General features: G+C 37.2%; 5 protein-coding genes and 1 long non-coding RNA gene across 18 annotated transcripts; all 6 read left to right on the top strand.

The window, feature by feature from the left end:
* Positions 1-1,274: 1,274 nt before the first annotated feature.
* LOC149924915 (uncharacterized) lies at positions 1,275-2,262 on the top strand. Of its 2 annotated transcripts, none has more exons than XR_016477067.1 (4): positions 1,275-1,432; positions 1,632-1,856; positions 1,943-2,057; positions 2,112-2,262. It is a non-coding gene; the product is annotated as an uncharacterized LOC149924915 (long non-coding RNA). The 2 variants fall into 2 exon arrangements; XR_016477068.1 differs by having other exon boundaries at positions 1,752-1,856; positions 2,112-2,256.
* Positions 2,263-6,580: 4,318 nt separating this feature from the next.
* LOC149924914 (uncharacterized) lies at positions 6,581-13,208 on the top strand. 3 transcript variants are annotated; one of them, XM_090160669.1, is made up of 14 exons: positions 6,581-6,693; positions 6,799-7,512; positions 7,575-7,668; positions 7,728-7,856; positions 7,922-8,161; positions 8,226-8,328; positions 8,405-8,467; positions 8,533-8,625; positions 9,135-9,277; positions 9,338-9,696; positions 9,762-9,863; positions 9,933-10,012; positions 10,484-12,145; positions 12,236-13,208. In XM_090160669.1, exons 1-14 carry the CDS (start codon positions 6,674-6,676, stop codon positions 13,141-13,143), a joined length of 4,710 nt encoding a protein of 1,569 aa, XP_090016795.1. In that variant the 5' UTR covers positions 6,581-6,673; the 3' UTR covers positions 13,144-13,208. The 3 variants fall into 3 exon arrangements, with proteins under 3 accessions (XP_090016795.1, XP_090016794.1, XP_090016793.1); XM_090160668.1 differs by having other exon boundaries at positions 10,487-13,208; XM_090160667.1 differs by having other exon boundaries at positions 6,582-6,693; positions 10,484-13,208.
* Positions 13,209-31,958: 18,750 nt separating this feature from the next.
* drosha (ribonuclease 3 drosha) lies at positions 31,959-37,444 on the top strand. Its single transcript, XM_090160670.1, has 20 exons — positions 31,959-32,192; positions 32,252-32,557; positions 32,629-32,751; positions 32,815-33,292; positions 33,379-33,532; positions 33,598-33,917; positions 34,190-34,496; positions 34,557-34,851; positions 34,917-35,045; positions 35,107-35,185; positions 35,243-35,710; positions 35,767-35,869; positions 35,941-36,110; positions 36,169-36,272; positions 36,349-36,454; positions 36,516-36,648; positions 36,715-36,904; positions 36,965-37,057; positions 37,135-37,187; positions 37,262-37,444. Exons 2-20 carry the CDS (start codon positions 32,253-32,255, stop codon positions 37,351-37,353), a joined length of 3,702 nt encoding a protein of 1,233 aa, XP_090016796.1. The 5' UTR covers positions 31,959-32,192; position 32,252; the 3' UTR covers positions 37,354-37,444.
* A 321-nt stretch (positions 37,445-37,765) lies between these two features.
* On the top strand, positions 37,766-90,287 carry Hr4 (nuclear hormone receptor 4). Of its 9 annotated transcripts, XM_090160678.1 has the most exons (12): positions 37,769-37,886; positions 38,711-38,986; positions 83,198-83,511; positions 83,584-84,753; positions 84,820-85,100; positions 85,165-85,313; positions 85,388-85,449; positions 85,588-86,166; positions 86,227-86,527; positions 87,136-87,385; positions 88,377-88,420; positions 88,690-90,287. In XM_090160678.1, the coding sequence occupies exons 3-12, from the start codon at positions 83,203-83,205 to the stop codon at positions 88,731-88,733; spliced, it is 3,189 nt and encodes a 1,062-aa protein (XP_090016804.1). In that variant the 5' UTR covers positions 37,769-37,886; positions 38,711-38,986; positions 83,198-83,202; the 3' UTR covers positions 88,734-90,287. The 9 variants fall into 9 exon arrangements, with proteins under 9 accessions (XP_090016802.1, XP_090016799.1, XP_090016797.1 ...); XM_090160676.1 differs by having other exon boundaries at positions 37,766-37,886; positions 83,584-85,100; positions 87,139-87,385; XM_090160671.1 differs by having other exon boundaries at positions 37,768-37,886; positions 83,584-85,100.
* Positions 90,288-104,622: 14,335 nt separating this feature from the next.
* LOC149924911 (serine/threonine-protein phosphatase 1 regulatory subunit 10-like) lies at positions 104,623-133,218 on the top strand. The gene is made up of 16 exons (XM_090161674.1): positions 104,623-104,867; positions 104,993-105,163; positions 113,737-114,050; positions 121,052-121,138; positions 121,199-121,383; positions 121,445-121,534; positions 121,606-121,872; positions 121,959-122,177; positions 122,254-123,034; positions 123,187-123,382; positions 123,446-123,836; positions 130,343-130,455; positions 132,244-132,541; positions 132,605-132,804; positions 132,887-132,930; positions 132,997-133,218. The coding sequence occupies exons 3-16, from the start codon at positions 113,947-113,949 to the stop codon at positions 133,052-133,054; spliced, it is 3,033 nt and encodes a 1,010-aa protein (XP_090017800.1). The 5' UTR covers positions 104,623-104,867; positions 104,993-105,163; positions 113,737-113,946; the 3' UTR covers positions 133,055-133,218.
* Positions 133,219-133,445: 227 nt separating this feature from the next.
* Positions 133,446-140,227, top strand: LOC149924910 (calcium-activated chloride channel regulator 1-like). 2 transcript variants are annotated; one of them, XR_016477038.1, is made up of 12 exons: positions 133,446-133,547; positions 133,623-133,890; positions 133,949-134,099; positions 134,594-134,705; positions 134,764-135,207; positions 135,269-135,565; positions 136,472-136,678; positions 136,742-136,870; positions 137,998-138,130; positions 138,568-138,678; positions 138,744-139,744; positions 139,801-140,227. XR_016477038.1 is itself a non-coding variant. In XM_090161132.1 (11 exons), the coding sequence occupies exons 1-11, from the start codon at positions 133,518-133,520 to the stop codon at positions 139,682-139,684; spliced, it is 2,823 nt and encodes a 940-aa protein (XP_090017258.1). In that variant the 5' UTR covers positions 133,446-133,517; the 3' UTR covers positions 139,685-139,779. The 2 variants fall into 2 exon arrangements, 1 of the variants encoding a protein (XP_090017258.1); XM_090161132.1 differs by lacking the exon at positions 139,801-140,227 and having other exon boundaries at positions 138,744-139,779.
* Positions 140,228-144,179: the final 3,952 nt, after the last annotated feature.

The raw sequence follows: 144,179 nt of genomic DNA, 5'->3' as shown, positions 1-144,179 counted from the left end.
TATACCATGTCGAGATCGACTTCGACAATTTGCATTGATTTATGGTTATTCGAAATCTTTACCGAATACCATTCGTCGAGATCTCGAAGTTCGAAATGTAGTTTTCGATCGAAAATTGGATTTCGAATATTTACAGAATAGGCCCCCAATTTATAAAAAGAACTATTCGAAATTTTTTGATAAAATAAACACAAACCTAACCACAAATTTCATATGCCACAATCACTATCTTTGGTATAATCTGTGATACAATCCCGTTTATGAGACAATATGGGATTGCGTTGTTTATAAACTTGTTGAGGTTAACGGTAATAGTTAGTGTAGGGAGCTGTTGGCTCGCGTGGCATGCAGGGCTTGCCATCACCCTCCTACGCATTGTAACCCGGCCACCTGAATTAATGGCTTCAAAAGTCACATGATGACTTAGGCCTAAGGTGGTGCCAAGGGTATTAGCCTAGCTGATTATTATTATAACCACGCTATGTTTTACAAAGATGATAAATTACGCGAAAAAGTAGATAAGTCCATAATTAAAAGGGATAATATAGCTAAATCCTAAACAAATTTGAAGAAATTAAAAAACTTACTAATAGCTCGTACCGATAGGTCTTCGAGCGAACAAAAAGACGCGAAACTCGGATCTTCGAGTAATAAACTAAATTAAAAATAAATAAAATAGCCAGAAATTCCAACGGTAGACCGGTTTCGTTCTATTTGGAACTCATCAGTACCGTGCAGGAAATCTGGCTGGCGACTGTCAAAATTAATCTAAAAGAGAAACTAAGCCTAAACATTAAAAATTTCAAAACGCGTTGCATATAGCAACGGAAAGCCGAAAGGGGGGGAGTGTGGTGGATAATAGTATATACGATAAGTTAAGTTAGTTAGTACGAGTTATTAGTAAGTTTTTTAATTTCTTCAAATTTGTTTAGGATTTAGCTATATTATCCCTTTTAATTATGGACTTATCTACTTTTTCGCGTATTTTATCATCCTTCTCACAGTCCATAGTTGGTTTCTCCTAACTTAACTTATGTTTTACAAAGATTGGGAAGTTTCTCAAAATGTATTTATGGTTTAACCACGGCCAACTTTGATTTCGCGCTATAGCGGCCATAACAATCGCCGTGTTTTTGCAAAATAAGATTTTTCCCGCCAGGGAGAAGTAGCGCTAGAACTCCTCACATAATTTATCTTTTTATTGCCGCCTTCCAGTGCAATCAGCTGTTATTCTTCAAAGAAAAAGTCGTTTTTTCCCAGGTTTTATATTTTTATTTTATTAACGAAAGAGTAAATTAATATTTTAGTTATATTTAAATTATAATTTAGCTTTGAAATATTTTTAATACTCTATTTATATTCTACGACAATAAAAATAAAAAATGCGTATCTCCGGCTCTGCTCCGGCAGATGTGGTCAACCCCTTATCACGGTAATGCATAATTATGAATAGTATTTTTTATAAAACCAATAATTCAAATATTTTAAATTAAGTAATTATTTACCTACATCTTTAAAATAATGTTGTTGATAATTATTCTTGATATTAAATAGATATATTTTTAGTATAGTTGTAAAGTGAATCTTTGAATAACAAAGTAAATGTTACTGAAGTTTGTATTCTTTTCTAGATATTGGCTTATATACAAGCTCTTTTACTTTTTCATGCTTAGCAGAAATTGTGCGCGTTATGTTATCCATAACCGGAGGGACTATTTTCTGACAGACTATTCCTGCAATTAATTTGGCAGGTTCTGGATCACAACTATAAAATAGTGGACAGAGTTCGTGCTTTGGCAAAATGCATTTCTCAAGTTCATCGTAAACACCTTGAGACCCGCAAATGTTGCACAAAGGTGACTATTCTTGATACAATTAATATGAATGGACGACTTGGATATTTAAGATTTCCTCTATCTTGGTTTTTAATCAAATCCAATAGTGGAGAGCTGTGACATGGCTGGGAAATGTTTACAACGCAGCAGCCACAAAATTCCTTCTTTTGTAATTCCCTCAAAACATACCCAGCTAAGTATGCTTCACAGGCTAATTTTAAGGTAGAACATTGAGTTTCAGGAGTGATCAAAAGGGCTTCTAAAATATTTTTATAGTCTTCAGGAATTTGATTGTCGGACAATTTAGAAGGTCTTGTATCACACCAAGGAGATGGCTTTTGTAACTCCTGTTTCACCATTAATTTTTCCAACGTATCTCTTCAGTGTCATCTTTGATGGGAGCTTTAGGAAACCATTTTTCCTTGAAAATTGGTAACCTTTAATTAACCTGTAATTTTAGGTTTTGACGCCAAATTTTTGATTGCAAGTTATTTATGGTGACTTTTATTGAGTTTTTATATTTCTACAATTTCTTTTTCGATTTCATCTTCAGCCACCTCAGAAATATTTTTTCCTGAAGAACTTGCACTAGCACTTTCAACATGACTGATAAATATTTTTTTAAATAAAGATACAAACCTGAAATATAATCGTCGTCCTTGAAATGTAGACTACATCTTTACCATTTTCACTCATTTGAAAATCTTTTCATTTAATGATTTTTAACCATAATAACCGAAGATTTTCATTGCTTGGGAACTCGTGAAAAGACAAATCTGTCATATTTTTTGTATTTGAGGTACAAGATGGAATGGTTTCATATTTATATACGTTTTATTATTAATAACAATAAATCAAAAATTACCGAGACGTTTCTAAGCCCGATTTTCAAAAATGGCGCCTTGTATCAATTACGCGTCTCTTTATATGAAATTCTCCCCTCTTTGACTAAAAAACACATTTCCTTTAATTAGTTAAGTTTATCTGGCAATTTTACCCGAACATAATTCTAAAACATGTTATTTTCATTTCATTTATGCCAACGTGTTTTTTCCGAAAAAATTATGTTATTACGAGAGAAAACGTTTTTTCCGGATTTAATTCGAGTCCCCCGCCTTTTCCTGTAATAAAATTTACATATTTTGTGAGGAGACGTAGCGCCCTAGCGGGACAATTTTCTTTCGCTTATTTACATGGGATTTGAATATTTTGTTATGGCCGCTATAGCGCGGCAGCGCGAAATCAAAGTTGGCCGTGGTTTAACAATACCCATCTCCTTGCCAGAGACACAGCCATAAATTTAATTACAATCAAATTCCAAAGAAATTTATGAAATCTATTCCAGTTGGGTTCACTGAGTCAAGACTGAGTCTTCTCTCCAACGCAAAAAATCACAACGATTATAAGGATAATTTTCTTTTAGCAATACCAGCATTTTGCATATATTTTGTAATTAAATTTAAAAAAATTAAATCATTTTGCGTCACTTAAATTGAACTCCGTATAAATAGCCCGCTGCTTTGATAACCCTCGAAATAAAGTTATAAACCGACATTTCAAATCACCCGCCGTTTCCAACCCGAGGGTTATACCAAGTTGGTTATACCACTATATTACCAGTACAAGGAAACATTCGCGTCCGATGATTTTTTTTGCACGTCGGAATTAGACACCCAGGAGCCATAACAATAAAAGTTAAAATTATTACTAAATATATCTATTGTACAATAAAAAAACCTTTTTATTACAACAGTGGTTTTTATGTTTTATTAAGTTAAAATTATTATATAGGGTGAGTGAGGGTAAGAATGGACACTTTTGGTAAAATTCCATTTAAAAACACAAATTTAGAGTAGACCATTTTAAAACGATTTGAAATACAAATAATGAATGTTCATTTTTAATTTACTCTGGTTTTTGGCATTTAAATTTGTGAATTTTTAAAACAATAATTATTTTAAGATATTAAGTGAGTAAGTCAAACATTGGACAAAATAGTTTTGAATTGGACTGGGGGGTGCTAACTAAAGACAATAAGGTTTAAAATTAGACACCAATTCGCTAACTTTGGACACTATTAGGAAAACTATGAACAACAAGGTATATTTTTGGACAATTTTTTTAAGATGAAGCCTAATTATACGGTAAATTTGTTTTAAGAAGTAATTTAAGGCAAATAAATAATATGGAAACAAATATTTTAATAGGGTAGATATTGTAATATTACAATATAAATATATTAATATATTACATATTATACTTCTGGTGTGCAGTTATCACAGAAATAGTTTACAGTATCTTTGGAAATTTCTCCTTCGGAATTTTTTGTAAATTTTGAAGATTTCTTAAAGGGAATATAACCTGCAAAGAAATCTTTATGGAAGACCCCTTCAATTTTTCAAATTTCCCTGTACAGTGGCGCCAAACATTTTTAAAGCCAAGGCAAGAGCGGCCAGAGCTGCAAACGTTGGTGTTCCACACCAAATGCCTGAGGTTATATTCCCTTTAAATTTCCCGTAGAAATTTATTAATTTTCTCAAGATTTGCTAAAATTTCAATTCAAATTTACAAATTTTTGCAAGATTTCATAAAAATTTGCGGAAAACCATCAAATTTCATAAGATTTATTAAATTTGAGAAATTTGTCGGAATCGATAATAATTTTAAAATTTGCCAAAACATTTGAGAAATTTGAAAATATTTTCTAAAATTTAATAAGTAATTTGAAATTTGGAAATTTTCAAATTACTGGCGTGTACGAAATTTGAAAGAGTGTCGGACCCCTCGACTCTCCTTCACTAACAATGTAAGCGAGGCAGCCTCATAGAGGGAACTAGCCACGTGTTTCGTTGAGCTCCAACCTCACAGCCGTACGCAGTCAGCCGTCTGCTTTCCCGGGAAATTTGAATATGAAAACTTGTTTTTAAAGTTTCCTTTCAAGCAAAGACCTTAAACTAAATCCTACCTCGTTTAAAATTGAATACAATCGACATGTGATTGATCACAAGGTAGTATATAGCTGCGCAGCTATATACTATCTCTGGTCTTTAGACACCATTTGTTGGTGACTTTTAGTATAATTTTTATGCTCGGAAAAGAATGCACTTTCTCTGATAGCAATCCGGGCTGCGTTCAACAACTTTAAAAAAGCTCAGCGCTGAGCTCAACGGTCATCGGTTTTTTGCTGAACGGGTTTTTTGACTTCCGGTTTTGACGTCACGTTGATCATCGGAGACTCAGCGGAAACATCGGCTGAGCGAGATGGTTTTTCCGTTGCTCATCGGTGTCGTGACGTCATTCGACAAAGTTAAAGGAGGGGTAGCAGACGATATTTTGTTCGTTAACTCACAAGTTCACAACAACTTTTAGATTTTTGTGACGTAGCGTTGATTAAAAGAACTCAACGATAACTCGAGGGTTTTTCTCCGTTGATAGTTGTTGAACGCAGCCCCGATTGGAAGTGTGACGTCAAAACCGGAAATTGGAAAACCCCGTACAACAATTTTTTTTTAAATCCGATGCTCAGCGCTGAGGTTTTTTTTGGGTTGTTGATTTGTTGAACCAAAGATAATTTAAACTCGTACCCTAGATTCGAATACTGAGAGCTTTCCCATTGACGGTTTTGTTACGAAGCGTTTACCCTTTTCCGGCACGTGACCTCAGAAAAATCGGGCTCCATTGGTTGCGGCACGGCCAACTTCGATCACGCGCTGCCTACATAGCAAGGCAGCGCGTGATCGAAGTTGGCTGTGGTTGCGGTAAGGCGCAAACCACGGAGCGATTTTTTTCTGAGTTCCGGCGGGAAGTGGGTAAACGCTATCGGCAACGCGCGAAAGAGTGATTTCGAATCATGGAGAAAGAAGGGAGAGCAGGGGGATAAAAAAAAGAGGGAAGCCTGGTAAAAATAAATCACGTGAGCATATTGAAAACATTTGTTCGCGCCCTCTCTTCACCTACCGAAGAATTATTTAACGAATTTTTTTTTTAATTTCGTGTTAACGCTTTTTCCACGCGGTCCTCGGACTCCTCGGTTTCTAAACAAAGCGCGTTTTAAAATAATAACAACGATGGAGCCAAATGATCAAAATTATTTCAAAATTGGTATTCGTAAGAAAAATACTAAAGCAATGCAACGAAAGATAGAACATCGTAATGAGTGTTTATATCCACTCTGTTAATCGCTTTAACCCATAACATACATTTTTCAAAGTTTTTCTTTGGTTTAGGTACAGGATAATATTTTATTTCCTGACTTTGAGATTGATGAGCGGTTTTGTAATTCCTACATCTTCTATACACACAATATTTTCCCATTATAAAGATATTTTAATTAAATTATACCTAATAAAATCCTACTACGCGATCCTCCATGTTTGTTTACACTCGATTTTTTGTTTTACAATTCCAGCTAGATGCACTAGATGGCGCGAGCTGACGAAATCGGCCGCCTGTTGAGATTTTACCAGGATGCGCTCCCCACGTTTTCAACCCTCCCCATTCTCCCGTTTGTGGGAGGCTCACATCACGAGCCTGGGAGAGTTTCCCTTTTCAAAACACCTCCTTCCCTTCTTTCTCCATGTTCGAATCTAGGGTACGAGTTTAAATTATCTTTGGTTGAACGCACCCACTGAACCAGGGAGGATGAAGCCTGGAGGAAGTACCACCTCCTTAACTGAACGTCCAAGTATTAATTAGTCCTTGGCTGGAACGAATCGGATTATCAGAAGTTTAGGTTCGTAGCCAAAGTTTAAAATTTTTCAGTAGAAACTATTCATAAAGATTTTAATTAAAACAATATATCAAACGCAAATAAGATATAAAAAAATTCAAATACTGAAATGGGTGAAAAGGAAGAGAGGTAAATTTTCTTTTCGAACTATTATGCAATGTGTTTTATTATTAAGCCTTGGTAAATTGTAATTCAATGAATTTTGATTTATTTCATTATGGGGATTGCTTTTAGTAATTCTGATGGAGAAGTTAGTGATTCTTCAACTTCATCAGATAATGATAAGTCGGATAAAGAAAAAGAACTTGGGTCCAAAAGAAAAATTCAATCTAATTCTCCAGAAACATCAGTAAAACGTATCCGTAAAGATTTTACACCACCTATAGAAAAGAATGATTCAGTGACCTCCACAACTTCACCAAAGACATCAAAAGACGTGTCACATGATGGAGATAAAACCAAACCGGAGCGACGAAGATCTAGGTCCCATTCAAGGGACAGGCAAAGAAAAAGGTCTTCATCACCTAGACGAAACAGAGATTCTTTTAGACCAACTAGGCCAAACTCTAGGGAAAGGAGAAATCAAAGAGATAGAGGTAGTCGCAGGTACAACTCTGACCGAGAAAGATCTGAAAATAACTACGAAGATTCGAGAAAAAGAAGAATTGATCAAGAAAAAGGAAATGATAAAAGTGAAGAACCTTCAACATTAGCTGTTAGAAAGAAAAATTTTGACCTGCTAACATCACGAACGGGTGGTGCTTATATCCCTCCCGCGAAACTTAGACAAATGCAAGCTCAAATTACGGATAAGTCTAGCATCGAGTACCAACGAATTGCTTGGGAAGCCTTAAAAAAGAGTATGCATGGACTTATTAACAAAGTAAGCTCTTCCAACATAAAGATCATTGTAGGAGAATTAATAAGAGAAAATTTAATTCGTGGACGGTAAGATAGTAATTAAAGACTTGTTGGTTTCAGCTTATGGCATGATTTCATTTATTTTTCAGGGGTGTATTGGCTAGAGATTTGATGCAAGCGCAATCATTCTCTCCAACTTTCTCTCATGTTTATGCTAGTGTAGTTTCAGTCATAAATTCTAGGGTGAGTTATTTTGAAATTTCCAATTTGTGTGGCTAAATTATAATACTTCTGTTTTTCAGTTTCCTTTAACAGGAGAACTTATTCTAAAAAGACTAATTATCCAATTTCGTAAAGGATACAAAAGAAATGATAAGCAAATTTGTATGACTTCTACCCGTTTCATAGCTCATTTGGTCAACCAGCAAGTGGTATATAACAATGAAACGACTCTTAATGAAATCCTGTATGTTAATTTACGTTAATTTCTGAACAGGCACATGAGGTTGTGGCCCTGGAAGTATTAACACTTTTGCTAGAAAACCCGAGTGATGATGCGGTTGAGGTTGCCATTGGATTTCTAAAGGAATGTGGCATGAAGCTGACTGAAGTATCCCCTAAAGGAATACACGCAATTTTTGAAAGACTCAGAAGCATTCTTCATGAAGGTCAATTAGATAAAAGAGTGCAATACATGATAGAAGTTATGTTTGCTGTTAGAAAAGATGGATTTAAGGTTTGTCTTTTTTCAGTGTTCTATAATTTTCATAATTTTTTACTTAATTTCACTGAACTTTCAGGACTTTCCATCACTGGTTGCTGAGCTAGATATTGTAGATGAAACCGAGCAATTTACTCACTTGATTACTTTAGAAGAAGCGACAATTTCAGAAGATCAATTAAGTATGAATTAGTCAAACTAAATTTAATTTTTTTTCTTTATTACGAAGTTATGATCTTCAACAAAGTATTCCTACAGATGTTTTCAAGTTTGATCCAGAGTATGAAGCTAATGAGGAAAAATACAAATCTCTCGCTAAAGGTTCGTCTTTTTAACAGTCGGTTCAAAGGCATTAACAAACAAAAACTCAAATAATTTATTTACAGAAATTCTCGATGACAGTGGATCAGATGAATCCGGAGCAGAGGAATCTGGCAGTGGAGAAGAGGAAGATGAGGATGAAGATGCTGAGAATGCTGGTTAGTTTACTCTTAGCTCCAAAATTAATTTAATGTGGCAGAAGTCTTATTATAATCCGTTTTTGAGGGTAGAATGAAAGCTTAGTCAAATTCAGTAACAGCAGAACTATTTATTGCACTATAATCTTGCTGTCTATTCATCATTTTCAATTTTTAAAAGTGCTTTAAAACTTTTACCTTGTGATAAAAACAATTATAATTATGTACATTAAAAGTTTTAATATTATGTTTTTCTAACTGTAATAAAAATGTTCAATTTGGCATTGGTAATTGAGCGTGTCCCTTCTGCTACGGAAGATGTTGCCACTGCACCAAAAGAAAAGCACTGCTTTTATTTTGATGAGTCCTTTTCTTCTGGTGCTGATCCTATCGTTAGAGCTTTGGATTTATAGTGTATAGTAAAACTCAGTTATTATTAATATAACTGGTATTGGATCTTTCATAATACACCCAAAGATGTTTATTATAAACTTCTGACGCAGTTTTTAACATGTGACTGGTTTTTCTAGAAAATGAGCAAGAGATTATAGATAACACGGAGACAAACCTGATCTCTCTTCGTAGAACGATTTACTTGACAATCCAGTCCAGTTTGGACTTTGAAGAATGCGCTCATAAACTTTTGAAACTAGAACTTAAACCTGGGCAAATTGTATGATCACCATTATATCTTGCTCTTTACGAATGTGAATTAAACTTTAAATCTTTTTAGGTTGAACTGTGCCACATGATATTGGACTGTTGCGCTCAGCAACGAACCTACGAAAAATTCTTCGGTCTTTTAGCACAAAGATTTTGTCAAATGAATAAAGTTTATGTGGAACCGTTCCAGCAAATTTTCGCGAATGCTTACGATACTACTCATAGATTTGAAACTAACAAACTTCGAAATGTGGCCAAGTTTTTCTCACACCTACTGTACACTGATGCCATATCATGGCTAGTTCTATCTTGCATAAGATTGAATGAAGATGATACAACCTCTTCCAGCAGAATATTCATCAAAATTCTTTTTCAAGAGCTTTGTGAATATATGGGTTTACCCAAATTGAATGAAAGAGTGAAAGATGTGTACGTATAAGTTGGAGTATTATTTAAATAAATCAAGTTTATATTTAATAACATTCTTTATATAGAACACTTCAAGAGGCTTTTGATGGTCTATTCCCTCGTGATAACCCCAGAAATACAAGATTTGCTATCAACTTCTTCACATCGATAGGCTTAGGTGGACTGACGTAAGTTTCCCTTATATATTCCGTATAAAATTAAATATAATTTAACTGATTTGATTTCTATTATTTCAGTGATGACTTAAGAGAACACTTAAAAATAATGCCCAAAACAAGTATTCTACCTGGAATAGCTGCAGTAGCTGCAAATCAAGGTTAAAACTAATACAGGGTTGCCACACGTCAAGGAATTTAAAAATGGTCCTTAAAGGTTCGGGAATTTTAAGAATTTGTTAAAAGTCAGGGAAATCAGATTTATCTTGACACTTTTTTAAGGTAATTTCAAATTCTGTTATTATTGTTTAGATCCTTGAAAGGTTTTTTAACGTTGAAATAACATTTGTACTGAAATCTAAGTTTATTAAATTTATTAACTTCTAATAAATGTAAAAGTTAAAAGCTGCCTAATTTTGGCATTAAAAGGTCAGGGGAAACGGAATAGTCAGGGAATTTGAATCTGAGAATAATGTGGCAACCCTGTAATACATTTTCAGTAATTTTGGTCATAATCTCATAAAAATAAATTAATCTTAACTTTTTTCTTATACTTACTAAATCTAACCCTTAACATGTAATAACATATCCCAATTTAATTCTTTAATTCATTACCACTACCACCCAAATAGCAGCTCAAGCTGAAGCAGCAGCAGCAGATTCCAGTTCAGAATCAAGCTCTGGCGATTCTTCCAGCTCCGGTTCAAAGTCGGAAGATTCTGAAAAAGACAAGAAACACAAGAAAAAGAAGTCCCGCAAGTCAAAAAAACGCAAAAAGTCCAAGAAGAGCAAAAAATCCAAAAATGATGATAAGGAAAATAGATTATCAAAACGCAATGCTAGGAGTAACTCAACTTCTAAAGCCAGTGAAAAATTAAAGAAAAAGGGGAAAAGTAAAGAGAGCATAACAGTAGACAGTGAATCATCTGACGATGAAGTGGAAAATAGAGGAATGAGATCTCATATTTCCCGGGCTGAAATACGTCAAAATCCCCAAAATAGAAAACATTCTTCTTCACTGGAGACAGTTCCATCGCAAGTATCACCCATTATTAATAGAAGTCAACTAAACAGTTTTGATGATGGTCATCATAGAAAGAACAACTTTCAGAATGATCCAAACCAATCTAGATTACGAATGAGATCAAGTAAATCACCGCTGGGGAGGAAGGCTAACACCTCTCCAGTTGGACAAAGATTTAATAATCATGCACCTTTAGGAAGAAACTTCAAATCGCCACATGGACAACAATCCAGTCAATCACCAGCAAGAAGGCAACGAAGGGCTTCCCCGTCACCAGTGAGAAGGAGGCCCAGTCTCTCCCCTCGTAGAAAGAGGTCTAGTTCCTCACCGAAAAGGCACACTGCTGTGAATCTTCCTAGAAGGAAAGCTAGCCCCCCACCACTTAGAGGGAGACAAAGCAATTCTCCTGTTAGGAGGTCAAGTGGCTCTCCATTTAGAAAAAGACCAAGTTCATCACCAACTCAAAGGAGGAAGGCTAGTAAATCTCCAGCACATGTTATTGGTAGTATATCACCAATGAGAAAAAGGCAGAGTCCTTCACCAGTACAAAGGAAAAGGTCAAGTCCACCTGGTCGAGGAAGACACCATGATTCACCAAATAGTAGGCAGATTGGCAAACCATCTCCAGGTAATAAGAGGCCTAGTATATCACCTAGCTCAAGAAAACGGTTTAATGTACCACCAGCTCACAGGAGAAAGTCAAGTACGTCTCCAATTCGAAAGAGACTTAGTAGATCACCAGAAGGAAAACTAAGGAATGATAGGTCACCGTTGGCACCAAGAAGGAGACCTAGCATATCGCCACCAGTCAGAAAGAGACCAGGCGTGTCACCATCGCAAAGAAGAAGACGTAGCCCTTCTCCTCAGTCAAGGAAGAGACCTAGCCCGTCGCCTCCGACCAGAAAGAGACCTAGCCCGTCGCCTCCGACCAGAAAGAGACCTAGCCCGTCGCCTCCGGCCAGGAAAAGACCTAGCCCGTCGCCTCCGGCCAGGAAAAGACCTAGCCCGTCGCCCCCGGCCAGGAAAAGACCTAGCCCGTCGCCCCCGGCCAGGAAAAGACCTAGCCCGTCGCCCCCGGCCAGGAAAAGACCTAGCCCGTCGCCCCCGGCCAGGAAAAGACCTAGCCCGTCGCCCCCGGCCAGGAAAAGACCTAGCCCGTCGCCCCCGGCCAGGAAAAGACCTAGCCCGTCGCCCCCGGCCAGGAAAAGACCTAGCCCGTCGCCCCCGGCCAGGAAAAGACCTAGCCCGTCGCCCCCGGCCAGGAAAAGACCTAGCCCGTCGCCCCCGGCCAGGAAGAGACCTAGTCCGTCGCCTCCAGGCAGAAAGAGACCTAGTCCGTCGCCTCCAGGCAGAAAGAGACCTAGTCCGTCGCCTCCAGGCAGAAAGAGACGAATCCCGTCGCCGCTGAGTAGAAGAAGACGAAGTCCATCACCACAATCGAGAAGAAAGCCAAGCCTGTCTCCCGCGTCAAAAAGACCTAGCACGTCACCCCAGTCGAGACTTAGATCTAGCGTAAGAAAGAAGCCTAGCAGATCGCCGCCGACTAATGCATCACCGTCTCGACTGAGAAAAGCAAGTCCTTCTCTAAGTAGCAGATCACCCAACAGAAGAAGGCAGAGTCCATCACTAAATAGTAGAAGAAATGAAACCCAATCGCCTGAGGTCAGGAAAAAAACGAGTCCATCATCGTTTCATAAAAGAAAATCAAGCCCATCTCCGAATCGAAAACGAAAATCCTCGTCATCACCAATTATTAGGAAAGACAGTACATCACCACCAAGGATGAGATCAAATAGACTTCAAGCTCCTGAAAGAAATAGTAGGTCCCCAACAAGAAGACCCGTCAATTATTCGCCTGTACTCAGAGCTAGACAATCTCCTATAAGAAGACAGATGGACAACTCATCTAGTAGGAAAGTTAATTCGCCAGTGAGGCGACGTTCAAGCAGTTCTTCGAGCAGTGATGGCAGTGGCAGTGGCAGTAGTAGCAGTAGTAGCTCCAGCAGTCCATCACCACAAAGAGAAAAATCGCAATCTAGCATTTCACCTGTGAAGGCACTAAGAAGGGCTAGCCCTAAACTTCCCAGGAGTTATCGTACATCACCACGACGTAGCCCTTCACCCAACTTTAAGACGCGAAGGGCAAGCCGATCACCACGCAGAAATTATTCTAGAAGGAATGATTCCCCAACGAAAGCAAGAAAACGATCAAGTTCTATGGACAGAAACCGTATACGAACGTCTTCCGATGACAGACGACGTAGATAATTTATCGATTTTTTTAATTTCAATATTTGTGTAAACATGTAACTATAAAATGAGAAGTAAAGTTTTTTACATATGTTGTTGTAATTAATTCTATACCCTTCATGCTAAGGTGGGTAGTTCATACCTCATTGGGTTCTAAGGTGGGCAGTTCGTACCTCAAGCAGCAGATTTCTACACCGAGTTCTCGTTGTTTCGAAGGGCTGAACACTTCGTAATCTGTGTACAACTTTACAAGCCTGGATTACGGATTTAGCATAACAAAAGGCTGTATACCGTTTGATATGCCTGTAATCTGTGTACATATATTTTTAAGAAGTGATTAACCCCTAACGTTGATTATTGGTTTTCTCCTTCAACCCCCATCGCAATGATGAACTTAGCATAAGTTGATTTCAAGCGTTATTTCTGTAGTCATGTGGTTATAGTTTGGTTGGGTCCTGGCTATTGTGCTAGGTGGTGTTTTTTGCCATAGTGGTACACCTTTTAGCGAAGCCAGATAATGCCTTTCTTGAGACCAGGGTTTAAAATGCTATTCCCATAAGAAATGTTTGACTAAAATGCTAAACTTTGCCATGCCATTATAAAAAGGGAAGACATAAAATGTTAAACTTTGCCATGCCCTTATAAAAAGGGAAGACATAAAATGTTAAACTGTGCTATGCTCCTAAAAATAGAAAACCAAAATGCTAAACTATACTATTATCTCAAAAAAATACAACCCAAGTGCTAAACTATACTCTGTTATTAAAAAACCACTGCTAAACTACTTGGCTATTGGAAAAGAGAATCCCCGGAATGCTAAATTGTACTAACGAGGAGTGTACCCGAGGTGTAAATCACCGATTTTGATGAAACTCGGGGGTATGTAGACCTTGGGGTAACATGAATTTTCACCAAGGGAAAAGTTACGCTGGGCTTCCGTTTTGCTATGGCAACCGAAAATGTTTTTGACAACTTAAAATGAAAAAATCTACATTTAAAAAAGCATGGGATTTTCTCTGTAATTTTATAATTTTACCCAATTGTAGCCGATATTAGTTGTTTTAACACAATTTTACTCAATTTTTTCCTTTTGGACGAATTTTGATTATTTTACTCAAATTTTAGCATTTTACCCCATTTTAGACGATATTAGTTGGTTAAACCCGATTTTATCCAATTTTAAACATTTTAGGTAATTTTACCCAATTTTGGTCTTTTAACGCAATTTTGCCTATTTTGGTCAATTTAGCTAATTTTTGTCGATTTACAAAAAAAATTATTTTACAATACCCTATTTAGGTAAAATTTGCAAATATTCCTTTATTTATCAAATTCAATGAACTTTTCTCAATTTTTAGTTCCCATGCTTTTTTAAATGTAGAGTTTTTCATTTTAAGTTGTCAAAAACATTTTCGGTTGCCATAGCAAAACGGAAGCCCAGCGTAACTTTTCCCTTGGTGAAAATTCATGTTACCCCCATAGATATAGGACACGTATATAATTATATACATTTCTTATATCTATGGTTACCCCCGACCACGGCCCCCAGCACGTGCTCGCTCCGCGTGCGTTTTGCTCGCTCCGATAGCGGCCCGGACAATCGCTCTAAAACCGCAACAGTGAAAGGGCGGAGTCGCCAGCGCTAAAACAGCGTCGCGGGAAAAATGTGGACTAAAATTTACACTAAAATGTTAGGGGAAAGATTACGAATTTTTGGTATTTCGTTACTTATTTAGAAAATATAAAATTTAGAGATAAATTACTTATACCATATTTAAGTTAATTATTAATGAACAGTTTAAACGCGTTTCGAGATTTTTTGAAGCTAAATATTTCGCGGAATAATTTATTCTCGGGAGCAGCCCTCTCATGTTCGTCACCTTCCTCAATCGGGTCCTCGAAAGGAGTCCCATGTACAGGTTAAGGAAGCCAAGCCGGTGACAGGGCCCCCAAGCGCCGCCGTAAAATTACTAAACCCCGTGGCAGTGTCGTCACTGGTCAGGCAACAGGAGAGCTGGCAGGCGGCCTCCTTGCCGCTGAAGCCACTAAGAAGATATACATCTCTCGCCTTCACCCAGCTGTTACCAATTCTGTCCTGGACTCCTACGTTCAGAGTCTGGGCGTCACTCCATCCGGCGTCCGAATACTTACCCTACGGAAGCACGATTTCCAAACCGCGTTTCTCGAGGTCAACCCGAAGGACGAGGGCACTATCCTAGAAAAGATCCACTAGCCTACTGGAATCGTTGTCTCGCCCAGTGTCAAAGACAAGGCCAACCGTCCAGTAGATAGTTGGGGCACAAACGATGACCCAGCTTGGTCCCATCTCACCGCCAAACTCACAAAATCACTTATCGTCTCGAAGGCTCACGTAGCTGCCAAGGCCTCCCAGGTCGAGGATCACTTGCACAAACTTGGCCTACATCCGCTCTCTGTCTCTGCGGTGGTTAATGGTCCGCAACAGTCGTCCAGCTCCTTCACAATTGAACTTCCGGCGCAAGAAGTCCGCCTGGCGCTTCTTCCTGAAAACTGGGCCAAAGGCATCAATGTCGCCCTGTCTAGGCCTCCGGCTGTCGAGCAGTCCAAGCAGTCCATCCAACAGCAAGGCTCGCAGGTGTGACTCGGCACTGCGGGGATCTCCCTGCTGTACACGAATCTGTGCTCCATCACAAACAAGCACCTCGCCCTCGTACGTATTATGTAATTGTAATAATTTTCTTTTAAGTAGATAGCGTGTACCATTTAGCATAGGCCAAAAATTAATTGCATTTCAAATTATGTTAATACAAGTCGAATGGAATCGAAAGTTGATAAGACTTATGACGAAGCGTAAAATAAAGATTGTATGGAAATAAATTATTGAGCAATTTTGGTTTAATTTTCATTTTATTACAATTAGTTTCATAACACCTCCGACGTATCTTTTGAGAGTATTCTTGGATGGCAAAGATAGGATGCTGTAACGTCTAGGGTAGTTGTAACCTTTTGGAGAAGAAATGTCCCATGTAACGCATTGCCTAACGGAAACTTCATTTAATGTAGGGCGTTTTTGTTGTAGTTGCAAACTAGATTTAACAAGAAAATAGCATCATCGTTTCCTTCGTCAGCATCAGTCATTAGTCGTTGAACCTTCCAATAAATAATTCAATGGAGTTTGTGAGAAAATATAAACTTTAGTACTTTACAGTTTTATTTATAAATTATTAAGTAAAAAATTTATATTTATAATTAATACTTGAACTAGATTTAGATAAAATAACCAAAAAATATGGTTATTTAACAAAACTAAAGTTTAAACTACAATTAAAAATAGTTTTAATACCTTGAAAACTCATTATAATGCAAAACCATTGGGAACAATAGTTAGGCTTAGTGATTAACTGATATCATTCAAAATATTTATTACGACCTTCGCTCCCGCGCCTATATCGATTATTATTTACGATACGTAGCAGTGCGTTGATGGCAATAAGTAAAAGAAAGAAGATGATAGCGGACAGTGGTTAGGATACTCAATGAAATTCTCGATTGAAATGCTTTTATTGACAGATAAAAAATAATAATACACAATATAAGCGAAAAAGTTAAATTAAAAAGGGGATTTCTTACACAAATCTGGTGTATCCTCGGGATACTTGGTTGCCATGGTAATGGTTATATACTTAAACTGGGGGGCGATTAATAATAAAAAAAGAAATAACTGGCGTTAGGCGCTTAAATTTAAGATTAATACTTTTTATCTGGGAGAGCTCAAAATTATACTAACGTGGCGAGGAAAACAAATCTGTTAAGATACTTTTGGGGTTGGGGGTTTGGCTTTTATACTGGTTGGAATAAAGGGGTATTGTTCGGGACTCTCGACACGGGGCTTTTCTCGTTCTCGGGACAGGATATTGGCAGAACACTAACTTAGTATTGAACGAATTATTAGGGAGTATTGATTTCACAGGGTTTTAGGGGCTCTAGACTCATTCTTTTAACCTGTCGGGGATTAGCGTATATTCTTAAACGTAGTTTTTTCGTTTCAGGGGATAATAAGGGGGGGTTTTCAAGGAAATTTTCAACGTTACGATTTTCGCTGTCAGGGGATGTTGTTTTCTATTCGCTGGCTCTGTTTCTTGATGTCTCGAATATCGGGTTACTGCAAAGCGACGTGGACAACTTTATTTCTTTGTGGCTGCTCTTCGATTTACGGGATTCCGGATGACGGGAGCTTCCGGATTACGCAAGACACACGCACACTTGCTTCTAAAGAAGGGGAATGGAACCCAGGAATGTCCTTTGCCAGTGGGATGATACTTCGACGACTTTTGGATTGGAGGGGTGCCTTTGGTTGACTCGATCTGCTGATAGTTTTTTCCACACCGGGGAAAACGTTCTTGGATTTAGGGATTCATTTCAAATTAAACGCGATGGGCCTTTCGCCTCTTTTAGATTGTGCATTATGCATCTTTTATTGGGACATCGGGGACTACGTTCTTGGGATATCGCGGCCTAAGTCCGGCCTGGTTTTGGGATCTCTTCTAGTTCCGGAACTCTTCCTGTTAGAATCTTACTTTTTCCTGGGTGATCTAATATTTATTGTTATTCGCCTCGGTCATTCACGACTTTAAAGTCTGAACGATACTTACATTTTGATAACGAAAAAATTATTTACATAAGAATATACAACTATGAACAAATATTTACAACTATTTATAAGAAGAATAGGCATTCCTCTAAGGAAGAACCTGGCGAAAAAGTGTTCAGCACCGAAGCTGCATTCCCTCGTTGGACCGCGATCGCGATGTGTTGCAGCAGATATTCTGGCGAACGCGGTTCTCCCGTTACTTCCCGAATCCTTCGGCCTATGGCATGGACCAAGGACAAACCTTCGCGCCCGAACGACCCGAGAGTCTCAATAGCCACAGCCTTAAACACGAAACGATTCTCTAGGCCCGAGTACTTTTCGCGCTTCTTCCTTTCAGCCTGGGTAGCGGCCCAGAGAGGGGCTGATGAAGATGAGGACAAATACGAAGGCGCTAGAGGTTCTGTGCAGGTGAAATCCCACACCAACGATTTTCCGCCGGACCATTGAACAAGGGACATTCCGTCTGGGCGTTTTCCGTCATCGCGGGACAACCCAGGTGGCTCGAGAACAGACGGTACACCTGCAGATACTAAGGCGCGTCGCAGGATGTCGTTGACGGCACCGTGTCGGGAGAGCCGGCCGGAGCTTTTCTTGCAACTCAGTCCGTGGGTGCCCCAGGAATCAACCATGATTCCGCAGTTGCAAGAGTGCGGAACACAGATGCGGGCGCCTAACCGAAGGCCGATGGCAATACGAAAAGAGTCATCGTCTAAATGGGTGCCCAAGGACGGCGATGGAAGGGCGTTTAGCCATGCACCAGACTCTTTGGTAATTACCGATATAAGCCGGGCTTTTTCACGATCGGTGGAAGCGCCTTCTGACAAAAGCGATAGAGATTTGTCAATGATCGGGGCGTCCCACGTGTGCTGATGTTTCCAATGGTCCGGGGACGGTAGGGGCGCCTCCGTGCGAAGTTCCCATTGATGTGAGGCTTCTCGAAATACCGGATCTTCGGAGACGGGTATGTAGGAAGTTCCTTGTAAACGTATTCAAGGAGACGGTCGCGCCGGATCATGTTAAAGGCATTAAGGAAATCTATTTTGAGCATGACCTTGAGATTTTGATGGGGATGGGCGACATAAAGGCGAGCAGCGTGAGCTGCGGCTTCTGCCCCACCGCGTGTGCCGAAACCCAACTGCGTTGGACGAAAAAGGGGTCCAAGGGTTGGCATAATGTGTGAGCAAGCGAGTTTCGCAACAAGACGACGAATGGTACTTCCCACGGCTATTGGCCGAAGGCCACCGTCTTTCTTCCTGAGGGCGCACAGGGAAGCGCCATATAAAACAGCGCAGATAGCGGAAGGAACATGACCCGCGAGCATATGGTTGCAAAGGTTGGTGAGAGATTTGACTAGACAATCCCCAGCAGCACCTGCGCCTGATCCAATCAAGTCCTTGAGGTGCTGGGGCCTCAAACAGTCCAAACCGCCGGCCGAGCCAGAAGGGAACGATAACACGGCGGTGCGGACATTGGATTCCAAAACGTTAAGACGAGGGAGAGTAGACCGGTCCTCAGGCTCGTAAGAATAAATGCGGTGATTGTCACCAGAGGGATGTTTGCTTTTGAGTAATTCTAAAGTAGCAGCGTCGTTGGGCGCGAAAGAGTCCTCGGAGCAAACGACGCGCACGGCCCCGGTGATGTCGCCGTCGGCGATCTTAGCTTCAATAATTTTTCCGATGATCTGATGCTTGGCACTGTCTTTTGGTGGTTTGGTGGATCTACGAGCTTCGGACGGGAGGGGCATACCCTCCTGGAATTTCCTGATGTTGTCTTTGACGGAGGTAGTGAGAGAAACCGGCTTTCCCTCAGAAACGAAGGGGACTTGGAGGCAAGCCGTCGCGAAACGGAATAAGTCCTGCCAGGACTCCAAAGAATTATGACGGACTACCTTGTTTATGACACTGGACAGAGCCAAAGAAGCCATGTTCCGGGCCCCTTTGGGGATACGACGAATGACGCGCCTGGTAGATTTTAAATAGGAGAGGAGGCCGACGGGGTCAGCATACTCGTCCGCAGGTATGGATAAAGAAAACGAAGAAGTTTCGTCATTGGCGGCGTGAATTTTACCACAGCTCGATTTCCCTAAATGCACGTTTAAGCTCTTGAATGACTTTCCACAATTGGAGCAGGCAGTTAATATAGTTTGCGAAGGCATTTCAAAATTGTTTAGTTTCGTCGAAAAAGAACTACACGTGCCCGGTTGCACCACGGGGAAGAAGAAACCGAAGATTTAGTTACATCTAAAACGCCGATAAGGTGGAAAGTTTAACTCGCGTGACCATATGCACCATAAAATTTAATAAAACACGAAAAGTGGCCAAGGCCTAACCATACGACGAAAAACAAATACATTCCTTGGCGTTCTCTGGTTTTGTTCTTCTTCCGTTTAGGGGGGGTGGAAAAATCGGGTGTTGGAAGTGTAGGCTTGATAGTGTATTTTTCTGGTGGTCACGTCTTCTTGGGGTTTGGAAGGCGTGGTTATTATACTGGAGGGGTCTCTGTTTCTACCATAGAAATCTCATAGGTAACTAGAATGCTGCCGCCTACGGCCGAGCTTGACGCCAGTTCGCCTTGATCCTTCAGCCAATGAGAGGCCGTAGAGTGGTTCCGCCAAGGAGGATAATAATCCTCCTTGGTTCCGCGTATCTATAGCGGGAGCTAGGTGAGGTTATTCTCTCTGGTGACATTAAATTCTTGGCAGAACCACTCTTTGAGCTCTGATTGGCTTAGATCTGGCTATCGTCTGCCATGGCGTTTGGTCCATTTGCCAGTTACACGGCAGCATTCTAGTTACCTATGAGATTTCTATGGTTTCTACCCCTTTTGGATGACTGTTTATTTTTCGCCTTTGGCAACTAAATTTCGGGGATTTCACACTGTAAGGCAGGGGTGAGGTCGGCCGCTATATAGTTTTCATGAGAAGGGGGGGGGGGGAATTCGGACGCTCTTTTCTGTTTGGAACTGTCGCTTCATGGTGCAATCTGGCCTTCTGGGTTTCTTATCTAATTTTCTGGGCGCCGGATTGTCTATCTTGGGGAAAGTAACATGAAGGTGGGACAATGAATAGAATAGATTCGCTAAACTATGGTTTTTAAATAGACTTTTCAGTTTTATGGGTTTTTAAATTTAATTTTAATATTTAGTATTTTAAATTACTATTAATTTCTAGGATTTTTCTGGGGTTTTCTAACCATACCACGCATGACATACCAAGTATCGTAGGAGTTAATTAAATTAAAGATATTTGAAAGGCTTAAATTTGGTTTTTATACAACCTTTTCTAAAAAAAAGGAAAATATAGTCTTTTAGTTAATATACAGCTACCCAGCGCCATGTTTAACTAAATAAGACCCTTTCAACTGAACTTATAATTTTACTTAAATTCTTAATTTATATTTTTAGTGAGTGTTTTATTGCTTTCATTCGTAAGATACAAAACTGGACAATAAATTAAGGTAGACGATATAAAACGTCCTCAAACGAGGAACCTGTCGGAAAAGTGTTTAGTTAAAATTAAAAGAAAAGTCCAGGTTGGTTAAAACTTGGGTCTATTTGAAAGATCATGTTTAAATAAAATCAAAAATATCAGTCGTAAAATTGTATATTTTTTTAATGACGAGATATTAATTTTTAAACGAGCGAAATTTACCCGCCAAGCGATCTGTCATTTTGTTTCGTTTTAGTACTTTAATCACGCCAAAGATAATCTATACTACGCGCTAGAACCATAGCGATAGAAAAGAAATAGAGGGAAGATTACCGCGTTAAAGCACCCCTGTTTTTGACCGGGAAAATTCATCCCCCCGCACGCATGTATAAAAGCAGAGATGGGCAGAATTTGCAACGCCATCTATCCTTCTTTTGTTTACATCAAATAACAGTTGATTTTCCAAAAGGCATAATGTATTTCATTTCACCGCGCGTCGATGGCGCCACGTAATCTGCCCATCTCATGGCTTCCTACATTGGCGAAAAGGGGTCGGCACTCGTGGTCAACTTCGCCAGATACAATAGTGCCTCTATTTCTTTTCTATCTCTATGGCTATAACAGCGCTCTGTTCCCTGCGCGCACTTGCTCCGCGTGCGGTCTGCGGAGGAAAGCGAAAGGAAATGGCAGCTCGCTTGGCGGGTAAATTTTGCTCGTTTAAAAATTAATTTATCGACATTAAAAAAATATACAATTTTACGATTACGACTGATATTTTTGAGTATATTTAAACATGATCTTTCAAATAGACCCAAGTTTTACCCAACCTGGACTTTTCCTTTAAGTAAAACTGGTTTGAAAATTGTTCATTGAACGGTATCAATTTTGGTCTGGAAGCAGTGGTGCCACCCTTATGTCATCATATGGACAAAATCACCTTTTGCTGTTTTATAATTTTGAATGTTTGGGAGGATTTTCTTTACATCTGTAGCCCCGCCAGCGGTAGGCACAAGTAGGCACCTGCCTACGTTAAAAAATTTCTGGCCTTCTTTGGGGGCCTCCAATTTTTTTTAATATATTCCGGTTTTTACACACAATCCCTACCCGGTGTTCGCACGATTTCTTGCGGTACGTTAGAGGTACAAAGACACATGATACGTCGATCGTTAACATTTGTGAGATCGGGGCCCCGGAAGTGGAGCATTTGCCCATTTGAGTGATTTTGGGCGATTTTCAAATTGTAACGCAAAATAAGCCTAAATAAGCCTAAGTCCTAATTAAACCGTTTGTTGTAGATCAAAATAGATGTTTTGTTTATGTAGATAAAAAACACTTTATCTCGTTAGATAAGATTAGAAGTTGTAAATAAAGGGAAATCGTGATATGGAGAGGCACTTCTCTCCGAATGTTAAATAACCATGTATGATTGTAAATAAACCTTTTACCAAACAAATCCACCTTCTTGTCACTGCTGATTACCTACCTGGAGACACAACACCGTTTAATTTAAAAATATAAATATTATATTTCTATAAATTCTGCGGTTTCTCAATTCTGTTAAATATTGTACCATAAAATTTCTTTTAGTCATTTCTAATTCGTGGAAACCCATTAACCTACCTGGACACTGGTGTCCGAGTGACAGTTGATGGGTCTCCCCCCTTGTTTAATCCCTATCGCTGTAGAGGGTCGTTCTGGGAACACTGGCCATGGTCCCCCTTCGAATCCTTTATTTATGCCGACTCGCGGCACCGTAGTTGTTGGGCTTAGCGTGGTATCTTCCTCTCCCTTCCATTGATGTTTTAAGAGTAAAAACCCTTATTCTAAATTTATCCCCAAAAAGATGAGGTTTGCCATTTTCTTTAAGCCATTAACTTGTGGGAATGGCTCTGTATTTTTCCCAGGGCAATTGCCAAATTGGTATTTCCCTGTCAAAGCATTTTTGTGTATTGTTAATATGTGGTGATTTATAGTGCTAGCCACGCCGGCGACCTTCGTCAAAAATAATTTGACAGTTTAATTTCCGCGAGAAGTGCGGCAAACGTTTTAATTATTCGGACCATGGTTTTGGTTCCCACGATCTTCCCTTGGAGAGTGACCTTCCAGAGTTTCCCGGGGCACGGGTCACGATTGGTCAAAAAGCTATGACGCTTGGACGGCCACGTGATCTGTGCCAGTTTAAAAACGGGACTCTGCTAATTTCTTAGGAGAGTTGGACGAGAGTTGGAGACCTGAAAGCAGGGCCGTAACCAGGGGGGGGGGGCGGTCGGCCCGTGCCCACCCTGGACCGTATGGTTGTATGTACAATTTTTTTTTTATTTGTTTCCATTGCGTGCCCACCCTGAAATCAAATCCTGGTTACGGTGCTGCCTGAAAGACATCAAAACAAAACGTGTTACAGAATTCACGATCGGGTAGAGTTCCGCGATTAACCGGGACATAGTCCCTGCTTGGTGACCGGGTTCCCCGTCAAAAATAAGTCATGTGCGGCAACGCGAACCCCGCGCTATTACGTGCTTCACCAGGGTCTTGTGAACTCATGTGCGGAACCGCCATCAACGAGTAACGGGCATCGCCGTATCCGAACTTCAGGAGGACTCTAAACAATGTTGTAAATGTATTTATTTATTTTTCTTGTCTGTATATTATTACCTTTTCAATTTATTTTTTTTGTCTGTATATAATTACCCTTTCAATTTAATATTTAAGTTTGCCCTTATTATACAAGCGTACGTACGTCCCCACTAAATTCATGATTCAATTGTGTTTATTAAATCATTAATGGCAAACCTCATTACCTCTTATATTTTTCTTGATTTAAGTATACCCCTAGACAGACTAGCTTTAATTAAAAATACCCCTAAACTATTTTAATAACCTCGCTCACCCCAATAGTGAAAGTGACGCGAGTCCCCGGGCCAGTCGTTTTTAGTTCGATTAATGTAGCGAAGGTAAAAATACGTTTAACCAACTTCCCCTTTTTACCCCTTTTTGAGATCGTAGTTAATTATTAATTAGGTTAATGGGTAAAGGTAAATATTTCGTTACAAAATTTAAATGTATGTAATTTCTTTATATTAAGACGGACTGGGTTGAAAATTATTTTTTTAGTTAGTACTGATCATTTCCGAACTAAGGCTTACCATTCTAAAATGCATTTAATCTTATAAAAATGTAACGACTCGCGCCTTTGAACGAGAAAGCTTAATTATTCCTCATATGGTTTCCTTTATTTGGCCTATATTGTTTCCGTTATCTCCCTTCAAATTTCCAAGGCAATTTCTTGGTACCTCTTATGTTAGTCAATAATATTTAATTTCATTCATCACTTTCAGAAGGGGTGACCACCGAATCCATTTCGTGATTGCTAATTTTGGAATTTTGTTTGGCTTAGGACTTGAAAGCAACGTTACAAATCCTCCCAGTCGTAGCAGGTTCATCAACGAAAAGAGACATCGCTCAGAACTTTAAGATTAAAACTGGCAAAATGAGCAGCCGAGAAGAGAAGAAACGCAAGTTCATTGATTGTGTCTATGCCACGAACCATAAGGGACATTTTAATGTTCACAAAACAAAACATGCCGTAGAGAAACCGTTTCAGTGTGACCAGTGTAATTACGCATCTGCACGAAAAAACGATTTGATTATCCACAAAAGAACTCACACCATAGAAATCTCATGGGTAACTAGAATGCTTCCACCTACGGCCGAGCTTGACGCCAGTTCGCCTTGAACCTTCAGCCAATGAGACCGTAGAGTGGTTCCGCCAAGGAGGATAATAATCCTCCTTGGATCCGCTACTATAGCGGGAGATAGGTGACGTCATTCTCTCTGGTGACATTAAATTCTTGGCAGAACCACTCTTTGAGCTCTGATTGGCTTAGATCTGGCTATCGTCTGCCACGGCGTTTGGCCCATTTGCCAGTTACACGGCAGCATTCTAGTTACCTATGAGATTTCTATGAGTGACGTGGTATCTCCAAAACAATGTGGACCCTGCTTTATTTTCATTTTTCCCCGCTTGAGGAATTTGGCTCTGACGGAGATGTTTTGAAAATAGTGAGGAGCGACCCGAGAGAGATTAGTGACAGGTATTCATACGCGAACTATTAGCGATTTCCACTGGGAAGCTCCGAGAGCGCCCCGAAATCGATTTCGACGTCACAGCTCGTGTCGAGATTTCCAAGGATCGCGGTCGAGCGAGTTTCCCAGTGAAATACAACCTCGTTTTAAGAGCAACTCTCGGGGGGAGGATTTACCAGTGAAATAAGCGGAAAGTCATGGCGGACAATAATATTGTATTCGATACACTTTATTAATCATCCATGGTTAAGCCTAGGCGTAAAGGATAACTTACTTCATTTAGAATCATTTTCGGAGTAGGAATATACCACATCCTCTTTATATCTTATTATTTTAGGCCTTTATTCTATTTCCGGCGTTTGCCTTAAAAGAATTGCCTCTATTTCTTCGTCGGAACTATCCGAAGACGATTCTATAAACAAATAAGCAGCCCGAATATTTATTGTCCTATCTAGCTCCGCCATTTTTAAAAATCACGAAAACCGCTCGAAATCTGTCGATCCGTCGAATTTCTCGGATCAAAATTTTCGCTCTCAGAGCGCTCGCTGTGAGAGCGAGATTGCCAGTGGAAGGCATGGATCTCGTCACGAGCTGCTCTCGATTTCCCAGTGGAGGACGAAATCTCATCACGAGCGCTCCCGGAGCACCCGAAATGCCCCAGTGGAAATCGCTATAAGATATTCGGGCCTTTGTGGACGTGGTTTTGGTTCTAGTATTTTAATATTTATTTAATTATAATGAAATTAATGAACGAGTTTAATTCAAATAAAAAACGGAAACGTGATATGATACGAAAATATCTCTTGTTGGTGAATTAAATAAGTGGGAAAAGGCAAAAGAACTGATCAAAAGCTCCAGTGAAACCAAGGCCCTAAGAAATTGGCTTCGATTCATCTAGTGTTTTTTACAAAATTCGATGAAACTCGTAAAGGGATTTTTTAACAATAGGTGCTTTTGTTTTTATTGTGCTTTTTTTTTGTTTTTTTTTGTCAAGGATTACAGTAATGCAAAAAGTTTTAACCGCAAGTTATTATTTAAAAAGATATGATCAATGTAAAATTGCTACTTGCTAGCAATTTTTACAACGAAAAATACGACATATTTCGAGATTTCTGTATTTGTTGGATGAGGTAGGACTGATGACGAGGACGATTCTTTAAATTACTAGATTTTAATACTTTTTGGATAAAGTAGGACTGATGACGAAAAAGAAAAAGTCTGAAATGCAAAACAGTACTAACTTTTAAGGGTTGGGAATTTTTTTCAACGAATTTTAGCCGTTTTTTAACCATACTATGCCATATGTCGTCTGTGTGATGTTGACTTATACAACGTCGAATGTATTCTAAGTGCACTCACTTCGCTCGAGCGCTGGGGGCGCGCGGCGCCTCCCCAGCCCCATACTAAAAAAAGCTATGGGCCATCTATAACGCAACCTAGAGGACAGCACCAAGCCTGACGCATCAAGTATCGTCAACCCGATATTAATCCAACCTAATAATATAAATAACCTAACCTATTATCCCCGCCAAAACCCCTAAAATGCATTGAAATACGGCGAAAATACATGAAATAAAAAAGTAAGTTAGTATGTTTTGCATTTCCACATTTTCTTTTTCGTCATCAGCGCCACGTTATCCACAACGCATTAAAATCTAGGAATTTAAAGAATCGTCCTAGGGAAAATTCACTGCAAAAGGCCAATGTTTAAAAATGCATATCTTTGTTAATATTCATTTTCGCCAAAAAAAAAAATGAAAATTAAAGTAATCCCCATCTTGCCCTCTATCCAAAAAAATATATAAAAAAATCGGGTGGGGGCAGCTATTCTGGTAAGATTTTACTATGAGTGTTAACACCAGTAGAGGGCGCAATTTGGTCATATTAATACATTTTGATATTCCGTAGGGTACACGAAGATACAATTATTATATGTAGACAGAACTAATGAGTTTTTTTATTATATTATAGAGTGTTTAAAATTTTAACGGATTTTTCATGTGTTTTTTATAGCATTTTTTAGATTTTAGACCAAAGTAGACGAATATTGGGATATATCGTAGGTTTCATAGGTTTTTGACCTACAAAATCGATTTCGACTATGGTGCCTTATCGTTCTGCGGCTTGTTCTCTTTTATATATAAGACATTATCCCACTAAAGCATGCACCGTCTCTGGGCCTGTAGACCAAGAGGACATGTAGGATCTGTTTCGCTCTCGAGCGCTTCGACGGCTGTTCTGCTCAGCGGTAAATGTAGTATCTGTCACGTTGCAAAACGCCTCCACAGCCGTTATGTTAAAGATTACTTCTCTAAGTTAAGCTTATATCAGTTTACTATTGGATAGTTTTAGCTGGTTAGGTTAGGTTAAGATGGGTTGGGTTGGGTTGCGGTATCGCCGCGCGCTTCCAGCCAATAAGGGGAACAATTGAAAATATTAAATTAAGTTATTATACTTATAACATATTTGAGAAACAAATTTATCTACAAATATATTATGATATTGGCGACAATATCTCCAACTGGAAGCCATTTGCAATCTTGGTTATTGCCAAACATGGACAAGCAACAATACTCTGATAAATATTGTGCCATAAATTTACTATCCTTGGATGAGTTAATATTGGATTTTGCCCAGCGATTGTTAATTTCCGCAGAACAAGCCGCAGAACGATAAGGCACCATAGTTGAAATCGATTTTGTAGGTCAAAAACCTATGAAACCTACGATATATCCCAATATTCGTCTACTTTGGCCTAAAATCTAGCAAATGATCAAACAATTGCACGTGCATCACGTGCTCAAAACGCCAAAAACCAAATTATTGAGGTACTAATAATATAAATATTTTCAAAATCAAGTCTAAAATATTGGTACTCTCGTCAAGTACCCGTTTGTACCCTGAATTTTCATTTTACAGGAAATTGAGAAACAAAAACGCCATCTAGGGGGGGCGACACTCATAGTAAAATGTAAAATCATACCGCTATTCTACACTTAACCCAAAATTGCTGGCAAATAACAATTTTATATTTATCATATCTTTCTAAATAATAAATTGCGGTTAAAACTTTTCCCATTACTGTAATCCTCGACAAATAATAAACAAAAAACAATAACAAAACCAAAAAAGCCGTAAACACATTTTCGGTTTGCACAAGTTTTAAAAATTTAGTAATATCTTGTCGTTAAATCAAATTCGTCATCAGTCCTACCGCATCCAACACGTACAAAAATCTCGAAATATGTCGTATTTTCCCAAGGTTCGTAGAGAAAAATACACTATTAGGTTGGAGCATTCCCGCTTGTCTAAAAACGCCAGAAGCCGGGTTTTCGAAGTGGGCGGTAGAAAGTATTTTTTTCTCGAATTCTGACGTCATACGTGGGCGCTCTACATGAGTCGCGTTGAAGCACCGTGGTTGCCAACTTGCCGCGGCCGCCTGCTGTAGCTTCAAAAGCCGTTCTTTGTATTTTATTTGTTACAATTTAGGGATTAAGTAATATATTAATATAATAATATTATTCTAAACTGTCATTATTAATTTAAGAATTAAGGTGTGTTGATCAATGATATAAAACCTTTGTTAGTTTAGCCTTTGCTGTGAAATCACTTTGAGAAATTTTACTTTCCTTCAACGGTTTAGAAATAAATGAAATAGTGAAATTACATTATTTATCTATTATGCACGATCCTAATTCCATATAACTATCACCTCTAATTTAGTTTTAAAGAACCCTGTTTAGTTTAATATGTATGAACATAAATTTATGCTTGAATTTCGTTTTGTTCATATTTGTAATGTTCAATATAGTATTGTGTTTTTCATAGCTACTGTGATAACCCGCCTGAAATATGCTGCTCTGTAAAAATGGAATTGGGAAAACGAAAAATAAAGGGACATCATATCATGGTTTCCGAAAAGATGAAAATTTACAAGCTCTTCGGCCCTAAGGATCTTAATGTTCGTTACAAAAATGTACGAGTCATTTTTAATCAAGACTGATACTAATGACATGACCAATAAGTGTCTAACTAATGAAAGATGAATTGTAAAATATTTTGTTAAAAGTATTCTTTGAGATGTTGAATAATTATAATAATTAGCTAGGCTAATACCCTAGGACGAAGTCAGCTTGCGACATTTAATACCTTATTTACCAGTGGCCAGGTTACAATGCGTATGATGGTGGTGACAAGCCTTTCGTTCCACACAAGTAAGTCAACATCTTGCTACTCTTAACTATTATCATTAACCTCAGCGAGGAATCAATCAGATATCTTTTTTTTGTAAGGGTGAGGACAATAATACAAATGAACTATTTGAATCAGCTGTACCACGAGAAGCGAAGGGAATAAGAAAGCCAGAAGTAATCAAAATTAAGAAAGTAACCACATCATGTAACGTAACTCATGCTTTTTCATATAGAAAAAATTTGTGCCCGAAATGAAGACCATTGCCAAAGATACGGAATATTATTACTCTATTCTTGAAAAGATCGCAAAGCCTTCATTTTAGTTTGTTAAAATAGATTACCTTAAATTATAATTTATATTACGTACGTAATTATAATTTATATTACGTACGTAATTATAATTTATATTACGTACGTAATTATAATTTATATTACGTACGTAATTATAATTTATATTACGTACGTAATTATAATTTATATTACGTACGTAATTAACTAATTATATAATTATATTACATATGTAATTATAATTTTTATTATTTACGTAATTAACTAATTATATAATTTATATTACTTAAGTAATTAACTAATTATATAATTTATATTACATACATAATTAACTAATTATATAATTTATATTACATACGAAATTATAATTTATATTACGTACGTAATTAACTAATATAATTTATATTAATTAATGAACTAGTTATAAATTATATTACAAACGTAATTGTATATATATAATTATATAATTCAAAACCATTATTAGGAAAAATGGTTTTAATACCTGATTATTTGGTTTCTGACAGACACCCATATATAAAAGTTAGCTACCCAAGAATATGGGTCGACCACGTATGACGTCACACTCTCTCTCTCTCTCTCTCTCCGAGCCGTTTCGGAAAATCTCCAAAACTCGTTCGTTGAATGCGCTCCCCTTGGTATTTTCCTAGGTAAAAATTGCTGGCAAGTAACAATTTTAAATTTATAATAACTTTCTAAATAATAAAATGCGGTTAAAACTTTTTGCATTATTGTAATCCTTGACAAATAATACATCTAAAAAAATAAACAAAACCCAAAAAAAAACAAAAGTACCTATTGTTAAAAATAGCCCTCGTGGGAAATAATTTAAAAAATTACGAACACACTACTACCAGAAATACATGTATTTCTGCTACTACCTTGGATTAATAATATGTAACATATTATCAATCCAAGATACCACATCCTCTATATATCTTATTATTTTAGGCCTTTATACTATTTCCGGCGTTTGCCTTAAAAGAATTGCCTCTATTTCTTCGTCGGAACTATCCAAAGACGATTCTATAAACAAATAAGCATCCCGAATATTTATTGTCCTATCTAGTTCCGCCATTTTTAAAAATCACGAAAACCGCTCGAAATCTGTCGATCCGTCGAATTTCTCGGATCAAAATTTTCGCTCTCAGAGCGCTCGCTGTGAGAGCGAGATTGCCAGTGGAAGACACGGATCTCGTCTCGAGCTGCTCTCGATTTCCCAGTGGAGGACGAAATCTCATCACGAGCGCTCCCGGAGCGCCCGAAATCCCCAGTGGAAATCGCTATAAATCTCAATAAAGATTAATGAAATTTTAAAACTTCCTACGAGCTCAGCTAACACTGCTGACCAAGACCACGCTGGATTTCGTCAAACAAAAATCCCAACACAGCGGTGCCTGTTTACGTCTTCGCGAACTTGAGAAAAAGTAGTTCTACGCGCCAAATTTCGTTAATGACGTCACGGATGACGTTTTTCAAAACCCCACTTTCCAGCCCCTTTAAAAACCATTGAGTTGGGAATATTAATCTAGAGATCCAATCAAATCTGCTCCCCGCGAAACAAGTTTTTGAAAAATACGAATGTGCCGTCTGCTCTAAAATGACGAGCAAACGTTATCATATGACCCGTGGCGCCATCCATTATTTTGAAGAAAAAAAATCTTTTTGCTTGAAAACGCGTCTTATTTGAACGAATCATTGAGAGATAGACGGCGCCACGGGTAGAATGATAACGTTTTATCCAAGGTTCATGCGTTTTTTCGTCATTTGGGACGCCGATGGGAGCAGACGACAGCATTCTTATTTTTAAAAACTTGTTTCGCGAAATTCTGAAATCCGACGTTTCGATTGGACCTCTAGATTAATATTCCCAACTCAATGTTAAAAACGGCGGGGCACAAACAGTCTAGTTCTGGTAGAAAGCGACAGCCGGGAGTAGTGGCTCACTCCTGTAATCCCAGGCGTCCGGGAGGCAGAGTTTGTGGAAGGCCTTGTGAGGACGACTACCAATCCCCCAACGGGTGGTCGGGATACTTCCGCCACGGGTGTCCCCACCCCTGTCCCCACGTATCCCCCCGTTGGCCTGGCCGTTACACATATCTCACCCTGATTAATCAGTTATTGTGTGTGCTGGTGTCTAAGGCCTCGGGTCGCCCCGATGTTTGTATATCTCAAAAAAAAAAAAAGGTAGAAAGCGACATCTAGCTGGAAATGTTCAGGCACCCAGAATTTTCATCTGGGAATCAGAATTCAGAAAAGCTGAAAGCAGGACGAGAACAAGGAGAATAGACTGAGGAACCACCGTTTGTTTCTTTAATAAAGATCAGATTATCTCAAAAAGTTGGTCATTTTCATATTGATTAGAAGAGGTTACTGACACGAAAATTTTGATTCTAAATAAACTATAGCTTACATCACAAAGCCTGAAGTAAAGTGAAAATCATTATCGCTTAAGTGTGAAATTAAGCGTGTTCCCTTTGGTTGTAGCATGAATCAACAGGAAAATGATCACAATGGGGCTTTGCCAAAAGAATCAAATGTTTCTAGGCCCTTAAATCAAGAAGCAGTGTCAGCTGGGCAAACACCAAAGGCACCTGAAATACCACAACAAATTCAACCCATCAGCAGCTATCAATGGGGAGCCAAGGAGACCAATAATTATAACAACAATAATGTTCCAAATTACAACTATAGCCCTCAGCAACCCGGTCAAATCCCAGTAGTATCCTCGAATTACAGCTCAACTGTTTACCAGTACCAATGGCCCAACAATTATTACTCTCAATATTATAGGTGAAAATTTACTTACATTTCACGATCATTTTTAGAGCTTCAGTTTAATTTGCCTTCTTTTTATATTCAAGTCAGACTCAATATTGGAATGATCCATCTCAAAGTGGATACACTAATTATCAATATGCTGGAAATTCAACCCCTAACTACGTTCCTTATCCTAATCAGCAATCTCAGCCTCACCCACCACTTCTGTAAAATTTTTAATAAAAATTTAAATACAATTATTGTTATTTTAACTTAATATATTCTTGTAGGCCACCAAGAAACGAGTATAATGAAAGTCACCCTTCAGATTCAAAAAGGTTCCATCGTAGGGACTATGAAGAAATTTCTCAAAGACAGGATCGACATAGGTTAAGGAATTATAGAAGTCGCAGTAGAAGTCCATCTCGTAGAAGTAGACACAGAAATGAGAGCCGAAGTCACAGAAGTGGTAGTAAAAACCTGGGGCCTAGGAGTCATCGAAGTAGATCCAGGAGTAGAGAAAGACGACCATATAAGTCTCATAGCTCCAGTCTAGAACGCACTAGACGAGACAAGTCTCCTCATCGTAAAAGAGTTGAACCAGCAGGTGATATTAAACCATCCCTTTCTCTCTCAAAAGATGGAAAGGAGAAAGCTGAGGAGGACTGGTCATTGTCAAAGGATGCTGAAAAAGACTGTGATGACAATGACTTGACAACTTGGGTACGGTGTTCTCCAGCTGAGCTCTATTACGAACCAAATCCCTTGGTAAGTCTTCATTTTAGATATTGCTTATTACGCGTTCTTTTTATTGATTGTTAGCTGTTTAAAAAAGAGCTTTGATCGTTGCTTAGGTCCTTAATGAACTTATTGGTACTAAAAGACTTCAAACTTTGCACGAAAAGTTTACAAATGAACTAGTTGAGAGGGGACCTTGTATAAGGGCTACAAAACCAAAGTTTGAATTTCCACCAAGGAAAACAAAATTAAGAAAAATGAAAACACCTGGTAAAGTTTACATATGGAAAATTAATACAATAATGTCAGTACTGAAAAAAAATTAATCATCTTAGGCGCCAAAAGCAGCAAGAGTTCTGATGACAGTTCACTTTCAAATGCATCATCAGAAAGTGAAGAAGACGAAACCTCTCTTGAAGAATTAGAGAGGAAGAAAACTCATCCTTGTCGTTTACACCCTGAACTTTGGTACAATGATCCTGGTGAAATGAATGACGGCCCTCTTTGTCGGTGCAGTGCCAAGTCTCAAAGATCAGGAATTAGACATGGCATTTACCTAGGGGAAGATTTCCTACAACCTTGTAATCCTAAAACCAACAATGCCAATAGACTGTACCATTATAGAATCACAATGTCACCTCATACTAATTTTTTGGTAAACATTTGTTGTATTAGTTCTTTTTATAAATTCAGCTACGCTTGCCTAACTTGTTTTTATGTTGCTCTTATGTCGCAATGTCATAGCTTTATTAGAATAGTTTTGACACGAGCGGTTTCTCGCACCCTAAGCGCGCTTTTTTAATATTAGCAAAGTTAAAGTTGTGACGTAGTCTACATTCAAACAAGAAGGCCACGTTAATTTATAAAAACACCTATTGTAGCTGTTTTTAATTTTCAATCTAATTTCTCTTTTTTCCCCAATTGTAGACCAAATTTCCAACCACCATAACTCACGACAGTCATGAATTTATTTTTGAAGGTTTCTCTATGTTTTCACACGCCCCATTACACAGCCTTCCTACTTGTCGAGTTATTCGTTTTAACATTGAATACACAATTATTTACGTTGAGGAAAAATTTCCAGAAAATTTCACCATCGAAGGCTTAGACCTATTTGCCCAATTTCTATTCCACGAGCTGTTAGAATTAGTTGATTTAAATTGGAAAGCTCACGGCGATCAGACTGGTTGTTCTAGATTTCATTTTATGCCTAGATTTGCCCGTTCCATTGAAGGTATAAAAGTAAATATTAACTTTTAAAAAGACTCGCTTTAAAATTTTGTATTTTTCATAGATAATGGAAAGGAGCTTTTATCCATGAATGTAATCTTACAATATCTACTGAATTCTAACATACAATTGGTTGATAAAGAAAGGAGGAACTTGGCAAGTAGCTTGTCTCTTAGTCAGTGGCAAGATATTGCGGATGAAGTTAAAGGAATGATCGTAACTTGTCCTGGTATGAAGCCTTGCTCTATTAGAGTGGATCAACTTGATCGCGAACCTTGCAAACCAGACAATGATATTTACCCAGAGATAGTTCATTTCGGAATTCGACCTCCTCAGCTAAGCTATGCTGGAAATCCTAGGTATGGAAACTAGTTTTAATACTCTAGTGGATTTAGAACGATGTTAAGCATTTCATTTTTTCTAGTTATCAAAAGGCATGGAGAAATTATGTAAAATTTAGGCACTTGCTAGCTAATAAACCTAAAGTTGAGTATGCTGACCGGCACAAATTGCTTCAAAAAGAAATGAAACTTCAGGAAATGAGGATGAAGAAGTGAGATTTCTAATTAGAATGGGCTATACTAAAATTACTCTTATGGAAATACTTTGTTTAGTAATTTAAAAAGGGACGTTACCGTTGTCGTTAGTAGTGAAAATTTTCACAGGACAGGAATAATGTGCGATATTGTTCAAGTATGTATTTAAAATGTGTGTAGAATGCGTAAATAATTGATTCATGTTTAATTACAGCATGCGTTATTGCTACCAGTATTAGTATGCCATCTGCGTTTCCATCAAAGTCTTGATATCTTGGAGAAAGAAATTCACCATCAGTTCAAAGATCGTTGGTTACTCCAACTAGCTTTGACACATCCTTCATACAGAGAGAATTTCGGTACCAATCCAGACCATGCCCGCAATTCTTTGACAAATTGCGGTATCAGGCAACCGGAGTACGGGGATAGGAGGATACATTATATGAATACTCGTAAACGAGGCATAAACACACTCATCAACATCATGTCACGATTTGGACGTCAAGAAGAAACCTCTTCGAATATCAATCACAACGAAAGATTGGAATTTCTCGGAGATGCTGTGGTGGAATTTCTATCAAGTATTCATCTATTTTACATGTTCCCTGATTTGGAAGAAGGAGGGCTTGCCACTTACAGAGCCGCTATTGTGCAAAATCAACATTTGGCAGTTTTAGCAAAGGTAAATATATTTTTTAAATGTTAATTCAAGTATAAATTTTACAAAATATATTTCAGAAATTACATCTAGAGAAATTTATGCTTTACGCTCATGGTTCTGATCTCTGTCATGACTTGGAGTTAAGACATGCAATGGCTAATTGTTTTGAGGCCCTGATGGGTTAGATTTACTTGTACCCTTTTTTAGTTTTTACTAGTTTGTGGATGTTACTAAATTCCACTTTAAAACAGGGGCCTTATTCTTGGATGATGGTATCAAAGTGGCTGATAAAGTGTTTTCTCGAACACTATTTTCCGAGTCAGAATTACTGGATGTATGGCTGAATTATCCTCCGCATCCGCTACAAGAGCAAGAACCTGAGGGGGATCGTAAATGGATTGAATCAGTTCCTTTATTAAAAGTATGATTTGATATTTGAAGGAAATGAGTCAATAAAATTTTTCTATTTTTCAATCCAGAAATTGCACAGTTTTGAAGAAACTACTGGTATAGAATTCACTCACATACGACTATTGGCCAGAGCTTTCACCCATCGAAGTGTTGGCTATAACAACCTCACTCTGTACGTTCAACGCCTCCAAATGCACACTTTACTTTAAGTGAAGTAATTCTTAATTTATACAAAATTTTTTCATCAGAGGATCTAATCAACGTTTGGAGTTTTTGGGTGATACTGTTCTTCAACTAGTTGCCTCCGAATACCTTTATAAATTCTTTCCTGAACATCATGAAGGACATTTATCCGTAAGCTTTTTTTACTATAAGGGTCTTCAAAGTACTTTTTAACTGTAATTTCAATATTTAGCTTTTGAGAAGCTCTTTAGTCAACAATCGTACCCAAGCTGTTGTCTGTGATGACTTGGGAATGGTTGAATTCGCTATATATCCCTATCCTAAAGGAGAGCTGAAAACAAAAGATAGAGCTGATCTTTTAGAAGGTTCGGAACTTTCATGAAGTTTTGTCAACATTCGTAAATTTTTACCAATCTTTTTAAAAAAAATAGCCTTTTTGGGAGCACTTTACGTTGACAAAGATTTGGGATATTGCCGTACGTTTTGCCAAGTTTGTTTCTTTCCGAGACTTCAAGATTTTATAATGAATCAAGATTGGAATGATCCCAAATCAAAATTGCAACAATGTTGCCTTACTTTGAGATCTATGGATGGTGGAGAACCTGATATTCCAGTTTATAAGTAATTTTTGGAAATATTACATCTCATTACCTGAAGTATTGTTTCAATGTTTTTTTTAAGGGTTATCGAATGTAAAGGACCTACAAACACTAGAGTTTACACTGTGGCAGTTTATTTTAGAGGGGACAGGCTAGCTACCGGATCAGGACACAGGTAAATATATTGCTAAACGTATTATTAGTTTATTACCATATCTACTCTATAATTTATAAATTTGCGTACAATTTCAGTATCCAACAAGCGGAAATGTCTGCTGCTGGAAACGCGTTGGATTCCTCAAAACGTAAATTTATTCTTTAGATTTTCGACATTTTATCGCTGTGATCATTTTTTCAATGTTAAAATTGCTCTTTTCAGATTTATTCCCTCAATTGAATCATCAGAAACGTGTTATAGAACGCAGCGTAAAGCAACAAGACCCGCTTAAAAGATGGGGGTATTATAATTGATTATGTCATTAAAGTATATCATTTTTTTTAAATCGTGGCTTTATTGTATAAATTTTAATACCATTGAAAAATAAATTAAGTAAAAATTTTTTGGAAGAAACATTGTCTATTTTTTCCTCCTAGTAATTTGATACCTAGTTTTCTTCTTTGAAATCATGGAAATAGAAAACCACAGCTTCCTGTTCTCAGAGGGGGTTTCGCCTGATTCCTTGATATAAAAATACTATTACATAATTCGTCTAACCCTTTCTTTTTACGTCAATTCGCTCCAAAAATAAACGCCCACGCTTGTAGGCTTCGTAAGGCGCTACTCTATCCGCATCCTTTTCCAGATGAGACATTTCCATTTCGTCGCGCTAGATGGTGCCACATCTTCGAGGCGCGAACCCTAAAGCCGGTAAACTAGCGGCTTTTCGCGGTTCCGTTATTTTTTTCGTGATTTTTGCGTCGATACCATCCGTATTTTTACGCGATGTTCAACACCGGAAACTAATTTGGAACTCTCGTCAATAACATTATCAACGTCTACAAAGGTAGTTTTCATTCGTAATAAATACGGGTTATCTGACAGTTCATTGAATGAAAAAATGTTTAAGGGACCAAACACTCCCTTAATTACTTCGAGTAAGCTGTTAGGTTTTGGGTGGGATCTTTTAGTAAGATTGAAAATAGCTTATTATCGTTATTGCGTCTAAGAGATTCTTATCGCTCTAATGAGTAGTAAATAAAGCGGTCATTGAGCGAGCGCAAACGTTGACGTAAATGTAACTGAAATAGAAGCCCAAAAGTAACTTTACAGAAAGTAGGCTAATTTTCCTAGCAGACCAGTCTAGAAAAATGTCATTTCTAGGGATCGCTTTCGCTCTCTCCGCGACGTAAACTTTTCTTCTATTCCCACCTGTAGACCCTAAAGAAAAAGACTGCTTCCTCGCACCAAAAGTACAGATAGATTTCTAAGAGGGGGGTATGCAAAAAATGGCAAAAAATGAAAGAAAGAGGCAGTGGGAAATTATAACGGGATGAGAGAGTAGTAGGGGGGTAAGGCATGGTTTTCCCTCCTTTGTGTATATCAATTTTAGCCGGCGCGTTTGGCGAAATGAGGCCAACGGTGTCAACGGCCCCTCGACTGACTCTCTCTCTCTCTGCCGATAGTTTTTGAAGTTCTCTGCAGTAATACTATGGTATATTTTTCCACGTTGTTTCGTTGGCGCGAGTACACGCACTAGGGCACGGTGGTAAAATAGAAGGAATATAATCCTAACGGTACTTTCTCGAGTTCGCGGGACTCGGAGGGGGTTTTTATCGGCGGCTGGCCACGCTACGCCGTGTGGTGTCCTCATTTTTTTTCTTGGCGAAGGTAAATCGTCGCTCCGTTTTCGGCTGACATTCGCTTCATGAGCGCCCTTCAAAGTGGAACCTTCTCTGGAACCCCGCAGAGCTCCAACGGCCCCGGGCACCGGACCCCAGGCCCGGGTTGCTAAGGTTAGGAGGGCCGTTGCCCAAGACAGCGAGACGGACAACGTCATTGACCCAACATGGAATACGGCACGCGCTTGCTACCCAAACAATCAGACAAGTGTCGTTGCTTTAGACCATCGAAAAAACAACGCTTCGCAAGGGCCCACACGCTGCGGTAAGTCCATCTTCGACCCTTCCAAGGTCTTACCAACAATTACTTTTCACCGCCAATTTTTATTACGTATATAATTGCGTTTAAACAAGGGTATTGCACCTTATTACGTAAATAATCGCGTTTAAACCAGGGGATTGCACCCACATTTGAATCCGCACCTGTTGAACTCGCTGGTTACGTTAAAAATCAGAATTGAATCGCTTATCCCACATTCCATCTGTCACGCTAAAACTAAATTTAACCAATGTCACCTAATATTTTAATTTTACAATTTTTAGAAATAATTAAAATTAAATAATTAATTTGATTCTAGGGGGCGCGATTGTGCGCGTTTTTTTTTAAATTGGAACTACTTTTTTTAACGTTTCGTGAAATTGTATGAAATAAGAAGGTTTTTCTCGGTCTGCTCTCTCAATCTCTCCCTCGTTTTAATTTTAGTGTTGGCTATAGAGGCTATAAATAAATTCCCTCTTTTTGCCAAACGAGAAAAGGGGTTATTCACCTTTTCCTCAAACCGTTTAATCGATATTTTAGGCTTAGACTACGGCAGCCGGGGAAGAATTTCATTTCTATCTTTTCTGACTGCGAAAATAAAACAATAGGGGGACTCCTTTGACGAATTTGTCTACCATCTCCGATATAAAATTAAAAATAAACGATAATGCGTTGTTTACCAAAGAACTCTTTTTTTTTATATTCTTTTGAAAACTACGCGATAGAGTAGTATCAACTCGTAGCTTTGGCTCTGGCCGCCATTTTAGGCGCGTTTTTTTCTCTATAGGAAAAAGCATGGGTGACGTTGCGTGATGTAGCACTGACACTACTCTATAGAGCTGCGTTGTAGGGAGACAAAAAATAAAAATAAATAGTAAATTTTCCGCCTTCCTGAAGGAAAAGGATTTTCATTGGTTGGTTAGGCGAGTAAATTGGCCAATCGCGTTCATTCCCTCTTGAACTGCGCGTGGTATCGGCTCACTGCCCTACTTTCCAAACACTTTCTACAAGTTTCGTCAGTTTCTCGTTTTTAACGTTTGATTTTAGGCTTTTGGCGCTTGTATATTTATATTTACAATACTTTTATTAAATAATAACCGTTTATCTTTAAATTTATCAGTTAAATTTAAACATATAATTTAAATTTTATTGTAAGTTTATATCTGTTAAAAGTTACGTTTTATTATAAATTCAGTGATTTGGTTAGATATTTAATGGTACGCGGTAATAATAATACCGAATTTTATTTTACAATTTAAATTTCTTGTAGCGTATATTCTTAGCTTTAATATTACAAATATTTAGGAATATTTAGACTGGACTTAAAAGAAAATTTGAAAGTAAATGAAACGGATATTTAAATAATTTTGCTAGTAATAAAGTAAATATTTATAACGTTTATAGTTAGAGTAGGATCGTTATTTTCTAATTCCATCAAAATTAATCGTATTTAAACGCGTTTTACATTGTTTTGTCGCCTTTTTTGGTGTTTGAAATAGTGATTTTTTCCTGATTAAAAAACTTTTTTGGCCATAATTTTCAATACTGGCAAATCTGACTATTATTAATATATTAAATATAATATTGAATAATGTTTTTTTTTACAAACAGGCCAACTGCTTTAAAAAAATCCGGAATGTTCTAAAAAAATCATTGTCACTTACTAAATAGGGTAAAAATTGTGAACCAGGGTTGTAGGTCAAACTTCTCCCAAAAAAACCCAGAACGCTATCCTAAATCCATCATTGTAGTACCTCTTCCTAGCCCTGAATATATTTCAATGCCATAATATCTGCATAATATGGAAAACGGCGTTTTAGCTGATAGCGTCGACAAAAGAAGGGAAGCGGGTAAAGTACGCGCCCTTTAAAACTGTTCGTAATTGACAGGTGGGCCCTTTATTCCACTTATATCAGTCCCCGTCCGGGATGGAGAATCTACAGCCCCGCGTTGATGGAACAGAGAAAAATCTCTCTCACTACCTATAGAAAAACTAGGTTCAGCTCGAGCCTACGAAAGCTGCCTCTAAAAAATTCCCACACCCAACACGTTACATAACATAGAAAAAATAGTCGACCTAGATAATTTTTTTCTAATGCAAGTTGGAGATGAGTAGCAGCCCTTCCCCCCCTTGGTTTTTTTTTTACCCAAAGTCCCCCCATCTGGTAAAGGTACGGTGGTGGGGGTAATAATATATAGCTCCGTACAATGGGTCTAAAAATCGGGGTCCATGACCTTGGTGGAAGAACCTATGGCTCCTGACCTACTGAGAGATTTAAAATTGGCCCTTTCAAATTTGGCTATTTCGGCGTTATCAGTACGAGTCTAAATATAGACAATGAGAATATAATCGTATATTTTCCCCGTTTTAAATTTAAAAATAAAGTTTTTAATAGATCAAGTTTATCAAAATTTGACGTTTATATCGCATGTATCCTGGTATATATATATTTTACATTTCATTTGAAAAAGTTGTAATCTTTTTTGATTGACTGATATTATATATATATTTTTTCTTACTTTGAAACTTTTAGGGGTCGCCCGTTGTACTTGCGCGGCTAAGGTATAAAAAAGGTTTTTTAGGATTAATCCTAATGGATTTTCTGGTTTTCGGGTTCCGTTTGGACGGAATCCAACGTGAACTGTATACTTATTGGCTAGGGGTTTAAATGTATACGATGGTTTAAAATTATCTAGTTGAGAGTTAAGCTGGTCCTATCTTAATTATATGGCTACTCTTGTTTTGGCTTACGCGCTGTGCTATGGTGCCAGTTGCTTTTGTAGGTTGTTCATGTCTGTGATTTATTTGATGGTCAAGTGGGTTCAATATGATTTTCATTGTTACGCGTGTACAGTTTAATTAATTTAACTATATATTTAGTTATTTGGAGCTCCGTATGTCTAAATTTGGTTTATATATTTAGATTAAGTTGCGATTTCGTTGGTTTCGATGATTGTAACTTATTTTTTTGGATATAACTGTTGCTATGGTAGGTTTTATCCCTTTTCAAGGTGAAATATGGCATACGTGTTATGGGATATTGAAACAGTATTGTTAATTATTTAATTTTGGAAATTTTTGGACCTTACAAACTATTATGAAGTTCACAATGTAAGGTCCAAATGGGTTTCATTTTGGGTGATGTAATTTCCGTTATTATGTGGATTATGGTTATCAATATTACGTTGACTCTACATTTTCGAAATAACTCTGTTTTAAGGTTATAAGTGTGATTAATAAGTTTATTGGTGACCAAATATAGTGTTTTGCTAATGTTACAACATTATGGACTCGCGTTTACAGTGTGGTTTCGACGCGTAAATAAGTGGTTTCTGCGATATATAAACCAATTGTTTACTGTAATGGCACGTTTAAAATACACGTAATGACTGTATTCCAATGTACACATTGTAGAACATATCATTTTGGTAATACCACAATTGGTTTTTACACCAGAATTTGTGCTTTTTGGTCACATTTAGTAACAGCAGCTATTGTCATTTTGGGTTTTTGTTCTGGCTTTTTAGACCACAATTTCTTTATAATCATTCATTCGTGTGTGAAAACTAAGGTTCAATATTCCCCACAGTAGGCCAAAACTATAGACTTATCACTGAAGATCCACCTTTTTTTCGCGTTACCCCGTGTTATTCGTCAGGCTGGGAACACGATTACCAAGTCGAAAGTATCCAAATCAGGTCAAAATCGAGGGGTTTTCGCGATAAAATGCGACCTAAGCTTCGACGTACCATTCGCGTAACTTATGGTACGATTCGGACGCTTTTTTGGCCGCCAAAGGCACTTTGACCTTGAAAAACATTTTTAGAGGTCAAACGTAGATTTCTCGTAGCCCTAGATTCGAAGATGGGATATTCTTTCTAGAAACCTTAAACGCAATCTTAATCATCGTTGGTTCGTTGGAATTAATCGTTTTTCGGGCCCAAATCGGTCGCCGTTAATGATTTCGCCGTGTTCTGGCACCTCGTTGTTTTCCTTAAGACTTGTCCGTACGCGAACCACACACTGTACAATGGCGCGGGCTCCTTTTTTTGGGGTACCAGCCGGGTGCTCCTTTCCAGTTTCAAAGTACTAAAAATAGTTCGACCCACAAACTGAAAAAGAGACAGTGTTTCGAGTACGCTCTCTATATAGGCCTGGTTTCGAATTTATGGAGACGGTAATAAGGTTTTTTGGCGCTTTTGTTTCGGTGTCGTATGTTACTCTTCGAAATACGCCAATTTGATATTGCTCCGTCGCTATAAATTTTGATTCAGGGTTTTTGGCGCTACTTCCGGGGTGTTTATGGGTATATATATAAAATAAAAAACACGCGGCGCTGCGACTTAAGCCTTTTCCGTTTTCGGTGCGCATGCGCGGTAGCTCGAAAGAGGGAATTGGAAGTAGAGGGGGGGGGGGCTGGGGTTTGGTTTAGTTGTATCATGAGATTTCATGACGATGTCTTTCTTAGGTAGAAAGCAATATTAAAAAGGGGGTGGCCACCAATGAGAGGAAGAAATTTTCTAGTGTCTCCGCTGTGCGCGCCTTTAGGGCTGAATAGCGGTGTACGTCACGGCGTTATTTTTTGGTCAGGGCCAAGCGGAATTCGTTTCGAACTCGCAAAAATGTTTTGATACTCGCTTTCGGAAAACGTCGCGGTTTTTTTGTCCTTCGGATATTTTTTAGGGCCTTCCCACTCTAGTTGTTTACCGCCGCCACTGACGGAATTTAGATGGCGCTCCGTTTTGTTTACGCGCACTTTTTCTCCGATCCCGAGTCTCACGCGCTAGTCCGCTCTGTATTTTGGTTTTGATACGCCAAATATTTAGTCCCCATCGTATTATACCAGACATCTATCTACTTCTCTTAAAATTTTAAGAAGATATTGATGGTGAGTTTTTGACAAAACAAGACTTATTTAGTTAAACAAAATGACTTAAAGGCCTAGGTTTTCATCCGCCTGTCACCCTTTAAATTTACTTTCCTTCCAAACAAATACCGCGGTGGTAGGCCAACGTGTTCCGCTGTTGGCCTACCACCAGGGTATTTGTTTGGAAGGGAAGTAAAATTAAAGAGTTACAGGCGGAAGAAAATTTAGGCCTTTTAACCATTTCCTGGGCAACCTAATTTTGTTAGTTAGAAATCTATTCATTGGCGAGATCTTAGCGATCTTGATTGTTAATTAAGGGGGGGGGGGTCGGATTAGACGACTAGGCTTCGAGCCCGCTGCCAAGTCTGGAACGTACATTGTACGCTAGTCTGGCGCCAATTGCATCCGCTTAACGTACGGAGTCTTCATTTCCGCGCCTATTCGGGGACCCGGTCCGTTAAGCGGTTTGTGGCCATAACGGGCGATTACGCGTTGGGTTAATCCCTTTTCATCGATTACGGTTAGTCGCCACTATACTAAATCTCTTGTTCGACTCGAATTTGAAATTGAAATAGGCTTTCGAGATTAGGATGTCGTCCTTGGATGTTCGGCGGGATTTGAGAAGAAAATATTGATATGTTTTTAAGGCCACGTGTATCGGCAATCCCGCGCGCGAAATAGAATAACAAAGCCCTCTTTTCGAAGGCTGGAATTTTCCGGATCGTCAAGATCCTGCTATCATTTATTCAATGTCTTACAAGGAGAGTACCCGAGGTGTTTACTGCCGATTTGGTTCACAGTCGGGCGTAATGTAGACTTATATAAGATATGAAATTTCCGTTGCACTACCCATTCGATTTGCCATGGCAACCGAAAATGTTTTTTACCACTTCAAAACAAAAAATCTCCATTTAAAAAAGCATGGGTTTACCATGGAATTTTCCAACCAGTTTCGCGCTAGGAGAAATTCCTACTTTGAACGATCGCGCTGATTTGATTAATTTCGTACTATCATAAGTAACATAATAACAATAATTATGACACTTCCTATTGCTTTAATGCTAATTTTCTAACCGAACCTTTTTTCGGCACTGACTTGGACTCGCGACTTACCGTTTTGGATGACTACGTTTTGATAAAAATTTAAGCCTAATATCGGAGAGCACGTTCTGGAGTCGCGAGGGGCTTTGGCTTTGTTTCGAGGCCCGCGTGCGAATCACGCGTGATAAAAATACATGAGCTCGTGGCGCCGAGAAAAACTTTTTTAATTTATATCATTTTAGCCTAATATTCCGCCTATCTATCGGAAACCAGATATTTCGGCTTAGCGGATGTCTCGCGTATATTAGACACTAGAGGGCTCTGTGCTAAGAAAACATCTTGATTACGCAATAACTATGAAAATCAGTTTGGTTGTAAATCTCGTTAATTGTCATACTTATTGTTATTATGTTACTTATGGTACTATTATAATACATTATACGATTCACGGTGTTCAAAAACTACTCGAAATTGTTATCGAGATGTACCTGTAGTCTGTTATTTGTTGATTGGTTGGATGCTAAAGGCGTCCCCCGGATTATGTTGTAGGTTGATCAGAAGAAAAGCAAGTTTCCGGCTCTTGTCGAGATGTTGTTTTTCGCGCTAGTTTTTGGCGTACAACTCCGCCTAAAGAACGTATAGCTACGCCGAGTTATAAAGGGGTTCTCTAGTTTGTTGTAAGTCCAAAATAGATATCGCCATGACGTCATTTTCACAGGATGCTTTCCCGTTTTATACTATACCTAATTAGTTTACATCCCATGTAATTTTTTTTAAATCTTAAATTGAAGATGAATGTATTGTTTTTTAAATCTTAATTAATTTGAGGATGAATGTAATTTTTTTTAAATCGTAATTTGAAGATGAATGTATTTTTTAAATCTTAATTTGAAGATGAATGTATTTTTTTAAATCTTAATTTGAAAATGAATGTAACATTTAAAAAATTTAATTTTTCTTTTTATTCAAAATTAAATTTATTAGGGATTTCTCAATTAATTTTTTATTCAAAAATTAAATTTATTAAATATTTGAAAAGTTATTTCTCTATTATATTTTATTTAAAAATTAAATTTATTAACTATTTGAAAAGTTATTTCTCAATTAACTTTTTATTTCAAAATTAAATTTATCAACTATTTGAAAAGTTATTTCTCAATTAACTTTTTATTTCAAAATTAAATTTATCAACTATTTGAAAAGTTATTTATCTATTATATTTCATATCAAAATTAAATTTATCAACTATTTGAAAAGTTATTTTTCAATTAACTTTTTATTTCAAAATTAAATTTATCAACTATTTGAAAAGTTATTTATCTATTATTTTTTATTTAAATTTAAAAAATAAATTTATTAGATATTTGAAAAGTTATTTCTCTATTATTTTTTATTTAAAAAATAAATTTATTAGATATTTGAAAAGTTATTTCTCTATTATTTTTTATTTAAAAAATAAATTTATTAGATATTTGAAAAGTTATTTCTCTATTATTTTTTATTTAAAAAATAAATTTATTAGATATTTGAAAAGTTATTTCTCTATTATTTTTATTTAAAAAATAAATTTATTAGATATTTGAAAAGTTATTTCTCTATTTTTTTTATTTAAAAAATAAATTTATTAGATATTTGAAAAGTGTACCTTTTACGAAATGATTTGATTTCTGTGGGTCTAAAAAAAAGTTCGATTTCATTTCCGCGATAAAATCAACGTAACATTCTGTTTACCAAGCACTCTTTAATATTAGTAATATTGTAATATTTACAATGTTTTCGAACGTCGAGACATTCGAAAACGACCAAGTGGCGATGGAAAGAGATTGTATATAAATCGAGCAACGATTCAAAACAACAAGCTATATGATCTGACCCAAATACGCGCTCCGAAAGAGCGTCACTTTCTCCGGCAGCCCTTTCCCCCGAGAGAGAGAGTAAATAACCAATCTTTCTCCTTTTTTCGGCTCCGTCTCGCGCGCGTATTCCGAAGCTAGTTTTTCCCTCCGCCATTAGAGCGTCTGCGCGTGCGCGGCGGCGAACGCGCCGAAGGAGGAGCACGTGTTTTCCAGTCTGGCTTCCCTCCCCCAAATGTGGAGACCCGGAAGTCGTCGCCTCCGTCGCTTTTCCGCTATTTAGCCCCTGCTCTTCCGTTCGAACCCTCCGGCGGCACCCCCAACCCCGGCTATTTGGCCGCACTGACTCGCCATCCCGACCTAAAGGGTAGACGTTTGGGGGTAATGACAGTGTCTGTTGTCTAACCTCGTCTCCGCTGAAAGATTTGATCATTATTCAAATTGTGAATAGGAAGAATTGGTGTATTTTGGTCGGGGGTATTGCCTCGTATAATTTGTAAATGAAAGGTTTTAATTTAGTGTTTTTATTGGAATTGTTCGTAATAGGATTAATTTAATCTGGAGTTCTATAGATTAGTTTCACTCTGTTAGCTATGGCTATGGACGCCATTTTGCTCGGAGTTTTTCCTCAATGGATTTAAAATCTTGGGTAACTTTAAAGGCCGCTTACGTAGTTGTTCGGTTTACACTGTCTTTTCACTGGAAGCTATGCGGGCAGCAAACTTCCAGTGAATAGACATAGTAAACAACTATGTAGTTGTCCCGAAGGATCCCATATTTTAAAATTATGCGTATGGGATTTTGAACCTCAAAGTTATTTCAGATATGAGAAACTGATTTTGAGATTTCAGAGCACGATTTTCGCGTTGATTTCTGGTTTTTTTTTTTTTTTTTTGGCTGATTTCGAGATTTTTGAACTGATTTTCGCCAAGATTTCGTGATTTTCAAGTATATTTCAAGATTTCTAAAATCATACTTCTCTATAAAGTGACCTTACAAATTTCATTTGGTACAAATATCGTCTTTATTTAAATTCGAAAAGCATCAACTCGTTTTATTACTATAATTGAGATAACGACCAAAACTTATTGAATATCTATTTTAGAGTTTTAGCTACTTTCCAACGCGTTTAGAAAAACGTGTATAATATCAAACCTGACGTGTGTGAAAACCTTTTTCTGGCCATTAATTTCAATAGCCCGTAACTTTGTAGCATGGTTCCGAGTTTAAGCATCGTCCGCTATTCTTTAACCCCTACGCTGTTTTGGAAGCTCTAGAAGTTAGGAGTCGGGTCGATCTTCTCCATTGACGTTTTGCTCCGCGAATTTCGGAGCCACGCGGACTGTGTAGGAGAGAGAGAGAGAGCTCGTTCATTGACCCGGCTAAAAAGGGCCGAAGATTTGCGGGTTCAAAGTTCAACATCCAGCGCTGTCCGTTCGCTTCCGCGTTTTCTCCTCTGCACAGTACGCGAGCTGAGTCTGTCGCCGGCTCACTACGATTTATTGAGAGGAGGAACACAGTTTCGACTTTCGCTTTATGACCCTAGCTCTTCTAATTCTCTCTTTTCATTTGTTTGTTGGCTATTTCGAGAACTGATTCCGGAAGTCCAATACGTCTTATTTTAGCTTTTTACTCTAGTAATCTACTGTTAGAGATTGGCTAAGGGTTTGATTAAAAGCTTGTATAAAATAATTTCGTTTTGAATAGAAATCTTGTCAAAAATAATTTCGTTTTGAATAGAAATCTTGTCAAATGTTATTTCGTTTTGACTAATAATCTTGTCAAATGTTATTTAGTTTTGACTAATATTCTTGACAAATGTTATTTCGTTTTGACTAATAACCTTGTCAAATGTTATTTCGTTTTGACTAATAATCTTGACAAATGTTATTTCGTTTTGACTAATAATCTTGACAAATGTTATTTCGTTTTGACTAATAACCTTGTCAAATGTTATTTCGTTTTGACTAATAATCTTGTCAAAAGTGTTCATTTTGACTAATAATCTTGTCAAATGTTATTTCGTTTTGACTAATAATCTTGTCAAATGTTATTTCGTTTTGACTAATAATCTTGTCAAATGTTATTTTGTTTTGACTAATAATCTTGTCAAATGTTATTTCGTTTTGACTAATAATCTTGTCAAATGTTATTTCGTTTTGACTAATAATCTTGTCAAAAGTGTTCGTTTTGACTAATTATCTTGTCAAGTGTTCGTTTTGACTAATAATCTTGTCAAAAGTGTTCGTTTTGACTAATAATCTTGTCAAATGTTATTTCGTTTTGACTAATAATCTTGTCAAATGTTATTTCGTTTTGACTAATAATCTTGTCAAAAGTGTTCGTTTTGACTAATTATCTTGTCAAGTGTTCGTTTTGACTAATAACCTTGTCAAAAGTGTTCGTTTTGACTAATAATCTTGTTAAATGTTATTTCGTTTGGACTATTAATCTTGTCAAATGTTATTTCGTTTTGACTAATAATCTTGTCAAATGTGTTCATTGTGACTAATAATCTTGTCAAATGTTATTTCGTTTGGACTATTAATCTTGTCAAATGTTATTTCGTTTTGACTAATAATCTTGTCAAAAGTGTTCATTTTGACTTATAATCTGGTCGAAAATAATGTTGTTTTGACTAATTATCTGGTCAAAAATAATTTCGTTTTGACTAAAATCTCTTCAAATATAATTCAGGTTGTTACAGTTGTCAAATATTCGATTCGAGATACTTTTCGCTAGTAATTGTTTATAATCTTCGGTAAAAGATTATTATTATTATTGAAATTTTCGCAGTTGTCAAATCTCCGACTCGTTTTAAAAATAAAATGATGGGTTTAATAATTGGAAAAAACTTCATGGCATACAAAGGTTAGAGTTGTTGGCGACGTTTCAAACTCTTTCGGGCCATTGGCTTGTTATTAATATTTTTCTTATCTTTGGATAATATTTATCTCCCTCCTCTCCTTCTTATCTCACTTGTTTACCGAATTTCACTTTCCCCTTTATTCCGAAATCGCGTCGTGATGATTTTTTTTAGCCTAATAACTTAAGATATTGGTTATTGTTAAACGCGTCAATAAAACCGATTCATAAATTCGCTAGAAAGTATTAATACGCAGAGCCTGGACACGCGAGGTAGACTTTATATGGTTCTTGCCTTTTAGGCTTAAGCCGGTGCCAGAAATAAGGGCTGATTTTCAAGAGGGCGAGAGTCGACGCAAAAACATTGCGTTAGGCTTAATGGAGATCAGGGCCCCCACTCAAATCTTCAATTTCTTTATAGGAAAAATAGGATCATATTTCTAAAAATATAGGACTTTATAGGTCTATTTTTCAAAATTATAGGATTTTATAGGACTATATATGTTATTTAATTTACTAACTTTCTGCATTTAAAAACAAAATATATACTTAGTGAAATAAATCTTTGATTTTCATTTAAGAAATAGAAACTATTTAACCATTTTATCACATAAATATAATAGTACCTTACCATGTTAACAATAACAAAAGTATAGACTAAAATGACTTTGTATAGGAATTTATCCTACAGTTAAATCTAGCAATTTCACTGAGTGGCTGGATTTGAAATGGGCAAAATATAAAAATTATAGGATTTTATAGGACTTTTTGGGGATTTGGCTAAAAATATAGGATGTTATAGGACATTTTTTAAAATATAGGATTTTATAGGAATTATAGGACCTCTGGGGGCCCTGGGAGAATTTTGCGTCGGCGCTCGTAGTTAAATGAGGGTTTAATTGAATCGTCTATTGAGAATTGAAACAAAATTGTTAGTTCTTCATAATTATTTAGAACAGGTGCCTAAATAAATTTAAATGATAATTTTTTGTTTGTTTCTCTCAGGGTAAGTCGCGGGCCCTGAGTCGGTTGGGTCGCGACAATTAAGTCCGATAATCTGCTTTTCTTTTTCCAGGAAAATTATTTCACGTGATCAAATTATACAAAGCCTTCTTTATGTATATACCATCTGTTATAATTTAGCGTGAAATCTGCCTCCAGGTGCGTGGCGCTAGCTTCGGCGCTCGCTCGTAAAAATGTTAACCTTTCGGTTAGTTTTGGGCCTCGCGTGTGCGTCAACTTAATATGGGGCGATTATACATACTATATACCTCTATCCCAGTCAGAGATTATTACATAAAGTACAGGCCGGAAACTGAACGTACGATGAGCAGATATACCGTATTTATTCGCAGCCTGGCTTGTGGATGAATGAAAACTGTTTGTAACATTGAGTGTGTTCACTACGCGTTTGTACAAAAAGCGGCAATAACTCTACCGTACTCGACAATTGACAGTTTTCGATTTTTACGTGTGGGCTGCTTTTCCATTGAAGCCAATAACGTAGCCCACTCGTTGCCCACATGCGGTTTCGATATTTCACTGAAGGATTGGCCCTGTTTAGGCTGTCTAGCTACTTCCAGGCCATTTACAAAAGTAAAAAAAAATAAACGAAGAACGGATTGAAGAAAATTAAGAACAAACAAACGTAACACTGTGATGTACTACTTATTTATATGGCCCCGCCTACTAAATATTTCATGGCGCCGTCTGTTATATTGAATTTACAACAATAAATACGAATATAGTTATATTAAAGGCCTAGGATTTCTTCTGCCAGTTTTCCTGTAAGTTTTCTTCCCGTCGCGCAAATATCCTGGTGGTAGGCCAACGTGTTCCGCGGTTGGCCTACCACCAGGATATTTGCGCGACGGGAAGAAAACTTACAGGAAAACTGGCAGAAGAAATCCTAAGCCTTTTTTTTTTGAGATACACAAACATCGGTGTCGACCCGAGGCCTTAGACACGAGCACACACACAATAACTGATTAATCAGGGTGAGATATGTGTAACGGCCACGCCAACGGGGGGATACGTGGGGACAGGGGTGGGGACACCCGTGGCGGAAGTATCCCGACTACCCGTTGGGGGATTGGTAGTCGTCCTCACACGACCATCCACAAACTCTGCCTCCCGGACGACTGGGATTACAGGAGTGAGCCACTACTCCCGGCAATCCTAAGCCTTTAAATACATTTATTGTTTAATATAAATAACAATTATTGGTAATAATACATTAAACATTAATAATATTAATATTAAATTACCTACCAAATAAATTATATTTTATTATAATAATTATCAGATAATATAAAATTCATTGATTTATAATATTTATTAAACATTTATATTGAAAATTATTACCAATTTTTTGTAGTTTAGATATCGTTTTATCTTATAGTTCAAGGTTAAAGAGTGGGCGCAATAAGTTTCAATAAAACTTAAAAATATAGATATTGGTTTCCCATTTCTTCGAATGCTCTCCATAAGGAATACGTAGAAAATTCTTAATTGACTATAATATCGCAAATATGATATTGGGTTAAATGTCATAGGTTTAAAGAATAATACCAATGGCGCCTCTTTGAAATTAAACTTTCGTAACGTTGTTATATTTAAGAGCATCTGTCTGGGATTCTTAGGTAACGCGACGCTTAGGCATAGCAGAAGTAAAACAACTATTTGGAAGACCTTCGTGTTTCTCCTTTTTCACCAGAAGAACGGTTGTCTTAAGCAGGAAGTTAAAGGTGGAGACCGACATCCCATAATTTTAATCCATTTGTCTGGAGTAAAATGCTCCACATATGCTGTTATCAGGCTAACCACCAACATATTATTTATCTCAGACAGATTTTGTAATGTGATGTGATGTATGAATCCGTGGTTACAAGCATGGTTGCACATAAGGATATATTTTTTTAGTAGTCAGCCTGACTACTGAGCCTCCTATCTTAAGTTATTTTAGTAGTCACTGACTAGTGGGGGTAAAAAGGGGATATTAAACCAAGAAGGACAGCCAACCTTTTGCTTTCACCCGTCAGAATGAAAATAGGAGTTTATTATCACTTTTGAGTTACGTGACTTTGGCCGATCACAATTTTTTGACTAGTTTAAAATATTTTCATTGATAATATCATCGAATGACGCGTTAATTTGAGATCGAGATTCTGAATCAGAACTTGTATGAGGTGCAGTGGACTCTCTGGACTCTTGATTTTCCACCAGCATGTTGTGATTTTTTTAAAATAAAATGGGATTGATGAATGATGAATTTATGATAACGCCATATCCGCCATTATTTATGAATATTTAGGTTAATTTTTCACAAGTCAAATTGACTAGTGAGCCCCCAGATTTCGATTAATATTAATAGTCAGAGCATTTATTTTAGTAGTCAAATGCCGTGACTAGTGCCTTACGTCGAACCCTGTTTACAAGCAGGGCCGCCGAGAGCAGGCGCGGGCCCCAGAACTATTTAATTTCGGGCGCCGATTGGAAATTTTAGTGGATAAGTCTACCTCTTTTGTTCCAAATCGGGCCCCGGTAATTTGTACCGGCTTCAACCTCTCTTCTCGAGCCTGATTACGAGGGTATTTTTGTCCCCAGTGAAAAGTACGGGCCCCTCGTGTTTCATTTCTGCGTCATAGATTAACTTATGGTCGATTAATTATATTAATATTAAGAATATATATTTATTTGTAATGGGCCTTTTTATATAAAGTAACATTGTTTTGATGTTGCTTCTACGTCACGGGTGACGTATCGATGACGTTTTTCTACGAAAAGCCCTGGACATAAGGGGTACGTTCAGCAGCGCTCATCGGACTCACCGATTAGTAATCGCTGACATCGGTTTCCTAGACCTACTGTACGCTTTTTCACGTTTCCGGTTTTGACGTCACGATGGTCATCGGTTACTCACCGAAGTCATCGGCTGGAAGAGTCGGTTTTTCCGATGACTGACATCATTACTGACGTAAAACTACTATAAATTCAACGCCATTTTAAAAAAAACACCGATGACTGAATAAAAGCGTTCAGCAAATTACGTGGTCATTATGACGAAAAAGCTCATCGGTGGATAATATAAATCCATCGGGTTTTTTCCCGTTGACTGTTACTGAACGTACACAAGGGTGAATTCGAGGAGGCACCCTGTTTTTAAGCATAAACTGAACTGAACTTCTACGTATTCCGTGACGAATGAACTACATAAAAATAGTTCAGCAATCGTAGCTTATTTTATGGCCAAGGCCTATTAGGGAGAATCGCTGCGTTGAGACAATTTTTAGCTTTGCTCCCAATCCACTCGAAAGGTGAACTTCCTCCCCGAAATCCAATCAGCCCGGTACCCCTTTGTTCCTCTAAGCCTTACGCTATTGAAGTACACGACGGTGACGTATTTCCTCCCCCATTTTTAGTGGCGGGGAAACCAAGTCATTTTCCCGAAGCAGAAATAAACACACTTTCGATTATGTTTCTACATAGACTCAATCAAAGCCGAAGCCTCTGTCGGTTGCGAACGACGCTCATCGTTTACGGAGCGTAGACTTTACCCTATCCCCGTGTCAATTCTGTTTTCCGTCCTCGTAAGTTGAACATTATGTTCTTTGGATTGAGGAAATGATAAAAGTAATGAGGGAAAAAGCGCGTGTTTTTTTCCCTGACAGTGAAGCGTTTTATCGCGCTACGTTGTTTTTTGCGCCGAGGTTGAAAATGAAAGTGAAGTAATTTTTTTCTGTCCCCACTTCCTAGTATTTTCGGCGTCCCCGAAAGCGGAAATGTGGCAAGGTCTAAACTATTAAAAGATGTGGGCCCCCACTACTTCTTCCCCGCGATCAAGCACACCTGTCTCGCGTCGCGTTTTCGTGAAAACAATTTCGCCAAAAAATAACGAAATTTAGCATTCCTTCTGATGAATTTTTTTGTAGGTCACCGTTACAAGATGGTCCTGTTCGTATCGCGTTTTTTAAAGCCATACTAATTGCGTCAAATTTTGTAAGCTCATACTGATTTTATCAATTTTGTACCAACACTTCCTAATAATATATGGATTTTTTTAATTCATACAGAATACATCGATTTTTTTAATTCATACAGAATACATCGATTTTTTTAATTCATACAGAATACATCGATTTTTTTAATTCATACAGAATACATCGATTTTTTTAATTCATACAGAATACATCGATTTTTTTAATTCATAAAGAATATACCGATTTTTTAATTCATAAAGATTACATCGATTTTTTAATTCATAAAGATTACATCGATTTTTTAATTCATAAAGATTACATCGATTTTTTAATTCATAAAGATTACATCGATTTCGTTAAACCCATATCAATATACGAGATTTCGTTAAACCCATATCAATATATGAGATTTCGTTAAATATACCGATTTTTTAATTCATAAAGATTACATCGATTTTTTAATTCATAAAGATTACATCGATTTTTTAATTCATAAAGATTACATCGATTTTTTAATTCATAAAGATTACATCGATTTCGTTAAACCCATATCAATATACGAGATTTCGTTAAACCCATATCAATATATGAGATTTCGTTAAACCAATATCAATATATGAGATTTCGTTAAACCCATATCAATATATGAGATTTCGTTAAACCCATATCAATATATGAGATTTTGTTAAACCCATATCAATATATGAGATTTCGTTAAACCCATATCAATATATGAGATTTCGTTAAACCCATATCAATATATGAGATTTCGTTAAACCCATATCAATATATGAGATTTCGTTAAACCCATATCAATATATGAGATTTCGTTAAACCAATATCAATATACGATATTTCGTTAAACCAATATCAATATACGAGATTTCGTTAAACCCATATCAATATACGAGATTTCGTTAAACCAATATCAATATATGAGATTTCGTTAAACCCATATCAATATACGAGATTTCGTTAAACCCATATCAATATACGAGATTTCGTTAAACCCATATCAATATACGAGATTTCGTTAAACCCATATCAATATATGAGATTTCGTTAATTTTTAAGGGTAACGGTTATTATGGCATACCGGTGGTATTGAATACTTTTTCTCCAAGTGACATCGGATATATTTTAACCGTTAAAAATATGGACTCTATTATAGAAGTATAAAGAGTTCTGTTTGTTTGACAATATTCTCAGAGTGCCGTTCGAGGGGTCCTACGGGGGGGGGGGGTTTCATTAAAAAATCCTAGTGTGTCGCGAACAATGGCTGAATTGTATTCCCAAGTATAAAGGGTATTGTATAGGGATTACATCAACCATTACTATTTTATCTACTGAAGGTTAAGGACCTCTGTACAAGTAACGACTGTACTAGTTAAGTATTTCGCCGTGAAAAAATATCCCCGTTAAATTAGGTTTTTCGATTTTTTTTAATCGCTATCTAGCTAATGCGAACGGGCTTCTGTTAAGAGCCTTGAGGTATAATACAATTTCTTATCTTTAGAGGCTTTCTGAATAAGCGCCCTTTAGTCATGGCGATGCCATGTCGTCGATCTTGATTTTCTTCTACAACCGCCGGATTCCAAGGAAAAGGGCAGGATTTGTTCTCAATTTCCTGGTTGCCCGTATCGCCACAAACCCGCCGATTCGGGCTGTTTTAATCCAATTGTGGGCGGATCGTATGACAATTCTTAACGTTACGATACTCAAAATTAAATTTCGATACTAAATCGATCTCGATATAATCAAAAATTAAATTTAATATTGATTACAAATATTTTATTAATTATAAAATACTGAACGCGTGCCGATATTTTTGAATATTTGGGCGTTTTATCGACCTAATTTGGCTATCTTTTAACTGGCGGCAACCACGTTTAATTCAGAAACCAGTCGTCTTTCACTTTCGTAAAATTGATAATAAGTTCCTGTTATTTTAGACAAAAAAGGTCGACGAAGGGGAGGGGGGTGTATCACATATATTTAAAAAAATATTTTTTTAAAAGTACCGGGTGGAACTAGTTTTTGCGACGCTCATTTTCTCGATTGTTATTGAGAAGGTGACGTAGTAGTCTTCTTCTAAGAAATATAAAGATGGCGGAGAGATAAATCATTCGTTTCTCCACCTATAGGTGGCGCGTTGGCAGCTAACTTATTTACAAAATGGGCGGAAACGTTTCGAGATTGAAAAACAAGGGTCTCTTAAATCATTAAATGTATATCGTCGAGCGCAGATTGGATGTAAAGTTAACGAATATTTTCTGGTTAAATTTAAATGGGTGGGATCTTGGTGGTATTATTGCTAGTGGATTTGACGGTCGAATTTTAAGGGAGGGTCTTAAAGGATATAGATAATAATATCGTGTAGGCCGGGCCATCGTTGGGCAGTCGCCCAAGTGTCAGATGAGTTATAATTGATTTTTGCATTAAATGTTTTTGGTATTACTACTCTATTCAAATTAAAGGTAAAACTCTAAATGTGTTTCGCTTAGCGATTGAATTTTGGCCGATTTTTGTCGACAAAAACACATTTTGTTCGCAACCCATTCCCCGCGCTTATCAGTAGTTATGCAAATTTGGGGCGAGCTCCTCTCGTTATCGGCGCGGGTTAGAGAGTGCTATTTTATGGCAATGTGTTTCAAGATAATTGCAGTTCTGGAGAGACCTCGTAATCTCGCGTTTCGTTTGTGTGCCAGCTAGTTAGAGAAATTTAATTTTTACGAATTTGGATCGCGATAAGTTGACTATATGGCAGTTGGATCGTCTGAGTGCGTCGTTACTCCGAATATACGAATATCGGTTGCGCGAAGAGACCGATTACAACCACCCTCCCACTTTATTTTTCCACGGAACCGCGACTTTTTTCATTATGGAAAAGATAACGTTTCTCAATAGCGTTTATTAATAAATAGGATTAACAATGTAGCGTAATTTTTTTATTTAATCCTTGTACAGGGGGTTTACGACGCTTCTGCCACCAATTCGGGACCTTTAAAATGAGGTCTAAAACCTCTTACAAGACCAAGAAGCTTATTTTAGGGTCCCATAAGGGACTCGAGCAATTTAAATAAATAATCGAATTTTTTGAAAGTGAACTAATGAATCATTTAATATTATAATTTTTAATTTGTTTAAATGTTGACGTAAAGTTTCGAATTTTTAATTTGTTTAAATGTTGACGTAAAGTTTCGGATTTTTAATTTGTTTAAATGTTGACGTAAAGTTTCGGATTTTTAATTTGTTTAAATGTTGACGTAAAGTTTCGGATTTTTAATTTGTTTAAATGTTGACGTAATATTTCGAATTTTTAATTTGTTTAAATGTTGACGTAAAGTTTCGAATTTTTAATTTGTTTAAATGTTGACGTAAAGTTTCGGATTTTTAATTTGTTTAAATGTTGACGTAATGTTTCGAATTTTTAATTTCGGGATCAAACTTGAAATGAATCAAATTTTCACCAAAATATGATTTTTGGTGAAAATCTGATTCGTTTTTCCCGGTGCAAAAATATCGCTTTTATTGGGTAATCTCATCTTTACCGATGATTCCGTTTGTCGGTCGTGTTTTCGACGCGATGTTCCCGATTTGAGGTTTCAAGGGTTGTCCGTCTAATCAACGCGCCTAGCTACAGGCTAATATAGTTTCGACACTTAATCTGGCTGCAAATCGAAAATTGGAACGCGGGTTATCGCGATTTTTAATTGTCATCGACTCCCCCTTATTTTGTTTATTGATAAACACGTTAAGTTATAAGTGGATCATGGGTGGATTTATCATATCGGGATATTAGGGCTCAGGGTTACCCTATTTCTGAACCCGGCCGAAAGGGTTCAAATCAATTGAGGTCCCATCTTAAGATCTCGTTTGCATCACGTTGGACGACAAGTGATCAACTCTACAATATTTTTTGATTTAGATTATTATTGAGAAATCTTTTATACAAACTTTGACGACCGATATTGTGAAAAGTTCCAAATAATAATCTTAAAGGGAGTAGAAACTAAATCGAAAAAAAGTCTGCTTACACGACACGCAAATCAAGCCATCTAGTGGCGAAAATTAAAAATTCGTTGATCCATCATAAATATGGTATAAAATCATTAATTAAATTAAAATTAATATAATCAAAAACCTAAGTAAAAATATCTAGAACTTCAATCATTAATTACTATAATTTTAACAACCTTTAATTAAAATAAAATTTAACATCAATAATTTTGAAAGACACACTCACACGTCGGTAGTACTCGGTACCAGTTTTCATAGTGTTTCGTTGACGTTAAATTTCTAGATTAGTATAAAAATTGCCGTTGTACGTGGAAAAATGTTATCTGCGTGGAGATTTTTCCCTCATTTAATAATGTCGTTCTAATTTTAACGGTAAGTGTGGCGAAAGTAAGTTTGTATCAAGAATGATGGGGAACTAATAGAAATTCTTATTTCGTGAAATAACCTACGAAATTCCCGCAGAAAGTAAAAATAAATAAATTGTTAATCCAGTTTTGCCTCTTGCGAATAAATTTCAACTTTTATGTTTACGGGTATATTTTGTTGGGTTTTTTCTTACTTGTATTTCAAAGTCAATATTATCCCACTGATCTTCTTGTGTATGGAATTTAAATAAAAAATTGTTGTTATTTATCTTAAAATTGCCCTATAATGTATTTTTTAAATTGAAACCGACTCAAATTAAGGTGGTAGTGACAGGAAAACCAAATTACCCGAACGATCGAAACCAAAAATTAATTGAAAAATTCCTTAAAATCAGCAGCCCGTAAGCCACCAATCTTTCGTACCTTTACCCAGGGAAAAAATTAATTAAACAAACCAAAAATTACCATTAAAACCTGTTTCACAAATTAAAGAAAAAGAAATATAGCTTCTATAAATAAAATCGTTACGAAAGTAAAAACTTGAATTCGAGCGAAAATGAAGTTGCCGACTGCCAAGGCTTACGACGTTTAAATTATAAGGTCACTTGACATTGTAATCGAAGCCGGCGACTAAGTCTTTCCCCCCTTTGTTCGAATTGTTAGGTAACAACCTCGGAGTTCCTCTCTCTAAGTCAAAATACAGATACCCGTGGTTTTTTTTTCATGGGAAAGGACGTCATATGTAGGTCAGTAGTTACGACACTCTCCTACGAGGGAGGGGGGGAATATTTGTGACCCACCCCCCTCATCGTGGGGGGGACACACACGAAGAGGGGGCAGCCGTGGATGCAAAAATTGTGAAGGTTTTTTTGTACGCGCGCGGAAGTGTGTCAGGAGGTGAGTGAACTTCCAGTAGATAGAAATTCAAAGCCAAAGAAAGCGTCCCGTTTAGAGAGTGAGCCCCCTTACCTCTAGGGAGGGGGAGGGGATTTTAAACAAGGCGTCGCTACCAGGGTTGCACATAAGGCACTAGTCACGGCATTTGACTACTAAAATTAATCGAACGAGTGAAAAATGTACCTAAATATTCATAAATAATGGCGGATATGGCGTTTTCATAAATTCATCGTTCATCAATCCCGTTTTATTTAAAAAAAATCACAACACGCTTCAAAATAGTGTTTTTAATTGTCCGGAAAAATAAAATGCGGGAAAAATTCCTGAAAATTTTCCGGAAAAATAAAATTGGTAAAAAGTTTCCGAAAATCGGAAAAATAAAAATTGAAACATAAATTACTTTTTAAGGGTTTTTAATGTTTTTAACTTTTTATCGATATAAAATGTCTAATATCAGTAAACATTCTAAAAAACATTAATAATGTTACATTGTTAATCAGTTTAAACTAGTCTAGAGGTTTAATTTTACTTTTAGATTCGAAGAAATTAGGCAAAAATGCCGCTTTATTTAAATTTTCAAACAATATTAGACTAATCATGGAATTAAAACTTTTTAAATTTTTTTCGGAAAAATACGGAAAATTTTCCAGAAAAAGGGCCTCGGTCATTTTCCGGAATATTTTCAGAGCGGAAAATTTTCCGCGGAACAACACTACTTCAAATGCTTGTAGAGCTTCTGAACTTGTAGAAAATCAAGACTCCAGAGAGTCCACTGCACCTCTTACAAGTTCTGATTCAAAATCTCGATCTCAAATTAACGCGTCATTCGATGATATTATCAATGAAAATATTTTAAACTAGTCAAAGACTCAAGTTGTGAAAAAATTGTGATCGGCCAAAGTCACGTAACTCAAAAGTGATAATAAACTCCTATTTTCATTCTGACGGGTAAAAGCAAAAGGTTGGCTGTTCTTCTTGGTTTAATACCCCCCCCCCTTTTTTTACCCCCACTAGTCAGTGACTACTAAAATAATTTAAGATAGGAGGCTCACTAGTCAGGCTGACTACTTAAATAAATATCCTTGGTCCAGCCCTGGGACTCGCTGTAGCTGTATCGGAGCCTTTGTGGCCGATTCCTCCCCTTCCCCATTGTACATCCTCCCGTTCGTGATGGTATTTTTCGGGTGTTGAAGCCCCCTACTTCCTTATCCGCATGGGAAACCTTGGGAGACATTTTAATGACCCTCAAATATTGCCTCTTTTTTCCCTTTATTGCGTTAGGGGTTTTTTTATTTTTGTTGGCCTTTTTACAAACGAAGTATGCCATTTTTTAACGTCCAAGTTGTAGTAAAAATTCAGAGTTTTATCGTCTAAATTGTTATAAGTTATCGTGTCTGTCGCGTTGAAAATTATTTGTTTTATTGTGTGGTAAAACGTTTAATTAAAAATGTTTGAAGTAATGGATTTTTTAGTCTATTTTTGACCTACTGGCCTCCTGTTTTAGGGATAAGTTAATTTAGAGGACTTAACCTACTAACGCCATCTGTACTTAGCGCTTGTAAAAGTGTTCTTCGATCGGTACACCGAATGATTTATAATCGCGTTTAAATTTATTTCAAAATCTTAAATTCGGGAATAGGAAATATAATTAAAAGGCCATTTCAATAGCTATTGAAGTTATATGGTTCTGGTTTTTAGGACTACCTTCCCATAAGACCTCCGGAAACTGCCGCTACAGGGATGTACTAGAAAAAAGATTCACCGGCGTGTTCAACAGACAGCCCGCTATAACCTAACGGTATTTTAGGGGGTTTGAGATTCGCGATTTCAACGGCCGTGAACGTGAGCGGGGATTTCGGTTGCCCCCCCCCCCCCCTCCTTTCTCTCTCTTCCCGGGCCGAGGTTCGAGCCCGAACCCCGTTTCATTCAATGGCCAACCCACGTCTCGCTCCTTCTAATCCTAGCTCCCATGGCGGGGTGCTAAAGATAGTCCCGTTTCGGAATCCCCTCGACCCATTCACGAGACCTTTTTTTTTCTATGTAAAAAAAATGATGGTTCATAGATTAAGGTCGGAGGTTAAAGCGACGTTCCTCTACGCTCTTTTTTTATCTCTCGTTGCCAGTCGTTGGATGAGAAGATATTTTTAGAGGTCTAGGACTCGCTCTATATTTAAATCGCTCATTTTTTTACAACCATCAAACCAGTTCCTTTAGGATTAGTGGCAAAACCACGATACCAAAATATCATCTCTAAAATAGCCCCACAATCATTGTTAAGCCATGGCTAAGCGAAGTCTTTGACCGTTGACTATCGGTTCGTCTGGCGAGGCAGATACCGTATCAAACGGTAATTTATTTTTTCTTCCGAGGAATAATAAGAAAACACGTGCAATTATAGATTCAATCATTCAACACTAATGATACGGTTAGTTTTAGGCGACGTAACGTGAAAGAATAGCTTCAAGAGACGAAAGGCGCCAAATAGCGCGTGACCAGCAACCGCGAAGATACGCGATACGGCCCTGAAAAAAAACCAAAAGTGTTCTCCTATTCCCCAAAAAATGCGAATTTCTCTGTCGCGAAAAGGTTCGTTGAACCTGGCCAATAGTGAAAACGCGATGTAAATCACACTAGTGACCGAGTCCCAGACTGGAACGCGTGTCCCCCCACGTTGGGTTTTTTAACGTTACTTCTTCGTTCATTATCTATCCCCTTTGGAAATACGGGTTGGTCTTTATGGGGTATAGGGGTTCCAATTAAGTTCCGCTTCCTGTTACACGTTTCGCGTCATAAATGAGAGGAGATTTTTTTTGAGCCATACAGGTACGTAGAATAATATTATCACTTGAAGGGGCCTTCACTGGGGAAAGTTTATATCGAGCGTCGACTTTTATTTAGGCATTAATTACGTGGTATTTATTTTTACGATACCGTTAAATTATAGTTTTCGAGTTGTATTGTTTTAGGATTCTTCTACATATTTTGTTAATAATTTTTTCAATTTTTAGATACGTAGATTTTCCAAAATTCTGTCGTTGATTTTATTTTTCATATTTTTGATAATTTTTTTCATTTATTTCTAAAATTCTGTTGTTGGGTTTATTTTAAATTTTCCAGACGTTGAATTTTAATTTTAAAAGTTTTGTCGTTGGATTTATTTTAAATTTTCCAAGCGTAGAATTTTAACCACTAAAATTCTGTCGTGGGATTTATTTTAAATTTTCCAGACGTTGAATTTTAATTTCAAAAGTTCTGTCGTTGGATTTATTTTAAATTTTCTATACGTAAAATTTTAACCACTAAAAATTCTGTCGTTAGTTTTATTTTCAATGAACACATTAAAACCGTGTATTTTTCTTGTGGACAAATGTTTTTCGATTTGGTTACGTGGATTTAATTTTCTCCAATGGGGATTGTTTAGAATTAAAATAAAATAACGCTTAACGAAACTGCTAGCGTATATTTGATGCGCTAATCGATATATGATGACTGATAAAAAATTCAATATTCTAATTATCCATCATCGTGTTGGAATTAAAATATCGGCGAACAATCGTATCATTTTCTATTCCGTATCCTGATGAAAATAAACCGTTTGTGAGGAAAATGACGAAACAATTATTACTCGACAGTTAGGCGAAAATTACGTCTAATTGACGCTCGTTTAACCTCATTTTATCCCCTCACCGTGGCGCGCGCTATCAACTTCAAAGGCGTAAGTCTAGGCTTTCGAAATATATATATATTGTAGAAATGTTTCTCGAGAGGTCTCTATTTTAATAGTCTGCCGCGTATTCGAACCTCTCTTGGCAGTTTAGCGCGAAATAGGCGCGGACAAAGGGTACCTTTGGCGGCGCTGTCGAGTGTCGCGGGGCGGAGGTGTAGGGTCTTAAGTACGTCTTGACCCAAATTGTTCGAAGTGAGCTTTCGTTCAAAAATTCGGCATGCCTGTTGAAAATACATTAAGGCGAATTAATTTCGCAGACTCGACTCGCGCTCAAATAAACGCTCCAGCCCAAATGGAAATACACTCGGTGTCACGTTTCGAGCGTCTTTCATTTGAAACTTTTCTTAATTCCACTCTATCAGAAGTTTATAAAATGCCTCTTACGGGAAAAGTATCCATTTAAAAGACATTAAAATGTAAGACGTACTTTCGCAGGCTCTCGAGACAGTTTCCAATTAATATAAGGAATATCAAATTTTCTAATAATACCAGAATTATATCTAGGCGAATTTTCCGACCAAAAATATAATATTAATAATAATAATAATCAGCTAGGCTAATACCCGAGGGGTCGGGAATTCAAAGAAATCCCGTATCCTTTCCAAGAAACTCAATCCAGCCTGGATTTCTCCAAAATAAATAAATAAATAAATCTTGAAAGCCAACGAGAAATCCCGAAATCCGTTTCAAAAGTTAAGAAATCCGAAATCCAACAAGAAATCTTGAAATTCCGCTTAAAATCCCGGATTTCAAAATCCCGTACACATTTTTATTGAATGTTCGACCCCTCGCTAATAGTCTTAGTCGATAGTTCAAAATAACGGTCAAAAACGCCGCCGATCAGTTTAGTAAAATATTTTCGGCGGCGTTTTCGGTATGGAGATACAGGCCGGAAGGCGGGTAAAGCTGCCAGATTTCGATAGACCGAAAACGGCCAACTCTCTCAAATGTTTTCGTTTTCAAAACGAAAATTTTGCGGCGTAGCTATCGACTAAGACTATACCCAAGGCACCACCTTAGGTCCAAGTCATCTAGGGACTTTAAATCAGTTGGCCGGCTACAACGCGCATTGGAAGGTGGTGGCAAGCCCTTCAAGCCACGCGAGACACTACGTATTACCATCCAGTTGACTTCAACAAGTGTTTATGGAAAGGGGAAACTGAAAAACCATAGTGCGGCGAGCATTTTTACGAACCTTGCTGAAGAACTATCTATTAGGGATCGATGTCATAATTTTAGAAAAATCAGCGGTACATGTTTCGGAGTATGCCTATTCAACCGAATCCCATTTGAAATAATTTTTCTAGCAACAATTTCAATTTATAGCCATGGTATGATTTTTCTTAAATATCTGAACTTATGAGTTTCAAGGATATAACACAGTACGTGACGAATATAATTGTTTTTTCAGACTATAGTACACTTTACTTTAGGAAATAGGAACTTGTAGGTCATCCATCACACGGGACCGTTTTAAAAGTTATTAATAGGCCTTTCTATAAATTAACGTGGCCTTATTGTTTACTATTTTTTTCTCACTTCTACAATGCTTCCCCAGCTCTCCCACTAAAGAGAGCTAATGAATTCGTCGATAGGTTTGATTGTACAATTTCAAGAACAAGTTGGGCATCGTAGCTAATTTATGGAAAGGGCTATTGGGAATGTTTTGGCGGTATTTTCAAAAATTTAATATTGTTTGTATGCAAGTACAGAATGTACTTCGTGCTACGGGTTACATGCTGTCACATGGAGGTAGTATAAGATAGGTTAGGTTAGGTTAGGTGACAGGGGGTTCCCGGAAATAGACTGCTTTTGTTCCCCACCCAAAGCCCCTGTTTTTATCCCTCCGACGAAATTTGTTGATATTAGTACACACTGAACTAATGAAACCGCTCTTAGTCAGGTTTACTTCGCCCAATTTTATTGTTTTCGTAAAACATAAAAGTATAAATTGAAATCCGGCCAATTTGGCGAGTTTTTCGATCGAACGGGAATCGATTGAATGGGATTCGGTTGAACGGGATTCGGTCGAATGGGCCAGGAGCCATGTTTCAATCGAATAACATTACCGATACTTTTCTCATAAGTTTACCTAATCATATAAATAGCGAATAAGTAGATTAGTCCATTATGAAAAGGGATAATAAAGCTAAACCCTAAACAAATTTTAAGAAATTTAAAAACTTACTAATAGCTCGTACCGATAGGTCTTTGAGCGAACAAAAAGACGCGAAAAGTTTCGGATCTTCGAGTGAAAAACTAAATTAAATTAAATAAAATAGCCAGAAATTCCAACGGTAGATCGGTTTCGTCCTTTTTGGGACTCGTCAGTACCGTGCGGGAAATCTGGCTCGCGACTATAACACCAAATAGAGAAACTAAGCCTAAATATTAAAAATTTCAAAACGAGTTGCGTAGCAACGGAAAGCCGAATAGGGGGAGAGTGGTGGAGATTAGTATATACGCAATGTTGGTCCGAGTTTCGCGTCTTTTTGTTCGCTCGAAGACCTATCGGTACGAGCTATTAGTAAGTTTTTTAATTTCTTCAAATTTGTTTAGGGTTTAGATTTATTATCCCTTTTCATAATGGACTAATCTACTTATTCGCTAATTTTATCATCCTTTACAATGCAGTCCATATAGGTGGTTCCTTTCAACTTAACTTACCTAATCATAGGAACCCTCGGGGCCCCGTCTTCGAAATAAATATTACTATTGGTCTTTCATGCTTATAACCACATTGGTGTTAATAGAGTCCAAAAGTAATTATACTTTGCCCTGATAAACACACCAACAAACACAATTCAATATCGATGTAACATAATCACTCGTAGGTATGCCAAAAAGGTATTTTCTTAAATTAAACCTTGTTCCCGGGATATGTCACTTCCAACTCCGCGACGAAAAATGCGTCATCGACTTTATAGAAGGGAAACGGAAGTTAGTGAAGTGGATTTTGAACACGTGCGAAATTCCTCGCGCATTTCTAACTTTTATCTCGTGCCTCGCGATCACGTGATTTCGTTTCCGTGGTGACCTTCTCAATAGCGCAAGGAGTATAAGAATTTTCCGTTTTTGGGTCCGCTTGTTGTAAGTTACGTGTTAAAATAGTACCATCGAAATTCTGTCTAAGAAAATGTTATACAGAGGCATTCTTATGAGTGATTATGTTACATATGATAATACCAATGAGTATGCCACTTAACCGAAGTGATTTTCAGAGCTGTGGCGCAATCAAGGTTTAACGCATCACAGAGCACCCTAGTGAGTTTAAATATACTACTACTATCAGAAGTAAATGAACCGAAGTTATCGAAATAGCGCTGAGAATCGGAGGGCGTTTTCCTTATGAAAATGATGAGAAAATCGAGTAAATTAAAAGCTAATTTCCCTCCCCGTCTTTTAACGTGATAAATTGCACTTGGGAATTGTGGGTATAGCTATTTCTATGTAAAATGGTTTCATATAAACAAAAACTTTTTTTCGGCATGGGAGCGCGCAAAATTTCAAATTCGAGGTCCAAATGTAACTTCATAAGGAAAACGCCTCCAACATGGGGAGTATAGCAGTCTGTTAACTTCGGTTCATTTACTTCTGCTACTATTAAATTCGTGTTCGAGAAATGTCAGTGTCGAAAAAAGATTGGATGGGAAAATCAGCATCATACTTATTTTAAATTACGTTACTTATGCTATAAATCAATCTAAATTGGGTAGATTTAAATATTCGCGCAACCAATTATGACGCGAAATAACTGTTACTTTCTAGCCCGGAAAATCTCTCGAAATCTTTGAAAGGAAATTTCCGTATTACGATTGTTATGGCGAGACTTATCTTGTTATTTTGTTTACGGCACTTTGCTCGGCACGCAGCGACCAACGTCAATAGGAAGTTGAGAAGCCTTTCCCTTTCTTCGTTTTACTTTTTTGAACGTTTCTTGTTTTGATCTGACACCCCCATTTCTCAGCCCCCTCTGGCGGATATATCCAGAATCGCTTTGGATTTTCGCCGTCTTCCTGTTTTAATTTGATACGACCGATACAGCGTCCAGGGGTCGCTACCATCGTCGTTCTGGCTTCCCCCTTGAAAGGGATTTTTATTTATAAGCTTAGAACGCCCACCGGACTACGAGAAGATAGAGTTTAAACGTGAGAAAATACCAGGCCTGACAAGAGAGGGGGAAGCAGGTACAAATTGCCGGGGCCCGTATACGTTATGGGGCCCCGCGTTTGAGCCCATCTACTATACTTCTCACGCGAAACATTGTTAATTAGAAAATAGGGTAGCTCTTGGGGCCCGAAAGTATTGTTTTTCCAGGGCCCGGGCCCGCTCTCGGCAGCCCTGGAAAATACCGGCAGCTCCAGACAATTATGTTTATGTAAGTTAGACGCCGCGCGAACTTGAAGCTCAGTAACGAATTAACTATTTCGGAATTTATAAATATCGAGGCTCTTAATGCGTATGATTTAAATCTATATAGTGGTTAAAACAAAATTCAAAAATAGAAGAATTTATGGTTTCTTTATGGTTTTTTGGTGGCTGCTAATTGGTTCTGGGTTGTTTCACACAAAATTCGTAATGTTTGTTCGTGATTTCCGCCGTAAATTTAGGTTCTTACAACAAAAAATTATTTCAAAAAAAAACTTTTTTTTGGATAAATAATTCTCTTAGTTTAATCAAGAATGTATTTATTTATATTTAGGAAGAATGATTATGTTGCGACAATCGCCGGGCACGTTGAACGCCTTTCCCCCGTCTCGCGCGGGGGGAAAGACAAAACGTCACCGGCGTTTGATTTCCATCGCGTTAGGTGACGTAAATTTTAAGCAGCCAATGAAATACCGGGACTATTCGTTTTATTTTAAGCGGAGGAGCGTACTGGGGGGACCAACGGGTGGATTGAGAGAAAGGCTAAAAACCGTCTCGACATAGACATTCTCCCTAGGTATAAATAAATACATTCTTGGTTTAATAAATTCTGTTTATGACTGATAAATGACGATTTTCCATTTAAATAACAAGTTTGGGGGGTTCGGTCCTTGTAAAAGTATTATTCGAAATTCTAAAGTATAGTACAATCAAAGTTACTAGACTCTACGTATGGAATCCCTCTTTGAATACGCCACTGAATCAAAATAATGATTGCCTGTAATACGAATTAGAAGAGATCAGAGAGTTAACTTTAAGAATAAAATATGTGATAATAAAAATATCAAGATAATTTGTGGCACTGAATCAAAATAATAATAATTGGAAGAGATCAGAGAGTTTAAGAATAAAATATAAAAGGATTAATAATAATAATAATAATAAAAAAATAATAATAATCAGCTAGACTAATACCCAAGGCACCACCTTAGGCCTAAGTCATCAAGTGACTCTTAAAGCCATTTATTTATTTATTTAATGCGTAGGAGAGTGTTAGCAAGCCCTTCAAGCCACGCGAGTTAAACAGCTCCCTACACTCACTATTACCGTTAACCTCAACAAGTTTTTATGGAAGGAGGGAAATCCCTTAATTTAGTAATGTGATAATAAAAATATCAAGATTATTTATGGGATTTTCGATTTTAACGGTACTTTTAAATATTTCGTTGAAATGGGGAAAAACATTAAGTTTGTAATTGTACGTTTTACGATGTTTATTTTAAAATCCGTGTAGCGATAATCACGGAAATAAACACAATCGGATAGAAGAATAAAACCTCGTCTGAAGAGCTTGGCTTCCACTTAACAATACGCTCATTTTTTGTCGGCGCGAGCCCACTCTTATTTGTTTATTTCGTCGCAATTGGCAAACATCAAAGTTGGCATAGAGCGGGCGTTTGAAGCGATGGCCGTAAAGATACACTTCCAGGGGCACGACTAGCCGGGAGGGAAGTGAAAACGCTACAGTCGGATTTGAATTGGTCGAGAGGACCACGTGCTCTTTTCCGGAAGAGAGAGAGACTCCTTTTCTGGCTCGGATCCAAGTAGGGCAGTGCGATGCTCCCACGTCGGAGCAGCCTGCCTCCTACCATTATAATTTCGGGCGAACGACCTCCGACGCTTTATTTCGACCGCCACCTCCTAGATGGCGTCGTCGGCGCTGGATATATCATCCCCCCTTTCCGCCCCCTACCGCCTTCGGGACGCGTCACGCGACCGACGATTTTTGTAATGTTCCGGCTTTCTTCAGCCTCGCTTCGGCGTAATCACTCTCGATCCGCGCGCCAGCGCCGCGTTGCGGACGGATAAAGAGTTACGATTTGAAAAATATAATGCGCCGCGAAAGGGCTGCGGAAGATCGTCTTCATATTGTTGTAGTTTGCAAGCTTTCACTCCCCCCTCCCACTTTCTTTTGGCTTTTTCGTCATATTTTATAAAGTTTTTCTTGTTTATTATTTTTATTTTTTAACGGGGAGGGGGGGGGGTATAAAGTAACCAATTTCCCCCCTCCCGTTTTTTCTTCTAGTAAAGGGTGGTGATGAATTGTTTCCTGCATAATTTCAATATGTAAAATTAGTTTTTTGTATTTGGTTTGAGGGGTCTCTTTTGAAGAAATTGATACTTTGAATATCTTAATTAAGATACAATATTTTACGGAAATTATCAAACGACACTATCTATATATTTTTTGGTGTAAATGTGTGCCTTTTTTTGGTGTAAATGTATATATTTTTTGGTGTAAATGTATATATTTTTTGGTATAAATGTTTGAATTTTTTGGTATAAATGTGTATATTTTTGGTATAAATGTGTATATTTTTGGTATAAATGTGTATATTTTTGGTATAAATGTGTATATTTTTGGTATAAATGTGTATATTTTTGGTAAAAATGTGTATATTTTTGGTAAAAATGTGTATATTTTTGGTAAAAATGTGTATATTTTTGGTAAAAATGTGTGTATTTTTTGGTATAAATGTGTATATTTTTGGTATAAATGTGTGTATTTTTTGGTATAAATGTGTATATCATTTATGTATATTTAAATGAATATGAATATATATTTCACATATTTAAATAATTTAAAATATTTTACACGACTTAATACTAAAAAATATGCAGATTGAATAACACCATATTTTTATTTAATTTATTTAAAGCGCTTCATAATTGCAAATTTTAATTAATTGCGTATTATTTTTAATACTAAGACGGATCTCAGTAAATATAACTCAATTTTAACTCGTAATCGATATTGAAAACATTTGATCTATTTTTGTCCTAAAATAACGGTACCGCCTGTAGAAGTCTCCCAACCGCGTCACTTCCGCGTATGGCGGGGGTCACAAACTAGCAGGGGCGCAGTCCTGGCAGGAAGATCCTCGTCGGCGGTGTAAACGTACTTCGGAGGCAGAAACTAAGGGCGCGATGTTGACGAACCTCTCTTTAGCACCTCTCTTGTCCAATTTTAGATTTCTAGTTTTGTAACTACGAAACACAAGCGCGCAATTTTCTCCTTTTTTAAAGCGATAAATCTATTTTTAACGACAAAAGGAACAAGTTCGCAAATCCATCACTAGATGGCACGTCGCTTTTTCTTCCCCCTTTCCCAAATGGCGTTAGAAAATTTAATAAATCGTCTAATTTCAACGTTAATAGATCTTTTTATAAAGTAACGTGGCCTTCTTGTTTAAATGTTGCTCTTACGTCACAGTCTCTTACTTTGACAAGCCTACGAGCGCGCGCTACAGTCGCCAGAGGAATATAGCTTTTTCTAGCAAATAGCTCGTGCGAAAAATAATACTAATTACGTAAGAGCAACATTTTAACAAGTTGGGCAAGAACACCTTTTTATTTTATAAATTATATTATAATATATGTTATTATATTATATTATATGTTATTATATTATATTATATGTTATTATATTATATTATATGTTATTGTATTATACATTTTATTATGTTACTTTATTATATTATATTATATGTTATTATATTATATTATATTATATATTGTATTATACATTTTATTATGTTATTATATTATATTATATTATATGTTATTGTATTATACATTTTATTATGTTACTTTATTATATTATATAATATTTTATATGTTATTATATTATGTTATTATATTATATTATATTATATTTATTAATACCGTATTCTATATTATATTATATTTATTAATACCGTATTCAAATAAGGCGGCCATTTACGTAATCCTACGGGCAATAGAATTTTTACATTAGAAAGAGTCGCTTTTTAAATAGCTTCCTTCTACCGCAGCGGGGACGGGGGGGGGGTGGAAGTAGCCCGGGGGCATTACCCCTTTCCTTTACCGGTGTATTCCGGCTAAAATTCCTCTGGTTACGGAAAACGTCTAGCTTGAATACGGGAGGTAGTTTTTTATATATTTACCCCCGAACGAGAGGAGAAAAAAAGCTAGACGTAGTGAGTAGCTTCTTACCGCGAACGATCTATCTAGGAGGCGAAACGGAGAGAGGTGAAGTAACGCGAGGGAACGGCTAGCTTTATAAAATGTCCCCGCGCTCGTAGCGAGTCGTCCGACCTTCCCCGATCACTCTCTCTCTCTCCGGGCGAACGAGGGAGAGGGACTCAGGGCTGCCAAACCGACGACGCTCGGGAAAAATCTGGCGATGGCGGCGCTTCCTGGCGGCGGAGTATCGAAACTCGAGGTCAACGACCGGCAGTGTGTGTTTCGGCGTTTTCTCCAAGTCAGGATGAACGTTGCGTGCAACGAACGAAGGCTGTACCCAAAAGCATCCACACAGTCAAGTTTTGCGATTATTCGTTTTGGCCGTAAGCTGAAAGAAAAAAAATCCGGTTCTAGCGAGACTCGCGGTGAAAGAAAAAAATTAAATAAACCGTCCCGTTACGAGCGAACCGGTTTTGGAAGACAACTTCTGGACGAACGCCGCGGAAATCGGTCTAGCGAGAAAAAAAACGGTTTTATTACAGTGCCCCCCTGAACCGAAATTTCGGCGTCTATTGAACGTAAAATAGGGGCCAATCTGGTTTCCCTTTTACCTGTCCCGAAATAACGGGCCTTTACTGACCCGCTTTTCTTCGAGACACCCCCGTTTTCCCGCCGCCTTGTACCGAAAGATGACGAGCGTTGCCGCGTCTTGACCCCTTCCCCGAAAATATGCGCCAGAAATTTACCGTTTCATACGTTTGCAAGTACCGTTTTCTAAATATTTATCGAAACTGAAGAAGAAATTACCATTTTCACCCTTAAAAAACCGAGAGAAAGAAGACGGTATGTTTGGTTTTGAAGAGGAGATCGCCGCGGTCAAGGGGTAAACGAATGGGCAACGTCGTGGTCAAGAGTGACGTCATCGGCTGGATAGAGCAAGATAGCCACAGAGTAAATATAAAATAACCAATATATTTCAAACTAAAACACTAGGGGGGGGGGGGAGACTGGGAACGTAATGTTACAGTCTTCAAGGTTATTGACCTTGGTTAAGCCTGTGCCTTACGTTCTTCACACGCGACGCTATAATTCCGGCCTAAGAAATTTAATTTTAAAATTATTATTAATATTATAATTACGAAAGAGGAATTTTAAATTAATGAATATTGGAAGGTTATTAATAGTAAATTTGAGTGTCGAAAGTGTGACTAATGGCTGCGTTTGTAACTCTGTAAACCGCGAAACTCGTACGCCATACATGTGTACGGTTCCGTCGCGCTTAACTTTGTATACAAAGAGACGCCAGCGCCGTCTCTCCGCAATGACCTGAACTAGAGGCGGCGACGCGGGCATTTTTTTTCTTTCGTTTTCGCCCAAGCGCGGTTCGATAAGTATTTTGGCGGGTTCTTAGCCAGGGCTACGTCCCTAGGAAGGGTTAAAGTCACGTGGTCCATATTTCTTTCCCAGAATGCTCCTTACAATAGTCCGTTTGCCTAAAAAAAACGAAAAAAAATTATTAAAGTTGATGACTTTTTTCGTTGATAAAATTTGGTTTTCTAGATAAGGAAGGCGACCGTTGTTAGCCTAGACCTTTTAGCAATTTGGTAATCTACGAAATTATCAGTTTTTACGACAACAAATATAGGAAATCTTTTAGAGATTGGCCAATGGCAATGTACGTAATGAAAATGCTAACGTTTAAGCTTGTTAGGTTAAGGTAAAGGTTAGTGCAGCCAATGAACTCGACGCCCGTACTCTCTTTAGCGATGCCAGCGACACCGTAGAGTAGCGTCGAAAGACAATATTGTGATTGGGTTACGAACGTTAAGCTTCGAATCGACTCTATCGTTAACCCTTATGCAACAAATAAAAAGAAATTACCGGTGTGGGGGTCTTCTTAGCCAGGGGGGGGGGATTTAATTGTTATCCCCACACCTCGCTCCAAAATCCACTACGATCATGTTTTTATTCATAAGGTCGTTTTTGCGTTTTTGTAAGTTCTTCGAACTCGCTTTCATATATATATATATTGATGGTGCTGTATTTCCGGTACATGTAGGTGCTCTAAATAAAATAATACGTGGATTTGCACCTCGCGTTTGCTTAAATTTAGAGATTTCCTTTTCAATTAAATAATTAATTAAATAAACTATTTTATAACCCGCGTCTACAAGTTTTCATATTTCTGCGTTCTTTGGGATGGTAAGTGAAATGTGAATCATTGTCAATCCAACTTCAGCTGGATGGGATATTAAAATAACGATGCAGAAAATCCCCTGTAAAGTTGGCCAATTACACTTAAACTCGGGGGGGGGGGCGAACTAATGTAATGACCCCCCAACTTCTCAAACGTTCCTACGTCACAGATATAATTTCTTTCCAATGAAGTCTATTTTAAGGATATCCTAAATTTAATTTTTTATAAACTAAGTATTTATATTACAATATTACGGCGTATATTATAAATAATCCAGGAAGATCGAGATCGAAATAACGTATATTAATCCTTTTTCTGAAAACGAAACAATAGTGACGTCAAAGAATTGACTTTTCTTGGCGTTTAACCCAAATTTAGTTGATGCATCGCGTATCAATTTTCGTTATTATTAATTATTGGTAAAAAAGAGTTCGTCGTATTTTATACGATATTGTATTATGATCCGTTCGAATGGGGACATAAATGTCATCGTTAATAGGAACTAGGAATTTATAGTGACGTTTCGTCTATCTCTCTCTGTGTTGTGTGTGTCAATTCTGACTTCTTTATTCGTAACGAAGGTCGTGTACGTCCTCAACCCTTTGAAGCCGCGTGTGCTGAAATCTCTTTTGCCACTGAACTTGATTGAGGTCATTGGTAAAAAAAAATTAGACTCTCGAATACCCAGGAAAAAAGTCTCCCCTCAACTTAACCCACACCTTCCTCGAGGCAAAAACTGGTTTGATATATCCCTATGATAATTTTCTACCCCTGAAGTTTTTCGGTATTATTATTATTTCGGGGCGTCCTCGCCGCCACTGTAGCGTAACCGTTACCCCCCACTCGCATTGTCACTACTCTATTATTCCACTTTTTTTTAATATACTTCCTAATATGGGCTAGTAGAAACTGAGTTCTCTCAGTCGGAACGTTCCGTAACGCGCGATTTGAATAACCCTGCCCGTGATATTGCTCGACCATCGAAATTACATCATTTGTTTTTAAATTAGCATTGAGTTCGATTTTGAGCAAATTATTAAAAATTTACGTTAATTTATAAATAAGCGTTACTTTTTTTTACTACACGTTACACGAAAATATAAATAATAACTCGATGGGGAAGTCACTTAGGTAATCAGGTGTACAAATCGTCGGTAATCACGGGAAATCGCTTAAGAAAATCACTGGAAATCACAGATGAATTGAGAAAAATCAGTGGAAATCAGTAATCAGGTGTACAAAGATTTTACGAGTGACTACCCCTCGTATTAAGTTTATACTAATCTGGTAATTTTTCCCGTGTAAATTACACTATTTTATTTTACCTAAAATATTAATTTTAAAAATAAATAATTTTTTCTGTAATATTTTCTTTAAGTATCAAATTTCTCAAAATTTTAATTTTTAGGATGCGATATTTCTATTTTTATTTATAATTTGTTATTTATGATTAAATAAACTAAATATTGAAACGAAAATGGCTGTTTTTAGTACTTTTAATATCTTCTAAATTAAATTTCATTTTAATTCTTAAACCTAAGCCGTATCAAAACTCCAAATGATGGTCAAATACAAAGCCACGAAATAGTCGATAAAATATTTTATATACGCGGAAGTAAAATTTTTATAACGAGTGACGATTGTCGCGTCACGTAGTCATTGAATAGGAGCTTGACATTTGAAAACGGCATTTACGGATTTGGTATTTTACCTCCGCGTTGACCCCCCCCCACATACTCCGATTCATTCTGATTTTTACCATATTTCCTTTGTGTATTTTATTTGCTAAGAGCGGGACAAGAGGGCTGATATTATTTGGATTTTGGGCGTGGGAGATATTTCGGCTGCCACCTCCACCACAGAGAGAGAGAGAGAGAAAGACGTCTGAAGTATTTGACCTTTGCCCCCCCCCCCCCCGGCCATATTATCGCTTTCCGCGTTCGATAAGCCACGGATTTTTACAGAATACCAAAACGTGACTGAAAAACTTGCCAACGACAAATAAGCTCTACGTATAATCGTATCTTCGCGAGGGTGCATTTGAAATTTTGTTCTTATCATTTTACCAACAGTAGCGTAGTCAGGGGGGGGGGAGGGCAAAGCAACCTTTATGGAAGAGCCCTTCAATTTTTGAAATTATCTTGTACAGTGGCGCCAAAGGCCAGAGCGGCCAGAGCTGCAAACGTTGAATATATTTCCTTTAATAAGATATAATATTATATGAAACCCAACTTGAATACTTGGAAATACAGAGTTTTGTGATTTGACCTTTAGATAACCTTTTCTGGGTGGAGAATATCCGTAATACGCGAAAGGTCACCATACTGGCGCCGAAGTTTCACAGATTTCCCTTTAAAGGCGTTAATTAAACCTTGACATTGAAGAAAATATAAACCACCTTCGATTGGAAATTCTCCATAAAAGGGAAGGTAACTTCCCTGCTTTTAGAAAATAACGCGCTTCAAGTATTATTTCAATTTACCCAGCTAATTGTTTTAAGGCGGGGTTTGTGTTAAGCCTAACGGGGATTTTTAGCCCTAGTGAAAATCAGCCCTTGGGATAATTTTATAAAATTTAGTAGTAGGAAATGATTATTAATATAAAATAATTTGACGTAAGCCCCGTAATCACATCCTAAATCAAATAATTTAATCTAAATAATAATTTAAAACAAAACCAAGATGAACCTTGAACCTTTACGGAAAATAGTGCGTGATATTTAATCATACAATCTGTACATTCGATTCAAATAAAATTTATTTCGATATAAATTTAATAAAAATATAACAAAATGATATTTCTATATTTGAGCGTCCGAATAAGTATTGAAAGTGTACCGTAAAAAAATTAATCCAAGAAAAAGATTTCACTTGTAAATATTAGAACTTTCTTCGTAGGGGGGTGGTCTACCTTAAGATTCTAGGCCTCAATTCATTCATTCCGCCAGTAGACAGAAAAATTCCCAACATTAAAAAAAACCCAACAATAACCGGTTCCAGGTGATAGGGGAAGTAGGTTTCTAAATCTCGGGGTTAGCGGTTCGGTTTCCCATTCTATGACCTACCTCTCTCTCTTTCTCTCTTTTTGAAAGGGGGGGGGGGATACAAAAATTACAGTAACCCGGTCGCCGGAAAAATCAGGGGGAATCCCGTTTATGCAAAAATAGATATAACATTAGCCCAGAAATGTCGGCGGCGCGGCACAAACTGCGGTGGAAATAAAAAGAGTTGCAATAAATTCTATTTATTTTTATAATTTAATTTAATTAAATTAAAATTAATATTGTATTATTAGGACAATGTCCAGCGCGTTTGAAGTAAGAATTTAGGGTTAGATACGAAATATTAGAATTTATTTTAAACGTTTTAAAAATTGACTCCATGGGAGGAGAACGCGGATGTGTTTCAGGTAAAAATATTTTTTCCAACTCGTTTTCGCCGTTCTAGTCTACCTTGTTTCTTATGACACTAATTTGCATAAACGCATTTTTTAAAGGGCGTGGTTGGCTTTGCTCGCTATAATTGTACTTTTTCACGTATTTTTTGGAATATAATTAATTTCCTAGCACATATTATGTTCCCAATACAATGGCTATTTCTCTATTTGTATTTAATATTTTATATTTATTCTAAATTAACCGTTTAAATTATTCAAAAAAATATAATTTAAATCCTGAAGAAATTTAGTCTATTTTAACCTACTGGCGCCTGTAGAAGTGTTCCAACCGCAGGGCAGCGGTGTTTAGACAAAAGTTAACTTAAAGAGTACATACTCATTAGAAGTTAAAAAAAAATGTGCCATGATATTAAAATTTAACGAATAAACAATTTTTATCACTTTCACTGATTAACTCTTGGAATAATTTCCTAAAATTATAACTCAATTAAGTGGTTTCATTTTTATTCCAGTTTTTTCTCTCTGGGTGCGGGGAAATGGCCCTTGGTTTTCGTTAATCTTTCCGCTCAATTTCGATACCTTGAGAAAGTTTCCCTGTTTCCGTTACCGAACTTTTTATAGAAATTTCGATGTTCTGTAAAAATGTGGGTCATTCGGAATGTTATACCCTTGAGCGAGGAGTCCCTTACGGTGGCCATTGTCCGGATGTTGGTGAAAAAAATTGGCCTAATCTATCGCGCTTTAGTCCAATTTTTGAATTTTCCATTCAACCTTTGGAGTTTATTTTTTATTATCCGCGCATACCGTTTGAAAAGGGACATTTTCCCACCCAGTAGGAGCGAAGTTTAAGGTAAAATTTCACTGTCAACGTCCCTACTCGCCGTTTTATCCCATATTTAGCGGGGCGAGGTTTTTCTACCGCCAAGGCTTAGGAAGTTTTGGATCTCTAGGCCTAGGCTTTTTGTCGGAACATTTGCTCTGACGGACGTATCCACAGCCGGCCTTTAAAAACGTTTGACGCGCAGATGCTGACCTACATAGACTTCCTAAGGTCGTCGCACTCGTAGTAGTTCAGGTTGTGGCGGATACGCGGCGCTCGCGTCGTCGGAATTTTTTCCCTCTGCTGTTTTGGTATTAATATTTCGCGTAATCTTTAGTAACTCTTTATATATAGTTTCAACCGCGGACCTGTGGGAGGAAGAAAAAATAATATTTAATCGCGTTTCCTGGTGGTCAGCTTCTCCTCTCTCTCATTCTTTTGATTTATAAACTGGACTATTTTAATTAACATAAATGGGTATTATTTATCTTTCTTTTTAAACACTTTTTGCACCTTTTTTCCACTTTTATAATCTTCATTTCCGAAGTAATAACTTAACGGTAGGCCATTTTGGCTTATTTTCGTTCTTTTTAAATTAAAAATAAAATTATACTAATTTATTAAATATAATTTTTCATACGCAATTTAATTTAAGTCATATAAATTTTACGCGATAGATTTTAGTCAAAAATTTACGGTATAAACGAGTTGAAGTAATTTAACAAATAGATCGATTTAGCCTATTTTCGAGCGTCGAATCGCGTGCCGTCTCATTCTAAATTAATAATTCATATTTAAAACATTTATTTTTCGTATCTAATATGTATAATAAATACATTTTACGCGATAATTTTAGTCAACAATGAACGGTATAAACAAGTAAAATTTCCTCCAATCTTTTAAAAATACGTTTTTACCAAATCCTGAAAATATTTTTTAACGTAAAGGAAGTAAATACTCGTTTAAAATACCTTCACTGTTTTGTTCAATATTCGCGTCTGGGTAAAAAATAATTTATTTAGCAATGAAAAAAAATAGGGTAATGTAGAGGTGGGGAAAAGCGGTTCCTGATTTTTGTGTATTGCCCAAGACGGTAATTAGCATTTAAAGCTCTTGAAAAGAAAAAAAAAAGAAAAAACGTAACGAAAATGTAAGCACTTAAAACCGGAAATAAAGCGGGATTATTTTTAACTCTGTCTCGTATCAAAAAGGAACGCCACGAACGAAAGGGAAAACTAGAGAGAAAATTTCGTATTTTCATTTCGTCGTGAAAAATAAAATGAAACCAGACCTAGTTTACACCTGTTTATATTCAACTTCCTAGTTTTATAACGAATTTCGCCCCCCCCCCCCATCACCAGTACTACCACCTTCCGCGGGATATTCTATTCAAATTAAACTGAATATATTTAAATATTTTATTCCTAAAAAAAACAATATAGGATTAATATTCAATCGCAATCCATTTTTTTATATATTTAAGTATATTTGTATTTATATATACACGTATAAAGATGTAATTGATATATTCAAATTTGTTTTCTGGTATTCGGTAACTTTTAAAATTTTACTGAATCTTATTTGTTCGTTTCCTGACCTAGATATTACCATCATTATTTTTAGTTATATTTTTTTTGTGTTTGTAAAATACTCCACTGTTGTACAAGTATACGGGAAGCCATTTCCCCCCGTGAAAACCGTTTGTAAAGGCATTGAAGCTTTTAGATCAGTCTGCGACTCTGCGTGGAGCGTAAAAGTGAAAGTGTACGTTTGAGGTCAACGAACTCCGTTTCTATACCCCCTCTTCCCCCCCCCACTCCGCGATCCCAGTGGCAGACGACGTAAAAATGGCTGGCTTCTCGGGCCTTTCTAGTATTCCAAAGAAGAGAGAGGGGGAATTACTCGACCCCCCCCCCCCCCCAACGGACCCCCAAAAAAATGGATGGCTGGTTTGCCAAGTCATCTTCGAGATCAAAGTTATACGGATTTTTTTGGTTGGTCGTCTAATATAGATCAAAGAGCTTTCACTTGTACCTACGCCTTTGATGTATTATTGGTTGCTTGCTTAGCTGGTATCGTCTAGAGATTTCACCCGTGGGTTTCATAAAATTTTTTGGGTGCAACGTAATTTTATTCGCGGTTGAAATGGAAATGTAACTTTATTTTGTACCGTATCTAGTAGGAACGCGTTAATCAATCATCGAGTTCTTTAAATTAAGCCATTTTTAATGGTAGTATTTTTAGTACTTAATATTGATTGACTACACGACGTGGTTCAATTGATTATCAGATTATCGATTGAGAAATTTAAATTTCGTAATAAGAATGAATCGGTTCTTTAATATAAAAAAATGTTATCCAAATTTATCGAACATTTCGTATTCCCCCCTTCCACAAAAATGCGTGAAATGCTGTAGATAAAGTACCGTTATAGTCTTTCACCCCCCTTTTTTCCCGTTACCGAAAAAACCCGCCCATGCAAAAATTTCTCTTCACTCTCGAAGCCTTTGTAAGAGCGAGGTGGTGGTTACTCTCCCTCGTGCTGCAGCGGGTCGTTCACCTCGCCGGAGCAAAACATTCGACCAGACTTCCTTCTTCCCTCTTGGCGACGTCACTGCAAGGTTGCCAACCCCTTTTTATTGCCACCCCCCCTCTCTCCATCAGCGCTGCCGAGTTCCGTCCCCCATTACCCCCCTCTAGTGTTGCGCGCTCTCTCCGGCTCTCTCTTGTCAAGTTCTACGTTACGTCACACGGGGGAGCGCGCGCACTGGATAACCAAGGGCGCGTCGTTAAACGTCTAAAAGCGTCAGCTGGACGTTTTACGGGGAAGAAAGTGAAAGGAAAAGTGATACTTTATTCTTAAGCGCCGAGTGGCGTGTCGTCACCGCTTTCGATTTGGAAATTCGCTAGACGCTTGATTTAAATATCATCTAGCCTTGTTTATTGACCATTGATTGTAATTCATTATTGTCTACTTTTCTACGAACCAACTTACAGGGTTGAAATTCAACTACTAAAAATCGGTTTAAATATAATGAAATGTAAATATCAATATTTATAAAATATAAGTTCAATTTAATATAAAATTAAATTTAATATAAATTGAATTTTAAATATAATTAAATATTAATTTAAATTAAATATAATTAAATATAATATAATATAATATTAATTTAAATTAAATATAATATAATATAATAAAATATTAATTTAAATTAAATATAATATAATATAATAAAATATTAATTTAAATTAAATATAATATAATATAATAAAATATTAATTTAAATTAAATATAATATAATATAATAAAATATTAATTTAAATTAAATATAATATAATATAATAAAATATTAATTTAAATTAAATATAATATAATATAATAAAATATTAATTTAAATTAAATATAATATAATATAATAAAATATTAATTTAAATTAAATATAATATAATATAATATAATATAATCAAATATTAATTTAAATTAAATATAATATAATATAATCAAATATTAATTTAAATTAAATATAATATAATCAAATATTAATTTAAATTAAATATAATATAATCAAATATTAATTTAAATTAAATATAATATAATCAAATATTAATTTAAATTAAATATAATATAATCAAATATTAATTTAAATTAAATATAATATAATCAAATATTAATTTAAATTAAATATAATATAATCAAATATTAATTTAAATTAAATATAATATAATCAAATATTAATTTAAATTAAAAATAATATAATCAAATATTAATTTAAATTAAATATAATATAATTAAAATATATGGTATTTCTTAGAATAATTTTATTTTAAATATAAATTGCGATTACTTATAAATTTTGAATATTTTGCACGATTAAATATAAAAAATTTGGTTCAAAATTAAAAATAACTAATAATATTTTCTTTAAATATTTGCAAGAGGAAATTTTCTGTAATCTATTTTTCTCAGTCGTGTAACTTATCCAGAAGAAAGTTTTTTTTCATCTGTAAAACGTAAAATATTCGACCTACGTTTCTTCAAAACTCAAACACGCGCTCTATATTTAAAGATTTCTTTATCCACACTGAGGAAAATGTAGAGAGAGGCTTTTGTTTTGACAGGGGCTACTGGCGCGCTTTATAAATAGATTGACCACATAGTAAAAGAATCAGACGAATGGCGTAGTCCACGTTTTGAAATTTCAACGTCGGGGGGGGGGGGGTCAAACTTGAGGGGGGGGCTGGGGGAAAAAGAGTGAGTAACTAGAAATGTGTGTCAAGTATTATAGGCAAAGAAATAAGGAAGTAAGTGGGAAACAGGAAAAAAGTAGTTCTTCCAGCGTGTATTTTCATCGGAGAAAGTTTTTTTTCTTTGCCACTCTGACTTTTCGAACGGCCATTCTAGCACGCGATCTTCCTGAAACCGCCGATTTTAATTTAAAATAGAAATTTTGTCGACTCCCTAACAAAGACCTTGAGACGAATCTTTTTCCCAAAATGCCTTTTTTTGGTACTTTAGGAAATTAAAATTATCCTTAATTTTTTACAGTCCAACCCAGAAAAAAAGCGACCATTAGTCGATGGGACGTTTAAGTTAAAGGGTTGAATCTTAGTTTCGCGTCTCGATGGACGCTGTTTTATTTTCCCGCAAATTGACCGGTTGATTCCGTTTGGTCGTAATTATCATTCGCACTTCGGAAGATGATGGTGACGAGAGGTACGCGTCGTTGTACGAAGGTTTTCGTCCAACGGGACAATCGCCGTCACTGTTTATCAAAGTCGAAACGCTGACGAATCGTTCGTTCTCTTTTTGCAGAAAGTATGATTCTTCTGATTCCCCGGTGTACGCCCAATAAGATGAGCCTGTTCCACGACATCAAGCTGAAACGTCGGAAGGTGGATTCGAGAGGAAGCAGTGACGGCGAGACGAGCGCGGACATCAACAGCTCGTCGCCGGAGAGCGGGAGCACCTTGGGTCCTCCGGGAGCCGAGGGAGCGTCGCCCGTCGGGAGCAACGTGTCCGACGACGGCGGAGGGACGTCCCGACCTCCTTCCGCCGACCATTCCAAGACCGTTGTGGCTCCGGCGGACGCTTCCACTTCCGCTTCCGGCGCCACCGGCCAATTGGAAGTGCGTACTCCTTTCGCCTCTAGCGAAAAGGCTCTCGTGACGGACTCGAGAATGAAACTTATTTCGTTTCAGAAAATCTACGAGCCGGACCCGGGGGACGAGGCGCCGTCGGTCAAGAACGAACCTCCCGATCCGGAAACGATGACGGCCGGCGAAGAGCACTCCTGCCGCGCCGACCAGAATCAAAGGATCGACAGTAGCCAGACGAGATTAAAAGGCAGCGACGAGGAGAAGGAAGAGAACAACAACGACGAAAGGAGGGCGTCGCCGTCCGGTCCAGAGGCCGTGTGCGAATCGAGGCCCCGCTCGGCCGAAAGAAGAACCCCCGACAGCCCCCAGTTGAAGCAGCGCCGGGTGTCGCCCAACAGCGTGTTCGACGGCGGTGGCGCGAGTGCCGCGGACGACGGAATGGTCAGCGCGAGCGCGATGGAAGAGGCGAGTGGCCGAGGCGCCAACGACAAATCGAGGCTAGAGCACCGGGCCGGCTTGGATTTGAGCAGTCCCGTGCGCTTACGGATGGGCTCGGAAGGCGAGTCCATCCCCAACTTTAGCCCTCAGCTGTGGGCGCACTCGACGGCGGCCTCTCAGAAGAGACAATACAACGGACCGGACGACGAAGGGGTGCCCGACGACGAGAGCGGCGGCTCTTCGACGCGAACGTCCTCGCAGTACTCGCAGCAGCAGCAGCAGCAGCAGCAGACCGAGGAGCAGAGTTTGGCCCTCTTGAGGATGGTTCAGTACCAGCAGCAGTTGCGCGGCTCTCCCCCGCGGTTGCCCATCATAGCGACGGCGGGCCCCAAAGGCGGCGGGGTCACGTCCGCTTTGTGGAGCCAGAAAGAAGCGCGAGTGACTTCGATAGAGAGCAAAAGGTTGTCTCCCTCTATCACTTCCACGGCGCCCGAAGCCAAGAGCGGCAGCCGGTCCCCCCCTCCTAGGCCTTTCGCCATTTTCCCCGGCGGCGCGGTGCACCCGGGCTCGCCGGTCGCCACCGGACACGGATCCTCACCCACGGCATTCCAAGCGTTAGGTGGTTTTTTCGGTCTCGCCGTTTCGACGACGGCTCGGACTCCTATGGTGGAATCTTCTTTCGCGTACCACGGTCCTTCCTCTAGTAGAGTGTACGGTTCTTCGCAGTCGAGCGTGGGAGCCGGGGAACCCGTTAGTCAGTCCTACACAGTCAGCAGGACGGCCTGGTCCAACAGACCCACCACGACGCCGGACAAGAGCTCCCAGTGTCAACAGGTTAGGAATCTCGGAGTCGCGGCCCGCCATCCCGAACCATCGTCTAAACACGCTTCCTTCGTCCAGGTCGCTTCGTCTTCGAGTTCCACGCCTCAACCGGATTCGCAGGCCCTCAACCTGACGGTGGCGTGCGTCAACTCATCCGGCGGCGGCGTCGGCGTTATCACCGCCAGCCACAAAGAACCCGACAGTCCTCAAACGCGCATTGTCGCTTCCGGATCCATCCAGACCGCCTCGACGTCGAGGGGCTCCGGGGCCGAGGAGGAGGAGGACGAGCAACCCATGGTCTGCATGATCTGCGAAGACAAGGCCACTGGGTTACACTACGGGATTATCACCTGCGAAGGGTAAGCCACCCTTTCCTTATCGGCGCCTTAGTTGACGCCCCGACTAATCGCCATCTCACCCCAGCTGCAAAGGTTTCTTCAAGAGGACGGTACAGAACAAGCGCGTCTACACGTGTGTCGCCGATGGTAACTGCGAAATCACCAAAGCGCAGAGGAACCGATGCCAGTACTGCCGATTTCAAAAGTGCCTAAGACAAGGAATGGTTTTAGCAGGTAGCCGCTTTTCGTTCAATATCGAACGGGAAAACTCGATGTTTCGATTCTTGACGCAAAGTTTTCGATTTCAGCCGTAAGGGAAGACCGAATGCCGGGCGGAAGGAATTCCGGAGCGGTCTACAACTTATACAAGGTGCGATAAGAACGTTCCTTTAGGTTCCGCTCCCAATAAGAGTAGCGCAAATTCTTATCCTAGACAACTAAGGACAATCAGTGTATATACGCTTAAAAATGTATTTTCTTTTTCGCTTCCTCCGCGTGTCGCGTGCAGGTGAAGTACAAAAAACACAAGAAGAACCCCAAGAACGGGCAAGTGAGGAGCGACATCATGCCGAAGGGGACGACGAACGTTCACGGGAGCTTGGGCTTCGTGGGTTCGGGCGAGCTCGGAGGAAACCTCGCCGGCCGCTTCCCGCCCCTCCCGGCAGCCGGAAGTTCCGGCGGAGCCACCACGCCGTCTTCTCAAGCCGTCCCCGGAACCGGAAACGGAGGGGGTGGAGGCGCGGGATCGGGATGGTCGAACGGGGGCATCTTAAAGACTGCCTTGACTAATCCGGCTGACGTCATGCATTTACGTCACCGGCTGGAAGGATGCGTCACGAGTTCGCGGAGTATCGGTGGTGATAGGTCGCTTAACATCGATCAAGCGGTGACGATGATCAGCGAACTAATCGAGTGCGACGACTTCAAGGACGTGGCCACCTTGAGGAACCTCCCGGAACTGCTGGAAGACACGGCGGAGTTGTCCGTGAAGCTGTGCCAGATTGGCGACAACATCGTGTATAAACTCGTCCAGTGGACTAAAAGACTTCCATTTTATACGGAACTACCCGTCGCTGTACACACTCAGGTAAGGAACCCGCTACCCGAAGGAACGACGAATCTATTAAACCAACGCGTTTCTCTTTAGTTGTTAACGCACAAATGGCACGAGCTTCTGGTCCTAACAACTTGCGCCTACAATGCCATCCACGTAGAAACCGCCAACGAAAGGACGCAGCTCGAGTCTCAGCAGGACATCTCGGCCGGGTTGGGCACCTTGCAAAGGTGCCTAGCCGCCATGATGGGTAGGCCCATTACCCTGGAGCAACTGAGAGTGGAAGCGGGGCCTCTCGTCGAACGTCTCACCCAGTTATCGACCGTTTTCAGGAGGATGAGGCTCTGCGTCGAGGAGTACGTTTGTATGAAGGTCGTCGTCATGGTGACGCAAGGTCAGTCCACGATTTCTATATGGAGAAAATGTAAGGAGTCGTTTTGCGCAATAATTTGAGCCGCATCCCCGTAATGCCAGCGGAAGAAAGGGGCTGTTTTTCCCCAGTTGATGACGTCTAAGCGAACGTCCAAAACCCTATCGTTTAAAACCAGTTTCCATTTCGAGTTTTTCTCAATTTCATTGGTGAAAACAAGCATTCCAACCGACTTAAACTTCCCCACGCGACAAAGTTTGAATTGGGCATAAAGTCGCGTGTATTCAGTACTAAACATGCGCGGGAGAAAAAATAATAGAATCTGCGCTACCTGGCGGAGAAAAAGAGCAAATCCTCCCAACCCCCCTCACCCCTACCACGTATACTACCTCTGCCATCCGGTAGCAAGCATTGGGGGATTTGCGCGTAAGTTTCAATTTTTCACCACCAGATGGATGCACACGTAGCCAGTTTGAGCAGTCATTAGCCTAACATTCAAATCCCATTCGTTTCAAACTTAGAGGGTCCTTGATAGTCTTATGGTGACTCCTTCCTGACATTTTCTCCGCGATTCTCCGAACCCTTTCGTTGGAATGGTCGCTGACAGCGCGTTATATTTCGTTTTGTTCCAGAAGATTTTCCTAACCAACAAATTCAGCAGCACCGGGAACTGGAAACCATCCAAGACCGTTACTTAACGGCTTTGCGGGTGTTCGTGAATCACCGGTTTCCCCAGCAGACTTCTCGATTTGCCGACCTCCTGGGACACCTCCCGGAGGTCCAGCAAGCAGCTACTTTGCTCCTGCAAAGCAAAATGTTCTACGTTCCGTTCCTCTTAAATACAGATAGCGCCATGATGTCCCGAGCGCTAGAGTCACCGAGGTAATTACTTACTCATTTTCTGGATATTTAGGCCACATTAGCGTCGATAATGTATTTATTTATACCATCAAGTGGCGGACTGGCCATAGAATGAACTTGCCCTGGACCGTTTATGAAGTGGGCTCCCTTAAACGTGATAGCGTTATAGTTGTTAAGGCTGAGGCCTTGGTCTCCTGGTAGCCATTAATATTAGACCTAGTCCGCCACTGATATCATATGTAACATGATCAAATATCATAAGTGGACGCCAAAATTCTTAAAATCCTTACGATATTGAAAAGGTTACCATGGAAACACGAGCTATAAAGTTGATGACGCGTTTTCGTGGTCGCTCGCAAGTGGTCATGTCCCGTCGTTAAAGAAAATGCTTTATGGCATACTTATGAGTGATTATGTTACATATGTTTATAGTTAGGGATAATTACTATGTTGGAACGATTTTTTGCGTCGAAAAGTAAGCTTAAAGCTTCCCCTAAAATACAAATCATATTGGCATCTCATTGGTTCCCTAAAACTGACGTCTTCTGACGCGATTGAAGCGCACACCTGTGACGTCATTCCTTCACCATCTCGTACCAGGGATCGTCTCAACTTAGTAATTCTCCTTAAAGCAAGTCTTGGCTCTTTCATAAAAAGACGAAAACACGTGAAAAACTACGCTCCTAGCATGCACTTCCATCTATTGGTATATATAGAAACTAATTAAAAGCTACTATAATTCAATACTAAATGAGTGACCGAATTCAAGACCCATTGTGGCTTGACTAACTTTTTTAGATTTTACTTTTTGGCGACATCTATTGAGCGACATTCGAAACGAATCGGAGTCAAGACTTGCTTTAAGTATAAATAAATCAATTCTTTTTAGCACTATAACAATAAATAGGCTTACATAACTATGATAGTAGTTGTTTCTGTTTCGCAACTTCATTGAATTCTTTTTAAAAGTTATATTTGGGTAATTTTCTTTATGCTTTCCCTCTTTGATCAGGATAAAATACGCAAAAGGGGATATTTGTATTACGGCACCGGAAAGTAAATTTTTTTAATTTGGTTTCTCTGAATGTCTTTTTTTTAATTATTAGCGTTACGAGGAAAAAACAAATCGCCAGGTTTTCGATCGCTCTTAGCTTCTCTCTTTCTTCTAACGCGTTACAATTTTACGTTTTAAATTTAATCGGTAGGCCTAGCGAAATTCGGAGTTGGCGTTTTATCCTTATGACGGTGGCGACATCTAGAGAACTAATTTTCCTTTTATTTTATTTTCGATTCTATTTTTCCCCGCCACCCTTCTGTACAGGTAGCGACTACGTTTACCAGAGACGATAATAACCAAGTGAACAGATAATATAACAAAAACTCAATCCTCAAGTTCTCTAAAAGTTTCTACGTCAAAATATTTAAATTATACGAAAAAATTAAAAAAAAATATATATATAAGATTTAAATCGTTCCGGAGACAGGAATTTCCTCACAGCCTTTTAAATTCAGTTGTTTGTCCCCTCATCTCTGTTGAAACGTCGAAGCTTCCTACGGCGTCTGTCAAATATCGAATCCCACGAACCTCATAACCATAGCTCCGTCGAATGGACGGGATACTGTTACGGAAGAACAATGTTCCGGTTGGTTTTTCAGTGAAAGGACTGCGAATTCAAACTAAACAAAAAAAATGTGATTTCCATTTTTAGAGATCGATATCATATGAAACTTTCTTTAAGATTATTACTGTTATAGCCCATGGAAAGAATGATATTACGAGAAATAACGTTATTTTTTCTAACGAAAAAATATGCCCTCCCCCCCACCCCAGAATGATATTATAAGTACCCAGTACCGATATAATTATTACGAAAATATTCGATAATTATTTTGTGAAGTGCGAAAAAATTTATAATAGCTGTTCAACACTTTTTAAATTATTTGCTTGAAAAGAAAATGATAAAATAAATCCCCAATTATCTACAGTTTCCACGCGAACAATCCCGGTGTATTCTTCTAAAAAGGATAAATTTTTAAATAACTAATTAAATTAGTTAAATTGTGATTTTTTTGTTTTTATAAGTTCAACTTGAAAATAGTTAAATAAATTATAGTATTCATGTTGGATATTAGCCCGAGCGCGAAAAAAATTAAAATTATTAGGTTAAATAAATAAGAAAATGAAAAAAAAATTGTTGCATTTGATACGAAATTGAAACGATCCTCCGGGAAATCGGAGGACGTGAAATGTTGAAATTGAAAAAAAGCTCGTTGGATTTTAAAAAAATATTCCCCGCAAAATGATTACGACCCGCTGAAGCACTGCCGTTTTAATGGTCAAAATTCAACTACGAACTAATTTGCCCGTGTCCTAACTTTAAAAATGAATATCTTGACTTTGGACTAGTCAGGTGATCGAGAACTTTTAAATGTCGAAAGAATGAAAACCGTAAACTTAGGCTACGTGCAATAGGAGAAAACCACCCTCACGCCGTTTACTGCGACGATAAAACTCGTTAGGTGGCGTCGTTTCGCGTAAGCGCCTCCGAGGAGCTGAACTGAAGAAACCCGCCATCTCGCGGGTCCTTTTTCGTTCCAGTGGACCGCTATTTCCAGGACCCCCGCCGAGCCCAATCTTTTAGTGATTTATTTTTAGCCCCAAGTTCCTTCAATTATTTACGGCTCGCCTGTCTCCACGAAATTCCCATCAATGGGTTCAAATATCAACGATTTGAGATTTTCCGATGAGAAAGAGAAAAACAAACTTAAAACATGACGCTGTTTTCTATTATTAATATAAAATATTGTAACATATAGTTAAGATAAAAAAAACGTAAGAAATTGTATACAAGTTGTTCATTTTTTGTACAGTGGTGATTAACATATTTTGCCTTTTTCGAAAGACGAGCGAACGAAAAGTGTCTCTTCTCTGCTTGTTATGGAAAAATTAAAAGAAAAACTTAAAAAAAAATAGAAGAATTAATTTACATTTTTTTATTTAAACTCGCGTGGATTTTACAGGCTTTCATTCCGTATTGTTCGTTATTCTTATTCGCCCATTTTTGCTCCTCATCCCTACAAACATTATATACTTATTTCGGTGTTATTAAAAACTGTGCTGAATTTAAATCAGCAGACGTAAAAGTGAGAATAAATAAAGAGTCAATCTTTCTGAAGACTGAAAGCTTATTTTCGTTCTGTGGTTTAAGCAAGATTCGATCGATGGATGATGGACTAATTAATTAGTCCATGGATGGACGATATTTTCAGTATTCCGTAGTATCAGAAGTAAGTGAACTGAAGTTATCGAAATAGCGCTCATAATCGGAAGGCGTTTTCCTTATGAAAATGAGGAGAAAATCGAGTCCTAAAAAGCATATTTCCATCCCCGTCTTTTGACGCGATAAATTGCACTAGGGAATTGTGGGTATATCTATTTCTATGTATAAAAACTGGTTTCATAAAAACATAAACGTTTTTTTTTTCGGCCTAGGAGCGCGCATAATTTCAAATTCGAGGTCAAAATGTAACTTCATATAGAAAACGCCTCCAACGTGGGGAGTATAGCAGTCTGATATCATTTACTTTTGGTAGTATTTCCCTGGAATCGGCAGTATAATACCATAAGTAACATAACACAAATAAGTATGACACTTGATAATTATCCCAAACCTAATTTTTTTAATGATAGTCTATTTTGCAAATGACCACGTAAATTATAACGTTATAAGCATTGAAATATCTCTAGCATTTTAAACGGATTAACTGAGGCTTAGTGTAAATTGGAAAGCTTTTAAAAGTAATAAAAATAATTACTTTGGCAGAATTATGATGAATAGTTGATTTTATAAAATAAAAAGTGGTCTTGCCCAACTTGTTAAAATGTTGCTCTTACGTCACAAGACCCAGCTTTACTAGTGTATTCCTCTCACGAGCGATTTGCGCGCGCTCTAGAAAAAGCTATATTCCTCGCGACTGTAGCGCGCGCTCGTAGGCTTGTCAAAGTAAGAGACTGTGACGTAAGAGCAACATTTCAACAAGAAGGCCACGTTACTTTATAAAAAGAACTATTATTGAAACCTAATAGCGTTTTCAGTCGTATTTATCGGGATTAAATTGAACTGACAGTAATTTTGGCAAAGGAATTTAATTAACGGAAATATTTCAGTGTCATACTTACGATTATTATGTTATTTATGATAATAAATTTGTAATTAAAAGTATTTATCTCCATATTCGTCAAGATTTCAATAAAAATAATTGCGTGAGCAGAGCTAATCATATAGCCAAGAACGCGTAGAGTTAACAAAGAACTATGAAAATTTTAAATGCTTGCACCTAGGAACACAGCTAGCCTTTAAACACGCTAACGCAGTGTTGTGTACAAATTTAATTGGACCAACCTTTGCGCTTAACGTTTTACGGGCGGGTGGAAGTCAATTTCCGAATTTTCCCCTTCCGACGGCGGCAGGTGCTAAAGCGTCTAACCAATGACAACTGTACGCAAGAAAATGAACGACTTTTGACGGGTTGCGTTCTCCTTGTGTGGGGTGCAGTGTTTGTTGTTCCAATAGTGTATTTTCTCGACGGACCTTATTCTTCTCAATCTGAAGGAATTGAATGGCGCCCTCTAGTGTTCATATTTTCATATCGTCGTGGAAAATAGTCAGTAAATTATAATTTATTATTTATTAGGTATATATTGTTAATGTTATTATTTTATAATTATAAATTATAATACTATAGTCAGCGAATGCAAATTATCTGACCATTTTTGAATCTTCAATGAGAGCGGGAAATATTGCATTTTCCAGATGGCGCTAGTACAGACAGATATTAGTTAGAGATACAGTGTCCATGAGTGGACAATGTTATCGTACATATAGTTCTTAGCGAGGGGCAGGTCACTTCCTTGATTAACGACGCACCCCTCGAAAGATTAAATCCGATTTAATCGTGATTATTTTGATTAAATCCGATTTAATCGTGATTATTTTGATTAAATCCGATTTAATCGTGATTATTTTGATTAAATCCGATTTAATCGTGATTATTTTGATTAAATCCGATTTAATCGTGATTATTTTGATTAAATCCGATTTAATCGTGATTATTTTGATTAAATTCAATTTAATCAATTAATAGAATGTTTAAATAATAATTGTGCGTGATTAGAACGAGCTGATTAGAATAATTTATTATGTGATTAGAATTATTATTTCGTATTTACCGCGCTCGATAAAATCTCGATTCGACCGATTATATTGATTAAATCGTGATTAAAATTATTAAATTCTGATTAAAATTATTAAATTGTGATTAAAATTATTAAATTGTGATTAAAATTATTAAATTGTGATTAAAATTATTAAATTGTGATTAAAATGATTAAATCTGATTAAAATGATTAAATCCTGATTAAAAAGATTAGATCATTATTAGAATAATTAAATCTCGTTTAAATCGTGATTAGATTTTCTAATCTTGATTAGATTTTTTAATCTTGATTACCCTGATTTAATCATTTTACTATGATTAAGACGCACCCAAAATGGAAATGACCTGCCCCTCGTTTCTTAGTTACTTCTACGCGTTCTTGAAGTAACTAAAAACTATGAACGAAATGGAAACACCCTAAAAATCTGTCGGTTTGATCTTAAATAAAATAAATAAAAGTTTTTCATATGCCCATTTCAGTGATCTTGGACGATTTTTGACTTTAAATATACATACTTTTTTAAATTAAGAACGACTTGGTTCAAAATTATATTTGTAGTTAGTACTGATCATTTCTGAACTATGTTTTAAACTACATTAAGAAATTTTATTTTTAAATGAGATTGATGGCCAATTTGCGGGACCCCTAATACCCCGCGTACGCATTATTGTCATATTTTAATTTAGTACTAATTCAAGATTTAGAATACAAGCGCCATCTATTTCCAAATAATTGATCTTCTATCTTGGAAACCTCTACGAACTGTGTCCATAGTTGGATACTTTCGGCGTGTAGGGCATCGCACGTTTGTTATACACCCTGTATCCACTAAAAACGAAAAATGATAAATAACTGAAAAACGTTTTTTTTTACAAATTTCTATGGAAAATTCCTCGTGTACATTACTAGTGTAAAATTGAACCATGTCTTCAAGGTCATACAAAACCTATCTCAAGAACTGTTGGGTTTACGGATTTGGTTCCAATTAGAAAGTTGTTGCTCGCCATATTATTAGTTCAAATAACTTTGAATGGACCAAATTTGACCAAACACAAGCCGATAAATTGAAGTACTAATAATATGGCAAGCAACAACTTTCTAATTGGAACCAAATCCGTAAACTCAACGGTTCTCGAAATAGTTTTTGTATGACCTTGAAGACATGACTTCAAGGTCATTCAATTTTACACCTGCACGAGGAATGTTCCATAGAAATTTTAAATTTTTCTAAAAAAACCTTTTTCAGTTATTTATCATTTTTCGTTTTTTAGTGGACACCTAGTGGACACCCTGTATAGGGTTTTGGGAATGCTACCTTATGCTATCTTGATTATTGTTGCTTATACTATTTTATGATATTCTGAATTTTGCCATACAGGGTTTTGGCTATGCTATATTGTGTACTTTCGGAGTTTATTTTAATGACGCCAATTTTCTTATACAGGGTGCTTGTTATTACATCAATGAATAAGATATTCAAGATAATAATTGATAAAATTTATTTTTAACTCGATGAATGACAAGGCGATTGGGCTTGTTGTTAAAGGGAATATAACCTCAGGTATTTGGTGTGGAACACCCAACGTTTGCAGCTTTGGCTGCTCTAGCCTTTGACTTTAAAAATGTTTGGCGTCACTGTACATTGAAATTTTAAAAAATGAAGGGGTCTTCCATAAAGATGGCTTTGCAGATTATATTCCCTTTAAAGCAGTAGGTTGTTAAGAAAGAGTTGCTTTTGGTAAAAAAATCCTTTTAGGTTGTTATAATGTGCTTATCAAGTTAATGTACAGGTAACAGGGAGATTTAAATATTGTTTTGTGGTAAAGTTACAATTCCGATTATGTTAAAAACAGTGTGATGAGTTACTGTACCGGTGGTTGATATTTTAGTGAAATTTACACGTAGGTTGTTATAGTGCACATATTAATTAATGGGCAGGGCTTTTTCCACCACCCTCCTACGCATTGTAACCCGGCCACCTGAATTAATGGCTTTAAAAGTCACATGATAACTTGATAGCGTGGTCATGGGTCTCTCTTTGATTAAAAATCACTCTTTGGTTGTTAATGCTTAGTAGGTTGGTTATATTAAACGACAAGGTTATTGAAACAATTTTTTTAATATACAGTGTTTGAGAAATCGCTCATTTTGGAAAAATGATGATGTGATTAGTGATTCTCAATTTCGTTGCTGGATCCATTGTATGAGTCAAAGTATCTGACTATCTTCCATATAATAAAGAATACTTTTCACAACTTGGTTTTAAAACAGTTATTTACCATATTTTAGCAGTTTTTAATCCTTCTAACTTAACTATTTTGTTATTATTTTTATTTTATTTTAAAAACGTACCGATATTTTAAAATATGTTTATTTTGTGACAGCCTCACATAACCCTTACTTATTTTTAGTTTAGTATAATAATTTCTAATTTCTTTGACTTTTAATTTCGCAGCTTTAAAAATCTGTATTGGCATGATTTATTGAATCAAAATATTGCATTCTGGAATTTTTCAGATTTTCTTTGCTGGTTTTAAAGTGATTGAACTTTGCAACGGTTTTCAATTTCATTTACTCGGATTAAGTAAACTAGTGGCTTTGTAACTTTGTAAGGGCTGCGCTCAACCACCAAAATTGGAAAATAACCCAATACTTCCCATTGCTTATCAACGGAACCGCCGTTTATAAATAATCAGTCAAAATGTCTTTTAATAATCCACTGCACATTCAGCAACCTTCCGATTCTGTATCAGGAAAACCCGATGGAAAACCGTAAAGTTTTTGAACTATTTTAGATTCTTCCGGTTTTTCATTGGTCAACGATATAGGCTTTGTGCGTAGTTTAAATTTCGGTTATAAGTATCGCCGCATACCGACCGAATTTTAAATTGAATATTTGAAAGCTGTCTGCTCGTTCAAAATTATCTCTGCGCAACAGCTAAAAATTCAACCGAAAAACATTTCTTCACATATTTAGTTGACGGAAATTAAGGCAGATGGTACTATATTTCCTAATCGTGATATCCACAGATTTTAGTCGATGGTGAAGGGATCCAGTTTGAAAATTTACCTTTATGCACAAGGTTTTGAAATCAATAGGTGCAGAGCTGCAGACTGTATTCTACTTATCCATTCTTTTATTAACGTTTTGTCTCTTGGGAAAAAGTGAAAGCTTGCTTTGCAATTGTAGCTGATTTTCCCACAACCAACTACGCAACACCCTGTATCACCCCTTTTTGGAGTTTCTAAGCAACTGTTAATAATAAAGTTTCCATTTACAACCGCAATACAACTAAATATTCATTATTAAATAATACCTGATATTTATCTCCATGTCAATAAGCATATTATGAAGCTAGATGACTTTGGCCTAAGCTGGTGCCTTGAGTATTAGCCTAGCTGATTATTATTATTATTACTTATGACTATGTCAATTCATTCAAAATATTATCGTATATCTTGAATTTTTTTAACCTGGTCTTGATTGATTTAAAATAATAAAATTTTACAACGACGGATACTTCATGGTAGCATAAGTGTTTAATATTGTTCCATAAGTTTATTACTCTTGGGAATATTTTACTGAGAGCTAGTAACTAAGTGACGTCATCTCCAGAAGAAATTTTTCTCCCTAGCGAGGCGCTGTCAAAGGCTACGTGTGACACGTTAGCAAGCGGACGCAAAACGGCGACGAAGCCCGTAATTCAGTCTGTCTTGTGAGTAACTCTCAGCAAAACTTTTGCGTGTGAAGAATAGGAAGTGTCACACTTATGTAAAAATGTTATACACTTATGATGGTAGTTATTTTATTTTAAAAACACTTATAATAAAACTTTGCGAGCTTTCGGGTCGGGGCCCCATTTCAAGCCTAGTCCTTACAAATTTAATTGTATAAATTATAAGTGTTTTCAACGAGCAACGTGAACTGACGTCAAAACCAGAAACTCAGAAAAAGGTTAAGAAACCGATATCAGATATTTCTAATCGGTGTCATCATATGTAATATAATTATGTTACATATGGTGTAATCGATGATAATTACTGAATTACCCACAATCACGCATTAATCGCATCCAAGTCCAACGTGATTACGAGCGTTTCGATGCTCCTGGAGTGGTGGTCTCCAGTTTTAGGCGGGGCAGTAAAAAATTCACGGACATAACAAGTATCGCCATCTATCGTAGAACCTTTACACTTTTAAGCGGCTTTTCGTCTGCTAGTTGTCTATTCGCGTATTTCTAGTCCCGTGTTTTTAGTAGGAATAGATAATGGATTTTAATATTCGAAAACTAGCAGACGAATTTTTTAAAAACATGTGGAAAGGGTGGCGCTAAACTCGTATGTCCGTGTTTCTGGCTCACGTTGCGTTGCCGTAGAGAGAGAGAGAGAGGGGAGCTCGTAGTGGGGGAATACACTTTTCTATTCCAGGGTACCGAGTTTTCATATTCCTAGCTTTGGTTTGCCAGAGGTTTTTTGACAAATGAAAATTTTCAACTATTAGGTACCCAGCTAGGGTTGTGACCTAAAAGACAAATTAAGCTATTCGCGTGTTCCACCGTGAACTATTCGTCAAAGTCAGAGTATTGGATCTACACCTTTTTCTGATCCGGAATTTATGTACTAAAATCAAATGGCAACAGACAGCCATTTTGGGAAACATTCTTACCCCGACTCGAACTATTCGCTCGAAGACCAAAAATCCCTCTAGAGGATTAAATTTTTTAAATTTTTTCCCTTACTAAAACTGAAATTCCCCAAAAAAATCCCTTAAAAAAAAAGCTATAAATTCCCTTTTTATCCCTTTTTAAAACTGAAATTCCTCAAAAAAATCCCTTAAAAAGCGGGAAAATCAATTTTTAATTTCATTCATGACATTTAATTTCTTTATTAAATTCGTACAATTTGATCATTACGTATAATTTCCAGTGATTCACTACTAGTTCGTTTGCTTTAACTTTTGTTATAAGACTAGTTAGCTTTGGTTCAAATTTATAGTCTACAGTCGATTCATTCATCAGTTGATTCCATATTTTAGCTTTTACTATAATAAATACGATGTTTTAATTATATTTATAGTTTCGGAATTCAATTATACAAGCTTACCAATTTTTGAACATTACACAGTAGCCGTGTCACTCGTGTCGTGTGTCTGTTTAATTTGACAAGGAAGTAAATAGAAAAAGCCGACTCTTGGCTTTTGAAAAGAGTGAGCATACCATGGAGCAGACGGCATTTACATGGTCATTGTAAGTTTGTAACACGAGGGCTTGATATAAGACTTACGGGGCAGGCTGAGAAATAAGGATTTTTTTTAACTGGACCTGTGGCTAGTAGAGCCTAGGTAGTTTAATTAAAAACTGGCCACTGGCCACTTACCATTTTTAACCTTCAAAATCAGGATTTCATAATTTATGGTCAAATTATCTATTCTGGACAATGTGCTATAGACCCGGCCCGAACGTGCCTACTGAGAGAGAAAGACTTGTTATATTTCTTTTTGCTAACAGCTAAATTCGCTTCTTCTATACTGTGTGTAGAGTGTAGAGTAGACAGATTCACGACACCCAGTCACCCACCCATATACAAAATTAACACAAGGCCAAGCATACAGCAAAGAAGCAATATATAATTATTTTAATGAACTAAAATCTTGAAGGGAAAAAACTTTGAATTAATTAAGTGGTCACCAGGGCCACTAACACCCCAAGCATTTAATTTTTAAACTGGCCCAGCTAATTTTTAAACTGGTGATTGGCCTGTGATAGTACCTTATTTCTCACACTGTTGCGGGGTAAAATAAATTAAATAAAAAAAAATCCCTCGGAGTTCACGATAAAATATATTAAATTTAAAAAAAATCCCTCAAAGTTCAAAAATCCCTTTTTTATCCCTTATCCCTCGGTTTGAAAAAAAAAATCCCTCAAGGACCCGAAAATTCCCTAATAAGGGATAAAATTCCTCGAAGTGGAAACACTACAGCTTTTAAGATGAAACGACTGAAAGTTGCATCTTAAACGTAGTTGGTTAAATTATTAAAGCAAGAGTTAAACTTAACAAGACGTACAACGGTCAGAATACACACAATCCTTCTAATGCGTTAAGTTTGATTGAGCTATTCACAGCAACCTGCAACGTCGGTACATGGGCCAATAAAAGATCTTTTATTGGCCCGTGGTCGGTATCACAACCAATATATATCCACGGCCACACATAATTGTATTTACACTTATTTGTTACTTCTATTCATACTTGGAAAGCATCGAAGATTCCTTCGATCAGTGTCTTTCTTATTTTTTACTTCTGATCACATTATATCTTACTTCTGGTCATACGTTGCAAGCATCGCGTACTACTCCGATAAGTGTCACTTTTATTGGTTACTTCAGGTCATACGTTGTAAGCATCGCGTATTACTCCGATAAGTGTCACACTTAATTGTTACTTCAGGTCATACGTTGTAAGCATCGCGTATTACTCCGATAAGTGTCACACTTCTTTGTACTTCAGGTCATACGTTGTAAGCATCGCGTATTACTCCGATAAGTGTCACACTTCTTTGTTACTTCAGGTCAAACGTTGTAAGCATCGCGTATTACTCCGATAAGTGTCACACTTCTTTGTTACTTCAGGTCATACGTTGTAAGCACGCTTATTCTCCGATAAGTGTCACACTTATTTGTTACTTCTCCGAGGGGACTTTGTACCCTAGGAGGGGTTATACAACCACCGTGTCTGTCTGTCTGTTGGTCTGTCTGTCAGGCCTGCGAACGCATTTTCGCAGTTTCTTAGAATCAGGGAAAAGGTTTTTCCAAAAGCGACCTCTTTTTGTCATTGGGTGTAGTACAATATTTTTAACGGTCGGGATTCGAACCCGAGCCCTCTTGCACGACAGGTTAGCGTTCTACCGCAGAACCACGGACACAGTTACACTTCATTGAAAATTAAAAACTCTTCCGAGGAGAGGTATATTTTGGCTTGCCAACTTGTTCCTTTGGGTCATTGGCGTATTTCCAATGTTGGAAGTTGAGGGGGGTACGTATACGTTGTCTAAAAAAACCTTACTTAGAATTAAACTTAAGCAACGTAATTGCAATTCTAGGTTCAAAAATGTAACTTTCATGAAAGTCGGACTTAAATTAAGGAACTTTCAGGCGGAAATATAAAACCACGAACATTGGGATCCCGTAAATTACCCCGAAAACTATACTTAAATTTAATATTTACCGATATAACTGAAGTTGTAGGTCCGCTGAATCCTAACCTATCCAATAATATTAGTTTTAACGTTATCGGACTTAATTTTAAATAAAATATCTACCACATAAAGCGAAACCACCGAAAATAGTAAATTGGGGAAATGCCCAACTTCTAGGGCTCCGATTTGAAAACTTTATGGAAGGGACCGAAGGGTTGGTATATTTTAAATTATTCCGCTGTTCTCTGGTATATTTTGAATTGTTCCACTGTGCGCTGGTACTTTTTGAATTATTCCACTGTTCTCTAGTATATTTTGAATTATTCCACTGTTCTCTGGTATATTTTGAATTATTCCACTGTTCTCTGGTATATTTTGAATTATTCCACTGTTCTCTGGTATATTTTGAATTATTCCACTCAGCGCCGGCCCTAGCCTTTGGTCAGGGTAGAGCGAGATTGTTTTTCGATTGTTGCCACGCCTCACAAAAGGAATTTTGCCGCCCCTTTCCACCTGGCCGCTGTCCTGGCGCCTAGAGCGACCGCTCCACTTGCTCTACCCTAGGGCCGGCGCTGAATTTCCACTGTTCTCTGTTATATTTTCTAGTATCACCTATCCTACTACAATTATTGGGTTTTTACCCTTTGACACAGGACTATACACTCTTTTACGCGCGGCTTTCCCCCCATCAAGGACCCTCCCACGATTTGCTCCACAGGCAGCTGCCATAGACGTACTGCACGTAGCTCTACCGTGGAAAGTTCTTTCCCCCAAAACCCGTTCTCTCGCGTGTAGCACGGTATTGGCGACTCCCATGAAATACGCGCGTAAAAGAATCTATACAAATTCTTATAGAGATGGCAAAACAATATAAAACGAGGAAGAACATTGCCCAACGCGTGGAAACGGCCAGAAAATACCTACGTCGCCGGAAATTTACTAGGTTGGGCCAAGGAATGGTTGGGCCTTTTGATAAAGAACCCGGGGATTTTCCACGCCGCGGGCAGTTCACCACTTCACGAACTATACAGGGCGTCCACTAAAAAATGCTCCACTGATAATAATTCAAAATTTATTTTTGCTAGGAATTTAATATTTTCATATCATTTGTTGAAAGAAAATTCAATGACATTGAAGGTCATTAAATTTTTTTCTCGAGAACCGTTGAATTTAGAGATTCTGAGTACGGTGATAATTTTTCCTAATAGACCCATGATGAAAGTTGGGGGGCCAAAAATTAACATTTTTACCTGGCAACTCAGCATTTGGACGGAACATCCGTTTCCTTACTTCCGCCTGTATATTTCAATGGCGGTCACGTGGTTCAAAACGTCACAAACAGGATGTTCCGTCCATAGGTCTCACTTAAGCCTCGTCTGCGGCCCCTCTTTTGTTATGGGTCTATTGATATACGAGGGGCAAACCACTTTAAAATTCTGTACACCGATTACAGCGAGTACAGCCTTTGGTAGTGCTAAATCTACGTAATACCTTTAGTACTGTCAAAGTTACAGGCTGGTACGCCAATTACGGATAGTGATCAGGTTCTCATTGACATACTTAATGTTATTATGTTACTTATGAACGAACCAATCATCTTTATTTGAACCTTTTAAGAACACGAGAAAATTAAAAAACCACGCTTATAAACAGAAAGACTTCAAAAACCCCGCACGTGTCTATTACAAAAGCAAACCACCCAAATTAGATCAGAAAACTGCTATTTCGTTACAAGTTATCTGAAACGCGACAGTCTAGAAATAAAAGTGTGTTATTTAAAAGACCCTAGACGCCATTTTGTTATACCGCCTAATTTTTTTATTATTTATTTCGAGGGGTCAGCAATTCAAAGAAATCCAGTACACTTGCCAAGAAATCCGAAATCCTGCCTGGATTTCTTCAAAATCCGTAGATTTTCAACATCTCGAAATCTGGCCAGAAATCGGGAAATCCAGAAATCCGATGGGAAATCTCGAAATCCGACGAGAAATCCAGAAATCCGGGTTAAAATCTAAGAAAACCGAAATCTAACCCGAAATTTTGAAATCGAGCGTTAAATCCCGGAATTCAAAATCCCGTACACATTTTTGGTGAATGTTTGACCCCTCAATTTATTTATTTCTATGCAATTTTTGAGGTCCCTAAGTGAGTATGAACTAAATTGAAAAATCGTCTACTAAAATGTGACACGGCTTGTTTTTAACGTAACTAAAGCCAATAATCAATAGCTCCTGTTACATCTAGTGGCATAAATTTCAAATTCGTTGAGTTCCCTTTAATGGCTAATCCAGTTCTGCTAACATTACACTACCGCTTTAGATTCGGTGAATCGGTTCTGAACAACTTTTAGCATTTACCGATAATCAGATCACTCCCTTGATTATTAGGATACCCTGGTATGATTAAATCTGATTAAAATTAAATTTGTAGCTTTGGCTGAATAAAGATTTGTAATGATTAATCCATGATAAAAAATGTAATATTGACAATCGGGACACCCTGTAACCTAGGAGCAACAAACACAAGGAGAACGCAGCTAGCCTTTAAACACGCTAACGAAGGGTTGTGTACGAATTTCATTGGACGAGCGTCACGAGCCTTTACGCTGAACGTTTTACGGGCGGGGGTAAGACAATTTCCGAATTTTTTCCTTCCGACGGCAGCAGGCGCTAAAGCGTCTAGCCAATGAAAAACGTACACAAGAAAATCCACGACTTTTGACGGGTTGCGTTCTCCTTGTGTGGGGTGTTGTGTTTGTTGCTCCTAGCTGTAACAGTCTAACAGATCGATCTGCCTCTCTGAACTATCGGTGTTTTAAACGAGGGGCTAACCAGTAAGAATTTGCTTGTACACCGATTACGTAATCATTAATGAGTACAGATGAGTACACATGATTACGCAATGAGTACAGATGAGTACACATGATTACGCAATGAGTACAGATGAGTACACATGATTACGCAATGAGTACAGATGATTACGATGAGTACACATTATTACGCAATGAGTACAGATGATTACGATGAGTACACATTATTACGCAATGAGTACAGATGAGTACACATGATTGCGCAATGAGAACAGATGAGTACACATGATTACGCAATGAGTACAGATGATTACGATGAGTACACATTATTACGCAATGAGTACAGATGATTACGATGAGTACAGATGATTACGATGAGTACACATGATTACGATGAGTACAGAATGATTACGATGAGTGCAGAATAATTACGATGAGTACAGAATTATTACGATGAGTGCAGAATAATTACGATGAGTACAGAATGATTACGATGAGTACACCGGCAACCCAAAACTATAAAATTGTTACAGATGAGTAATTGAGTACGGGAGAATTCCAATCAGGGCCGCCTTATCCATAAGGCAGACTAGGCAAATTGCCTAGGGCCTACGAAAATTGCAAATTTTCCAAAATGGCGCCTTCCTCGTTGCTCAACGTGACTTTGAAACCGGAAAGGCGAAATTCCGGACAGTAACCGGACTCGGCATTTAATCAACGGTTAGTTCGTTGAGAGTTACCTACCTCAGCCCATGTTATATAATCACGCTTTAAGATCTGGTCAATTTCAGAAACGAATGTTTATAATGGTCAGTTTTCAGTAGCGGCGCTAAGGTTTTTTCACAGGTGGGCTAAGACTTTTGTGGCCCTTACAACTTTAGTGACCCCTTATAATTTTGGGGCTTGCCCTCCCAAATGTCTCTTATAACGTATACATATTTAAAAATTTAACTCGAAGTATAAATTGCACTCTTCTCTTTTTTTTACTAAACTCGTCAAGAACCAACAAAGGATTGTCTCTCAGCCTATTAGATAAATCTCTATTTATAGAGAGCAAGGCTAAATTTGTTAATCGATTTTCAGACATAGTTGTTCTTAAAAATGATTCGAGTCTATTAAGTGTACTAAAACGATATAAGTTATATAGTCTTTGGCGGGAACCTTGGATTGACCATATTTCGCAAAAGTGGTGAAATCGAAAAAACCCAAAATTTTCCAGGAAGCGAGAAGAGCAAGGTCGTTCTCATCGCGTTCACTGGACCCCCTACTGACTTTGTATCCGTCCTGGAGGGAACACATGCATGCCAGGGGTATTTCCCTAAACTTCCTTCAGCCCCTTTCTTTTCTTTCTATTGTCCATTTAACTTTCTCTCAATTTCTGCTCCCTTCCTCTATCTGTTTATGGTCTACTAATACTATCTTCTTGAGTAAACGAATTGATTTTGAAATATTTTACCCCAGAAAACGTTTCCAAACAAATTTCTAGAGATAAAGAAAATTCATTAATTGAAATATGTGGCCTCTTAATCATAAATATGTGGCCCTTTTAATATAAATATGTGACCCCTCAGAAATGCAGGGGGGCTAAAGCCCACTTCAGTTCACCCTTAGCGCCGCTACTGTCAGTTTTATATTCCGTTTGAACACTTAATAATTATTTTTCCAAAGTAAAGGTTATTTTATCTCGTTTTGAATTTCGAGGGTTTCCTCATTAACAATGATTCCAGTTTTATCGGTAGATCGTACCCTCTTCAGCAACATTGAAACTATACCATTGTAGACAAAATTAGATTTTGATGTTAAATAATTCTTTAGAATTTCAAAGAAAAAAATTTATCACAATTTAAATTGTTTTAACTATTTTTAAAATCAAAAAATTTATTATAATTAAAATTGTCTACTTTAAATATTTAATAAAAGATGGAAGCACGAGCTAGCTCGTAAAGCGAAAATGTGATGCGCGCGCATAGTCACATGTTCCGATTCTGGATCTGGGAGGCCGATGACGTCATAATTTCCCAGAATGTAATTTCGCGTTTTCGACGAAGGAAGGCTTGTCGCTGCGCTCTTGAACTTGTTCGATATACGTACACTTTGAACAACAAATTTTGATTTATTTATGTATTATTGTTGTTACTTGAAACTTTTGAGTACTGACTGATATAAACTTTCCTGTATTATTGTATGAAATAAGTGAAGATCCATTTTCAAAAAGCGTAAAATTAGACCTCTATTCAGTTAATCAGTCGTCCCAATATGGCGTCATAACCCGCTAGTGAAGGTAATACGACGTTTCTTCGTCGATAGCGTTTAAATTTAAATCCATTCATTAACTAAAAAATAAGGCAAAAAGTCTCGCAATTTCGGTATTCCATTTTCTTATTCCGTGTATCCTACGTCTTCCAGATTATTGATTTTCGCGATGTTGAGAGATTTGTGAACGGCCTCCTAGAATCTCCTTCGCCATCGCCATTTTCAGCGGATGCGTAGCAGCCACGACTACGAGCGGCCATTATTCTGCGCACCCAGATACTTTTGAGAGGCGATTTATCAAACCATCTTTAAACTTTGTTATTGGTAAGAGTAATATATTTTAATTTGCACGTATGTATGAATATATAAACAGGGTCTTTTTATTTTCTTTAAAAAGACACTGATATAAACTGTACCAGTTTTTATAATAAGCCCTATAATTTTAATATTTAAGTTTGTGACCCTAATTAATTACTATATGAATTTTAATAGTTTTCAAGAGACATCTAGTCATTAAGCTAAACCCTGTGTGATTGGATTTCTACATGGGTGGATTTGTAGCAAGGTTAATGGTGTTACACCCATATTGATATAAACGGTTTAATTTGCTAGTATTATTTTAATTACTGGTACTGAGTATGCTTGGTTGTAACTGTATGGCTAAACTTAAGTTTCTTGAGCAGTCTTCTCTTTCCTCCTTCCGCTCAAAAGTTTGAATTTACATATTTAAAATTTTGGTCCATCGTATTACAGTAACTCGCTCTCCCCTCTTACAACACATTTGGTTTCGCTACTGCTGTAGACCACATAATACTTTATTGAAATGCTTTGAATAACTCGTCCCTGTGTCATCGCCATCGCCTGAGTACTTAAAATATAATTAGTACCAAAAGTTGTGTGGAAAGTGCGAATCAAACCCAATCCCAAGAGAAAAGTTATATATATCAAAACTAAATGGAAGAGACAAATTGTTGTCCGTAAACTGATTTTACAGATTGACTGGGCAGGTTTATCATAATTATATGGTGAAATGTACTTCTCAGTATGGTGAAATGTTACGATGGTTAGATTTATTGACAAATTACTTTATTACCTTTGGTAAGTTCTGCCCAGGAAAATAAGGGAATTTAAAAACAGGGTTGCCAGAGCTCTGGAAATTTGGGGAATTTTATGAATTTGTAAATATTTGGGCATTTTATTATTTTATCTTGAAAGTGTTGGAAGATTTTTATCAGAAGTTTTTTGGTTAACTTGCAAAATGTGGTTAAAAATGGTCTAATTTTGGCCTTAAAAAGATCAGGGAAAATCTCTAAAATGGCCAGGAAATCTGAAAATATTGTGGCAACCCTGTTTCCATTTTAAGTCCTAATTTATTGATCTTGGCAATGTCTCTGCAAAAATGGGAAACTTGGAAAAATCAGGGAAATAGTTTGGTTGACAAAAAAAATCAGGGACACTAAAACATTTTATTATATTTTGTGAGGATTAATAATGATTAAGATTTACCTTTTACGTTCTAATGAACTGGCTTTAACCCATCATTGTGTGCTATTAAGTAATACTGCTAGTTTTCTTTGAAAACCCTTGCAATTGTAAATCTTATTAGTTTAGCTAATTAAGCATAGTTGTTATTGACCAGTAATACAATTTATTACTAAAGATAATTACTTAATTTGTATTTATCTTTTCCCTTAAGAATTGTTAAAACTTTTATAATTAATTTTGACTTGCAGATAATTTATTTGATCTTTATCACACATTTTTTATAAATATCGTAAGTTTCTGATATGAAATCTATCTCAGTAGTGCAAAAATTAATTTTTATTATGATAAGTATATAAGGATTATTAAGCATTATAAGCCAGATGTTTAAACTGGCTAATTACCGCACAGATTTTAATTGCTATGAATCATAATTAGTTATTGACTTAGGCTACTGGCATTTAAAAATAGTCGCTAGATGACTTGGGACCAAGGTGGAGCCTTAGATATTAGCCTAGTGGATAATTATTAATTATTAACACAAAAACATGTTTCGAATGGGTCAGAATAATATTTAGCTCTGCTGATGAGCGTAAAACTTTGGAAGGAAATCACATCACGACACGGGGGGGGGGGGGTTAATATTAAAATTAAAGTTTTTAAATATATTCGAACTCCCACCAGATCTCTAAACTAACCTAAAATGTTTCTCTTTAAGGTCCTTAAACCGCCCTAAAATAATGATTTGGTCTTTTAAAGTACCCTATTTAAAAAAACAATCGAAAAAGCACCAGCTATTTCAAATACTTTTTATTTTTTATTAATTAATTAACTATTTTTTGGAATAATTAAAAGCTAAATACGTTTTAAAGATTACTTTAAACCTGGGAACTACTCCCGCGTTGAGTTATCTCAAAAGTACTTCGGTTTCCCCTTAAGAAGTTTTAAGAGTTAATTATTATTATAAATAAAATTATATTTGGTACCAGGAATCCATGCCTTTACTTGGAATGCTTATCTTGGCGTATCGCGTATGGTAAGATCACTCTGACGGCTTTGGCCCCGCCTACGAGAGAAAAAACCCGTCGGCACGCACTCCCCACTCACGTAGCTATTGGTTAAGTAAATATAGTGACGTCAAATAAAATTTCAGCCACATAGAGACGAAAATCTTCCGCGATAAGCATTCCAAGTAGTGGTATGGATTCCTATTGGTACCTATTTTACCCAATTTGGTTGTGAAATATCGTGGAATATTATATAGGTGGCTAAATTAGGTTCATAGACCCCCCCCCCTCGTTATGGCCCTTAAAAGCCATTAAGGGTTGTGCGACCAAAAAAACCCTTGAATTTTTTGGAAATTGATGATTTTACTGTTAGCCATTGCCATCTAAAATGTAAATTCACAGATTTCCAGTTAAGTTTTAAAAAAATTATATACACCGAAACGGAATTAAGTTTTTTTTGTCGCAGGGGTTATTGTTTAAACAATGTGACCCTTGAAAACGTTAGTGATCGAACCACTAAAGGTAGATTTGCACTTTGCCACTTCCATTAGTCAACATTTCTAACAAACTGAACTTTTGCTGCAGCAAAAATGTTTACTTTATTTAGCTTCTATTACTGTTTGAATATTAAACATTTCGTTCTAAAAGGCGTGGGTGACGTCACGAAACGTCATTACGAAAGAATTTTACTCTCTGTACACCATCTTAAAAGGTGGATGAAAATGACGACCCACCCTGCCAAGTTTGAAGCTATACGAAGACCATTTTCCAGTCTTGCGCCGTTTAAAATAGTCTGCAATTGCAGAAGATTTGTAACGTAAAACCCAAACTATTCCAATTTAGGATTGTTGCATAAAAACAATTATGACTTTTCTATTGTTAACATTTACAATTTCGATATTAGATTTAGATGGTAATTTACGCAGCCTTTTACATTATTTATGTAAACGTTTACTGTGAACCTTGAATTCTCTCAAGTATTAATTATTTGATATTAATAATAATATATTCATTTGGATTATTGTATACTTTTGACAACACTAATTTTTCAAGCTAAATAGTAAAACGCAATATATCGTAAGTCAGCTTAAATTAACTTTTGCAAGAATTTTTTAGTTCCCAACTCCATTAAATAATGTTCGAAATTATTAGCGTAAGTAACACTTAAAATCGCTCGTTTAAACGTCTTCCAGGCATGATAAAAATAGTTTCATTTCGTAAGCTTTGTATTTTAACGGCATTAACTTCAATAATTATTACAAAAACTTTTTGGATTTGAAAAAAATTGTTTTTCACGTTCTTATCTGTATGCTTAGAGATAAGGATTTTGTCATTTTTCTGGTCACATCTAAAATTTCAGTCAAGTGTAGCCCGCCCACTCCCATTGTACACGAATAATCGACTACAGCTATAATCAGATATTTTTTATCTTAGTACCGTTGCCATGGTAAACGCATACGTTAAACCATGAACTTTGACTCGTTATTTCGAATTTAAAAACTTTTGTTTGTTTCTCAAATAGTTTGTCGCATTTAGTGTTTGTTTCCAGAAATTCTAATCACTGGAGTTGCCAATTCAAGTATTTAATAACCTAAATTGTTTTCGGTAAACCCCAGTCCGCTGTCTTTTAGATGATTACGCTATTCAGAACCCTATTAAAGTTTACAATTGGTTTAACGAATTAAGTTAAGCAAACGTTTACATAAAGGCTGTCACTTGAGACACTAAAGCCAACTTTCTTTGGCTATTGTGATCAATGCCTTTTAATTAAACATAATTGAAATATCGACGAAATAATGTTAAAGTAACTTAACTTAAAGTAAATAACACAATTAAAATTAAAAATAATTTTATTAATAAACTCCAAATTTAGGTTTTTGAAAGGGCAACTTAAAAGTAAATTGAATTTGTTTTAAAGGCCGACTACATAAATCTTCGTTTTACTCTGTCTTTCACTGGAAGTAGGCTTACTGCAGTGCCATGCAGTCAGCCTACTTCCAGTGAAAGACAGAGTAAACCGAAGATTTATGTAGTCGGCCTTTAAATACTTTACGTATCGCCCCTAAATTCCAGATGATCACATCCACTTCACCGAGACCGTGAGAGAAAACCCAATGCTCAAAATGCCAACCATGACCAAAGAGTACCAAGTTGCTAGAACCCTTATCACACTTACCCCAATGTGAGGGTAATGTGCTTAGGCTAAACTGATTAGTTTTTATTTTATGGTTAGGTAGACCAAAGTAGCAACACATTATTTAATTTTATTTAAACCAAGAATGTATTTTTATACTCAGGGAGAATGAATATGTCGAGATTATCGACGGACACGTTGAGGCCCTAACCCCGTCACGCTAAGGTGGGGAGGGAGGAAAAAAGGAGGCGGTCTTATTTTTTGCGTCATCGCAGCAGCGTTAATCGGATCGAAAAACGTAATTTTTAAGAATCAATGAGATTGCAGTATTATTTGATTTTAATAAAGCGGAGGAGCATACCGGGGGCCCCAACGGGTGGAATTGGAGAACCGCTAAAAATAATCTTGACATATTAATTCTCCCTGAGTATAAATAAATACATTCTTGTTTAAACAATTTAAGGTTGATACCCCACCAAAATATTTTGATCGCAATAACCTCTATTGACCTTATCTTCTAAATGGATCTGGATTCCCTTTAACAGTTTATAATATCTGAGGATAATGTACTTAAAAGTGGGTTTTTCTTGATAGCAGTTCTGTGTTAGCGTAGAGCGGTATAAGATCATTTCACGGGAGTAACTTTCTTAGAAGATTTTTGAACACTTGAAATCGTACTAGATGGCGCCAATAGTCCGAAACTTAGGTATTTTAAATTATGCAGTAACAGTGAAAAAGATTTTCTTGTTTCTTTTCAGTTAATTTTTCTGTAGCTTTTACCTAAAGCATCACTTAAAATAGTGTTAATTTGTAATAAATCAACAAGTATTTATTATCTTACCATGAAATAGGTTTAAATTGGCGCCATCTAGTAGAATAAAAGCGCTAAAATCAAAATTTTTAAGGTTTCGCCCCAATTGTTTGTTTCCCTGTAAGCAATTTTGGGTGTTATATGTTGATAAATGTGCTAGTACGATTCGCCCAAGGCTACCACTTTTTTGTCGTTATTTTCTATTTGAGAATGTTTTCTTTTCAAAATTATTTCGCATGGGGAATCTTGCATTATCACAGCGATTCCAGGGAATAATGAGTTACGAAGTTTACGCTACCTTTATCATTAAAGCTACAATTCCATTTTTATTGATGAAGAATATAAAAAACCACATACCTATATATATACGCTAGAGCTGCAATTGAAGCAGACGCAATATCAATTCCCATCCCATTCCCTTTGAAACTATCCGTTTCCATCTCATTCCCGTTGAAACTATCCATTGCCGTTCATATGTCCATTTGCATTCCCATTCCCTTTGAAACTGTCGATTTGAATTAAATTCCCGTTGAAAAATTTCCATTCACATCCCATTCCCGTTGAAATATCCATTCCCACCCCATTCCTATCGAAATATCCATTCCCACCCCATTCCTATCGAAATATCCATTCCCATCCCATTCCTATCGAAATATCCATTCCCGTTGAAATATCCATTCCCACCCCATTCCCGTTGAAATATCCATTCCCACCCCATTCCCGTTGAAATATCCATTCCCACCCCATTCCCGTTGAAATATCCATTCCCACCCCATTCCCGTTGAAATATCCATTCCCACCCCATTCCCGTTGAAATATCCATTCCCACCCCATTCCCGTTGAAATATCCATTCCCACCCCATTCCCGTTGAAATATCCATTCCCACCCCATTCCCGTTGAAATATCCATTCCCACCCCATTCCCGTTGAAATATCCATTCCCGTCCCAATTCAAATCAAAATATCCATTCCCGTCCCAATTCAAATCAAAATATCCATTCCCGTCCCAATTCAAATCAAAATATCCATTCCCGTCCCAATTCAAGTCAAAATATCCATTCCCGTCCCATTCCCGTCGAAATATCCATTCCCACCCCATTCCCGTCGAAATATCCATTCCCACCCCATTCCCGTCGAAATATCCATTCCCACCCCATTCCCGTTGAAATATCCATTCCCACCCCATTCCCGTTGAAATATCCATTCCCATCCGAATTCAAGTCAAAATATCCATTCCCATCCCATTCCCGTCGAAATATCCATTCCCGTCCAAATATCCATTCCCATCCCATTCCCGTCAAAATAATATTAATTTTCATCCCATTAAATTTCAAATATTTGTATATAGATTTTATCATTTTCTTTCATTTCCAATATAAATTATTGCTTCCGGAGGAAAAATCCATTCCCGAACCAAATATATACCTTTTCCCTCCATTCCCTAACCAAAAGTTACCTTTTCCCTCCATTCCCTAACCAAAAGTTACCTTTTCCCTCCATTCCCTAACCAAAAGTTACCTTTTCCCTCCATTCCCTAACCAAAAGTTACCTTTTCCCTCCATTCCCTAACCAAAAGTTACCTTTTCCATCCATTGCTTAACCAAAAGTTACCTTTCCATCCATTTCCCTAACGAAACGTTACCAATTTCCAATCCATTCCCCAACGAAACGTTACTAATTTCTAATCCATTCCCCAACGAAACGTTACCAATTTCTAATCCATTCCCCAACGAAACGTTACCAATTTCTAATCCATTCCCCAACGAAACATTACCGATTTCCAATCCATTCCCCAACGAAACATTACCGATTTCCAATCCATTCCCCAACGAAACGTTACCAATTTCCAATCCATTCCCCAACGAAACGTTACCAATTTCCAATCCATTCCCCAACGAAACGTTACAATTTCTAATCCATTCCCCAACGAAACATTACCGTTTTCCAATCCATTCCCCAACGAAACATTACCGTTTTCCAATCCATTCCCCAACGAAACATTACCGATTTCCAATCCATTCCCCAACGAAACGTTACCAATTTCCAATCCATTCCCTAACGAAACGTTACCAATTTCCAATCCATTCCCTAACGAAATGTTACCAATTTCCAATCCATTCCCCAACGAAACGTTACCAATTTCCAATCCATTCCCCAACGAAACGTTACCAATTTCCAATCCATTCCCCAAAGAAACGTTACCAATTTCCAATCCATTCCCCAACGAAACGTTACCCTTTTTCATCCATTCCCTAACGAAACGTTACCCTTTTTCATCCATTCCCTAACGAAACGTTACCCTTTTTCATCCATTCCCTAACGAAACGTTACCCTTTTTCATCCATTCCCTAACGAAACGTTACCCTTTTTCATCCATTCCCTAACGAAACGTTACCCTTTTTCATCCATTCCCTAACGAAACGTTACCCCTTTTCATCCATTCCCTAACCAAAAATAAGATATCAATCTGATAACTGCTCATTGCGGCGTTTTTTAATGGATAGCTCTAATATATTCCGATCCGATTCCACAGGAAATTCGAGTTATTCACTGCACGAAATACTTTTTAAAGGTTTATACTATGATGGTGGTTTGTTAATTTTTTATTTTAAAATTTAAGAAAACCACTATTGTACGATTAAAAACTGTTAATTTAAATTTTATTTAAAATAAAAAACTTTTATCGTGCAATAGTGGTTTTCTTAATTTTCAAATTAATAAATGTGCAACTTGAATGTCCCTATTTCAACGGTTATTGATTTTAATCGCAATGTATTTCAATGGAGTAATTATAAAATTCCAAATAGTTTTTTAAACAAAAAATACTTAAATTCAAAGCAAAACCAAATATAAATCTAAATCAAGTTTAGTTAATTGGCTTTCATGTTATCGCTAGAATTCTTAATTTTTTTTAATTGGACTATTTTCCTATTTTTATACTTCACACTTTGCTTTCAATATAGTTTTAAAGTTCGATGGAAGGCCAGCCAGCCAGCCTTTCACTAAAGCATTAATTTCATCGGGTTTCACGGCTGGCTGCTCTTTTGAAATGAAAATGTAATATTACTTTAATACATTTTCTAGACACAAAGTCTGATGTTTTCATATACATGTATAATATTAATATTACACCAAAGTTCATTTAAAATTATTGGTTTTATCTTTCTTTAAATTATTCCTATAATTTCCTATAAACTCAAACGTTCCTATAATTTCTTATAAAATTACTCTTTTTCCTATAAATTTTTTTCTTCTGGTCAGCCTGCGTTAGTGTTTTGGTGGGAAAATTGCGTCCATCGAAAGTTACGCGTTTAATTTTTTTAGAAAAATGGATGGTTACTCGTATCTCATAAATATAATTTTGGGAATTTTCATTATTTTAATCTTAGAATTGACGCTATTGGGCGTTACCGTTAAGTATTTGCGACTATTGATAATTCATCAAACTCTTTGTTATTTTCAGAAATAAATATTTTGAAATCAAAATATTTGAAAAATGCACTCTATTAAATGGGCTTTTATGTGTGAGCGACTTTAGTAAATGGTAAGCTACTGAGAGCCGGACATTAAAAACCGGACTGAAATTGAAGCTTTGTTGAACTTTGGCGAGAATCGTGTATCTTGTCACCCCACTTGCCCTCGAAACATTAAATGCGCCCCATCTAACGTGGTCATGCAGGCTCCGTTTGATCCGTTGCAACTGTTGAAGGCGCTGAGCTCCCTTCTCTCCACTCAGGGAGGCATCAAAAGTGACAACGAAGTTCCCAGACTATCCAGGTGAGAACCATTCGCGGACTATTTTTTCATTTTATAATATTTTTTCGTTTATCACCATTTTACTTTCAATAGGCGCTTCAATAAAACCTACTCTTTGTGTGGTCCTTGTAAGGCTTATGTTTAAAAAAAATTCTTTAGGCCTAACCGGAGTATTTTTGCGTCGGTGCGAAAAACTTGCTTTAGGCTTAACACAGTATTTTTGCGTCGGCGTTGCCAGGTCCTTAAAAGTAAAACTATCTTTTCAGAAAACAATTATCGTACGCCTGAAAATTGGTTGTAAATTTTAATTTTGCGGAAATATTGTTTTGGTTATGATAAATAAATTTTTTAAATTAAGTTATCACCTATTGAAAGAAATTTGACTAAAACAAAAATCGAATATTAATAAGCTGTAGCTTTAACAGGTTTTTTGCGAAATTTAATAATTATCGTACGTAATCCAAAATAGCGTACTATATCGTACCATGTTAAAATTATCGTACGTCCTAAAAATCACCTCTGAATTATCGACATATACGATAATTTTCGTACGTCTGGCAACGCTGTGTCGACGCGCAAAACTTGCGTTAGGCCTAACGGATTTTTTTTTTGCGTCAACGAGTAAAAAAATTGTTAGGCCTAAACGAAGTCACGAAGTGTTTACGCGTCAACACTCGTTTTTGCATTTCGAATAATTAAACCATTAATAATGTAAAACTTAGTTTATTAAGTGAATGTGGAACCTAATTGACTTGACTTGGCTCGAGTATGGATTGTAGTGGGCGTCTTTGGCTAGCCAGACGTATGTGGTAACCAACCATCCGGACATTTCATTCAGCATCCCCTTTTCGACACGTAAAAAAAGAGGCTCTTTTATTGAAGCGCCTATTGGCTCTATGAACGCATTTAAAGTTGTGGCTTCTAAGAACGTTGGAGAAAATGTTTTATCAAGAATGTATTTGTAAATCAAATGGGTTCGGTATCTCATTGGGAAAACCACAAATCTTAAAAAATTCTCCTTAAGTATAAATACATTCTCCGTTTTAAGCAATTTTTAATTTAAGTATCAGGGTTGTTATAATTTAAATCACGATTTCAGTGAAATGATTTTTTAAACATTCGTTGTTTAAATCGCCTATTATAATTCAAGAGTATTCTAAATTGCATGTATTAATTAACCATAATTAAGAGGAGTAATTTAATAATTTTTTTGATTTTATTAAAAAATAAATTAACAACCCTGCAAAGTGCACTATTTTAAATTAGTTTAAATATTTGGCAATGTCGAAAAACCAATCTGAAAAATATTAATATTTAAATTAAATCTGTTTAAAATTAAGTAAATAACAATGCCCCTGTAAACGTTTTTCGCGCCACTAAAATGTTTTCAAAGAGTTTTAAAAGTTTCGCATACTTATAGGCTGATATTTTAACGAAACTTTTTTTCCAGAAGACAGTGTCATTTGTATGTTTTGATTGGTCGTTCCTAGCTCTGAGCTCTTCAAGCTTCGGAGCCTGAAACCAACTAACTTTTCTATTTTGTTTCTCCGACAGTTCCTGGGGAGTTGGAACGTGACGTTTCCTCTTTCCGGCTCTGCCGAACACGAAACTTTAATCTTGATCAAATAATTTCATTTTTTTTGGTCCACTCTATCGAAGGAGTTTTGAAATCGCTCCGAATTGCATTTCGAAGTTGACAGTAACCGAGGATCCTAGGGGGGTTTTTTCTATTAAACTAGAAATCAAGAACTCTCCCTAAAAGTAGGTGCTAATGGGTCCAGCGTAAGCACCCCCCTTAATATCCTCTCGCCAAAACTCTTTAGAGTAAGAAGTGGGCTTCGGAGTATTGTTGAATTTACCCCGTAGTTTGAAGAAAAAAATATTCAAATGAGTCGTACGGGTTATGACGAGTATTTCAAGAATACTCTGCGCCAAAATGTGGGTTTAATACATCTTGAACGTGTATTAGTTTACCGTTGAAAATTTTACGGTTAAAAATTACGCGTTTTTTAATGACTTAAATTTTCTTAAAAAAAAACGACGGTTTTCAAAGGACGCGACTTCTGACGTTCAAGAATCCTTCCACTACCTGGTTTCCAAGCTGGTTGATACTCTCGCTTCTCGTCTTTCATTCATCATCACAGCGCCATCTAACGACGGATAAATTCGTATCGTTAAAAAAATAAAAGTACCCTCTGAGTTCTTTTAAGTTAAATTAGAGCCTTCGAAGATCGCGTTTTGGTTTTGCTACTTGAATGGTAAGTACAATCACGTACGCAATAAAGTAATTCCATAATTTACGGGGGTTCTATGTGACTATTTGGGGGAAATTTATTATAATCACTGACGCACGCTCCAATGAAATTAATGAGCGTGACGCTTTATAAACGCTCCCAGGCATATTTTCCTTCCAAGTGACTTTTTACGAAGATTTTTCATCAAATCTTTACTAACAAATAGAAATTCCCGGGATGGGGCTATTAATATATTATACCCTATTCCAAATCCTTCTTATTCTAAGCTTTTGTGCTGTACGGCAAAATTTCCTTTGTTCCAAGAGTTTGGTTTCCTCCTTTTTATTTGGTTCCATAAAATTATATTACGAAATTCCGAAGACCACCCTCCGATTATAAATTTGATTTTTTTAATCCGCTTCCCATAGCCGTTCAAATACCTGGAGCTATAAAAAGGATTGAAAATGAACGACTAGTAATAATAAAAACATTGAAAGGTCTAGTCTCAAAACAGATTTTAAAATTTCAGTTAGTGTTGGGAACTATTTTCTCTAAAAAATGATTTATCCTAATAGTATATAGGTAATTATATTTATTATTTAGATTAAAGCCTTAAAATATTTTTACTGGGTTAATTTAAAAACAGGGCTGCCACGGTACCGGGAATTTAATTTCGGTTACCAATAGGAAACTTTTTCTAAAATGTAGGCTAAAAAAATTACAAGAAAATACGTCAGTGTTATGACAAACTATTATATAGTGGAAACTGAAAAGTATGGATTATAAATATCCGTTAAAGCCATTCATTAAAATAAAGTTTATAAGTATCCCTAGTTAATGTAATTTTTACACCTTTACGCGGAGTAATATAACGCGGTAAATTTTATGCAGTGACGTGATGTATCCTTCCGCCATTTGGCGGGAAATTTCGCTCCTATTGAAAGCTTCTAGTTTAATTTCTATCACCCAGGTGGCTCTGGTTAAAATAATTTAAAGTTATAATTTTTATTCTAAAGTGGGCTGGGTTGGAAAAAAAACACACATAATAAATTAATGGGAAAATTAAGATTAACTTCATATCGCCATCTTTAATGTTATAATATAGATATATATATATATATATATATATATATATAGATATATAATAATTAGTAATCATCTCCGTGATGATTCCCAGAGGAGCTATTTTTTAAATTTCTCACTTTCTAGTTAGCCTTGATATACGAAAATTACGAATACAAATCGTACCTTCTTTCTCGATCTAATACTATTTCCTACCCCGCTTTTAAAAACCAAACAGGTAAATGTCTTTGTTTGGCGAAAGTTATTCTTTTAGAGCTTCGGAATAACCTATTAACCCTATCTAAGACCTTTGACAAAGGCAGAAAGACGCTTTATTTCAAAGAGCTATTTAAAAAAAATCGCTTTCTAGTCAGCTTTGATCAGTGGCGTAGCTAAAGTCTCCCCCCCCCCCCGCGAAACCCTTTTTGGGGGCCCCTGTAATCAGTGGCGTTAATAAGGGACGAGTGGAGACCTCCTCCATTATGGGGCCCCTTTGAGCCCCCCCCCCCCCATTGTGGGGTCATTATTTACGCAACTGTCATTGATACACGAAAATTATTAATAAACCGTACCTTCTATCTCGATCTAATACTATTTCCTCCCGAGTGGCGGATACATGCGGAGGCGCCCCCCGCCCTTGACGCTTAAGTTTTGCATGTGACTTGATGATTTGTTATAACACCCATAGCTCAAGATATCTTTCAGTGCTTCCCCCCCCCCCCTTTTGAGTTTTTTCTGTATCCGCCACTGTTCCTACCCCGCTTTTAACAACCAAATAGGTTGGCGAAAGTTATTGTTTTAGAGCTTCGAAAAAACCTATTAACAGTATACTTAAAATCGGTGTTATCAAATACCATTGACAAAGGCAGAAAGACCTTCGTTTTCCTGTGGCTTCTGTCCTAGGTGACTTAAATATCATAACCTTATTATAGTTTCTTTCATTATGTAGTAAATACAGAAGTTCATAAACTCCCTATTGCAGGTAGTATTTAACTAGGCGTTTTTTTGTAATATCATATTGACGGAATTTCTGGTTTCTCAGTTCTTGCGCAATAAATAATTAAATGAATATAGTTAATTCAGATAAAACACTAGATCAACAGACAACAGGAAGTTTTCAATGTCACCAAAGTTTATTTCTCCTGTATTTATCGGTTTGTTCTGGTAAAAAACTAGCATAAAAACGTTATCATAGGTAGAATATGAACTCTTATAGTCCCTTTCCGAAAGAGGTTTGTTACGAGCATCTACCCCCTCCCCACGTCTTTACGAAAGCAACCACGAAAAAGAGTGCCTGTAACCTGACAGTGTAGACAAAGGTAATAACTATGTCCTACTTTTCTCCCCCTAGCGGTGAAATATATCAAGCGGACTTAGCTAACTTGTTTTTTTTGTTAAACCGAAACTGGGCACCATAAAAATCCTATACCTGCCGTATCTCCTTCTTTATTCCCCGTCTTTCTAATCGCTCCCCCCCCCCCCCCTATTGGAGATGCGTTGGTTATTATAATCGGGGTAGTGTTACGTAACGCGTTGTATTGTAATCTTCAAGATGTATAAAACCCGGCTTCTTACGCCCTACAAAATCTCGAAAAATTACTTCAATTGAGATGAATTTGAGTTCTTTCTAGTGCTTAAAATGCTGTACTTTGCCGTGGATTACGCTCGTAAAATATAGCATTTTAGGAATTGTTTTCTTTCGTGATTTTGTTCAAAAGTGATCAGACGCCCACTTAAAGTATACCATTTCGCCAGGGGGGATTTCCTGAGTATTTGTTTTGTTCTGTATCACTTTCATAAAATAAATTGGATTTTTTTTCCAAAAAGGCATCGACTCCTTTTTTGTGTCAGTTTGAAAAATAAAGAATTTAAAGGATTTATTACTATATACATTGGCACAAAGAACGCGATAACCTCGGAACAACTATGACTTTAAAAACGGGTTTATAATTATGCCGAAATTCCCCTAGGAAGCGCGATTAATTTGGCTTTATGGGTCACGTACATCGCTGTTCTTATACGCTAGGATTTCGGGTTAATGGATTTAACATAGTTGTCTGTCCTTATACGATAGTAATTCGGGCTGTTGGGTTTACTGTCGCTGTCCGTCATTATATGCTGGGACTTCTGTCTAATGGGCTTAAAATCGTTGTCTGTCTAAAATATTAGAATTTTTTTATAGTTAACCTTTTATAGTTTTTAGACAATGTACATGGGGAGGGGTCAGGTGGCGGTCTTTTTTTAGATTTAAAGGTTTTGACCGTGTATTTCCTAGTTCGAGTGTCGGGCCTGATGACCTTCCATTGTTACGCGTTTAAAATTTACACCCTTGCAGTGGTGGATACATATGGGGGGCGCTTCCCTCCCTTGACGCTTAAGCTTTGCATGTGACTTGATGATTTTTTATTATACCCATAGCTCAAGATGTCTTTAGCGCCCCCTCCCCCCTTTGATTTTTTTCTGTATCCGCCACTACATCCTTGTGTGTTAGAGATCATCCAGGGACAGTGGGGTACCATGTAGCAGGCTTGGGTATTGGAAGGGGTCGAGTGTACGATACTTTCAAGAATAATGGTCGGGCTTAGGGCAAACAGACGAGGGTTAGACCACTCTGTAAGGTGGTTCACTAATAATTTAAACATTTATAAACACTTAATTATCAACCAACGCTACTAAATTGATTTTAATTTTGTTTAATCATTTGAGCGTTTAATTTGGAGTGATCTGTTCGTAGTCAAACACATTTCCATACGCTTTTAAAGAAGTTGGCAGGCGTCTAGTTATATTGTTAGTGTTTCCCAAACCTAGGAAGCCGAACTTTTTCCCGATTGGGGGGGGGGTTGGTACGAAATTCGTATCTTAAGCATTACGTTTCACTTTTTCTTCCCCCTTATAAGCCCCCAGTGGCTGATCCTCTGAGTAGGGCTATATTGGGGTCTTAACCAACTTGTTGAAAGGGAATGGGGTTCGTGACTCGGCGTTGGGACTTTGGAACTGGTTTAAAAAATGCGTTGATATTGAGTTTTTTTTCCTCCTAGAGGCGCGGTAATATTTTTCGTGGCTTTTACGTTATTTATAAATGGGCAATCTTTATTAAGTTGATAATTCCTGTACATATTTCCATTTGGTATCATTGGCTACACTAAATATTTTTAGAGTTAAATTTTATCTCTGGAAAAAAGTACTCTTAAATCGTAATGACACCCGTTCCCCTTAGATCCATTTCTGGGTCAACTGGTCTCTTTAAAGCGTTCTAAGCGTGAAAGTACTTTTAGTGCTTTCCAAAAACACCTTTATTTTAATTACTATTCCCTTTTTATTTATTTTTTATTAACGCATTTTACTCAAAAGATTATTTTTATTTTGACCAAATCTTTAACGTTCCACTATTAATTAAATCTCTCTAATTTTAAAGTTTTCATTTTTTGTTTGTAACACCACCTGTTTTAACTAATAAATTATCTATACAGTCGCGATTGTTTTTACAATAAGAGATAAGAAGTAACCGCGTTAGAAACACACTGTCAACTTCGATAATGCTTCTTAAGTATTGTATTCTACACTTGACAGTGGGACCTGTCAGCGTTTGCATAGCCATGCTTATAGTCTACCAGCTTGATCTTACTGACTTTACCTTTTGTCTTTTTGTAGGTGTACGCCAATCGAAAACCTATATCTCTTTACATCTTTGATTTGTATATTTATTGTTTTTTTTTTAATTTATAGTTTGATGAAAAAATTTTCAAAGAAGTTAGTCAGCCGGTGTATTTATGTTCATGTGCTAATATCAACCAACCCTGATGTGTTGAACAAGTACGTTTATCATTATTTTCCGATTGTTAGAATAAATTTACTAAATAATATTTATTGTAGATTTTTAGACCAAGATGGCTGGAATACTATTAATTCTTGGATTATGGAAGCAAAAGAAGGGTCTAATTGGCCTTTTTTGTTGGAACTCTTACGGCTTTGTGAAATTTTACCCATGACTGTTGAGAGATTAAAGGAAAATAATACCGCTAAATTAGTAAAATCTCTCGGCAAAACTGAAGATGAAGGTAAATAACGATGTGAAAATAGGTTTAATTCGTCATATTAATTCTGATTTTTAATTTACAGATGTTAAAAAACTATCCACAAGTGTAGTTGGTAATTGGATGAAGCTTATTACCGGAGCGAATAAAGATTTACAGACTTCTGATAAAGCTGGTAAATTATTATTTGAATAATTTATTTTAAACCAATTTAGTAAAAAAGTTGAATATTGATTTTAATTTTAGAAAAAGGTTCTAAGAAAAGAAAGAAGAAAGATAAAACTGAAGTTAAAGAGGAACAACCTGAGGTAGAATGGTTGAAAAAGGGGCGTAAGAGTCGTCACTCTGGTATCTCAACCATCACCAGTGAGCGCAAAAAAAGCAACGATGATAATTTGGAGGACGTCGAGATTGAAGTTCCCAAGACGGCGAATTTGAATAAAGAAATTGATAAATTAAGGGAGTCTCGCCCTAAAACTGTAAAAACATTCCACGGCAAATTTAGATCAACTGGTGATTATCTTTGTTAACTCTTTCAAAGCTTTATTTAGTTAATGGTAAATTGATATAAAAAATGTTCTAATTTTTTTTACAAAAAGGTCTTATAGAAGAATACCCACTTCCAAAGGCAGTATCGAAAAAGAATAAGCCTATTGATAGAAACGCAGCTATGGTTGTAGCTAAAGCTGCTAAAAGAAGATCCCTTTCGCCACTCAGTTTTTCTGAAAAGAAGCTAAAACCTTCAAGCTTAATAACACCAGCTTCGGAAAGCGCCGCAGCCTCGGGTGGAATTAAACTTATTCCTGCAAAACCAAGACGTAAGTCTCGGAGATGGGCGAATAGATACTTTTTTCATGCTGTTTTGGTTTAATTATATTTCAATTTCTTTTTTAGCTGTGCATATTCTACACGAAAGTGCCGGTTTTATGGATGCTCTTGTTTCGGTGCCATCTCAGCCTGTTCGTAAAAAGAAAAGAGGTGCTGGTCCTCAAAACCAAGGAAATAAAACTCCGCCAAGCCCTACCTCGCCCGTAAATGCCCCACCAAAGTTACAATTTTACAAAGACACTTTAGAATTGGGTGAAAAAGAAAGCAAAGACGAGTCTGAATCCAAAGAAATTGCTTCTCCCGATGACAATAATGAAGATGACAAACCTTCCAAAGATTCTGACGATGATGATGATGATGATGAGAGTAAAGATAAATCGGGTGAAAGTACCGATTGCGAATCTGAAAAGGTGGAAACAAACACGGAGAGTCAAACTGATGATGATGCGGAAAAAAATAGTCAAACTTCGAGATCTTCGGGAGAAGTGAGATCTATTTTATCGATAGTCAAGAAGAAGGGCAAGAAGAAGTCGGTGAAATGGAGGGAGGACAAAGATTTAAAAGAATTCTTCTATTTTGAACTTGACGAAACGGAACGCGTGAATGTTAACAATGTTAAAGACTTTGGTGAAATGAAATCCTTCGAAATGAAACGAGAACGGGCCGCGTTTGAATCTGCAAAAAGACTTATGAGTGATAAAATGTCGGAATTGACGCCATGGCGGCCGTTAAAACCCGTCGACGCCATTCCAGGACTAGTTGACCATGGATGGAACAGCAAAGAAAAGGACATACAAAAGCAGCGTCAGCAAACGACTTTGCAAGAGTTATATTTCACCAAGGACATGTAAGATTTTTTTAATTATACTTTTTACCCTTTCTTTCATTGGACCATAGCTTCCAGCGGTTCGAATACTGTATGACTAATTTCTCCGGGCTTTTCCAATGATTCAACGTGCATCTAAAAATAATATAATTGTTTTTTTGTTGTTTTTTCAGGATTCCTGATACACCAGGAGAGCCTGAACCTGAAAGTCACACCTCTGGAGACCCCATTGTGATTCCCTTGGATGATTTAAATAATCCAAGCGCTTTAATGGACTATTCCAGTTTAGATCTTCCTCCCCCAAAACCAGCCCTACCCCCTGTTCTTACTAGTCTCATGATGTCCATAACTGGACAACAATTTCCACAAGTAAGTTTCAACACTCGTACCTTTAGCATGTACGGTTTATAAATAATTTTTTTAAATTTTTAGGGAGAAGGCCTCCTAGGTGGTCACGCAGATTTAACAGGCTTGCCAGAAAATTCTCCACAACCAGGCATGAATGGTCCAGTAGCCGGACCACAGTTTGGGATATTACCAAATAACGTTACCCAAGAAATTTGGACTGGCGCTGCTCCAGAATGGCCCGCAACAATGGAACCCATTCCTCAGGAGAACTTCTTCCCAAATGCGCCAGGGATGATGGGTCCTCGCCCTGGTTCCGTTGGACCTTTGCCTCAGGTTGGAGTACCTCCACCAATCTTTCACCCCAATATGGGTTTCAATCGCCCGCCAAATCAAAATATGAGACCACCGTTTATGGGCAATATGAATGACAATAGGGGCAATGGACCAAGAATGAATCACGGCCACGGGAATAACCGTAAGTTTCGAATATTTATTTTATAATATTTTCTAAGATTAACTTATTTAATTTTAAAGAAATTCCTTTTTTTTTCATTTAATAAAGCAAACCGAAGATTTCCTCCTACGATACCTTGTAAACATTTCATGAGTGGTACTTGCCGTTTCGGCCCTAGCTGCAAATTTTTACATCCGGGTATTAATGGACCAGCGTTATAACAGCGGAAATATAACAAAAACCACTTCAGAGATGTAATTTTATCAGTGCCTTAAAGACATTGATTGGAGATGTAATATAGAAAACGGGTATATGAATATTTTTTTGTGACTAAATTGGGACGACTTGTGTGCGTGTGTTTCGCTGAGGAGCGTTAGCCGTGACTCTTCCTTTTATGTCTGGACAATTGCGGTTCCATTTCATTTTGTTATTCGCACGCGTGCCCGCTTGTTACGAGGGAATAATTTCAAAACTATCCGATGTTATTTTTATGGACTTCAGAATGGTCTCAATCCACGCAGGATTAAATTTTTGACCGTTAAGTGATAGGCGCATATATAAATTCCATTCTACCGATGTGTTATTTATATTTTCTCTAAACCCTCGCGCCAAACTAAACTCTTTTGTAAATTATATACTTCCCGTTTCTGCATTCAGGTTGTAAATTAGTTGTTTTTAGTAAAATTGTAAGGGAAATAAACCTAGGTAATATTGAGTAATTAAAATTTGACGTATTTCTTTCTCAAATAATTCCTACCCTTCTTAAATGAGTATGAACTTACATTTAACAAGGAATTTCACCATTTCTGCCATCAGGTTTAACAGAAGCTAGTTACTTTATAAATAAGACATAGCATAAGTTGCGGGAATTTAATCGCCATCCAAACGGTTCCCTTCTATCAGCGTTGCCAGATCGAAAATCTGAAATTATCGTATCTAAGCCAAAAAATTATCGATTTTCCTGGAAAATTATCGTACATTTCTTTTTGGCGATAAATTTTAATTCATACATAAATGCGTTGAATTTAGATGATTTTTTAAAGCACTACAGGAGTTTTATTTCAGGGAAATAAACAAAATGTCTATTATCATTATTAACTGAACTTAGTATGTTTAAAAATGTTTGAAAAAATGCGGTAATAGCTAGGAGTAATAAACTCACACTCTGGACTACGCGTACAGAAAATGTATATCATTCATTTTTAAGTAGAAAAATATAAATCGTTCGTAGGTTTTTAAAAAAATCTAAAGATTATCGTACATTATAGTACGTTGAGGCAGAATTATCGAAATAATGGTACGATATCGTACGCCATGAAAATTATAGTACGCCCTAAAAATTTTGATTAAACGCTGCGGCTTCTATTATGGATTAATTAATTCCGAATTTCCGATTCGTTGAATTTCTCAAGTTTAACGCAAAAACGTTTGTAAATGACCCTCTATCGGGAAAGATAGGCGTATCATTGTCTACGCAGCGCATGTGCGAAAAACGGGGCGCGTCTAGAATCTATCTTTACCTTAGTATAAAAAAAAACGTAAGGCCAAGTTAAGATATTTTTAAACTAAGGGAACACTATTCCGTCATAGAGAATATAGCATATATATATATATATATATATATATATATATATATATATATTCTCTATGATTCCGTACACCAGTTGAAACGTTTTTGCGTTTAGCTGTGCTGTAATTCGATGATCCACCATCGAACGTTCAAGTTGGTAATTCAAGCGCCGATGTATTACCCAAATGATGTAATCCCGCTATTCGACCGTCAAATAGTTACAGGATGAAATTTATGTTTTTAAATTGCTGGAATTTCCTCAGGATGTGAGCTCTCTACCTCGGCTGGAATAAAATAAGAGTGAATCGAGAGGAAACCAATTTTTGCGATAACGTTGCTTGATCATTGCGTTTGGATAGCTAAATGGAACTTGGGCGGTTTTTATTATAAATACCAAAATGGCATAAATTTGTTTAAATAATTGACGAGAAAGCGATGGAAATTTCTAAAATGTACAATTTGGCTCTTCCTTCACTATCATAATGAATAATTTAACCACCCCCTCGTATCCCTTCGTGAAATGACAATCATTGTTTGCATATGGGCCCCTTGTGGCAGGATATACATGAATCAGGCTCATTTTTCATAAAGCAAAACATTTTATTCATATCCCGCGATAAAACCAAGCGTACAAAGTCGTATAATAGAGAATCCCTGCGGGAAAACAAAATTCCAATGTCTATAGGCTCTGTGTGGATACAATGGCGAATTAATTATCCCGGTGCGAAGGGGTTTTTAATTGTAAAACAATAGCGCCTTGAGCTTTCATGCTCGCCATTAAATTTTTCTCACGCGGTTGTTCACCTACCAAAAATTAGGTCAATTTTTAAAAGTCTATATGCACAAATATATTTTAAGAATATCCGATATATCGGCTGTACCCATATCGGTGCATCCCTAGCTAATACAATTTTTATTTGCGTCTGGCTCCTGCATGTTAACGGAGCACACCACAGTGGTGCCAGAAAGAGAAATTTCCTTTCATCACATTAAAATTTCTATTTTCAAACCAAAATTTATACTTTATACTACTGGGAAAAGGGATATTAATTATTTTTGAATTATTTATCCCTGTAAAACGATGTACCTTAATTCTAATATTGGTTCTTAATTATCTTTTAAAACACCAAAACAGGGGTACGACCTCAACCACCTTCAACTAAAATTTTCAAATGCTATCAATTTTATCATTTTAATTATTAACTTCGCTTTAAAATCATCCCGTATCGAATTTCTCTAGATTTCGCGACTTTTTCCTCTGACTTCCCTTTCCCTGTTCCGTTTATGGGGACAAAATTTCCATCACTGCCAGACCGGCATTTGAAAACTCTGGGTTCCCAAGTTCCATTGGTCAATAGATGGTTTTTTTTCGCCTGTCCGAGGACAAAAAGTGTAAACTATTAACCCTAAAACGTTTTATTCGCCTGTTCTCGGGGTAAGATTTACCCTGTTCCGAATTTTGTTCGCTTGTTCCAGAGCTCAAATGTTACACTTTTTACTCCTCCTCGAAAGGAGGTGTAGAGGGAGTAATCTAGCTTATATAGAAAATTCGTCTGCTTAAATTTCGTTTCACGAAAACATGAGGGGTTTTGAACATCTTCACATGTGGCAAGTTTTTAATAACGTAAATCTAATTGTTAAATGCTAGTTAATGACTTTAAAAGTCGCTTGATGACTTAGGCCTAAGGTGGTGCCTTGGGTATTAGCCTCGCTGATTATTATTATTATTAAATAAATAAGAAAAATGAGTCATATATTGATGACCTCACCACCGGTCGCCATCTTAAAAACTAAACAAATAAATAACCTTTAACCTTTAACTACTCCCTTCTTACTCCAACTCGTTTTTTTCGTCAAGATATAATTGGAGTAAAATGACGTCATAGGGCTACACTTTTTAACCTGCTCAAAAAACCCAGAACAGGCGAAAAAAACCACCTACTGTACACCGCCAAGTAATTTTTTCAAGCAATCACAAACCCGATGATGTAATTATCAGTCAATAAAATTGGGGAACGTTGCTAAGTTTAGTCGCCTTTAAATCCAGTAGCTCCTCCTCTTTCGTACTTCGTTTTTTCCCCGGAGCTCACGATGAAAACTTGTATATCCCTTTAAAGGGAATATAACCTGTAAAGCAATCTTTATGGAAGACCCCTTCAATTTTTCAAATTTCTCTGTACAGTGGTGCCAAACATTTTTAAGCCAAAGGCAAGAGCGGCCACAGCTGCAAATGTTGGTGTTCCACACCAAATACCTGAGGTTATATTCCCTTTAAACATCACACAATATTAAAAAACTCAATTTATTTTATTATATTTAAAAAAAATTAAAATATTGAAGAAAGCACCATATGATGCAGTGTACTTGGTTTGTTCAAAATAGGCGGTTAACTAAACACCTCTCTGACTGTCTTGCCCCCCTGTTGAAAAATGCTGCCAGATCTATGCGTAGAAAATTCTCAGCTTTGGCAGTATAAAGAGTAACCATTGACAAACCAGTTATATGTCCAGTCGCAGCAGCACAAACTCTATAATCGTCTATAAATAATCTTTTATTTAAAGGACTATTATTTCATTTCGTAGAACCGTTTCTTCTGATGAAAGGGATATATTCCAAATTACTAAATTCTGACAATGATAGTTTAAACTTCATGGTTATATTAACACATTATATAAATATTTAACTCATTAGTTTTACCAAGAATGTGTTTATTTTTTATAATAACTTTGTTGAGAAGATTTTTAACGTTCCTGTTAATCTCCCTCACGCTCTAACAGTAAGCTCAATAGTCAATACTACAATGTATGTTAATCCAAGTCAGTGGCGTAGCTAGGAAAATTCGGCCCCAATACAAGGTAAGAAAATGGGCCCCTGTGACATGTCAATTTTTGGGCGTTCCAATGTACGCGATTGGGTGCGTTGGCCTATTTACGTCACGGGCTTCCAATATCGTGATAACGACATCACGGTAAGACTCTCTTTAAAAATATACATGTATACGGCGTTGTTTCGTGAGACAGCCGATCGGACAGTCGACTAACGAGGAGACTACCCAAGGTGATTATCACCGATTTTGTTGAAACTAAGTGGGTGTGTAGAACTTATGGCAATATGAAATTTCACCAAGGGAAAAGTTGCAATGGGCATTAGTTTTGCCATGGCAACCGAAAATGTTTTTGACAAAACAGTATGTATATTTTCCCATTGAAAATAACATGGGAATCTGAGCACTTCTAATGGTCCCTCCCCCCCTGTGAAAAATTTCAAAACAAAAAAAATAGATCAAAATTGACAAATTAAATTAATTTTATGATATTTTGAAAAATAATGATATTAATTCTAATTAAAATTGTTAATTTTGATCAAATTCAAACAACTTAATTCCATTTTATTAATTTCGATAAAATTCATTTATTATCATCGATTTGGCGATTAGTTTTCAAATACAACTTTTTATCTTCACATTTCGCTTTTCTCCATTTTTACCGATTCTGATCAATTTTTACACATTTTTATTAAATTGACCAAAATTCATCAAAATATCATAAAATTAATTTAATTTGTCAATTTTGATCTATTTGTTTTTGTTTTGAAATTTTTCAGTTATCAGATTCCCATGTTATTTTCAATGGGAAAATATACATACTGTGTTGTCAAAAACATTTTCGGTTGCCATGGCAAAACTAATGCCAATTGCAACTTTTCCCTTGGTGAAATTTCATGTTAAAATAAGGTCTACATACCCACCTAGTTTCAACCAAATCGGTGATAATCACCTCGGGTAGTCTCCTCGTAAGTAAAAGTTTATGGGCCCCATTACTGGGGTGGGCCCCAATGCACCGCATGGGCGTATTTACGCCACTGATCCAAGTCCTCTAATATACATAGCAAAATAGCGTTAGTATTATTTCTTTGGTAATATAGCAATTGAGAGAAGTGGTCGATTGCTAAGTGAATGGACCATTTTGAAATTAATTACTGATATTAATTTTCGTTAGCATAATGAAAATAATAATCATTATATAATATATATCTATAAAATGTCGATGCCGCTAGAGGGAAACGTTTGTAGTCTTCTTTTACGTCACAAAGGAGAGAGAATGGAATATAACGTACAAAGGTGTCTTCACGAGAGAAGCCAATAATTTTTGGGATTTCTTTTGCGACAAACCATTAAGCAGCGCCCGAATTATCAAAACCCATAAGTGAAAGTGGCCAATATTGGAAACCTTTTTTTTAAGGGGGGGGGGGGGGTATATTCCCTTTAAGAGAAAAAGTTATTGTTGTAAAATACTAAAATTCGCCTGTTTCCTGTTGAGTCATCGTAAATTTTATTGAATAGAAAATAGCGTACTTCAATAGCCGTCCCACGCACCTTGACCTTCAAACTTATCGTATTATTTTTAAATATGATTTTATACCGTATACTATTTTGGTTGAAGACGCGCTATTTACTTTTAAAGAGAATAAATAACCGAAGCACGGAAAATATTAAATATGTAAATTCATACTTTATGTCTCAGGGAAGGGAAACTACCTTAAAATTGTTGCGAGCCTCGAAGTTTGGCTAGACCAGTAGAGGACTACTCGGTGTTACCAGAAGTATATAATTAAATCCCTTCTAGTATCTTATTGTTTTTGCCCTGACATGTGGGAAAAACTGGTAAAAACCGGAAAAAAGTGGAAAAAACTCTTTTCATGCTAAATTAATCATTGATATATCTATTAAGTGACTAATTTGGTCATTGCAAATAGGAGAGATGAAAAAAGGCCAGAAGAAGAGTGAATAGAATAGAAGAATATACTGCTTTTATTATTTATTTTTTATTGAATTTTGCCACTAGAGGTGGAAAAAACATGGAAGTACGATTTTTTACACGGTTTTTAACAGGAAAACAATAGGTGGAAAAATACCGCGGAAAAATCTAGTTTTTTCCACCCTTGGAATTCTTTGTAGCGAAAGTTCGACTGCTGTCGATATTTCGTGACACTAATTCGCAAATTCACATGATGAAAAAGCAGATGACTTTACAGAGGATAGCACTTGATACTGAAGCAAATGAAATTTTGGTATTATTGAAATGCACTGTGCCAAAATGGAAAAATCGCATTTTTCGACATATTTAGTTTTGCGGTCTTTTAAATGTGTAATAGACGCTTCAATAAAATATCTTCAAGGAAATTGCCAAGTAATATTCCGAGAGCCAGGATCTGCAAGTTACCGTGTATATTGTGCTTGTTGAATTAATCGAAACTTTTCACGCGTACGGTATGCAACAAGTGTTTCTTTTTAACCAGGTAGCTTTTTTTGACATATTAAGGCTAAGCAAAAACACGACGTTCTAATTACAGGTGAAAAGTTTCTATTATTTCAACAAGCACTATATAAACAAAGACTTGCAGGTCCTGGCTCTCGAAAATATAACTTCTAGGCAATTTTCTTGAAGATGTTTTATTGAAGACCCTATTCCGGAGAGTTACAACTCTTCCAAAGGATGTTATAAATTACGAAGAAAGCCAATGGCGCAGCCTGCAATTTGCTTTTTGTGAATTTAAAGGGTTTCCGAAATTTTTATAGAAACAAATGTCAGAATTTTTTTCGATTTTATTTAATAAAAAATATTGCTGTATAAAAATAAAATGAAAATTTAGAAAAAGTCATGTTAAAAATAAATTTAGAATTAATTTTTTTATCTTAATATTATCTTTTAGGGAAGAGGCTTCAAAATACCAAGCCTAAGTGTTGAACAATTATAGCAACATCACTGAAGAAAACATGTAGTTCTACTTATACTCGCCCTCGTAATACTTAGGCAACTTCACATTCCTGCTAATTATCATTCTAATTATAAAACCACCAGACTAAGGATAATTATATTACGCTTTCTATGGCGTGATATTTTTTTTACCTACCGTAATTCTGCGTTTTCGCCCAACAAACCGCAATTAGTTTAGTGATATTGTGTTAATCCGCGCTTAGTTTTTATTCACTGGAACCTTAGTCATCTTCGAAGGAAATTCCTTTACAAAGGTGGGGATAGATAAGTTGTTAAGTTGTCACTGGGGCTGACTAAGGGAGCGAGATTCAACGTTACGACATCGCTACTGTATTTTTCCATCATTACATTTCCCCCCGGAACGTTTTGGCACGTGGCCCTGTGAGATACAGCGTGTGATATTCCCCAATGTCACCCCTCCCCCGTTAAGCTTATTATTATTATTATTATAATTTCCTTTTCACCAACGTCTATATAACCGGACGTTCGCGAGCCGCCTATTTCCAGTTACTCTGGAAACCTCGGTGGATCAACTACCGCCAAAATATCAAACCGTAGATAATTTGTTGAACGCGCGTAGTCAAAGAAAGCTTTTCAATTTTTGAATGTAAGTTTTATCTCTTTTTTTTCCTCATCAGTGAGCATTATTTCATGGGAGGTGATTCCTCTTTGTGGTTCCTTATGCTATTGTAAATAGATAAATTATTAAAGTTCTCTACAAAGACGGCTTATTTAACGTGGAAAAAATCGGCCCAAGGCTGTGTTTATATTAATTCATAAATTTCTCAACAACTAATCTTACGAAATATAACGGTTTTTATTAAATTCGCCAATCTCGTAATGTCAGTTAGATTCCGATAAAAGTTTTATATTATAAAAGTGTCTATTGGAAATTTGAGATTCAAGTCGACAATTTTAAAAATAAACGCATTCGTACACTTATCTTTTAGGTATTAAATTTCTCGTGTTTATAGTCAAAGTTATCGCGGCTACTTTACCGTTTAGATAGCCCCATTTTCTTTCAACTATTCGTTTTTGTTAAATAGTTGGTGCTCATAGTTTCGTATTCGCGACTGAATAGAAAATGTACAAGAGCTGGGTAGTGTTGGCCTTCTTGGCTCTGGCCATCTGCCTGTGCCATGGCTTCCGAATGGAACGGGAAACCGAGAGGGAAGGAGGACGCGATAGGAACAACGATGAAAGCAACGACGTCAACAGTCGTCGGGGCAGTGAGACTACTGGCCAAGATGTCCCCGCTACCGGAATAGACAACGACGATGACTGGGACGAGGAAAACATGGGCGAAGGTGTCTTCGTTTCGTGGAACCCATTCCGAAACTCGATGCAGGATTTCTTCCAAGAGATGTTTAGGATGCAAGGTACGCGTGTTTTGAGTCGTTAGTAATTTGAATAATTTTCATCCTTATTTCGATTCCTTTCAGAGCTCATGCGCGAAGTGCATCAACGCATTCTGAACATGACTAGTCAGTTACCAGACAACTACAACAACAGCACCAGCGAGATTGTCGAAATTAACGGCAAACGTTACAAGTTGCAAAGGACAGTTGTTAACAAGGGCGACAACAATACCTCGTTCTTCGTTAGTGCCACGTCATTGGTGCCGGCTGATAGAAGAAGAAAGGTTCGGAGTATATCACACGCGTCATAATCATCCCTGGGCGTTTTATTCACATTCAAGGTTTAATTTAATTTAATTTAAACAGAGAGAGGCTCTAACAATGGAATCTGTCGCTGAAAAATTACACAGGTCATTGTAATATACATTAGTTCTTCGTGTACACGTTGTTTTGACGATTTTGTTTTGATGGCGTAGGATGAGGCGTGACACCAGAGATGAAGATGAATCCGACAGCGAAGGCGAGGACGGTTAGATGACTCGACTGACGAATCATCGATACATTTCCTATAATTAATTAGCTTACCTTAGAAATGTTTAGTCAGTTACGAAGTAAGCCTACGATATCGTGTATAAAGAATTGAATTTTAATTCCAAAGCCTAAAAATAACGGAATAAAAAAATATTGATTTTTGAAAATTTTGCGTATTGTTTCCTCACGATGGAATCGCCGGTACTTCAGTCTAAATACCTGTTGGATATGCCTGTACTGATTCTTATCAATTTCGCTTTCGCGATAAGCGGTGTTTATCGTTAGCCTTTTTGAACGAAATGTTCCATTTCGTCGTTTGCTGTTGAAGTTCTTCATTAAATCAAAAATGAATAACCACCGACAAGTAACTAGATGGTACGTGTTAATTTTCCTCATTCGTTTCGCGCATTCCATAAAGTTTGATCGAAATGGTTACGAAGACGTTATAGTCAAAATTAGGGATTCGATGACCCAAGAAAACATTCTTAAAATTGAGGTGATACATTGAAGTATGTAATTGGTAATGAAATCCGTAATATACGATACAATTTCACTCAAATTCCCGATGTAGAATCTGTTCACTGAAGCCTCGAATTTATTATATCACGCCACCAATCGCAAAGCGTATTTTGGGCAAGTAACTTTATTGTTTCTCAATGATAATTATCGACCTCTTCCTGGTAATCCGGATATCAAAAAGGCGTCTTGGGAAACTTTGGAAAAGCCGACCTTTACAGTGTCCGCTTTAGTGGATGGCATTTCGACGAGACAGAATGGATTTTGTGGGGAGGTAAACGATGGAATCATCTTATCCACGAAACTAATCGAGGATGACTTAGGTTCGATTTTCGTGCATTCACCGAAGTTCTATTCCAATTACTCTCCTTTAATTTATAGGACCTAGAAAAATCGTTCAGAATTGGGTGAAATATCGATACGGCGCTTTTGACGAAAGCCCGTTGGTAACGGAAACAGGCGCTTGCTATTACGAAAGGACTCGTTGGAAATTGACTGGTTGCTACGACCAAGATCACCGAGACTCCTTACAGTTAAGCCTTTGTAAAGCAGCGTTCAGACTATGTGAAAATATTACGTTAGCATCGGTCGTGTCGTTTCGGTTATGTTGGTCGTGTCGGTTCGTTCATTTCACTGTTCAGAAAGGAACCAACCTTGCACGAAGATTAACATAAAAAGTGATTGTTCATCCAATCAGAGCTCAGTAATAACGGCGGAAAAATTGAAATAATTTTTTTCCACCTCTGATTGGTTATAGTATTTCGATGGTTCTAAAGGTCGCCACTACCTAGAGTCATCGCTGATGGGGCATAAGGCTATATGCCTGCTTTGAACTTTTTGAGCGCAACGAAATGAAAAAATGTAAACGACACGCGCGAAAATTTAAAGTCTCTGTTGAGAAGTCTGAACGGTGTAAGAACTCGAAAGAACCGACACGATCGACGCAAACGTAATATTTTCACATAGTCTGAACGCTGCTTTAATCGTCGTTCTCCAGACAAATCTATAATAACATTACAATTGCAGAGTTCTTGAGCAAGAAGATGGAACCGTGAAATGTCCCGACATTTCGACCAATGACTTATTTCGCGAAATCAACTTGAATTCATCACTTATGTTCAGCGAATCAATACCTTCGGTGAGTCTGAATCAAAGTTATTATTTTAAACCGATAATTCAATCGCTATTCATTATAGATTGAACATTTTTGCGACGATATCCTGTACCCTCACAATGTTTATGCGCCAACTAAACAAAATTTCTACTGCGATGGTAAATCTGTGGGTAGCGTGATCGAGTCCTCTCCTGATTTTGTCGCCGTCGGAGGTACTATAGCTCTAAGTCCCACCCGATTTGAATACGTAAAGATTCAACCACCTCGGATTGTACTGGCAATACAAAATGTTATTAGCGTCACTCGCCAAGATATTATCAATAACGTTTTGGAGTTCTTCAACGCGTTCATCTTTGACGAGCAGATCGAAATAGGCGTCGTTTCGTTCGGCGTTACAGTTGAAGTCTTTAGAAATATATCACGCCTCAATCCAACTACAATTAAGTTGTTGGAAAATTTCACTTGGAAGAGAAACCTTACCGGTTCTAAACCATGTGCAGCTTGCGCTCTCCAAGAAGCTACGAGGGTAAGAAAATACTAAAATACTTTAACATTAAACAATTTTATTTAAAAAAAACTTATTCTAGATGTTTGACTCTAATGATACAACTAACGTCATTGTATTGATCGGTGACGCGACTATTCTTAGATCGGTGGATGACGGATCGAATGTTGTGAAGAATGCCAAATTATTAGCGTTACCTTTTATGGAAGATAGTCAAGTGGAGGAGTACGAAAATCTGACTAATATAGTTGACAGTCCTGATGACTTATATCCTTTGGTCGAAATGAAAAACGAGGCTGTAATTGTTACCAGGGAACATTTTTACTTTTCTTTGATGGATATAGTTAATAGAATATCCGGAAGCCGACAAATATTACTGGTAAGTTATTTTAACAGTACCTTAGCATCGCGGTTTGGTAATACCAAAAGTTGGATAGAAGCAAGAACCCATAGACGTACCAAGAACAGAGGAAAGGAAATTTGGCTGGATCGCCTCCTAATCGATTTTTTTAAAGAGGCGGAGCTATTGAGTCTCCTTCCACTATTGTTACTTCTAAGAAGAAGGCGCGAACCCTTACATATACAGAAAATTACATATTATTTTTAAGTTGGCTTTAAGTTGTCGTTATTAAGTTTCAAGTTGGCTAAGTTGGCTTTAAGTTGGCTTTAAGTGTCCTCCATTCAGCGAAATTAGAGTTGGTTTTAAGGGGTTTTTAAGTAGGTTTTTAGTTAGTTTAAGTAGTTCTTAGACCGCTTATTTTTTTGGTTACTCAAGTTGCTACAGGCGGAAAATATAAAAAGGCGGGCTTATTTTGAAAATATAGATTAGGAGGCTCCACGACGGGCTTAAGCTATGATTACGTGTTCTTAGTACGTCTATGGGTTCTTGATATAGAAGTATTCGTATAAATATCACGCAAATGTTATTCGCTTGAAATATGTACCTTCGTAGGTTCCGGTTGATTTATCAAAACACGTTTGGAAAGAAAGAATAGTGAGGCCCGGGGTGAAGACCATCATATATTGATTTTCTAATACCAGAAGTAAATGAACCGAAGTAATCGAAATAGCGCTCAGAATCGGAGGGCGTTTTCCTTATGAAAATGGGCCCTCAATGGGTTAGAGTGTGCAATAACTGGTGGCTTTACCGGGGAGTCGGGGTCCGGCTCTCGTAACCCATAAGGGCGGTGCATACGAAGATATTATGTTTCATTTTAATAGCATAGATGGTTACTTCTGTCATAAGAGATATATTATAAACCTCTGGTAATACGTATGGTATTAGGCTCTTAAAAGTCACTCAACGCTGAACTCCGAAATAATTATGGAAGGAACTTTTGCTACCGCCGGTCACTTGGATGGCCACTTGGTTTTCGAAGTTTTTTGCGACTTACAACCTAGTAAATTCTCAGCTTTTCTCGACGGCGAAAGTTTGGGCAATAAAGATTTAGCCGCGTCCGCGATAATCGCAAAACGACTTTCGCCTGATGAAGTAAGTGTTGAAAACTTAAAACTTCTAAAATTTGGTATTTAAATTTGATTCTATTTAATTTAGGCTGGTAACAAAATTTGGAAATATAAGGTTAATACGAGATACGAAAATCATTGTTCGGCTTTGGCTTTCGTTGTTGGTAAAAGCTACATCGACGGAGACCAGTTACCCCTACAAACGTCTTACAAAAGGGTACTACTTCTTATGGACGAAAATGCAGTTCAATCTTGGACGAATAATTACTGGACTCGAAAACCTAAGTATAATCCCATGTTCCACAATTTGCATCGCCCGTCAGCGCTCCTACCGAGAAAATCGTGAAATATTTCTTTCCAAATACGAAACACGTGCGTAAAAATGTCAGATGACCGCCATTCCGTCGTCTGCTCTGCTGTTTTTAATAGAAGTGAGGCTTTTGGAATTTTAATAGGCTTTAGATTAGTCAGTAATAATTGTATTGGAATAAAAATGAAAGGGTAATGATTTAATTAATTTAAATAGGAATTTCGATTTAATATTTTTGCGTATATAGTTTGTGTAAAGGTTTAAATTGATTATAAATTTCAAAATGCCTAGTCAAAATGGAAATAAAGGTGTAAGCTTTGACGACAGTGACGAGCTAAGAACGCTAGGTCTAACGTCGTCCGTTAATATTGGGCACGTGTTTTGTGTTTCGATAGAAATTTTTCCATTACTTGACACTACGGCGCTACAAGAGGCGCTGCCGTAAAAGCACCAAGCGCACCATTTGGTTTCGGGTCCAGTAATTATTCAATTACGCGAAAAAGTAGAAAAGCCCATAATAAAAAGGGGGCAAAAAATATAAACCCTCATAAATTGAAAGTAATGATAAAACTTACGAAATTCTCGGACCAATAGGTCTTCGAGGATAATCAAATTAAAATGAAATTAAAATAGTCAGAATTTCCAGCGGTAGACCGGTTCGCCCTAGTTGGACTAAACCGAAAACAGAAGCTAACTTTAAAAGCGATACAAGCCAGATTCCCTGGGCGGTACTGATGATTTCCAACTAGGGTGAAACTGATCTACCGCTGGAAGTTCAGGTAATTTTAATTCCATTTTAATTTGTATTTTACTCGAAGATCTATTTGGTCCGAGTTTCGTGTTTTAATTTTTATCCTCGAAAACATATTGGTCCTAGTATTTCGTAAGTTTTATCATTACTTTAAAATTATTAGGGTTTATCTTTTTTGCCCGCTTTTTATTATGGACTTTTCTACTTTTTCTCGTAAATTAACTAATACTAATTTTGTTTTAATTATGATAAACATACTTTAATTTATCTTTAATGCGTTTAGAACGGAAAGTCTGAGAAATACATTGTTTTGAACGCGGATTTTGGCAAATTCAACCCCGGAACCACAGTTAAAGCTCACCTAGTTGATCAACACAACCTCGAATTGGTCATTCCACTTAAAGATGATGGCTTAGGTACTAATGATAAATATACTACACAACACTAGGAGGACTTTCCCGCTCGCTACCGCAGAGAAAGAGTCAAGCAAGTTGAGATACGTGACTTTTGGAAGAAATTAGTAACTCATTACTTACCTTTTAATGATCCTTTAACCTTCTTTTTAGTATATTTCAATTATTAAATTATTGTTACAATTATTCTAGAAACTTCCCAAAATTGGATTTTTGGACTTGCTTGACTGTTGCTCTTAGGTAGCGCACTTGTATTTAATAAAAGCACACGACGAACGCATAGTGGCTCGTTCCTATTTAGACATGCCCCGAGCGTGCGTCGTGCGCCTTTTTTAAATAGAAGCTTGAAAACTCCCTAGTGTTGTGTGGCGCCATCTTGCGTGAAAATCTTCATTTTTATAAATTATGAAAGAGCAATTACCAAAATTATATTTAAAAAGATCCCGACTTAACGAGAGACGACGGCTTGTACACCAATTACTTGGCAAACACAAACAAGAACGTTCCAGAGCATTACTTCGTCTACATTTCATCCACTACAGCTCCAGAAGGTGAGTTATTCGCGTATAAGTTTATTCAAAATCTGCGTAACATATCCTAAAAACGCATTTTAAAGATTCAACATCAGTCCCCGTATTTGAACTCGACTATGTGGGCTACATCCACGTTGGAACGGATTCTTCAATCGTTCCACGAAGAATTAACAATTTGAAAGTCGCGTCTCTTCGGCGCACCTTGAAGCTGGTTACGTTGACCTGGTCGGAGCCCGGGATTCAATTTTCAAATAACTTGATTAACGAAAGTCTCATCGAAGTTAAATATTCTAAACAGTTTGATGATCTGGTCGAAAATAAGTTTGAAAACGCTCAACCATTAAACGTGAAATCGATCTCGACAGCTAACGCGTCAAACGAGGTGTTGGTAATCACCGCGGTATGCGGACTTTTGGAAGAAGAGGAGAGTAACTACTACGTGGCCGTGAGGACCCGTAATTCTGAAAACCAAGTTAGCCGAGTCTCCAATCGAATTCAGATAATTGTTGAGAACGTTTTCACGACATTAACAGCTAGGCCTACCACCGCAATAACAACTGCCTCGTACTCAGAAACCAGTCAACCCACCGATGCACCCGTAACTCCAAACCCGAAAAACTGTTCCACAATTGAAACTCTCGTCCCAGTTAATGGCTCGAAAGGAACGTTATCGAAGACAGACACGATAATTATCATCTGTGGTTCGCTGTTCGTGTTTTTCCTGTTGGTAATATCCGGTAACTTTCTAATTTGTTGGTGTCTCGCGAAGAAAAACAAATATCCTCCTAACACTTTGGAGTTAAATGGGAGAGATAATCCGTCTATGCAGTCGACTTTACGAGTTGCTGAGACGCAAAACCAGTTGGTGTTCGACGGTCACAGTCCCCCTCAAAGGGATTTGGTTTACGGAGATGGAACGACGCTGGCCGTGAACCCCATTTACGAGTCAGCTGGCAATTTTAATCGCTATTTCAATAGACAAAATAACCGTAGTGATTATTCCATTGATTTGGGGAGAGTTTGAAACTAATACCATCATTTTTAGGATGTTTTTATCGCTGTAGCCACTGTTTAGCAGATTACGGTATTTTAATAAAAATACTAATTTATTCTGAACAATCTAATACTTTAATTTAATAGATAATGGATGATTTCGTTTTTACAATTCGAAGTTCGAGAAGAGAGGTCTTGTAGTGGAGTGGCGAAGTGGTTAGCACTTTCGCCTCGCAGCAAGAGGAACCGGGTTCGATCCCAGCTTGTGGCACTGGGTGAAAACTCGGAACAACTCCTTCCGCGTTGAGTTTGCAAGTTCTCTGGTTAAAGGGGTTTTTACCCGAGCTTTTCGGTTTCCCCTTCCATAAAAACTTGTTGAGGTTAACGTTAATAACTAGTGTAGGGAGCTGTTGGCTCGCGTGGCATGAAGGGTTTTCCACCACCCTCATACGCATTGTAACCCGGCCACCTCAACGACTAAAAGTTACTTAGGCGTAAGGTGGTGCCTTGGGTATTAGCCTAAATCCCTACATTTTAAAATTAATAAAGCTCTTCCCAAAATTATGCTTTTGAATGGTCAAAATAATGATGAACATTAAAGAAATATAATTTTCTGTGGTTTATTCTATTCCTTTCAAAAATTATTTTTTTAATCAAACCTTGCTCGCAATTTCGAATCAACAGAGTGTAAGAAATTAGATTATCCGAGGGGGTTTGACATTTGCATTTGGAACTACGGGATTTAGGATATTGAACAAAATCCGGTATTTTCTTTGAAGGATTTTCCATATAAAGTCTATGGGAAGGAAATTCTGGGAATTGTGGTTTTCCCCCCAATTTTCTACGGGATTTTGGCCCATGTTCGATCCTTCGAGATTATCTCTCCCAATGTAAAAACAAAAACGACATAAGACCAAAAAGTGTGTCAATTCTACCTTCACGCCTGCTAAAACATCTAGCGATAGCTATAGTCTCACTATAGACTACATAACCTACTTGTTGGAATAATACTAGCTACATTATATTTAATCTATGGTATGACGCGATTTTCTCTCTTCGATTTACTCGCCCGTAGACATACGTCCTAAAACGCCTCCCTCGGCGGCGCTGGAGTGGAGAAAATTAAAAATTTCTATGACGTAGCTCGTACGTCTCTCTTACCTCCGTTCCCAGTTCATTCCCCTCAGTGCAACAAGCTCCCACTGAACGATTTACCTTACACACTTTTGGGTTTTATGTCGCTTTTGGTAAAACGCATTTTATTATATTTCATATTACGCACCAATAATGTTTTTTTTTAAACTCGACATAACATTACTTAACATAAACTACCCACAAACCACGGCTACATGTTTGCTAGCCTTATAGCTCCGCACAGTACTCGGATGACTGAAACATGACCTGATGGGCTGGATCAACGATAATATTTGTTACCATGACGACGCATTCTTTTCGCGTCAAACCTCGAGCTAATGAATTTGAAATGTCGTGTTACGTCTTACACTTGACGTAGTTAAGCCCCGCCTTTTTCTCGACGCACTTTCGTATCACCGTTCCAATGGAACCTTAGACATTCCAAGTGTATACCTCTATAGTTTCCTGCTGGCATGATGATGACTGACACAACATCATAAGTTACATGATATGTTCTTTAAAATCATCTTCTGTTACAACTGAACGGACGTTGTGGAGCATTCGATCAAAACTTCAAACCATTTCGCGCGTAGCTACTAAATAGGTAGCCATTTTGTTGGTAATCTCGTCAAAGCTACAAAACGTATTAGATTTATGCTTTAAAATTTTAAATGGACCCTAAACAAAGCCAGATAAGATTCTAAGGCCGGGTTATTTAAATAAAATATCAAATTACGACAGAAATATCTACGAAAAGAGGTTGGCAAAGTTTATCAAAGTTAGGCCTTTGCGGTCATTCTTTTTACAATTACCTTCACTATCGAATAAAATAAACAATTTTCGCTCTCCCTTGGTAATTGAACTACTCGAACAATTTTTAACCAGGCAGATAACCATTTTTAACGTGAAAATAAATCCTTAATCATTTGAAAATAATTAAAATCCGCAAACAGACGATTGAAACTGTTAACCCTCCCGTTTTACTAAGAAATCTACACCTTCAAAATGGCGGCGAAGAACCGTTCATTCTTGCTCAAATTAAATATTTATTCTTGGTTCTTATATCTATACTTGGAACTGCGTCATTGATGACGTAGGGATGCAAACTATGTATTAGACACACCTTCCCGAGCAAACTTTGATTCTTACTCAACTTGTTTTAATTTCTATGCTGGCGACATCTACCTTCAGAAAAGCCAGTTAGACCAGAGCTGCCACTTGGTTTAAAGCAACTGTCGGCTTTATCACTGCCACCTGTATTATGAAAAGGCCCCTGTTATTAGAGATGGCCATGAAGTTATCCAAGTAGTGCATTTGTGGTATTTCGGTCCGCGCTCAAGATGAAAATTTTGAATTTTATTCCCTGGCAACCATGTCACCGCCTCGCGATTTCAAATAGTCTCTCTGTCAAATGCTGACCATTATTTCCTTTGATAACGGTTGATTTTAATTAATAATTACTATATCAATTGTAAAATAAACAAAAAAAGCTCGTAGCTAAAGCTATTATTTCAGTTAAACTTGCAAATTGTTAGGCCTTAACATCGTAGATATACCAATTAGTCCCGATCTCTGCTCTTAGATGGCGCCACACTCTTCACGATTTAAGTGAGCGTTATTCTAGTTACGATTTATTTATTTTCAAAAGTCGTGTTATTATTTTTAAAATGTCGCATTTTAGTTTCTATCATATATCTACTTTATTTAGGAACTAAATTAACCAAATTATCGAGAGCAAAACTGTAATATTCGCGTATTTTATAGAGAACTATTTTTCATCGTGGCGGAGTACAACCGATACCTTTGTGTCCCTGTAAAGAGGCGAGGGGGAAGTCATTTCCGAAGCCCAAAAATTTTACCCCTCAAATAAGACGTCGTGCGGTTGGACCCAAGTACCAGACTTTCTCCCCCTATTTACTTTTGGTATAGCTAAATCTGTAATCAGTTACGTCAAAGCTACCCCTGTAGCATTTTAGAGTCGGGCCGACGTCGGCTAGTGTCTTAAAACAGAAAGGTCGGCCTACTGTTGGGCCACCCCACTCTGAAAGGTCGAAATGTCCTAGTAGAAAAGTAGTCGGCCGACCGTCGATCGACAAAAAAATTCGACTCAGAAAGGACTATGGACCGACTCAAAAATGACTATGGGCCGACTCAAAAATGACTATGGGCCGACTCAGAAATGACTATGGGCCGACTCAGAAATGACTATGGGCCGACTCAGAAATGACTATGGGCCGACTCAGAAATGACTATGGGCCGACTCAGAAATGACTATGGGCCGACTCAGAAAGGATTATGGGCCGACTCAGAAAGGACTATGGGCCGACTCAGAAAGGACTATGGGCCGACTCAGAAAGGACTATGGGCCGACTCAAAAATGACTATGGGCCGACTCAGAAAGGACTATGGGCCGACTCAGAAAGGACTATGGGCCGACTCAGAAAGGACTATGGGCCGACTCAGAAAGGACTATGGGCCGACTCAGAAAGGACTATGGGCCGACTCAGAAAGGACTATGGGCCGACTCAGAAAGGACTATGGGCCGACTCAGAAAGGACTATGGGCCGACTCAGAAAGGACTATGGGCCGACTCAGAAAGGACTATGGGCCGACTCAGAAAGGACTATGGGCCGACTCAGAAAGGACTATGGGCCGACTCAGAAAGGACTATGGGCCGACTCAGAAAGGACTATGGGCTGACTCAGAAATGACTATGGGCCGACTTCACAAAGGCATATTTCCGACTCGGAAACGACGTTGGGCTAACTTCATATACATACAATTCCGACTGTGAAACGACGTTGTGCCGACGTCAAATTAAATCGCACTTCGGAACTCCCACTTAATACCAATTTGATGCCTTAACAGTAATTTAGCTGAGATTGAATCGATAATAATTTTCAATTATTTTGTAAACAAAAATGAGCTATTTATATTAATAGAACTAATCCAAACAATATACAAGACAAAATCTTTTGGCGAAGTACATAGAATTAATATAGTAGTGATATAGAAAAGAAACATTTTAATTAAGCTTATAGATTTTAATACGTAAAAACAATTACAATTCAAATACTTTTAACAAATATCATTATCTTTTAATGTTGTAGTCTATTTTATATGTTATTTATAAAACACTTGACCTTGTAATTGCCAAGGCCTAACCGCTCATGCAAAACATTGTTCACAAAGCTATAATTAATTGATATAGATATTATTTATATTGATATATTATTGAAAAACTTACTTTGTTAGTTTCGATTTAATGTATTTCTCAAGATTTCAATTATGATTTTTCCATTAATTTTGAATAGAAAATTAAGCGCACAAGTCAACAATTACACCTCTCATCTCAAGCAAGTTCGCCAATAAACTTCTAACATGCTGCTAGT

Source organism: Leiobunum rupestre, chromosome 10 (genome assembly GCF_980474605.1).
Source record: "Leiobunum rupestre chromosome 10, qqLeiRupe1.1.hap1, whole genome shotgun sequence".
NCBI lineage: Eukaryota > Metazoa > Arthropoda > Arachnida > Opiliones > Sclerosomatidae > Leiobunum > Leiobunum rupestre.
The sequence above is the reverse complement of the archived record's forward strand: the minus strand, read 5'-3'. Positions and strand labels throughout refer to the sequence as shown.

Excerpts from the sequence above, each read along its gene's own strand:
- LOC149924914 (XM_090160667.1), top strand. The coding sequence starts at position 6,674 with ATGGGTGAAAAGGAAGAGAG. Across the intron at positions 7,669-7,727 it reads TTTCAGTCATAAATTCTAGG|TTTCCTTTAACAGGAGAACT; the intron begins GTGAGTTATTTT and ends TCTGTTTTTCAG. Across the intron at positions 8,626-9,134 it reads TGAAGATGCTGAGAATGCTG|AAAATGAGCAAGAGATTATA; the intron begins GTTAGTTTACTC and ends TGGTTTTTCTAG.
- drosha (XM_090160670.1), top strand. The coding sequence starts at position 32,253 with ATGAATCAACAGGAAAATGATCACAATGGGGCTTTGCCAAAAGAATCA. Across the intron at positions 33,293-33,378 it reads ATTACGAACCAAATCCCTTG|GTCCTTAATGAACTTATTGG; the intron begins GTAAGTCTTCAT and ends ATCGTTGCTTAG. Across the intron at positions 36,905-36,964 it reads CCTGATATTCCAGTTTATAA|GGTTATCGAATGTAAAGGAC; the intron begins GTAATTTTTGGA and ends GTTTTTTTTAAG.
- Hr4 (XM_090160673.1), top strand. The coding sequence starts at position 83,203 with ATGATTCTTCTGATTCCCCGGTGTACGCCCAATAAGATGAGCCTGTTC. Across the intron at positions 83,512-83,583 it reads GCGCCACCGGCCAATTGGAA|AAAATCTACGAGCCGGACCC; the intron begins GTGCGTACTCCT and ends ATTTCGTTTCAG. Across the intron at positions 85,101-85,164 it reads GGGATTATCACCTGCGAAGG|CTGCAAAGGTTTCTTCAAGA; the intron begins GTAAGCCACCCT and ends ATCTCACCCCAG.
- LOC149924910 (XM_090161132.1), top strand. The coding sequence starts at position 133,518 with ATGACCCAAGAAAACATTCTTAAAATTGAG. Across the intron at positions 135,208-135,268 it reads CTCTCCAAGAAGCTACGAGG|ATGTTTGACTCTAATGATAC; the intron begins GTAAGAAAATAC and ends AACTTATTCTAG. Across the intron at positions 136,871-137,997 it reads TACAAACGTCTTACAAAAGG|AACGGAAAGTCTGAGAAATA; the intron begins GTACTACTTCTT and ends TAATGCGTTTAG.
- LOC149924911 (XM_090161674.1), top strand. The coding sequence starts at position 113,947 with ATGCAGGCTCCGTTTGATCCGTTGCAACTGTTGAAGGCGCTGAGCTCC. Across the intron at positions 122,178-122,253 it reads TATTCCTGCAAAACCAAGAC|CTGTGCATATTCTACACGAA; the intron begins GTAAGTCTCGGA and ends TTTCTTTTTTAG. Across the intron at positions 132,542-132,604 it reads AGAGATGTTTAGGATGCAAG|AGCTCATGCGCGAAGTGCAT; the intron begins GTACGCGTGTTT and ends GATTCCTTTCAG.